At 30.5% G+C, this 115,970-nt stretch overlaps 6 protein-coding genes across 7 annotated transcripts; 2 read left to right on the plus strand and 4 right to left on the minus strand.

Annotated features, from left to right (window-relative positions):
* Positions 1-7,995: 7,995 nt before the first annotated feature.
* Positions 7,996-24,042, plus strand: LOC129966967 (uncharacterized). The gene is made up of 2 exons (XM_056081588.1): positions 7,996-8,231; positions 20,852-24,042. Exon 2 carries the CDS (start codon positions 20,972-20,974, stop codon positions 23,822-23,824), a length of 2,853 nt encoding a protein of 950 aa, XP_055937563.1. The 5' UTR covers positions 7,996-8,231; positions 20,852-20,971; the 3' UTR covers positions 23,825-24,042.
* A 12,991-nt stretch (positions 24,043-37,033) lies between these two features.
* LOC129967147 (uncharacterized) lies at positions 37,034-42,305 on the plus strand. 2 transcript variants are annotated; one of them, XM_056081840.1, is made up of 6 exons: positions 37,034-37,171; positions 37,312-37,348; positions 37,454-37,518; positions 38,400-38,984; positions 40,990-41,608; positions 41,660-42,305. In XM_056081840.1, exons 1-6 carry the CDS (start codon positions 37,037-37,039, stop codon positions 42,256-42,258), a joined length of 2,040 nt encoding a protein of 679 aa, XP_055937815.1. In that variant the 5' UTR covers positions 37,034-37,036; the 3' UTR covers positions 42,259-42,305. The 2 variants fall into 2 exon arrangements, with proteins under 2 accessions (XP_055937815.1, XP_055937814.1); XM_056081839.1 differs by having other exon boundaries at positions 40,990-42,305.
* Positions 42,306-50,025: 7,720 nt separating this feature from the next.
* On the minus strand, positions 50,026-54,566 carry LOC129965399 (uncharacterized). The gene is made up of 4 exons (XM_056079244.1): positions 54,485-54,566; positions 54,122-54,164; positions 52,413-53,062; positions 50,026-50,996 (listed from the first exon to the last, which is right to left on the minus strand). Exons 1-4 carry the CDS (start codon positions 54,530-54,532, stop codon positions 50,100-50,102), a joined length of 1,638 nt encoding a protein of 545 aa, XP_055935219.1. The 5' UTR covers positions 54,533-54,566; the 3' UTR covers positions 50,026-50,099.
* Positions 54,567-59,887: 5,321 nt separating this feature from the next.
* Positions 59,888-65,831, minus strand: LOC129966073 (uncharacterized). The gene is made up of 4 exons (XM_056080442.1): positions 65,749-65,831; positions 65,473-65,533; positions 62,130-62,812; positions 59,888-60,717 (listed from the first exon to the last, which is right to left on the minus strand). The coding sequence occupies exons 2-4, from the start codon at positions 65,531-65,533 to the stop codon at positions 59,923-59,925; spliced, it is 1,539 nt and encodes a 512-aa protein (XP_055936417.1). The 5' UTR covers positions 65,749-65,831; the 3' UTR covers positions 59,888-59,922.
* A 3,489-nt stretch (positions 65,832-69,320) lies between these two features.
* LOC129966540 (uncharacterized) lies at positions 69,321-91,678 on the minus strand. The gene is made up of 6 exons (XM_056080979.1): positions 91,613-91,678; positions 80,664-80,709; positions 77,430-77,489; positions 75,941-76,069; positions 72,681-73,087; positions 69,321-71,542 (listed from the first exon to the last, which is right to left on the minus strand). Exons 2-6 carry the CDS (start codon positions 80,707-80,709, stop codon positions 70,553-70,555), a joined length of 1,632 nt encoding a protein of 543 aa, XP_055936954.1. The 5' UTR covers positions 91,613-91,678; the 3' UTR covers positions 69,321-70,552.
* A 21-nt stretch (positions 91,679-91,699) lies between these two features.
* Positions 91,700-106,628, minus strand: LOC129966388 (dynactin subunit 1-like). Its single transcript, XM_056080811.1, has 3 exons — positions 106,112-106,628; positions 97,620-99,266; positions 91,700-91,764 (listed from the first exon to the last, which is right to left on the minus strand). Exons 1-3 carry the CDS (start codon positions 106,626-106,628, stop codon positions 91,700-91,702), a joined length of 2,229 nt encoding a protein of 742 aa, XP_055936786.1.
* Between the last annotated feature and the right edge of the window lie 9,342 nt (positions 106,629-115,970).

A 115,970-nucleotide genomic window follows, 5' to 3' on the forward strand; every position in this document is an offset into this window, starting at 1 on the left:
ATTGAATGCTTTTTTTTTAACGATTTCAAAATTTTCAGTTAGTTGAGCTAAAATAGCAACCAGATAGAAATTTATAATTAATTATATTTTTAATTAAAGCAATTTTACAGTATAAAAATATTTTGCATTAAAATCCCACAAGAAAAATCTAAAATCTAAAGACAGAATTTTGGTGCAATTTCTTTTTAACAATCCCAACATAGCAACAAATTAATCAAAAAACATTTTAAAAATAAATTTCCATGCTGTTTCATTTGAACCGAATTTGATATCGAGTACAATAACTTAAATTAATTGATAAATTTAAACAAAAATGGTAAAAAAAAATCTATTATAAGATTAGAAAAATTATAAATTAAATTTCAATGGTTTAATTATTTGTTTTTATACAAATGTAAAATGATTAATAATCATGTTTATATATGAAACAAGATAATTATATAAAAGAAAGATTCTTACTTTTAATTCGTAACATCTGAAATATCTTCAAATAATTATATTTAGGAATATATTTCAGATCAAAGAAAATTATCATAAGCCTATACACATAAGCATCTAGATTTATTTGCAATTCTAATAATACATTTCTTTCAAAAATATTGAACAGAAATGAGCTGCAACTGCTCATTACCAGATAATGGAATTAATATGAAACATAGTAACATATTAATGTTTGTTGGGTTAGGTGGTATTGTGTAATCAAGTCCTAATGAATAAATAAACGTCAGTGGAAATTATTTAAAAAAAGGCTTTCGAAAAGAATAATAATAAAAAAAAATTAATGCACCTAACTCAAAAGGTTCCGTTACAGAGAAGAATTCAAACATTACAAAAATTTTATTCCCCTTTTTCAACATTTCAAATTCTTTTTCCAGTCCAGATTAATACGACATTTTGAGATATCAATCATTCAAAATATTTTTTGACTTATTTTACATTTTCTCGCTTTTAAAAAATCTTGTATCAGAAAGCTTATATGAGAATAGCAAAAGAATGAAATAAAGCTTAAATAAACCTTCAAAATCTTATGATTTATGTTGATTTTTTTATTGAATGAAATTATGAAAGTCATTTTCATATTTAAAGATTTTTCTACTAATTGAAAGTTCAATTGTTCTAAATTGAAAGTTGATTTGCTCTTCAAAGAGGTATAAAAAGAAGAATTCGGTATTAATTGATTCTTTTCATGCATTTCTTAATGAAACATATCTAACTAATAAAAACTATGAAATTCAACTAAAACAACCTTTTACATACAGAAATTACACAGAATGTGACATTAGCAATTAAGAAATTTTATTATAATTGATTATCTTAAATATTCTGCAAAGAACAATACAATTTAATCTTTCTATATATAGAGAGAAGGTATTTACACATTTTTAAAACGATTTCGTAAGGAATTTTAAGAAATTTAATATTTTGGAATAAAGCTTTCTGGCAGCAACTTATTATTCGAAATGAGAAAATATCGTCTGCTGTTTTAAATTTATTCTTATTTCTACATGTCGCATGCAAGCATGTTGTAAATTTAAGGAAAAGTTTTTTATGCCATCCAAATATAAATATTCTTATTCCTTGATTTTAAAACATTACGAAATACTGGATATTAAAACTTGTGAGTGTAAAATAAGCAACATTATTAACTGAAAAGAAAGAAAAAACATCCATTGTTACTTTATCATGGAAAGAAAGCTCCAAACGAATATCTTCCATAAAGATAACTGATTCAAATATTTTAAAATGAAACTGCAAGAAAGAAAAAAATTCCGTTGATGTAGAAATCAGTTAATATATTCTTAAATACATCCGGATCAAAAATAAATAAAATAATAAACCAGGACTTACAACTTAGAAAGGCCAAGGAAATTATGAATTCATCAACTTTTTTTGAAGCATCAATGCATTTTGGTTGATAATTGTTTAACATAGGATAAATGGAAAAGCATATTGACCTTGGTTAAATCATAAATTTACCTAAGTAACTGCAATAGAAGTAGGTTATTTAACGAAGAGAAAAAAATACAAACCTGGCAAAAAAAAAGGTTTAAGTAAAGGTCTTATGATTCTCACAGGGTTTTTCTGCAATGAGGATTTCAAAATAAGGAGACTAAGAAAAAAAAATGAAAACAACGTATTATAAAAAGAAATCTATACATTCGGTATTCACAGGGTAATCCAATTAGCCCAAGGAACTTTCAAAGGCAGAGATTTCATGCAAAAAAAGCTGTAAGTCGTACTTTGAAAATACCTCTGCCTTCACATAAAAATGAGACATGGTACCAGTAAGGCATGTATATAATTTTAGCATATTCCTATGAAATTCTTTGAAGTTTCACCTGTGGACTATTGTGTCTGTTGAAAAGAGCTGTGTCTAAGAGCAATCATACCATGATTCGTGAACTTTCGATAATAACAAAATAGGGGTGGAAATTTTACTAAACACCTTTTTATCATGAAAATCAGAATATAAACTTATAATCCAGGAAAAAGCTATCATATCAAATACTCAAAAAAGTAGTTGACACAATTTAAACAATAATTTAACAGCCTTGAAATCATTCTAAAAATGTGTTAACATCCTTTATGAGAACTAGAAACCGGTATTAAGAATTTGTATTTAAGAATGCATGCTAATGGAAATCAGTTAAAGTTACAGCATACTACCAAAAATATTTTGTATTAATGTAAAGTAATGATTTATTATAATATAATTAGTTGTAAAAAATAATTTAAAAAAGTTTTTGGTGTTTATTTATCTTTTCTTTCTGTTATAGTTTGGATATCGAATGCTTGTTTAATTTTTTTCCAATAAAAGGTTCAATCTATATAAAATTGGAATAGAGAAGTGAGAGAAGTGAAATCATTTTGACACCAACTTCCATCAAACTAATATCTTGCTGTTTCTAGAAGAATAGGAACCTTTTTCTAGCTGTACTATCTACAGACCTAGAGGAAAGAGAGGACAAGTCGTTCGCATACTGTCTACCATCTGTGTTCCGCCAGGTAATTTTGAAATGCTACAACAGAAATTATCATCATATTTGCTATAGAATACTGGTAGTCACTTTGTCCCACTATTTAATTCTAGTATTTAGAGGAACCAATTTTAACCATTTTTCTCCATTCTTTGATATCATTTCATCTAGAAATACATGGTTCACTTATTACATTCTTTTAAATAAAACAGTTCCAATTTACATGTTATAGAAGTTTTTAATTCTGTCACTGCGAAGATTTAAAAAATAAATCTGAGGAATTAAAATTATTATCCTGCAGTCTGACAAAAGAGAAGTTTAATTACCGACAGGTAACAACTAGATTACGATAATTATTTTACTTCGAATATTTTTATGATTGATTTCCAACAATAATTTTGAATAGCTAACTTTGCTTGTTTAGATATGCCATATTTAATTCACGTTTTACTGTGCGACGTGATTTTGAATATTCTCAGAACTTTATATCAAATATTTTAATATATGTTGGTTATAAATGTATATCTTTAATATTTTTGTATCAAAGATATACATTTATAACCACGTTTTCTTTATAATAACGTAATGCGTTTGATTCGAATTTGACTGTGATGTGATTAAATATTATGTATGTGTTAAATCTCAAAATTTTATAGTGCTGTCTGTATTATTCATTTCCTTTTTAATTTATATGTTCATGTGATTTTAGATTAGTAATAGAAAGTGCATGTGATATTATTTTATAGTGTAAGGTGATACTCAATAAAATAATTCTGATATTGAAATTGTATGTCGCTTTTCTTTCTTGATCTCGCATTTCAATTATTTAAAAGTAAATTTATCTTTCTAATGGATGAAGTATCTATAAGTAACTTTATAATGTATACAAGATATTTTACAATGGAAGATTAGTTATGCAAAACATTAAAGAGTTCCAAAATTTAAAAATTACTATAAATTTTGAAAAGTACCAACACGTGAAAGGTTATACTGAGCAAATATCAGTTACTAAATTTGATTATTTGTATATTATTTATTCAAATTTGTGCTTGTGCTTCAAAGAGTTGATAACGTTTTTCAATGACGTATATTTAATTCTTTTTCTTGAGTAATGTTTTTAAATTATTCCATCTAAAATCAGAAAAAGCATATTTGTAAAACATAAAATAATTACATTATGATTTTAATTCATAAGAATTTAAGGAGACAATATTGTTTTTGTCAGCATTCTAAGTTTCGTGCGGTCATTTAATATCCATAATTCATATAAAAAGATTTAAAAAAATTAATTTTTATCACCACTTTTATTGCTTTTTTCGTTAGAAGTATTGAATTTGTTTGACAATTCAAGATAGAGGAAAGTATACAATAATCAGACCAAGTTCCATTTTTGATATTTAAAATCATTTCTAAAATGCTAGATTTCAAACAAACGTTTTTATACTCGCTTTCATTTATCTTTATACTTACTTAATTTTTGAATAATGGAGTTTTTTTTATTTATTTTTCATTCTCTTTGCAATACCCAGGAGTTTTGAATTTCATCACGTATTGGTATTCCTGATGAAAATGCAGTATTTTAATATTTCCGAACGAAAATTATCAGTTTTGAAAATAATTCAATTAAAGTTTGATTTCATACCAGCGGCACTAATTCATAATGAATATTAGAAAAATTTATATTAATATTTAATCTTATTCATAATTACAAATTAGAAATAGAAGCTAAAATGTAAAAAAATGAACAAATAAAAACATTCTGCTTTTTATTATACTAATAAAACTTTAATTTTTAGATTTTTAAAATTTATTTTATCTAAATACTGCAATTGGATAATCTAGAAGGATAATCTTTTATTTTAAAACCATATGCTTCAAACGTTGTTCTAAGTCATACATAGAAGGCGATTTTAAAATAATAGTTTAGATTTAAAAAGTAGGCCAGTAAGATATAAATCTATTAGCTTTACTGTAATAAATTCGGTAGTAAATACGAAGAGCAGCTGCTTCTAGGTTCTCTTTCCTAATGAATTAAATAAAAGAACGAATGCACCTGAGAAAAGGTAGAACACAGGAATGATGGAGTATAAATATCTCCAAACAGTTGAGCGAGATTTTGGTAATTTTTTCGCAGTAATTCAAGCAGTTATTATTGTTCAAAATAAAATAATTGTCTTTTGTATGATGCCAATTTAATTGTTGAGCAATTTTTTTATCAGAATTTTTGATAACCATTTAAATTTGTGCTTTGGCTTTATTTTTTTTTTTTGCGATAAATTTAATTGCTGTAAAGAAATTCAAAATGTAGAGGAACGAGACTCTTTTTTAACTTCAATCTGAGATATAAGAAAATAATAGACGAGTTTTAGGAACAGTTATTTTATTACCTTCTAAGTTCCACTTTTCACAAAACAAAATAAACACTAACACGAGAATGAAAGACACTCATTAGAACACAATATAATAATGATTCCCCCGAAGTATCACGGCAAATATACCTTGATGTTAATAAGGCAACGCCATCTGATGTATAAAAAGAGAAGGTAGTAAAGCTAAGTAACTGCTACAAAACTGTTTTCATTTTTTTTATTGGTTATATAATTAAGTCATTTTCATCTTTTGTTGTTGAAAGCTAAGAAATGGTTCTATTTATTAGTTGGTAACATGAAGAGAAAGAAAACAATTGTATATTGAAAATGTCTCGCAATTAAGATAGATTGCCCAGAGGTGCATTGATGGGATTAAAGTATATTGGAATCATGACTGTATTGAAAATTTTCATGAATGTAACAAATTAAGGTATTAAGTTAAGTTAAGTTAAGGCTTTTAAAATAACATGTTTCTAAAATTTATTACAATTTAATTCTTGAAAAGTTGTTTTTGAGGGAATAGTGAAAAAATTATAATGGACAGAAGAGATATTTAAGTGAAATTAAACACAACCAACAAAAGTAAAATTAAAAACAGTCAATAAAACAACAGTTTAATCAAATAAAAATTCATTTGAGGAGCTTGCAAGGTATCAATAAATTTAAAGATCCTGAGGTTTGTTGTTTATGCAGTATCCTTCCTGCAATATATCTCATCTGTGTACTACTGTAAAGGCGTTATCTACGCAACTATGTGATTGAGTTTCAAGAATGTTATTGTATGAAATGAAATTGCGCACTGTAGCTAATGTTTAATTGTATTTTTTCTGAATGCGCTGGAAAGGAGCACTCTGTAACGATCACCCCGCATTTTATTGTAAAAAACATTCGTTTTTGCCAGCCTCGCCCAACCTTAAAAGTTTTCGCTGCAAAAAAAAAAAAAAAAACCTTTTGAAAGAACTCTCCGTTTTATTGTAACTTTAAACTGGATACCCCGGAAGGCACACAGTAAAATCTGAATGAAGGTCCGCTGCAACAGCAACATCGGCGGGAACTCTGGTTGAGTCCTATGGGCCATCACCGGCTACACAACCCTTCCCTTGGGAAGTACTTCCCATAATCGAAGGGAAGAGCCAGATCTCTCACCTTTTTGTGTACGCACAAAGGTGGCAAGAACCAACCACCATGCCGGACGCTTCTCATCCTCAATTACTAGGCGGCGCCCCCCGTAAGACTTTGGTGCTTTATAAGCAGGTTCATAAATATTTTTTTTAAAAGCGGTTTTTTGTTTGAAATTTTAAAAAAATGGCTTAATTTTTTAAGTTTATGAAACAATTATTGCAATTGTATATTGCCTTGTGTTTTGACGTTAAACAGAAAAATTTCTTGATCTTCCTTATTGTTCTAAAATTCGTGGATTCGCTTATGACTAGATTTTGTTGCAATCGATATATATTTTATTTAAATCCAGGAAACATATAATCATATTATAGCAATATGAAAAGATGCGCTTTAAATGAAAAAGTGAAAACTTATTTTTCATTTTAGACCATTTTTATTTAGGCAACAAAAAATTCTCTCACTGTAGGTGAACCGCCTGTAAAATTTGGACATAGGACATTATGCCTTATTTTAGGTCATTTTTATTTAGATAACAAACATTTCACTGATTGTAGGAGATGCCGCATGTAAAATATGGACATAGTACATCAGGCCTTATTTTAGGCCATTTTCGTTCGTAGATGCTAAAAATTTCTCTAATTGTAGGAAAGACCGCCTATAAAATCGGGACATAATACAATATGAATTATTTTAGCTCATTTTTATTTAGATGCCAAAAATTTCTCTGATTGTAAGGGACACCGCCTGTAAAATCTGGATATAGTACTTAGGCCTTATTTTAGGCCATCTTCATTTATATAACAAACATTTCTCTGATTGCAGGAAACACCGCTTGTAAAATATGGACATAGTACATCAGGCCTTATTTTAGACGTTTTAAATTTATATAACAAAAATTTCTTTGATTGTAGGAGATGCCGCTTGTAAAATCTGGATGTAGTATATTAGGCCTTATTTTAGACCATTTTCATTTAGATAACAAACATTTCTCTGATTGACAGTCTATAGACAACGCCTATAAAAGCGAGACACATTACATTATGCTTTATTTTAGGCTATTTTCATTTAGATAGCAAACATTTGTCTGCTTGTAAAATTTGTACATTATGCCTTACTTTGTTACAGATTGTTTTTTATTAATTCGGATTATTATGAGTTTTCTGTAATTAAAAGCTGATATATCACATCTTCAGCTTAAAAGAAAATTATACTTGAAAATAGAGTTTTAAACTATTTTGAATATTTAATTAGATGCAGAGCAACAAAAAGTGCTACTTCCTGCAGCTAAAGTAAAACTTCGTATAACTAAAAAGTAAAACTTCTCCGTATAACTAACTGTTTAGTCAATAGAAAAAAAAACTTCCTTTGCGTGTGGGATTCAACACGGCGCAAGCGCACAAAGATTTTGTTCTGTGTTATTGTTTTTCATCCACGTACCGCATGACTTCGAATCCAGACAGTCGGAAACAGAATTTCGTCAGCCATGACGTCGGGTTCAGATAATAGCGAAACATGCCTATTTTCACCGAAGTAATTGACTGATACTGATAATATAATACATTCATTCTCTCTAAAAACATTATCGATTTATTTTTTTGTTAGATTAGAGAATCGCATTTGGAAAGTAAGTTGGAAGTTTTCATCAGATTATAAGTCAGCACTCTGTTTCTTACACAGTACTAAGTTATTTTTATTTCTTATTATCGTTGTCAAATAACAAAGAAAACTAATTATTCAAAATCCAAGGATATATTTACAAAGAGTAAGTGCATTTTAAATTATTTATTCTTGGAAAACTTTATTTGTTATGTGTGAAAAATAATCAATCGTTCTAATTTCTAAAATGGACACTAATAATTTTGTTAAATCGATGATAAATATCGATTTAAACGTGAATTGGTATTATTGTTACAAAATATAATATATAAGCAGTGAAATGCGGATTATTAAAGTATATTGATGTTTGTATATGTACTGTTTTTTAAATGTTTCTGTTATATTAATATGAATATGACCAAAGCTTAGTTTCACCATGTCGAAAAATGCAACGAAGCCTTTTGTAGTGATTCCATGGCAATTAATTAAATAATAAAATCTTTTATTACTAAAAAATTGCTCATATCAAAGATCCCTATCAAAAGCAATGTGTTTATGTACAGAAAATTACTTTATCTTTAGTGTTGCCGTTTCCACTAAATGAAAATACAAGGTAGAGTAATTTTTTTTTATTTATATGTGTGTTGTTCTTTGCAATGAAAATATAAATTGTAACTAAATTTATTTACATTAATTTGCATCTTAATCCGTACAATGTTCAATAATTTTATGATTTTTTTTAACATTATTTAAAATTCATAGAAGAAAATTAATTGTCAGCTGTTTTTAAAAAATATTTAGAACATTTTGTAGTTCTTCGTAAGGCTGGGGGATTTGAAACTCATTTTGTACGGCAGATTCTTATTTTAATTAAATAGGCAACAAAAGATTTTTTAAGTATTGTAATATTTTATGCAAAAATATTTTTACATTAAATATTTTATTTTGTGGGGGAAAAAAAGAACATAGGTATTTTATAAACTGCTAATATTTAAATGTTTTTCTTTATTTCGAATAATTTTGGTTTTATCAAATAGCCTTAAATAAATATCAGGAAATTTCTAAAATGTTATCTCGCTCGCTCATTATATTATCGCTTCGGCAGAATGAAGTTGATTGTGAGCATGTTGTATCACGTTAAAATGATAAGAAAGAAATTCGAGTTCGTAATTCTTTTCTTACTTTCATTGAGTTTTCTTCCGATAACAAATGTTATTTCCCCTTTTCTTGTAGTGTTATGGATGAGTGTATGGAAGTACGGGAAACTCTGTAGTGACTAAGAATCAAATCATTATTAACTGTAGCTTTCTTAATTATATTATTCGGTTTATTCGAATAATATTCTAATTTTTTATCTCTTTATAAATAGATTGTTCTAAGATTTTTAAAATTCTTTTTATCCAAACTCTAAATAAATTTAAAGCATTGCTTTTGGTAATAGAAAATTTACAAAATTAAAAATTGTATTTACATGTTTTGAAGTTAAAATTCATTTTTTTTTCAAGATTAATAGCATTTTTATTATAATTTGAGGCAGTAATAATTTGAAAAATTTTATAGAATTTACAAACTTTTCTTTGAAGTAATTTTTGAAACATAAAACATCTATAATGAAATGAAACCTTCTTATTACTTATTAATATCATGGTTTTTTGCGACTGCTTAAATTCACTGGAAAAAATAAGAAATATTAATTTTATTTTTAAATGATCTTAATAATATTAATAAATAATACTCGATTAACCCAATTTTTATATTAGTTGTACTATAAAAAAATTTCTTATAAATTAATAATAAAAGTATTTAAACGGCATGCGTTGTCATTTTAATATCCAATATGATATTTTAATCTTTATGAATGCAGTAAGGATCACAGAAAAAGTAACTAAAGATAAATTTCCAATTTATTTTTTCATTAAATTTATTAATCAAAATACACACTTCAAATCAAAAATATTATAATTTTAGTAATTAAGGATATAAGCAATTCAAAATTTATAAAGCATGGAAGAATATATAATCATAAACACATTGGAATTAACCCCGCCCAACCGAAGTATCCAGGGTTTAAATAAGTGATGTCGTTGCGATAGAGGAAGACCGAGTTTGAATTCTAAAGCCCATTATAGACCATTCTTTCTTGTTGGAAGTGATACCCTTCATTAAATTGGAAGTTACTCGAACCTTATAACATTAATGTGTCCCCAATGAAGCAAATTCGCTACTATAATTCAGCGGTTTCTCATCCAAATATACATGTGGTTTTCTAATTGAAGGACAAAATATTTAAATTGTATTAATATTTATAAACTCTTATTCTATGATTTCATTTTGCTGAAAAACAAAAGCGCTGGTTTTTAAAAAAAAAATGGCCATGGCTCAGATCAGTCTGAAATAACATTCAGAGTTCCTAAATAAATCTTGCGTCTTTTTTAATAATTTGGAAGACTACAAATAAATATATTTTTCAATTTTAATTCGATTGCGAAATTCGTATTAAATTTAAATAATTTGTAAATATCAAGCCTTGGGGTCAATTATAGAAGCTTTTATAGAACCACAGTATTCTGGGCAAACCGCTATTATAAGACGGCAAAAACATTGACTTCTTTTTCTTTTTTTCTCAAAAAGGAAATTTAAGATAACTTTCCAGCTCTTTCAGTATTTTTTATATGAATAAAATCCAACAAAGATCATTTAACTAAAATCTGGGTTTGGATTAGTCTGAATCAATGAAATATATTTAAAAAGTGGGCCCATGCACACGAAATTTAGTTGATAAGTTTCATTAAGAAGAATGTTACGTGAAGCCGATTAGCATGTCTTTGAATGGCCAACTACAAATGATGTATTATGAATTTGTAAATTGCTTCATCGAAATTTGAAAAATATTCTATTTAAAAAATAATACTTACAAAATACTGAATTATTTATGTGGTGTTTTTCCTCTTTACTTCTAGATGCGCTTAAGAGGGGGGGGGGGGTGAGAAAGTCAAATTATTTGCTAGTTAAATGCATTTAAGAAATAAGAGAAAATGTTCCTTTTGGTTAGAAAAATTTTTAATCTAAAACAAACGAATTATTTAAAGTAACCGAGATTTTTGAAGCATTTCACGTTAATAATCTTTGACTTCTGGCAAACAACGTTATCTCAGATTGCTTTTGAATCATTCCTTATCAAATTGTAGATAAGAAAAGAATTAATGAATATCTTTGCGATTAACTTAAGCTACGATTATACAAAGTTTAATGCGAAACATCACGGATGATTTTGCAGGTAATGTATAAAACTTGTTCACTTTATTAAAATTGCAATGTTTTATTCATAACGATGTTGCTTGTTACGCACTACATTTGAATGAAAAATACAGTACATTTCCGAGTATCCGGTCAGCGACTATCCGGCCTAATTTTCTTTTATCGTAATTAAGGAGGAAGACAAGGCGTTGTATTGAGAACATTACCAAGGAATTGGTAGCGGGCGTCTGCTACGATCCTCCTATGTGCCATGTGCAAAATCCAAGCTGTGACAGGAAAAGAGCAGCGTTCTGCTCGTTGTTCATTATTTTTTCAGTATGTAACGGACCTCAGATATGCTTCTGTCCCTGATTATAACTACATATTATGTACAGTATTCGTAAATTGTCCTTGGAATTTACTTAATGCTTTTTTTTTAAATATACCACTATGAAGATTACAGAATTTATGTTAAAATGTGAACAATTTAGATCCTTTAACTTATTTTTTCTTTTATAAATTCTTGAAACGTGTAGTGCAGTATATAAACATATGTAAACTACCAGTATAGAGCCTCCTATTTCAACTCGACACGTTATTGGTAACTGCTTCTGTGATTCATTGGGCTGCAGCCACGCTCACTGAAAAAAAAATCCATTTTTGATTTTTAATTTGTAATAGCTCGGAAAAGTTGCCTTTTGGTGTAGATAAAATGAATTATAAATATGAAAAATATTGGAGTAGGTTTTGAGGTGCCGCAAAGACATTAAAGTTTCATAAAATTGAAATTTTTGCAACATTTTAAAGATTTTTTTTATGAAATAATCCAGCACAGAAAAGTTCCTTTTGGTATAGATAAAATAAATAAAAATTATAAAAAAATATTAGAGCACATTTTGAGGTGCCGCAAGGACGTTAAAATTTCATAACAAAACACTTTTTGCAAATTTTTAAGCATTTTTGCGTGCCTCGATTGTGAAAAATAAAGCTGTCATTAGGCATTGTCATATGAATTAAAGTATAAAAACAGTTTTACTAATACACTGACACGGCATTGAATAGTCGCCGGAGAGGTTGTTGTTGAGGTAAGTCGGAGAATTTTCCTGTGACAAGGACAGACATGATTTCAAATCAGTAACTTTACCGAGTTCAGTTGAATTGGCGCCTCTCTTTCGTCTGTTGTGTAACTGATTTGTTAGTTTGTACTTGTGCACTTTACTATGAGTAAAAATGGTTCAGTCTAAATTAATGAAGACAAGACAAATATCGGAGTGTTCTATTTTGGGGAAATTTAGTGATTTGCTTGAAGTTGAGCACACTGCTGACGAATCTAGTGCTACTGTTATATTAGAAATAACCTCAAAATTTTTACAGAGGAGGGTCTTTCTGTAAGCGAAATATGTGACAATTTAGTTCTCATAATAGAACAGATATGGTCAAGAGCTTCTATTCCCGTTGCTTCTAGCAAAAGAATTTCACAAATAATAAAAGCTTATCATGCTAAATACAGGAATTTATTAAAGTCTAAAAGCAGAAAATGTTCAAATAAGTTTAATTCCAACCTCACAGAATTTAGAAAAGAAGCTAGACGTTTATTTGATATTGCTGACTTTTATCAAAGGAAAAAAAAATGTCAGTTATGGAATAAAACGGTTCTAAACGATCAATACTCTAACAGGAAAATGGTTACAGGTAATATTGATATTGCTAATACAAGCACTTAGAACGGGAAAAAAAAACAAAAAAAAAAAACTAATGCATCAAAAACGATTACTGGGAACAATGACAATGCCGAAGAACAACAGGGTTTTTTACAAAAAAAACAAGCCAACCAGATCCATCAAACAGACCAGAAGCGATAAAAGTACCAAATGCCTATGTGGTTTAATATTATGCTAAAACTTTAAACAGAAGGCTTTTGAAACTGAACCAAATAATATAGGGAACTCGGTTATCGACTTTTCTCGGCTTCCTTGTCACATGCAAGCAGTGGAAAGAGCTGTGAGACTGGCCTCCGAATCGGCTCAAAATGTCTGTGATTCAATCGCAAGAGAAGGATACATAAGACAAGGATACCTTTAATTCAAAAAACTGCTTAATGTGGCAATTAAGTAGAAACAAATATATTGCAGTTGTAACATTTTTAATTATAAAGGATACAGAAGTAAGAAACGCAAAATTGAACATAAAAAATATTTTTTTATTATTATACTTTGTAATTTATAATTTTTCCAATCGTAATTCGTATATATGCATTTAAAATCATCTTCTGTAACAATATATGAACAAAAGTTGATTAAAATATTTTATCAAAGTTTATAATTTTTCAATTTTTTTTACAAACTTTAAGCTCTTTTCGGCACCTCGAAATATTTTTGTATTGTAACCAGAATTTAAAAAAATACTTTTTGAATCTAAAAGCTAACTTTTTACCACTATTGCCAAACTAAAATCTAAGAAAAAATTGTGAAGGCCCTTTTTAAAAATTTCCATTTTTTTTCAATTTTTTTTTTAAATTTCAAGCTTTTTGCGGCACTTCAAAATAATGTAATATTGTAACCAAATGTTTAAATATTGTTTTTGAGCCTAAAAGGCAACTTTTTTCGCACTTTTACCAACGTAAAATGTAAGAAAAATTTTAAAAGGCTCTTTTTAAAAATTTCCATTTTTTTCAATTTTTTTACAAATTTCAAGCTTTTTCCGGCACCTCAAATAATGTAATGTTACAACCAAATTTTTAAATATTTTTTTGAACCTAAAAGGCAGCTTTTCCGCACTATTACCAAAGTAAAAACTAAAAAAAAAAAAGCCACTATAAAAAAAAAGTAAATATAAAAGTAACTGTTTTAGAAATGTAGAATAATAAATAAAAAATATTCGATTTTTTCTCCAAAAACCGATTTTTTTGCTTAGTCCCTATCTAAAATATTTGTTAAGTGAGGATTGCAACAATCAGCAAGAATTAAGACGTGTTTCGAATCTGAGGAAAATAAGTCCGCGTACTCAACAAAAATTTACACTACTTCGAACACGAACAATATAGAATACAGAAAAGATACAATATATTGTTTTTTAAGAAGGCCGGAGAAAATATTTTGTAAATATGTGTACAAACTTACTATTTGATGAAGATATGAAAAATTTTCTTATGAAAAATGGACTCCTTAAACATTAGATCCCCCTTGTATTTATTTTTCTATATATATTTAGGCTTAAAAAACCAATGCATTTTATTTTTCAAAAAATTAGATCTTGAACATGAATTCACCTATCTACATTTTTATTTATGTACTTTCTGACTATTCTACGTACTATTAAGTACTTTCTTAATTCGAACAAGCTAATATTCCTACCAAAAGGTGAGTTTTATCCTCTCAATTGTATGCATAGGCTTTCTTTAACCCCTTCATATACATTGGCGAGTCTAACTAACGTATGGAATTATTTAATTTTTAATTTTAAATCTGCAATTAAGAGAAAGTATTAAGTAATTTAAAACGCTAAAATTTCTTCAAAACGCATCATAACCTCAAATGCCCTTATATTTTTCTGGGGATTAAGATAACGATAATTGTCCCAAATAAGATCTGCCATATAATTAGCAAATTAAATAAATTTGTATATCAAGGGGTTAATGTGTTATTTATGAACATTCTAACTATTTTAATCATCTTTTTTTATCAAGACATCTTTATTCAAAGTCTATTAAAAATTTAGGAGCATCTGAAATTATATACTTTTTGCCGATAATAGTAAGTGAAAGAAAAGTATATATAAATGATACGTTCTCCGATTACATAGTCATAATATTGAATGCAGAATCTTAAGCATTTAGCTAGTAATTTATTTTTAAAAAAATTACTGCATACTTGGATACCTTTTTAAGTGTAGCTAAAATGCTACCATACCAAAAATATTTTTTTTTGGTCGTCAACTGCAGTCGGTAATACTTCTTTAGTAATAATTGTAGCCTGATAAATTAGATTGCAAAAGAAAACAGATATTTTATTGTTAAATGGATTTAATTTACAATTATACAATTTACTTACTCCAGTGATTTATAATGAATTCACATAATTTGGTTACAGCAAAATAACTCTTCTTAGCATGCATACTCACAAGAGTGTCAAAAGAAAGCAGTGTTTTTTTTTTTTAATTTAGTTTAACCATTAACTAGATTTTAGTCAGGCAATTCTCATAGGGAAAATGAATAAAATAAATTTATCAATTCGTTACCGAGGAAGTAACAATTATATGAATAAGATGATGATTAATTTTAGAAGTTGGATTTGAATTATGAATTATGTAAAACAACTCTTTCGTTCTATTCATGAATAACATAAAAACTTCAATTTCTGTAATAATTCCACTGGCAGGTAATCGAAATGCCAGCTGAAAGCAATTTTTTTTTCATAATCTATGATAAAATCTTAGCCGAAGGATAAAGATTAGTCGGAAAAAATGTGACGTCGTATTCATTTGAAAGATTATTGACTATTCTGCTATACATAGTATAAATTATATGCTGAATGAAAATGATGACATTTAAATAAAATGGCTGAGAATTTGGACTCGTCGACAGCCATTCGCATTGAATTCTTAGTCAACCGATCAAAATTTTTTGACAAAATGCGACATCTCTAATGTTTTATACACATGTCATCTTGTCGCTTATATTGCCAAAAGTAGTGCACATTAAAAGCTTGATGAACGACATTTGAATCAAATGTCTGAAAATCTATGGATATATTCTTCAACATTCATCATATTTAGTTCATAGTGGACCGCCCAAAAATTATCAGCAGAATGCGGTATCTTATTCACTTGTCGGATATATTGCCAAATCTAATGCAAATTATAAGCTAAGTGAACGATAATTGCAATCAAATGACTGAAAATCTGCAGATTTAACATCTTCGGTACTCACCGCATTGAGTTTAGTCGACCGACCAAAAATTGCTAGCAAAATGAGAATATCACCTTGTCAATATCTTATTCACTTGTTACCTTGTCGGTTATATTGCCAAAAGTAGTGCAAATTATAAGCTTAATGAAAGACATTTGAATCCGATGTCTGAAAATCTGCGAACTTAATGTCTTCGACATCCATTGCATTCAATTCTTAGTTTGGTCTATCGAAAATTGTCCGCAAAATGCGGCATATTATTGACTTACCACCCTATCGATTATTGACCTATCCCCACTCGGTTTTGTCAAATATAGCCAAAACACTTTAACCATTACTTGGATATTTCGATTGTTTACAATATATTAACTTTAAGATGGATTTTAAATAATCATATTCGATAATGCTCAACTCTCTACGACCATCATGAAATGGTGAACACTTTTGCCGACGAAACTCTGAATTTCTCGCCGACGCGGGGGGGGGAGAGGCTGCAGACAGGGGGCAATTGTGCCCCTCGCTCCCCCCCCCCTGCTACCGCCGCCTCTGCTTACATTAGAAAAATATATTTTTTCAATTATATTTGTCTGTTAACGCAATAATTCAAAAACACTTTTAACTAGATGAATGAAACTTGGTATGCAGTGTTATTTAGACACTGACGTAAAAGTAAACTTTATCTTTAAGCTCAAATAATACAGAAAACAGTTTTTAGTTTTAATTGTGTATAAACCTCTTTTTTTGTGCAGAACTGCTATTCAAAAAAATTTTTACAAAATTTGTTTCATCTTAAATTCGCGGATCTCTATTAAAAAAACACCATTATACTACAAACAAACTGTTTGATTTATACTTACCAAACTCAACGCATACATATACAGGGTGTCACTAAAACCTCAACCGCGACTTTTATTCCTTAAATATTGATCGTAGACATATACTGTAAATTACGAAGTTGCGTAAAAAATGGTGCAAATTGCTATGAAATCAATTAATGTTTCCAACTTTAAAAAATACAAAATTTAAGTTTTTATATGGACCCCGTGCGAAAAAATCCCCAATGAGTAAAATGTGCCGCATCCTCTAATAAGGTCATGTACGAAATTTCAGCAATTTATCACAAAAAGTCTCAAAGATATGAAACTACGTAAATGCTAACTTAAACCACTTTTCGATGCCTGGATATGAGTTCGCAAAGAGAAATAATCATGTCTGATGTTCGTGTTTTAGGGGTCGTGCACACATTAACAACGAAAGTAATGATTGAATAAATAAATAATAATTTTACTATTTATTGGTTCAAAAGTATTAAAAATGTGTAGAAATAATAACTTAAAGGAAATATTACATAAAGGAAATATTGCATAAGGAAAGATTACATAAGATTTTTTACAGGTTCACTGACTGTAGTACTGACTATTTTTAAGTTATATTCTGTAATTCATGATATATAATGTTAAAGTATTTTTCAAGAAACATAGATTTTTAAATTTGTATTTCAAACTGAAGTTATGAAGCATTTTAATTTTCTTAATGATGCATTCCTGCGTCATAACAGCACTGTAGCTTTAAACATTTGCATTTTAATTTGTGATTGATCCTTCTCCAACTTTGTTTTAACATATATTTGAGAATTTTCATGATAAAATTCTGAAATTTTGTACATGACCTTATTAGAGAATAGGGCACATTTTACTGACTGGGAAATTTTTTTGTACGGTGTCCGTATAAAAATTTAAATTTTGTATTTTTTAAAGTTTAATCCCCTGAAAATTTTAATCGACTTCATAACATTTTGCACCTTTTTTTACGCAACTTTGTAATTTACAGTATATGTCTACTATCAATATTTAAGGAATAAAAGCCGCGGTCAAGGTTTTTGAGACACCCTGTATATATAGTAATGAAAAATGAGAATAATTTGCCTCTCGGAATGATTTTTTTTTTCAAATTTTAATTCATAAAAAGTAAGAAGAATTATTGTTTCTCCAGGTTAGTTTCTGAAAATATGGCAGAACAAAATCAAATTTTACATGATATTAAAATTAAGAAAATCAGATTCTTTAGATATAATAAAAAAATTTTCCGTATAACTTTTTTTCTATTTTCAATCAACTTTTAAAAATATTTTAAATGTATTTTACAACAATAAATTTCCTTATTGAAATGAAATATATCATTTTAATTGTTATTATTAATACTTCAACTTGGCTTTTTCCAATTATTAAAGTATAAAGTTATATTATTTTTCAGTAATAAGATTTCTATGTAAATTATGTTTTCTGTATATTTTCTGAAATTTTTCATGATTACAATTAGGTTTGACTCTAGAGTTAAGCTATGATGATTTTTTTGTAAATAATGTACATTTTATTCATTGCTATTCTTTAATGTGATAGGATTTGAACTCATGGAAAATTCACAAAAAAGAAGGCTTCTTCTCGACTAGCTAGTTAGTAATCCTCGCATTCACGGGGCTATACGCTTCGCCAGGGTCATTGATTTCTCGACGTCCGATTTTGCGATTTTTCCCTAATAAATTTCACTTACGACCTTATTTTTTATGGTAATATTTCATCTCCTTAATGCTTATTATCACCTCTCTGAATTTATCTTTCGAATTCGGCAGCACTCTCCGCAAACATCGGCAGCGATGTTGTCGCGATATTTTCTGGTGCATATTTTAGTTTTTCTTAAATATCGAAAAAACTTCTCAGTTTTCTCTCTACATGCTTACATAAAATTAAAGAGTTTAAAATTAATTGCGTTTTTATGGGTTTTTTTTAAAATTTTCTTCAAGTTTTAATATTTTTTACAGATAAGGATTCCAAATTTCTTTTTCGTTTTCAGGAATTTACAACTCCCTAGATCATCAAACCGTCATGTTACTACATGAAAAAACACATTTAAGAACGTGCTTTCACTTAAAAAAAATTCATTGTTGAAACATCATTTGTTATTTTTTTATTAATTTTTTATAGTTTCCAACAATTCTCGGGCACCATATATTTTTGCGACTTTCACCTACTAAACGTCATTTGGGACCCTACGTTGTATCGTGATTTCTTATTCTGTTGGTACCTACTATCATCTCTGAATTTGTCGCTCGAATTCGACAATACTCTGTATGCTATCCTTTTTATAGTTTGGAAATTGCTTTCTTATTTTATCGCAATATTTTTTTTTACTTAATCAGGGAAATGTTTATTGAATAATCCTCTGAAATATTACACAACTTCTACCTTATGATTCTACCTTATTTTTTTTAAATAAAAAGGTTAAAATAAAATAGTTTCATCAAGTAAGTTGTAGTTTAAATATTACCGGTTCTTAAACTTTGAAGTTTAAAAATACACTGTTACGGAAACCATCAAGAGCAAGTTGCATAAAATATTTAATTGAAAATTTTAGCAATCATTTATTCCGGCGAACAGCTGGTTGCCAGAGGCGGCTAGTTAGGAATAAAACTTTTAAATTTCTCTGAAAAGATGTTGTTGTTGCTTATCCCTGTTGGATTGAACGCCAATTCAAACCAAGTCCAAGAGATCGGGAAAAGAGGGGTGCAGTAGCTTCTGAGGGTAAAGACCCCTGAGCATCCGAGGACAGAAGTCTGACTTTAGCTCATATGAAGATGACACTCACACACTCGCTTGCACAACCCCTTTTTACAGGGGGGAGGGGTCTTTCACACACCTCACAGATGGAACACAGGGTAAAGAACAACCAGGACGCCCAAATCAATTGGAAGACGCGCTACCCATAGGCCAGGATTCCGGCTTCTGCGTAAAGTTATGAGTTTATACAAGCATGCGCAACAATTTCTTAAATGACAGGATAAGACAGCAAAGAAATGATTACTGAGACGAAAAAAAGATAATAATAATATCAGATAAAATAAAGAAATAATCAAATGTATCAAAGCATATCAGTAAATCACATTTAAAATATATCAAAAATTCAATCTAAAAAATATAAAAGAATAAGGAATCAAATTAGCGTATTTAAGGAAACTGGTGAGAAACATGTCGGTTAGGATCACTATAGTTAGCGGAGTTGTTAACGAAATTTCCAAGCGCAAATGAAGTAACTAGAAACTATCATAAATTTGATAATATTCAAACTATCAAATACTGAAGCGATGTTCAAATAATCTATAATATAGTTGCATTATATAATCATAGATTTTAGAAAAGAACTCTTCTCATTACCTGAAGTATCCAAAAAAATTGATGAGGAGTGAAAACCCCGAGCTTAATCATACTGTGGTGAAAGATTATAAGCCAGTTAACAGCTACTCTACACGAGCAATTGCTTTTGTATTGTGGTCATGTTACTGGGCTGCGAACCACAAGGTCCCAGGTTCTATCCTCGCGCCTAACAATCCGCAATAATACCAGATCAATATCGTAACTTTTAAATTATCCTATTTGGTTGTCCACTTTCAATAATATTCTTTGTCTAAAAATACCTTTGATCTTAAGCAGTACTTTCTGTCTAAAATATACTATTGATACCATATGTATCTGAATGGATGCAATCATCCACTCACATGTATGAAATAAATGCTCTGATATCATGTGTTTTTCATTCAAGTTGTTAAATATAACCTCGTTTTTAATTATGCTATATTTTTTTTATTATAGGTATATGGATATTCAAAAGAAAAGCTATTGATAAGCAAGAAGTTTCATCATTTAAATTGATAGTATTTAAATCAATTAAACAAAGAAACGCTTTGCTGATTTGATATTTACTTTCCACACATGGACTTCCAAGACAGAGAAATGCACACATATAACTTCGGTACTTGGAATGTCCAAGGATTGACTGAAAAGAAAAAGGAAACTTTTACTGAAATCGAGCGAGAAAATGAAAACTTAGTAGTTTTGACCGAAACCAAGTTAAGAGGAAGTGGACAGGAAGAGCATGGGAAATATATTCACCTTTACAGTGGAGTGAAAACAGGCCATGCCAGAGCTGGAGTGTCCATCTTTATCAAGAAGGATCTCGGTCGCATTACAAAGTGGGAAGCGGTAAATGAAAGGTTGATTACTGCGAAACTCAACATTCATGGACAAAAGGTCATAGTTATTGGTGTCTATTGGGTAGATGACAGCGCTACACCTTATATCAAGGATCGCTTTCAAAGTGATTTCAAGAATGAGCTGAAGAAAGTGAAGAGAGAACACGAGTTAATTATATTAGGAGATTTCAATAGCAAAGTTGGAATCTCAACCACCAGTAAAATTGTTGGAAAATTTGGGGATAAAGAAATTAATAACAATGGTCGAAGATTGATTGATGTTTGTGAAGAATTCAAATTAAAAATACAAAATACATTCTTTGATCATGAAGATATTCACAAGTATACTTGGCATCACAAACGGAATTCTTCCAAATCATTAATTGATTTTTGTATTACCAGACAGGAAACAACTCTGCAAGTCCATGATATTCTTGCATGTAGATGGCTAGAATGTGGGACCGATCATATATTCCTTGAAGCAACTATTTCATTTCCAATTATTAAAGGCAATGAAAACAACGAATATATTGTAGAAGAAGAAGCGTTTGAAATGATTAAATACAAGACATATTTGCTTCACAGTCAAACGTTCAGAAATTCTTATAATGAATATTTGGATTCTTTCATAAACACATCTACAGAGAGATCCACAAAGGAAATGTACTGTCATTTGAAAAAAGGTATCCATTCTGCGGCAACTCATGTACTGGGAATTCAAGATAAAGATGTGTTTGGTGAATTTCTCTGGGATCAAGAGTTATTGCAATTGCGAGCAAGAAGACTGAATATTATGAGTGACAGTAAAATTGAGTCACTATCAGACAGAACTATTTTCCATTCACCATTTGATAAATATAAAAATGAGGTATGGAAAAACATCTGTGAAACCATTGATAAAGCTGAGAAAAATAAAAGAAGTAAAACAGCATGGAGAATTTTAGAGGAAGTTCTCAACAAAAGAGATGAAAATCTGACTCATTATCTACCATCGGAAAATTTCTGCAAAAATCTCTTTAAAAACAATCGTATAGATGTTAAAGAATTTGAAACAAAAAAAATAGACAAGAAGGAAAATACCTATCAAATTGACCCAGATCAAACGTTACAAATTAAGGTTGAAGATGTGATGAAAGCTCTTGATGAACTAGATGATGACAAAGGACCTGTGCCTGATGGATTAAGTTTACAACTTTTGAGAAATAGCAGCTTTAAATCAAAATACATCTTAGCAAATTTAATTCAAGACATTTTTAATGGCAAAGAAATTCCGCCCGAGATAGATGAAAGTTATATTAGTAATATAGTAAAAATTAAAAATCGGGAAAAGTATGCCATAGAAGATGGCATACAAGTTCACAGCATAATGAGAATAATGTGTTTTATTTTGAACGAAATGCTACAAAAAGTCATTAGTTTAAAGAACTTTTCTCTAAATGTGCGTCAATTAGCTCACTTAGATGCAATTTTTACTCTGAGGTTACTTCTTCAGAAAGTTGCCGAAAAACAAAATCCTCCTTTGCATCTTGCATTCGTAGATTTAAAACAAGCATATTTCGGCGTCCAACATTTAAAACTTTTCAAAACTCTTGAAAAATATGGAATTTCTAAAACTTTGATTGCAGTATTAGAACATTTATTTAAGTCAAATACTCTCAGAGTTGTTGGGACAAACAAATTATCTGACCAATACATTCTAGACAAAGGTTTGATAGAACAATGCGTTTTGGGACCTACATTGCTAAAAATGTACATCCAAGAATCTATCATAGCATGGAGTGATGAAAATTCTCGGAATGGTATTACGATAGATAATCGTATATTGACCTATATAATTTCTAACGATAAAATAATTATCGTTGCTCAGAATCATACATCGTTAGAAACAATGATCCTAAATCTTAAACATCGTCTTAAAAGTCTAGGTTTGCATATAAGTCTTAAGAATTTGAAATATCTAGGGAATGAAAAATTGACATTCGGTAAAACTACTATTCAGGGAGAAAACGTTATAGATTATGATGGTTCATGTTTAGAACTTGATGGCAGGAATTGGGAAGAAGTCTCCCACAGAATTCTGGAAACAAAAAATGCCATCGGTTATTTGCATCCTGTTGTGAGAGATGAATGCGTTTCCATGAAAATCAAAAGAAAAATCTTCAACATAATTATCAGATCCATTTTAATGAATGGCTGTGAAACATGGACATTGACGGATGACTTAAAAGGGAATATTAATTTAGTAGAAATGAATTATTGGAAATGGTGCTGTGAGAATCATACCAAGAAGTATACTTCTCAACAGTTAAGAACTGTTATGAACATTAAATATACATGCTTTGATATATTTATGCTGCGAAAAGCAGCATGGTATACCATAGTGAAACAAATGAACTTAGACAAGTGGCCTGTGTGGATTCTTAATTGGGATCCAAAGGGTGCTGGTAGAATTGGAAGACCCAGAAAGAAATGGATAGATGGTGTAGAAGATATTTTGAGAGATATAAGTAAATACGAAAATTATTTACAAAATCACAAATTATTTTTAAAGCAAGATAAACAAGAAGCCATTAGAGCAAGTCCCACGAAATGATCATAGCTGCATGATGTTACCATGCAATTTTCTTTCTCCCATGGTTCGGAAACACTGAATTAATGCATATTTTCCCCACTTTTGAAAAATTATTTATTTTCACGTATTAAAGAATCTTACTTTGCTCACTAGCAACAAAATGTGATGTTTATAATAATTAAAATTCATCGATACTATCATTATTATATCATGATAGCAGCAAAAAAAAATCCTTCATATTTTTTTTTTTTTTTTTTTTGCTTATTCAAAATTTGTATAAAGTTTTTTAAAGGATATTCATATTTTAATGTATTTTTCTATATTTTTCTACCTTAATTAATGTCTCAAAAACTTTGAAATGATATTTCATTTAAGAAACAATTAATTTAATTAATAAATACTCTAAACTAGCCACAGTGATTCAATTTTAAAATGGTGTAGTGCAAAATATTATTTATAAAACTTAGATGGAAATTATTTAAGTGCTCTGAAATAGATAATCAGACAAGGATTTTATTCATTTGAAACATGAATTATGCATTCCAGCAAGGGAAAAAAAAACTGTGGTTGCTTTAGAACTACGCTAAGTCCAAGATTTCTGATTTTAAATTAAATATTGTTCCCTTTATAACCAGGATAGAACTATTATAAATGCAATACAAGTAGTTTTTAAGAAATTTACTTAAATATTGCTTACGCAACAGGTACTAGTAGCACTATCGAAAGAAGTTTTTGTTTAGCTCTTCTAAAACTCGTAATTTACATTTACTTGACTAATGAAATTTCATAATTATGTGATATGATATCTACTTAATATTACATTATGAGTTTATAAATATTTAGCAGACTAACTTACCTCTTTAAGAGACTCTTCAGGAAAAAAAATTACTGTTTACAAAAGATCTGAATGTGAATATGTTGTGAAGTTTCTTTTTTGTTGTTGTTTATGTGGCTTTTTTTTTTAACAAAAACTATGAAACTGCTATTCATGCACTTAATAAACGTTTTTATAATGATTATAGAATAAATTTGTTATTCATAAACTATAATAGACTTTCTTAAATGGCTAATGCAAAACAAATGAATTAAAGGCTATTGTTAACATTATTTTTTGTCTTGGGAAAAACTTTCATAAACTAAATTAGAATCTTTAAAAATCACAACATATGAAAAAGTTTCATTTAATTTTCTTTTGATTTAAATTATTATACAACTTTTATTCTTATATATGTAATATATTTAAAATTTTTTTTGCTCAGTATTAATTTAAATCATTTAATTTATGTTAATATTTTAATTAACGCAGAAAAAAAATAAGCCAAAATATGTGTGCTGAGAGATTTCTCTTATTTATGAATATTTATCCATGTTTTTATTTGCTGTCTTATTTTAACTTTCAATTATAATAACAAATTTGTAAATTTATTTATATACGAATGCTTATGTGCGATGTTTTCTTTTATTAAGAAGTACAAAAAGTTTAGAATGGGAATTTTTTTTACATTTTGTGATGTTCTTATATTCGATAATTTATTTTTGACAAAATTTATCTTTGAATTATTATTGAAGCATTTATCTTGTCTTATCATCTTGTCACAATCCTTTAATTTATTGTGACAAGAATTGTAAATTATAAATATATATATATATATATATATATATATATATATATATATATATATATATATATATATATATATATATATATATATATATATATATATATATATATATATATAATATATATATATATAATATATATATATATATATATATATATATATATATATATATATATATATATATATATATATATATATATATATATATATATATATATATATATATGTAAATAGGATGTCTACATAATCTCCTTAAAATTCAAGATTTTATTAAGAAAGTAAATAAGTAAATGAGAGGATTAATTATCGAAATTATCCATTGTTTTATTAATCGGTATATATTGATGATTTTTTTTTGTTGTTATTGGTTTAAAACATCTTGATATCAACATCATTAACTATGCCTAGTTAAAAGAAAAATAGTAGATTTTTTGCGCTGTTCTTTACAAAATAGTAATCAATGTTTCAGTTGGTGTCACTGATATTTACTACAGTAATTGATATTATGCATATTTGATGCACGATATAGAATGCTAATCGTTCCGAATAAAATCCCATTAAAATATAATTATCTCATGATGTATAAAATTTTTTTCTTCTTTTTTTATGTTTTAAGGAGGGGGAGTTTTTTCTCCGTAATCTCTCTTATCGATAAGGAACTGAACACACAGAAATGTAATGTGATAACAAGTTTTGAGAACATGGGATTACAACAGGGGAACATGGGAAGATTGAGTACATGGAATTATTTTGAGAAATATATTAGTTTTCCAATTAGTAATTTTTTGAAATTATATAGAGTGTTGACATCCTGTACATTGTATCAGTTCTATTATTGTAATTGAAAAGCAATTCTATTGAAACGGAGCTTATTTCAACTCTATTATTAAATATTTTAGAAGATAAGTGTTGTATCTATAATCCTTACAGTATTATATTAATTATTTATAGTTCTTATCATATAACATATCATGAAAATTGTTCTGAATATTGTGAATGGGATTTTTTTTTCAAACACTAATTGATTTGTAATAAAATAGTTTCTTATTCTGAAAGTGTTAACTGTATTTCGTTCACAGTCTAAATTAAATTTGCTCTTCTAATAAATCAAAAACATATAAAGCATATACTATAGATAATAATATTTAAATGTATGAAAATAAAGCAGAAAATTCACAAGAAATGTTTTTAATGTTAAAATATTATTAAGAGATTTTCTGTACGATTGAATTTTATATATATCGGAATTTCCCTTGCTACAGAAGCTTATCATTTGGATTTTCCATGCCAATAACGGCATAGGTGTATGTAAAATATATCTAAATAAGATAATATGTATGAATTAAACACTCTATTTAAATATACTTATAAAATTGAATTGAAGAAATTTTTGCTATTTAGGATAGAATTTGGACAGTATCTTTAAAAAATAGAAAAATATAATAATTTAAAATTAGAGGTGGCTGCATCAATTCTAAACTAATATCAAGTGCTGGATCCTGATTGATTCATTTAAGAACTAAATATTAAACTTACAAAAACGGTGTTTCTAATCACCTCACAAAAGGGATCAAATAGAAACAATCTTTGAAATTTTATTTGTTTTTGTTACTTTTTACAAGCACATTACTAAATCAGGGCACAAGAGTCAAAAATGGCTATACTGCGCCAGAAGTATGATTAGTAAGAAAAAAAAATATTTAAAAAATTCAAAGGGCTTCCCAATTTAAGAGCCTAAAAACAAAAGATACAAACTTCCATGATAAAACTGCAAAATGAAACCATGATGCGGTAAATAAGTTGAAGCAATATAGAGTTTTAGATAAAATGGTAAAAACTAATTGCTTTTTAGAAGTTTAAAAAGTTTTTGCTAAAAAAAAAAGAAAAGATCGCTAAGATATCCCGGATATCTACTACAGACAGAAAAAAAATGTTTGAGATAGGAAATACCTCTGGGTACCCGGGGTTGGAACACCCATACTCACCTATAGGGTGAGCCCCTTCATTTAGGTGTTTGCAGAACTTATGTTTTTGACTTTTTTTAATTAAATAAAGTGTAGGATTTACATGATATTTTGGACTTTTAAATATTTATTTACAAATAATATATTATGTTATAGACATTCGCCTTTCATCATATCTTTAAACTTGGAATTTCATTTATCTAGTCATTACAAATATATAGCATTCTAATAATATTTTTTTCACCAAGAAAGCAAACAATGTTGTTTATCCACCATACGTCTAAATCAACACAACCATAGTCCTTATGCCACAAACTTCAACTAACATTAAATTTACATTTTTTTTTCAAACTATTGAATTGAATTTATACTAAATTTTATTTTTGATGCCGTGCCAACTGACTTCAACTCATTGGCGTGATGGCTAAATGTATAAGTAAATATGAATGCTTCACTCGCCAAATCAATTAACTCCACTTTCTGAATTTTATTAAAGTTTAATATCTAAGCAATGGATTGACACCATACTTTATATATTCAGAACAAATTTTTCTTATAATAAGTAATGATACTACTAAATGAAAAAAATGTATATTGTTACGAACCTGTGATGCGGCTTGCCAGCATAGCTGGTTCCATAGGAGGTCCCAGAGCTTGGCGACTTTGGTGCCAAAATAGATTATACCCGAAACATCGAGAATTTTCCCTATCCGTCCAGTAGGAACGGAGATAAGCCTCGAACGTAATTGATTGGTTGAGAGGCTTCTAGCCCCGCCTCCTGAGACCTATAAAAGGAAGCAGTCCTGCCGCTTCCAGTAGTCATTCTGCCAGAAACTGCCGAATAAAACCCAGATGCATCAAATGTAACGGAAACCATCCCACCCGTGACTGCCAAATTAAAGAAAAAATAGAAAACCCTGTCTGCATCAACTGCAATGCGACCGGCCACCTAGCAGCCTGGAAAGGATGTCCGGCAATACCTAGAGCCCAAACCCAAACTGCAAACTACCCCAGAAGATCATATGCTGAAGTTATCAATAAAAGCATTAGCCATAACATCAATCCTACCCTCCCAAGAAGCCAAGAAGTCACCTCCCAAAGATCAAATCCCAGAAGACCACAGCCTCCCCAAGCCACTTTAATAGACGAATTAGAAGACATTAAAGATCTGAAAAACCACCTAAACGACCTAAAAGAAATCAAAGAACTCCTGATCGAATTCCCCAACATCCTAAATGCCATCAGACTCAGCAAAAAAGCCAAGAGTAAACAAGAAAAACTACTCATTTTCATAGACGCTCTCATCGCCGAAGATCAAACTCCTTGAAAACCACGCCCACCGCCGTGACCAAGACGCCTGATTCGCCCACCCATCCACCTCAGCAATAGTATTTAAGCCGATGTTCCTTGCCACCAGCCTCTTTCAAGACCTTTCCCCACTCCTGTACATACCATCTTTCGTCCTGCGGAAAGTATTTGTCGATCGGAGATGGCGCCCTACCGGCGCCGCCACTCCAAATTTTTTCCTTGTGTCCTTGTGTGTGCTGCCAGTAGTCGTGCACCAGCAGCGGTGAAGAAGTCGGAAGCGGCAGAGCAGAGTAGAGTAGAGTGATCCAGAGTCGTAGTGGTGAATTGGTCGTCGTGGACCAGTGGAAATCGACGGTGAAGATCTGGTCTTCCAGGGACTAGCGGAGCAGCGACGGAGTCGAGCTGCTGTTGTTGCTGCACGTCTCGGCTGAAGATAATCGTCTTCTGTGCTGTATATAGTGTCGTCTTTGTGCTGTCCTGTGTGTCTTCGTGTAAATAAACGTCATTGTTTATTTTCTACTGCCGCGTGGTGATTGAGCGTTCTCCACACCATATAACTCCCACTATCCAGACGAACCCCAGAAATTTCGTAACAATATATTACTTATTTTTTTATTAGTAATAAGGCAATTCTTGTGCATCACAAATTACAGCACAAGGATAACAGAAATAAGTAGAAACAACTACATACATAGATAAAAAACAATAGAAAAAAAACAAGCAAAAAAAAATAATAAACAAGACTAATTAAAAACTGAAGCAGCAAAGGCAAAAAATTTAAAGAATGAGAAAAAAAGCATGACCAAAATATGAAGAGGAGGTGTAAACTTAATGTTACAGGCATCGATATCCACAATAAAATCCCTTCTCCCTTCAGTATTCGACATTTTGAACTCCACCCACGCTACAAGTGCACAGATCAGCATCCGATAATCCAAATTTCTTGAGATAGTAATTGAAATTACCGTGGCCAGTGAGAAATTTTGTTAAGTGAAAATCCCTGAAGAAATGCTTGTTATTTAACCTTTGAGAAATTGTGGGGAAAAATAATTTAGTTAAAGGGGCCGTTGATGAATTCTGGTACAGCTCATTCCATAAGAGAATGGTCTTTTTATGATTCTCATTGCGAATGTGAGATTTGGGGATGCTCACAGGATCAATGATGTTTAGCTTTGTAGCTTGCTTTTCAAGCCAATCGGTTCTTTCATTCCTTAAAATGCCAGAATGATCTCGGACATGTGAAAAACGACACTAATTCCTCTGGCTTTAAGCTCGTAAAGAGTGATTTGAAAATTAACTACAATTTTGTTGCAGGAAGAAATATTACTAAGCAAAAACAAGGATGAAAAAGAATCAGTACAAATAAGAAACCTAGATGACACAGTACAGTGGTTCAAGTTCCATTTGAACGAGTTACTGAGGCACAGCAATTCTGCTTGGAACGCAATACACTCATCAGGAATTCTAAACATAAAGTGTTCCATTTCGGCGGCATCTTAAAACACAACAAAAGCAAGTCCACCATGGTGGTTGAGTTTACTGCCATCAATAAAACACACTACAGGAAAATTGCTAAGAACATTGTCATTATAACCGATAATTTAGATAGGAACGCGTTCAGCAGGATGTGGAAGATTAGAAATAAACATTTTGGAATCTTGGGTAATATTTACAACATTACCTTTGAAATCTAAATTGGGGAAATGGTAAATTGGGGGAAACCCTGCAATGACAAAGCAGGCTTTGTAACTTACAGTTCTGTAGCCACGTATAATTCTGAGTAAAATTCTTCTTTGAATTATGCGTAGATTATGACAGTTGATTTTTTTCCCAAAGCATTGCCCCAAACTCTAGAAGCATAGCAGACAAAAGGTACGATTCCCTGTTTATAAATCATACCAGTAACATTGTATTTCAATCCAAAGGTGTTGCATGAGGCACGATTAAGTCTTTTAAGAATGTTATCGCATTTTTTGGAGAGATATACAATGTGATTTTTCCAACAAAGTTTGTCATCAAGCATTATCTTAAGATATTTGATTTCATTCACCATTTCAAGCCTATGTTATCAAAAAAGAGTTGCTTGATGGATATATTACCCGTTGAATAATAAATAATTTATTTCAGAAACCAATCTGAATAACTCCATACACTAATGTATAATATAAATAATTTGCTATTATCAAATCTCAAGGGGAAAAAATTCAGAATTTTTTTCCCGCCAAATATTTTATATAATATAAAACCTGTAAAAAGACAGCACCGTTTCATATGGTTCCAATGACACGACAGGACCTTTTTTCGACAAATTCTTCAGAAAATTCTATCATTAACAGGTAATAGTTAGAGGGATACCAGTAAATCGGTTGAAAATGTACTGGATAAATTTAGAAAAATCGAAACTGCACCTCATGCAATTTAAGTATGACTTTAACGAAAATAGCGAATTTAATACCATTAATATAAAAAAAACTGTGTAGCAGATAGACCACTATGTCTGAAAAATGTATACCAGCCTTTATTGTATCCAACAGGTAGAACTGTGACAAAAGAAAAGAGGGAAAACTTGATGGAATATATGAATTAAATATGGTTATTATAATACTTTCAAATCGATATGATAGGAGGTCAAATAGAGCTAACAAAGATGACATTTTTTATATTGATGATGAATCAATTTAAACTAAGTAATAATACTCATATTTAACAGTAAAGGAATAGTTACTATTTATATTTGCTAAAATCTTTAATAAAACATTTATTTACATAATGAAGTTTCAGTAATAAAAATAATAATTCGAAGACTGAATTAGAATTACTAAGTATTTTTCACTTCTCATATCGATTAACTCCCTTAATTATGCAAAACTTGTACCAATAATAACAATTACTCCAAGGAAATCTATCTTATGCTTTCTAAATGTTGTTAGACTAAAGATGTAGTAATATGGTCTACATCTTTATAGTAGTAATATAGTCTATATTTTTAATTCCCATAATTACATAAAATTTAAAAAAAAACAATATATACTAGTTTATCATTTTTTCAACCTCTTGTTTTATGGATTTAATCAGTTTGGCAAGTGAAACATTGATATAAATATTTGTTGGATGGATAAGATGTGAAAGTTATCGAGAACATGTATTCTCATGACTGTTCAAGAATGTATTAACCGATTTATGCAAGAAATAACTACTTCGGAATTTCTACAAAATGAAAGAGGTCGTATCGACATTCCACTTTTTTTGGAGCAACCTCTATTCATCCAAATTTATAGTAAGTGAAGTTGATTCCAGAAAATAATAATTTGAAAAGAAAATTACAGTTGATGTAAAATATCAACATCATATTTATATATCAATCTCACGCATAGATGGGACATGAAATCTATTTAATAATCTTAAAGATTTTATATTCTGTAATCTACTTATAAGCTAGATTAGTCTAAGCTAGATTAGCGGTACGAAATATGAGACGGAAATAGATGCAGCATAAAAAAAGTCAGATGATTAAATTTGAAGGATACTATCACGAAGTATGTTCATTGATGGTATCTTTAATTTAATCTCATTTGATCTTTTACCGACGTCTTGGCCTAGGGGTAGCTCGGCCTCCCCGTGATCTAGGCGTTCCGGGTTCGAGTCCTGGTTCGGGCAGGGTTGTTCTCTCTGTGAGGAGCGTGAATGAGGCCCCCCTGTAAAAAGGGGTTGTGCAAGCGAGTGGGTGTGTGCTTTCTTCATTTGAGCTAGAAGTCAGACTTCTACCCTCGGATGCTTAGGGGTATTTACCCTGAGAAGCTACTGCGCAAAATTTGGCTTAAAATAGTCACACGACAAAAAAAAAATTGATCTTTTTGAAGTTTCCAACTCTCGACCCTTTTATGTGCTCTGTCTATTGTGATTTAACTCGTTTTTTTTCTCCAACATTTGGATTTTTGATGATTTACTGGTTAGATTCAGCATTTTAACAATTTTATTGGACAAATTGTGGAAGGATTTGATTTCAATAACACATTACCAAATTTCATTTAACTTGCATTTCTGTTCTGAAGTTTCGAGCACATATGCACAGAAAAACAGACAAATAAACAGTCTACTGGTGGATTTATTTAATTCAAATTTGGAAACTGCTCTGCAATTTGTATATAAAGATCATATGTTAAGATTCATTCATCTAACTTTCTGGGCAATCCCATCGTATGCAAATAAATATAAAAAGAGAGATAAACAGACAAACAGTTATTGAATCTAGTCTGAAATTTGATTCAAGCCAACGTTTCTAAAAAAACCGCAACTAAATTTCATTTATCTAAACTGTTGTATTCTTGAGATGTAATGATGACAAGTGTATGAACCAACATTAGATAGAATGGCTGACCTAAGACGTTTTAATCAGAATCTGGAAATTTAATACACCCCAAATTTTATCTGTCGACATTAATTGAGTTTCAAAATTATCGTGTTCAGTACAAATCTACCAATCGATTAATTCCCAAAACAAAGTTTTTTAAAAAATGCAGGGAAATATAAAATAAAATCTCGAATTCAAATTTTTTGACGTATGCAATATCTTCTTGTTGCATGCGAGAAACTAAAAAGGGAAATAATTATCGCTCAATGATAAATATTTAAACTCAAAATTGTTAAATTTCACAATATTTTCTCGCAATAATCGGACATCTAAATAATACAGATAATATTAAATAATACATAATACAATGAAAGCCTCACACACTGACAATATATCAATCATTTCTATTTCTTCCTTCATTATTTTTCTAAGATATCAAAGACATATTTTAAAGAAATTTCTAATTACTTATCAAAAATTTGGCAAAAATTTCATCTTTTTTTGTGTGTAAATTATGGAAATACTGCAGCAAACGAATTATTTCGAATTAAGAAATTTTATAGGTCCCAGAAAAGAAATAATTGTGATAATAATCATTGAAAATTCATTAATTTAAATCTATTTTTTCAAAAGTGTAAAATTTTAATCTTACTTAAAATGATGAGACTAGTTTGATTATTTTTATTTTTTCGTATATTAAGGGAGAAAATGTATTATAAGTGTAGAGGAATCAATCATAAACTTCATGGTTTTAGGCCTTAATAATAGTTTGTAGTAAAAACAAGTTTCTCCTGTTGCATAATTTACTTTTTCATATCCTCGTCAAATTTCATAAAAAGTGTGGGATAAACGAATTAAAGTTTTGTCTTCATGGAACCGCCCCTAAATTGGTGCTAGGAATTTTTATATACTCAATGCTATCTCTCGCTACACCATTAAAACAATACTTTAGCTTGCGATGAGTAAGGACTGTATTGAAACAAAATTCTCTTTATAATTATGTCTGCTTTTCTATAAGTTCGTAAACATAAACGATATTCTTCAAAACCTGAATATAAAGATAATTAAAAATTATATTAAAGACTTCATTTTTAAGATTTTTGCATTTCATGTCTCTGTAATTCTTTCTGTCTAAAAAATAATAGTAAAAAGCTGACACGTATTTTAAAATTGATATTCAAACATTTCTTTAGATTTCCTGCGCATATTTGAAATCCTTTTGCAAAATTGCTTAAAAGTCACTTGACAAGATCTTTCCCTATTTAGAAAATATCGTGTGTGCTTTTTTATCATGGTTATAATTGTATTGTATAATTATTATTGTATATTATTTGAAATTGAAAGAAACGTAAGTTATTCTCTGGAAATGTTTTGAAAGTTCTGAAGAGTCAAAAGATTTTTGTTTAATCATTTTTTTTAATTTTCTGTAGTTCATCTCTGCACACTCAAAATGTACAGCTTTTTCAGCAGTATATTGGCAATGCCGTTAATGTTATTGAATAAGTTGCTCAAAAGATTAGCAGTTAAATTGAATTTATGTAAGAAATCTATTTCCACAAGACATTGTACGATTTCTCCACGATGTTTTTTGATGTTCAGAATGTGGACAATATTGAGAAGACATTATAACAATGTTGTTTCTGTTTTTGTGTTAAAAGGTTTAGTTTCTCATTTCACGTCATGATTTCATCTTATCTTCTATTTCGAAACAGCTGGTGATTATAGTATTATATGGGTTATGTTTCCGAGTAAGATTGGTATTGCTTCAATTATAGTTTTTAGTGTGGTTTGGAATTAATTCCCTTTTTTTCAAGTTCGAAATAGTATTTTCTCATGAGATCTAAAATACGTAGATTGATAACTCCATGACCTCCTTTTTACAGAATATCTGCCTCTTCCATTCTATAAGATGCTTGAGCGACCAGCTAGTATTTTTCTTTAAACATTTTTTACATAATTTTTTGAAACAAGGCGTTTTGTAATTTCGAACGAATGACAGAGTTAAGTGAAGTACTGGCTGAATAAGGGACTAAAAACATTGAAATATACTTTTGTAAAATTGTAAAATCATCTAAAATTTGACAAATCGCCAAGGGCCGCAGTGGCCTGGTGGTATAGTCTGGTCTTCGGTATCCAAGAGTTCCATGTTAGAGACCCGAGTTCACGGAAGAACCATCATATAATCGGGTCTGGTGCATGTTAAATCCGTCGGTGCCGAATATTTTTCCACTGGCGTGGTGGAAAAACATTTGGAGAAATTTGGAGAGGGGGGTGCCAGTTCAGATATCGTTAGCGTCATCTGACACGGTTCAGAATTACGACATCCGTCCTAAAACTTCGTTCCTTTAAAATGGGACTTTAATATATAACTAAACTGCAAAATCGCTAAGCTTTTTATTATAAGAATCGGATTTATTAAAAGAATTCTATGCGAAAATTTCGTAATCACGATCTGACAAACGATTCTGAAATCGTTTCTAGTTACACTCAATGGAGTCAGCTGCAATGACAGAAAGTGAAAAAATTTTAAAAACAGAAGTCGTTATAGAAAAGTTCACATATATTGGAATTAGAATGATAAAATTCTCGTAGGTTTATTAGATGCTCCGGAGAGAATATAGTTTTAGAATTAAAATTTTATACCTATACATTTTTTTCGATTCTTATTTTTACTGGTTCGTCTTAAACTGAATTTCAAGGTATTTGAACGATTTACTCATTGATTTTAAATACGCTATTAAACTTTTACCCATCGACATTTCTTACCTTACTAATTACATCGGGCTACCATCTACTAATAATATTTAGCCTTATACTTAGGAAATGGGAAATTTAGGAATGGGAAACTTGCAAGAATTAATTGTATTTGAACTAAAGTAATGAATTCTAGGGTAAAAAGAAAATTATTAAAAATTTCCTAGTATATATATTCTTTGACAAAAGGCATAGTTCAAAAATTAGATAAAATATTATCTAAGTTGATTTAAACCAAATATGTCTTTCTTAATAAGATTATTGGTTTCAATTAGAAAAATAAAAATAAATCTAAAGAAATATTCAGAAAATCCTTTTAAAAATACTTTCTTTGCTTAACACACATTCTCAAGTAGATTGAGAAATTTAATTCCTGTATTTATTTCTTTTTCTATATTAGAAATGATAAAATATAATTTTATCATTTCTTAGTATTTTTCTGTTTAATTGAAATAAGCATCATAACCAGAAATGAGTTTTTAAAATGTAAAGAAAATATCAAAATATGTTCACAAAAAATTTTATTTCCGGTAAATTATTTTCTAACACGTTAGTTTAAAGACCTTTATTCTAAAGCGCGAAGCTAAATTTTTGGATCCAACTTAGGTTTAGGTAAATTAGCATGGCATTTAAAAACGACAAAAAGCTATTTTGCAACTGACTCTATAATTTTGAAATAAATTTAAAGATGATTCCTAAGGCCTTAATTAATTAACCCTCTGATTGCGTAATTAAACTTTTGCAAAAAGTCACTAAAATCACTACTAGATGCGATATTTGCAAATATTTTTCAGACAGAGTGAACTGATACTCTATGTTACACGATAATAATGTGATATAATAAAAATCTGTAATTATAAAAATAAACATTAAACTACCAAAAATACTGGATGCAATAGAAAATGGGCTGATTGCCAACTCGCGGAAATCGTTGGATATGCAGTTGGAGGGTTAAAACTTCCACACATGTACAACCTAAGAAAGTTTGACTTCCTCATGTCAGAAAAACGGAAAATTAGAAATGCAATTGTGCTTCGAAATCCTTAAATAAAGTGCCATGGTTTAAAATTCTGGAAAAAATAGTAATATTTTAGCTCATATAATTAATAAAAAATATCCATTTCTTAAAGTTACCATGGGAGTAACCGTTCAATGTTTCTATGTTCTTTTTCAGGGATGGTTTTATGAAGTTTCTTACTAATCCTTTGCTTAGCTCTAGAGCGACATTAATTGAATGAATCGAAAAATTAATCTTAGGAAATCGAAACGCAAAATTATCAAGTCAGTCAATTTACGGTGTTCCTGTGTTATAAATACAGAACGTAGGAGCTTCATATTCAGTTTTCTCCCAAGATCAGGAGCACCTGAAGTAAGTATGTTGTTTAGTTTCAGTTATCAATGTATTTTCTAAACAAGTTTTTAATCTGTAGCATTTATACACGATTTCCAAATCATTGCAAAATCAAATATGAGGAGTTTACTTAACCCTAATTTCTTTTTTTGTATCAGGTAGCCACAATGGGAGTTTATACAGCTTTTGTCTTCAGTAAGTAAATTTTATTGTAAACTTGAATTCGGAATTTGGACTTGTAATAAAAACGCATATCGTCCAAATTTTTTCAGAAAATATTGATAACTCGAATTTTTGCAGGCCTTCTTATTGGAATCGTGATTAGTGAAGAAGCTTCTATCTGCAATTCTGCCGAGGATTCTCTGGTGAGTATGTCTTATCCCCCAAACACTTTTGTACTATTTTAATTGAATCTACTTGCATTCGACAGAATCCAGCACTACGCCCATAAGCACTTCATTGAACCTGCAATGTCAAATCCTTCGCTGCGTTATTAACATAAAATAAAGTTAGTACTAGACTGGCCAGCATTCAGAATCTCCAACAACATCGTGGATATATCGTACAATCTTTTCCTAATTGGGTAAAGTTGTATTCTTAAATTCTCCCCTATATACAATACTCGGTCCTTGTTCCATCCTTTTCAAGACTGATTATACACACCTGTATTTTTGCAAGCTTAAATTCTACTGTGCCATTTCAAGAATACAATTCTGACGAAGCTTGTCTTCCTTTTATTGCTAAAGTTTTTCATTTAACAAATTGAGTATACTAGTCTTTGAAAAGACTATTTTGCGTTATGACGAGTTAAGTCTTCGGTAGTAATAGGTATAGACAATTCTCGGTTTGAATAACAATCTTAGTAAAATCTCGAATATGTTCGTAAATTTGAATGTTTAAAATTTGACGCCAAGTAGAAATCAAAGGAACAAATAAGATTATGCGTCATATCATGCTGTGCTTAATACCAGTTTCTACCTGCAACTTAACATAGATTTTTCTTTCTTATTCATGTTAAAAAGTTAATTTAAGCAAATGTGATTATGGGAAATTTAAAAAAACTGTTTCATTACAGCATGACTTCATATTACACATGCTCTGTGTTTTAGTATACTCGTCATCGCTGGTCTATCCCCCCCCCCGATTCAATTTAGACGCACATTTTTGAAACGGTTAGCCGTTTAATATCTATTAACTGATGGTTTTTCTTGTTCCATAATTTTCATATATTTAATTGTTTTTATAGGTGCCGGTAACTATCTTTGTCACTGCTGAGCAGTATCGTGCTTGTAAGGAAGATAATGACTGCACTTTTGATTCCCAGTGTGTAAGTTGGGATAACTCTGGCGACTTTCACGATACCTTTCAGGGCAACTCGTATTTTGAAATTTGTCGAAAGATCCACTTTAAAATGGAGCAACTCGAAGCTGAATATCCAGATATCAAGCATTTGAAATTGAAGATTATGCAGTTGGTTAATGCATTTTTATCTGAATTCGAGTTTGAATGTACGGAAAACGAATTAGTTTCCATAAAAATCCTAGATTTTGTTAAGAACTGGATTGAAAAGATGAAAGTAGAGCTTGAGGAAGCTAATGAGATGCAGAAACCCGAGCCAATTCCTATTTTAAAAACGATTATACAAGAAGAGGAAGTAACCGCTGAGCCTGAGCTTGAACATGAATCCGATCATTCAATGCTTGTTGGATCCATAAGGGGTATTCCTGGAATTCACTTTCCTAACTACACGGAGATACCATTAACTTCTTTCAGCTGCAATGATAAAACTATTATCCCTGGATTCTATGCTGATCTTGAAACTGGATGCCAGGTAAAATTTTTCTTTCGCTATATTAAGATTTAATTCAGGGGTACTAAAGATTTCTTTCGTCGGATGTTTGGAAATTTATACTAAAATTGGAAACGTTTCAAAGCCAGTATCCTTAAAAGTCTTTATTCTTAAATGTCTCTAATTGCATAATCTATTTTGGCATTTCAGTCTATATAAGAAAACATTAAGGGCACATGATGTACTCGAAGAGGAGGGAAGGTGCCACACGGATATATTCAATTAATTGCAATGGATTTGCTGATTTAAAGTACAAATAATGAAATGAGTTTGAAGTTATTGTACACGAATGTGCTTAATCTTGAATTTCAATCTAGTATGGATATATCGTGCACGGCACTGTAGTTACGAATATGCATTGAAACTTGTGACAAAAATTGAAACGTTTCAACATTTGCCCCGACAGTTTCACCAATCTTATCAAATTGAAATTGCATACTCTAATTAGAGTAGGGAATTTTACCCATAAATGACAAAATTTACTATCGTCTGGAACTCCCAGCGACTTTTCTTGATCTCTTTACTTTTATCAAAGCTCGCTTTTGACGAATTGGTTATTAGCCTATTGCATGGGAATTTTTTACAATATCCCGAATGCTTCCGCAACACCATCTATCATAAATAGTCTATTCGAAAACTGGATTATGATTGTCAGCGTCTCTTAAACAGCTAATAATGGCTTAATCTTAAAATCTGTGAAGTCTCTCTTGTATTCCCGTCTGTAACGCATCCAATTTAAATATTAAATCCATCCACATAACAGGCCATGGAAAAATTTGATTACTGACTTCTGCATGCTAATATATCGTATCTTGTATGCTAAAGTGGCCGTCTGAAATACTGGTACTCGAGACACTTTGTAAATTAATTGGCTTCAACCTTTTTATACTCGACAAATCGGACTATTTGAGCTTCCAGTTTTTAACCGACTCTCCTATCAAAGTGCGGAAAGATTTCTAATCTGCCTCATGAGATTACTGGAATACCAAACTTGTGAATTGCTAATATCCAGGGGGGGAGATTAGGGTATTGGCGAAAATTTGGAAAAATCTTTGCAAGTCCCTTTTTCCACACTAACTAGTACAGTACAATTTTTGCCCTATGCTTTATTTTTCTAACTTGTTTTGCACCGAAAAATCTCCTTCAGCCTGTAATGCAAAACGTCCGTTGCATGGTAATGTTTCATTGTGAGCATAATGAGTTTTGCGTCGTGTAATTTAAAAATTAAAACTCAGGGTCAACTTTTTGCAAATTCTAAAAGTGAATTTTTTTGAAACGTCTGCACCAATACAAGTTTTTATATACAAGAACTTCTATAAGCCGGTTTTTACAAGAATTAACAAGCATGTTCTTGAAATTTTTGCAGAATAATCTAGAATAATGCTCCGGTAAAGCATTACAAATCCAGAAGAGTAAAACCGGGGATACATACATTATGGATGCATTCTTGTATTATAAAAAAAATCTTTGTCTCCATATCAAATGGGAATAAAAGTTAAACGAACAATATTAAGCTTAAAATATTCGGTAGAAAATTTATTACTACTTTCATAATATATACTAGCGCTATCCTCCAAGCTTGTCTAAGAATAGCCTGTTGCACTGATTCTTGGCTTCTGTTGTCGAAATCGGCTTTTGTACATTGAAACGGAATGCGTGCTAAATTTAGACAATGGCTCTTGCTTAGCTTTTGAACAGTGGTTACAAGTCTGGTACTATAAATGCAATTCGTCTTTTATTTGATATAAAATTGGGGCAAAAATCTAAAACAGTGTTATCTTCCCACAATCTTGAAAGGATCGTATACTAACTTTACACTTTTATTAGTACAATCGATTTAACTGACAATTTGTGTCTTGAAGTGTCTTTGCATTACATTGCATTTATATTTAGAAACCACTGACATTAGTTGGGTGCTTGTACCACAAATTACACAAAAAAAGCATTTCAATCATTAGATTAACATAATCTAACTTTTCGATTTCAGGTATTTCATCTATGTTACGAGCATAGAAGAGAGAGCTTTTTGTGCCCTACAGGAACAATCTTCAATCAACCCATATTAGCTTGTGATTACTGGTACAGTGCTAACTGCTCTCAAGCACTCATCTACTATGAATACCCGAACATCCCTGAGCCGGAAAGTATTCCTACCATTACAGTAGATACTAATGAAAATGTTGAACAAATTGCGAAACGTCCTGAAAAGGATGCGTTGAAAGATTTTATGAAGTTTCTGCCTGTGAAAGCAAAGGTAACGGATATTCCTACATCAGAAAAACCCATTCAAACGCAAGAATTGAAGCCTTCTGTAACACTCGAAGATACGGAAGCCGTCGCAGATAAGATCTTTGATGGAATCTTAAGTCTCGGAAGCCATATTACGTCCACAGCCAGCTATAAGCTTCAGCAGTTACCAGATCCGCAATATGAAACTCCGAAATTTGAACATTCCCTCTTAAAAACGAAGTTAGCAACTAAGGCCTCTGCTTTTGTTCCTCTCGCTAAAGCTAAGAAAATAACTTCAGCTGCAAAATTAAGTGCTGCAGTTAAAACGGCATCTGGCGTTGCTTTGATTTCTGGAAAAGTCAAACTGGGTTCGCTTGGCGCCGCGGCTGCACTACCCATCAAGGCAAAGAAAGTAGCCGCTGCCGCAGCCGCCGCGGCTGCGTTACCCATCAAGGCAAAGAAAGTAGCCACTGCTGCCGCCGCCGCGGCTGCGTTACCCATCAAGGCAAAGAAAGTAGCCACTGCTGCCGCCGCCGCGGCTGCGTTACCCATCAAGGCAAAGAAAGTAGCCACTGCTGCCGCCGCCGCGGCTGCGTTACCCATCAAGGCAAAGAAAGTAGCCACTGCTGCCGCCGCCGCGGCTGCGTTACCCATCAAGGCAAAGAAATTCGCTTTACCAATCGTAAAAACTAAATTGGCTTCGGCTTCAATTCCTTTAAGGAAGGCTAAAGCTGTATCAAAGAAACTTCCTATCGTCAAAGCAAAGCTCTTTAAGCTGCCTTTAGCTAAAACAAAACTTGGAGCTGCATCTATTCCTGCTCTTAAAGCAAAGAAAGTAGCACCATTTATAAAAATGGCTGCTCTTAAACCAAAAATTGCGATAGCACCGTTGAAAGCAAAATCTGCAGTACTGCCATTGATGAAAGCGAAATTGGCGAAAGCGGCAATATCTCCTCTAACAAAGAAGACATTGGCACTTGGTTATCTGAAGCTGTTAAAAGCTAAGAAATTGGCTCTGATGGGATGATCTTAAAGTTTATTTATCATATCAAATAAAGAAGTTATTAAACCTGTTTTCCATTGTCTTTGTGTTCTTAATACCGTTACATAGTAACTTACTGATTCCTTGCTACCAAGTGTAGGCAATATGACTTCTTTATTTCTTCCAGATTTGGATTTAGAACTAAAGATGGGCAGATGTTTCCATCTTTACATCGTTGACTCCGTAAAACAATGTTAACTTTTGCTGCATTTAGAGTAAAACTTTAACAGACATATTAAATTATAAGCGACAGCTCAAATAATTCTCAAATAGGCAATAAAAAAAATTGTAGTTTTTAATTTATTAATTTAAAAGCAATTAAAATGTATTCAGTACAAATTTTTAAACTGGGGAAAATTCTTTTTGATTAGTCTCGTAGACAATAAACTTGGAAAGAAGGCTAATAACCACTGTCTTGACATTTAAAGATTATTTGGGGTATTCTCTATCGAATCGAGGTTTTTTTTTGGGGGGGGGGAGATCAATATTTTCTCAGTTACCTTTAAAAAGGTATAATTTGCCTTAACCTTATTAGAGGTTTGGATGAATAGCATTGCAAGTCCAAAGGTAAAAGTATCTTCTTGAGTCAATATGGTATGACTAAAATGCAAACATTTTCTGAAAGAAATGACATCTGTTAATATTAACTTCTCATCAGAGAAGCTTCCATGCTATTGGACTTAAGAAATATGAATTAAGTTGCTGAATTGTGTATTAAGCAAGGGTGTTAAGTTTGAGCCTTCGTGTAGTCCATTTGCACTGTACCTTTGAAAATGAATACGTATTTATGGATTTAAGGGCACTTGTTTAGTATTCAAAACGCGATATTTAATATATTAACCGGTATAAGTGTGTTCTGCAATTTAATATATCAATGTAAAGTGACTAGGATTAAAGTTTGCATAAAACACCAAAGGTTAAGAGAATTGTAAACATAAATGGGAAAATAAATTTTTTTACCAGCGAACTTTTCAGTTAAAGTGAATGTTATGCATCATAAACGTCTTGTAAAAAAAATTGGATTAATATTATCATTGTCTTTTTTTTTTATCGACGAAAAGTGACAATTCAAGAAACAGGAGTACCTTTAAACTGGCGGGGCGGGGTTAAATTCCATACTGTCGTTTTCTGGATAAAATTGGTGAAATCTATTTTAAAATTAGCATTTTTATTGAATATTTATTCAAAATTGGTTTTAAGTATTGTCTTTAATGTTTTAATTCCTCGTATACATAATACAGTAATCGTAAAAAAAAATTCAAATTCGGGATTTTGATGACCCTTCACGTTTTAGGCCTCCTTGAATTTAAAAAAAAATTAATTTTGGAAATTAACTCAAACGTTATCGGCTAAACCGTTGAAGTTTGGTATACTGTCTTTACACAAAATGTGTGGATTTCAAACAAATTTGGAGTAAATTCTATTCAGATGAAATCCATCTGTTTTGCTATTAGAATATAAGTTAGCACGATAGTTACAAAACGATGGGAGCAAGATAGATAAAATGTGGCACAGATTTAGCAGCTATAGTTTAGACACCTGCCAAATTTTGAGCCATATCCAACAATATGTCAGTCTATACACACGATAATTCAAAACGCAAAGGTTTATATATATCAAATTTGGCATGGAAATTTGATTACAAGTGCAGTTTTGTGTTAAATTTTTGTTTTAATCGGGGGAGAAAAATGCCTAAAACACAAATTCCATGTTTGGATACTATTAACCATAATATAGGGATTAATCGCCAAGTGTCACATGATGAATTCAGTAAAAATGCTAAAATCACGCCAAAAGTTAATATTTCGTAACGATCGTACGCCAATGCCCAGGGGTTCTCTGGCATAAAAAGTTTATTAGAGCGTATGCAAGAAACTTTTGGGAAGACCTCTCCCCTGGTTTATTAGTATAATAAACTTACTTAAAAAATTATTAAATATCGTTTATACGCTTTTTTAAGTTGAGTTAACATTGAAGACTTTTCTTTCAACATTATTTTTTGGCTGCTATTTTGAATGATTAAAATGTGTTACTTAAAGAAAGATATAATCGATGCAAACAGGTCGAAAATATTATGACGTTTCAGAGTTAGGTTTTAATAAAAAAAATTTCAAATTATGTTAAATAATTGTGATGCAAGCGCTTTGTATTCTTGAAAATACTACCTAAATGGATATCCTTGCAAATTTTTAAATAAATCTGTAAGGCTTTTTTTTTTCTTTTTGCTATACCGTCGCTTCGATATCGTAAACTGCTTTTATAGTAAAATGTCATTTAATTTATATGGATGGAATCTTGTAAGTGAATTTGTACTCACTTTTTTTAATGTGCTGGTTAAATTTTGTACATACGAGCATTTTGGATCAAAATCGCTGTTGTAATATTTGCCGAATTTAATTGATGAATTTGGTTAATTTTAATTCTATACATATAAAGCGCTGCGTGTAGATAAATTTTGAAGGGAAAAAAATCTTGATTTTATATTTATTACAGTGACTCATGAAATATATTAAATTCACATAACTCTCTTTTCTTTTTTCGTACGAAATGAAAGTACGATATTTGTTTAATATTTGTTTACTTTGTTTAAAGTGAATTTATACATCAACCTTAAACAAAGATTATCGATTATAATTTAATCTGCACCAATCACCTTCTTCCAACTCTCAAGACGTTCAAGAGATATTTCAATGGCCGAATTAAGTACTAGTTGAAATCGGCAAGATCTGAAGAGTACGGAGAATGCAGTAGAGAGTCTCAATAAATTGAAAGAGAATGGCAGTGGTATTTGCTATCTCTCGCACCCTATAAAGTGGATTTCAGCGAGCATAACTATGGCAAGGTCAGTATCTATCGCCATTGCGTGTTAGTTGCGCTCTTCAATTTTCGAATTCACTAAATTCCCTATTCTAAATCACTTAAAGCACTTCTAGATGGTCGTAATAATCATAGCATTATTCCTGGGTTTTTTTAAAGCAATGAAGCAAACCATGCCTCAAATATTTCCTTGGGTTAACTATATTGCACTGAACAGGAGAAAAAATTTAAGAGATTTTGTTATCAATGGAATGTATGGTGTGGTTATAATTAACCCTTTAAAGGGCCATTTTTTTCTAGTCATATTATGTTAAAATATTTTTAGGCTTGAAATTAGAATAAGAAAAGGGATTCACTTAGCTTATTAGATAAATTTGATTTGATTAATTAATTAATTAGGTTAATTAATAATTAAGTAACAAATCAAGACACATCATTTTGTGTAAGACAAAGAACTGAAACCTCTAAGTTTCTGTCTTTCTAAAAAAATTTGTCACAACTGATGCCAACCTACATAAATTCATACAAAGATTGATAAATTTGGTAAGAAGCATACTTCCCACGGCCCTAGAAAGGGTTAAACTTCCCCTATAAACAGCATCTTAAAACGCAAACAGGTGAACAAAGAAATTTTGTATTTAGACTATATACGAGATGCGCTCACGGAATTTCGAAAAAAAATGTTAGTTTTAAAATGTCTACCAGAGGGCGCCTTTTCCGGGAAAAAATTAATTTTAACATAATAAACGACCAAAATGGGAAACAGAAACAATATTAACATTTATTGACTAGTTTCTGATCACCTTGTCATTGAATCACATTATGTAAGGTAAGAAAAAAAAATAACCGTACGTTGTTTGAGGGGGAAAAAAAGTTCAGTTTGCAGAAGCAAGAACAGATTAGGAACGAAATTGCTCAAGAAGAGCGGTTATTAATCGTGTCCAGGATGATGTAGGGAAAGGTGCTCCATGTGACCACCCTCATTCACCTGCAAAATTTCAAGTCGATGGACAGTATGTTCAACAGCAGATCGTAACTGATCAGTTGTGATGCTTCGCACATGAAGCGTTGTGGAGGTCTTTAAGTCATTCAAATTCGCAACAAGATATTGTCCTCAGTCGGAACCATCCACATAAAACATGACAACGATTGCAAACGCTTCTTTCCCTAACCTGTTTTGCACAAAGTGTCCTCTTCTTCGCAAACATACAAATCTCGATATTTTTTCCTAGCACTGAGATCTTTTCCCAGTTTTGCATTTTATTACTCATAATTCTTGTTCTGGGTTGTTAATACTGCTTCTGTATTCCATTTTGGTCGTTTATTGTTTTACATTTAATGTTTTTCCTGAAAAAGTGCCCTCTGGTGGACATTTTGGAACTAATTTTTTCCCCAAAATTCCGTGAGCGCATCTGTAACTGCTCGTGTATAGCCTATATACCAAATTTCGTTGTAATCCGTTCACTCATTTGCGTTGTAGGATGCTGTTTATAGGAGAAGTTTAATGTATAACCATCCTGTACTTTAAGAGAATTCTGGGATAGCTGGATCTGATGCAAAAGGCGGCTAATATATAAGGCTGCATATTTATATACACATAGCCAGAAACTTTTAGAACATCCTAACATTAACCAGTGGGAATGGTTTCCTCGAAATTTTCTCGCTTACTCTCCAATAAAGAACTTATCACTTCTCTCTAACGCTTAAAATTGCGGAACTTTTTTGTGTCCTGAATGCTTGCGCCTCATGATGAGCAATAATTGCGAAATATAGATATTCGGCGTGCATTAAGCATTTTTATAGAATTTATCATGTAAATAGGTGTATTAGACCCTTTTTTTTCAAATGACTGAAATCAAAATTGAGACAAGCAACTGCAGTTATAGTTACAAGATCCCATACCGAATTTCATTGATTTAAATCATTGCACTCACATATATGCGAGATTACAGATCGACAGACAGCACACCTTCTGCCAGATATATCCAAAATTTAATAAAAATCTGCATTCTAGATGCTAAAACCTATGTGCCAAATTTTATTGCCCCGATTCTTTAAGTTTTTAAATTATCGCGTTAATTTTTACTTAAGCAGCCAAATAGCGATGCTTTTCCTGAAAGAAATTTATTCAAAATTTGTCCTAAAATTTCATCTTTCTATTTCATATACAAAAATTCATATACAAAATTTCATCTAGCTTAAAATATTTTTGTGTTATAGTGTTCACAGACAGATATAATGACAAAAAATGTGGGTTTTTTTAAAAATTCAAAACCCACATTTTTCCACACAACTTCATGTTTCAAGGAGGTCTGAAACTTGGAGATTTGTCAAAATCTAGAGTTCGCATTTTTTGACGATTACAATATTTTTTCTGTACTTCACACATGAAAAAGTAAAAGTTAAAAAGCTGAAACAAAAACTACAATTTTTCGTCTTTATTCAGTACACTAGTGAAATCATTTTATTAATACACTTACATTTAACTTTGTACATTCAGTGTTTGAATTAATGGAATTTTGTAAAAAAAAGGAGAAAATGAATGGACTAAGGAATATAAATATTAAATATTATTACTCCCAGCATACAGGGGTTGCATAAGTAAATATCGAATGTTTATTGTTTCGTGATGAGTTAATCTCTTTGTCATGCTACCCAGGAATTTGAAATTTGGCAGTGTTTACTAGAAAACGATTTCTATTAATTCATTGTCCAACAGTGAAAAGTCGTCTTGCGAGAAGATGCGTTTTCAAATAATTACACTTAACTTCATAGCAGTGATAAATATTTGCTACTTTTCGAGATGTAAGCTATTTTAACCCTTTGTAGTCAGAAAAGTAATTTAATGCAAAATTAATTATCAGATTAATTAATTTTCAAAAAATTAATTATTAATTATCAATCAAAATTAATAAATTATTATTAAAAAATATTCACCTTTAGATTACCATTTTAATCCAAATTGTGGCAGTTATCATAAAGTCTTACAATAGGAAAAAAAGTTAAGGAGCAGAATTTAAAAAGGGTTGTAAGACAAAAGGCTTCCCTCATAATCATTAAATTGCCTGTTTCTCAGCTTTTATCTCAGGTCATTCTTTTACTGGATGAGAGGATCTACAAAAGGATTTGCATTCAATGAAAACTCGCCATTTACAAAACTCACGTAGCTGTAACGAGAACGATAACATATGCAATAAGCAATTTACTTGATTAACTGATCCTCCTCGCAGAATATTTAAGCTTACCATTCGAAGCTTGTTAGAGGACCGTTTACATGATTTAACAGTCCTCTAACAAATCCGATTACTTGTGGATGTTTTAGCATTTAATTAGCTCATCTTTGAATCACATAATTAACTTTAGCAATGAAAAAAAAAAAGCTTCGGAATAAGAGTGTTTTTTTTCTGTGGTTAGTTTAGTTATATTAACGTCCCGTTGTAAAGCAACACTAGGGCTATTTTGGGGAGGACCTCGTAATTTTGAACCGCGGTCAGAGGACGACACCTGAGCTAGTACCCCCTCTCCACACTACACCAGCGGGAGACGTTTGGCATGACGGATTTAACGTGCAACAGACCCCCTTACACGTCGGTTCTTCGGTGGAATCGGGTCTCGAACCTGAAACCGAACGGCTCAGAAGCCGAGACCTTATCACCAGGCCACCGCGGACTTTTTTTTTTTTTTTGCCCTGTGGTAGACTACATACAGCAATTGACCAATATTGGAGGTATTTGCGAAAGTAGCATCACCCCTTTCGTTCAGTGGCCACATTTAGATCCGTTTTTCAGCAAGTATTCATAGAATTCTGATGTCAATCTGAAGGAAGGGGCTTATTTTTCTGGATAATAAGTGAAGATTTAAAAAAAAAAATCATAAGTCTATGAACTGTTTTATTACTTTCGGGGACAAGCTCTTCCCATAAATTGAAAAAAGGGGTTGGCAGTTTATTAAGCTGATTGGATGCATATACTCTGGAAATGTTATATTTTACTCGCAAGAAGTTCTAAATTTTCTTCTCGTTTACGGCTCCATCTAAAGTTTTTATGACATAAAGGGGAAAAACTAAATATTGACGCTATGAACCAAGTAGCTATTACTAAAAAAAATTCATATTAAGTTCAAAATTAAAAGAGTATTATGCATGATAATGTCTTCAATTTATATCATTTTGCCTTGGAATAACAGTACTATAGCATTCGCATTTATTCCTCCGCTTCTAGAAGAATATTTTCCTTTTATCATACAGTCAAGATTTGTGCAATGCATGCTATCTCCTTATGAAACAATGATCTTCACAAATGTTTCTTATATCGTAGGATTAACATTTGAATTTTTAGGTATTTAAGCCATCAAATTTTTGCAGTTAAATTATATTTAAGGCATCAAGATTTTATTAAGAAAATATCGCTTCTTATACCGATTTAAAAAGCAGTTCCGATGTCTTTCATCACTATCATTGACTGTTAAACATATCTTATGTGGTGAAAAATCCTTTTACAAGATTCAATTTTAGTTTCAATTGCCACAAACGAACAGTAACTTCTTTAAGATTGATATTCATAAAGGGATTTTTTTCTATAGACTCGACAGAACGCAATTTAGCCGAGAAATCTCGAACTTCTTTGGCGCTTTAAAATAACTTGTATAAATAATCAACCATTTACATTATATGCTCCGAAGCCAAAATGGGACAAATGAAAGAGGGACATTGCACAGACGGATTATTTGAGCATAAAAACCCCAAAATTCAAACTATTTTTTTTGTTCAAAGTATAAGATGTCATTTAATTGCACGGGATTCTTAAAATTTTAGAAGCTACCGAAATTTACAGCATTAAGTAATCAATAAATCGCTATGTTTTATAAGCATCTCCATTCCCTTAATATAAATGTGACGGATGTTTTGGGATTTAAATATTTAAAAGATAAGACAAGTTAACATATACATCATTTATTAGATCGCAAGACTAAATTATTAACAGCAACAATATTCTTTAAAATGATGCAGCTTATTCAAACAAATGCGAAATGGCTTTTATTCCTTCCAAGATCAACTTGGCTGGCTCTTTCTTTCGAAAATAAATCCGTCTTTTAGATTCTACAGTTTTAGATGGCTTTAGCAATCTGCTACGTGAAACTTTTGGAGACGGCAACTTTCGGGCTGGTTTCACAACAAATCTTTGGTTTATTTCTGGAAGAGGTTTTGGCTTCTGTGTAGGAAGTTCAGGTGCACGAGCTGGTTTTGCCAGTTCTTTTGCCTTTGGAAGTTTAATACCCGGTTTGATTCCAGAAGATACATTCTGCTTATGTTTCTTTTGAACTGCTTCAGTTAGGAAACCCTCGGCATCTTTTGTTAGCATCTCGACTGCTTTCAGTATATCCAACAGTATTTCGGATTTTGTTGTCTTTTCATCATACTTCTCTTTCTTGGGAGGTACAGAAGTTGCAGGCTCAGTACTTGGTTGCATAGTCGTTGTTTCAGTGTATTCTACAGTCGTTGGTACAGCATCTGTTGTAGACTCCGTTTGATATGAAAAAGAAGTTTTTTCGCAGAAATCTGGACATTCCATTATTTTGGATTTAACAGGCAAGAATTTTATCATAAGACTCCAATCTATATTTGGAAGAACAATCTTAATTTTTGGAGATTTAGGTTTCTTGGTAGGATAGTCAGCAGGCTGCCGAGTTGAGGTGGAAGCAGCATCGTATTGTCCCAGCAGATGATCCACAAAAGATTCTGTACCTTCTATATGCTCATCTGTTATTCGATTGGAATGGAAGTACAGTGGAGCAAGAGAACAATTAGAACTGTACCAGTAGTCGCATGCCAAAATGGCTTGGTTGAATGTGGTACCAATTGGACACAAGAAGCTTTCTCTTCGATGAGGATAGCAAACGTGAAATACCTAGATTGCATATAAAGATGAATTTTATAATATAGAACTATCTTGAAGGGTAACAAGATATACAATATTGCATACATACAGGCTCCTGGCAATCAGACTGAATGTATAATGGAAATATAAATTCGTGTTTTTCGAATAAATTCTCGAGTTATTAACCACTGGGGTGCCAAATATTGATAAAATACCGCCTGGCATTCAAACATTTTATGACAATAGTTAACGATAGAGTTACAACTACTTAATAAAGCTTCAAGTACACACGTAGTGATATCTGTATATCTCGCAAAGGCGAGTTTATACTCAGCCAGTTATAAGATTCCAGTAATCTAAGCAAGCCCAGAAGGAAGATTGAGCATGCGCTGAGAAGTGAACAATAGCAAGTTCTTATCTAGACGTGGCTCTGTACAATTAATGCACACGAGTGGTTCTACTGTATGAATTGTAGTTGCCCGAGTGCAAACCCACCTTAAGAGTTCTGCAAAATTTGTGAATGCTCAAATTACAATGAAACTTCTGATCTGAATCGGATCATGCAATTTATTGCAAAAGGCCCGACTTAAGAAAATAAATTTCATGCAAAATGCTAGCAATTAATTCTATAAGCAATTGTTTCGATATTGCATATAGCGACAAAAATATCCCAATACTGCGAAATGAATTTCGGTTGTTAGGCAATAAATGTTGCCCTTTAGTTTGAATAACAAATTTAGATTAATGTGTACAAAAATCTCAAAATTCACTCCGAGATAAGAATGAGAAAATTAGCATCTTATGGGAAATAAAATCCCGTTGTAAAGAATAAGTTCAAATTTTATTTAATAGTGAAATCTAAATGCATTTCACACAACCATCAGATATTTAAAGTAATAACAATTGAATTGCTGATTCATCTTAACAGTACGAGGATTAAATTACCTTTCAAAAGAAGTAAAAATGTTGCAATTTTGCAAAGAATTTTAATCTATGTTGATTCAATTACAAAACAAAGTACCCGACTAAAGTGGTAAGCATCATACAATTAAATAAAGGAAACGGTACAGTGAAAGAGTTAAGTTAGTATTGCAGGGACAAATGCAAAACATTAGTCTCCTATAAGCGCACTTTGATAGCTTCCGAAATCCAAAACATTAGTTTTTAAAAATTAAGATTCGGAGGCATACATGTTCGTTAATGAATCTCGACTTCAATTATTCAGAAAACTGAATATCCGTTTAGACTTGGATGAAAATTGTATCTACAAATGTAAATTCTCGCTGATTATTTGTACAAATTCACTTTAACAATTTAGGAGAATGTAAATCATCACAAGTTAAATAACCGGAAATAAAATATTACCAAAACATAAGGTTTCATTGAATTATTCAAGTTGACTATCTTATCAGTACAGGAATACAATCATTAACATGAATAGTTTACCTGGCATCCAGTTTCCAAGTCGGCATAAAAACCAGGAATATGCTTTCCAGCACAAGTGAAAGAAGTGATAGGAATATCTTCGTAGTTAGGGAAATGCATTCCTGGTATGGCACGAATGGAGCCTACTTGCAAGGTTTCCACTCCACCCTCATTTCCGCAAGGTTGTTCGTACGAATCCGTAACTACTTCGTCCTCCCCAATTACAACTCCGTGACGGTGTTCCAGATTGGCATACTCTGTTTTCGATCGTACGTCGAATGAGAAAGTGGCATCTAAATCCAGCTCCCCGGATTCTTTTAAAATCTTTCCAAGGGCGGCTCTCCTCAACACTGTTTCATAAACCCAATCAGAAGCTTCAACATTGTGATATAGATAAAGAATCGATTCGTATAAGTTCCATATTCGATCGTTTGACTTCGAAATATGTTCAAAAATCTTTTTGAACGCAGGATATAGTTCACCGGGATAGGCTTCGAATTCGTGTTCAAAAAACGATTCTACAATACTATCTGTAGTTTCATTCCTTAATCCCTTTAGATCATAATAGGTGTTGAATATAAGTTTCCAGAAGTCTTTCGAGTCTAACTTGTCTTGGTTGCTTATATCGTCTGCATTTTTGGATACCGTTTCTGGATCAGTAGCTATGGAACCTAGGAGGAAAGAAGGGGAGCAATTAATATCGGATTAAGTATGAAGAATAGGAAACTTCATGAATTGTAAATAAACCCATAAATAGGGTTGTAAGAAAGAAGTCGTTTGTACAGATCTCCTTAAGTGTGGTATTAAGCATGGAAAAATAGTCCACACTTAACATCACCAATTGGAAAATAAGACAATTGTACCGCTGGGAAATAATTAAAAGTCATTGATTATATACGCAATCATTTTTTACCCAGAGTTTCCAATTTTTCAATTGAACGCCGAATGAAATAAGTCATTGAAGACATGTGGTTGCAGAATCGGGAAATTTAGTTTATTACTTAATTGCTTCTATCACCAAAGAAAAATATTTTATATTTTTTCTTATAATTAACTTTGTAACAGCTTAATAGTTACCATGTTTTTTTAGAATGAAATCATCTAATCATTAGATTAACTCTAAAAACAGGAAGTTTTTTTTTTTTAACATTCTACCAAGCAAAAAATGTTAATACGAGGAAGACACATTAGATATTCAGCTTGGCATTAGGATAAAGGTAATCGAAAATGGTGCCAATACGACTTAAAATGGAAAGTTCATCGCTTAATAGTGATATTACGAACTGCTGCCCAACTTGAAAATATTGAAGCACTGTACTATATGAAAAGATGCATTACGAATATCGAGATCGAATTGCCTTCATTTACAAAGAAATAATTTTAAGCTTCACGAAAATTAAGAAACACACAGTTACTTAAACGAAATCTTCAAAAAGAGGTACCTGTAGGCTCAACATGCCAGATCTAAAATTTTCTTGCAGAAGGAAGAAACCCACACCGAAGAAAATGAGAGTAGATGCAAAGTACTAGAGATTAACCACTTTTTTTAAATTATACTATAGGTGTATATACATTTCGTCTTTGTGATTATATTCTTTGTATGCACTTTTAAAATCAAAGGGTTCAGGTTGTTGTTTTTTTTACTGTCAAACATTCTAGTTTTGTTTAAGGTTTATGAACTCAAGTATCCCTAGCATACAAAACTAAAAAGAAATTAAAATTATACCTACTGGAAGCCAATAAGACAGTTGATAAGCAGAGTAGAAACAACATCTGAAAGACATAAGCAAGATTATGCAATTAATTTTCTGGTCAGTCAAGTCAAATAATTAAAACGCTCAAAAGAAACGATTGGATTAAAAACGTATTCAATTAAAAAAGAAAACACTAAAGTGTTTTCAAAAGCTAATAAACATAAGGTTGAAAGTAAATTCATTTCATTATGAATGAAAGAAAACGAAGAACATTCTCAGGAACTGAAAGCATTATTATGCTTTCATTAACTCATTAGTCAAAATTATTATTATTATTATTATTATTATAGCTACTATTTTTATTGCTACTGCGTGGAATAATCCCTTCTTTCAACTTACCCTCCCTAACTCGTAAGACAAATGAATGTGAAAATAAATTGGACGCATAGATGTTTTATACTACCTGCAATGCACCACTAAGTCTAGAAGAAATTATGCAAATAAGTTATTTCCGAAATTGAAAGTTATCACCTCTATGCATTTTCGAATCAGCATAGCTTCTTTTAATGTCTCTAGGTCTTTAGGAAATTGCTTATAATGCGGCTCCAAAACAGTAATTGTTGGCAGCAAATATGCATTTCTGTAAATCCACCATATTTATCCAATTGTCTAAATTACTTTAAACATAATGTTGAAGATCTTAATGCAGGGAATTGAAACCATAGCTAATCATATGTGTTATCGTTCTATAGCTAATTATATGTATATTATTATTAATCAATGTTATCTTTCCACAATTCTCCAAAATAATTTTGATTTTAAAAAGAACTGATAAGAAAATGTACAAAATCGAAGATTCAGTATCTATGGGTACTACTTTTAGATCTATAAACTGTCATGAGTATTAATACTTGATATGGTGGATTATTATGATTCTTTTTTTCTTTAAATATCGTATGGAAAAAGTAGTAACTGATTACTCATGTTTCAGAAGCTTTATTAAAATATGATTATTTTGTGTTAGAATTTAAAATACAAAAATGTCACTTCTTCTAATATGTTTTGAGTTATGTGGATTTTTTATTTTTATTTTCTGAAGGTTTGTTGTATCTGGTTTCTGTACACATCTTCCGCTTCTATTAACCATTTTTCTTACAATATTGAGTGAAAGAGGTTGACGGCTCATTTTTCTTTCAGAAGTCCAGTTAAGAAATTGTAGGTTGGTTATATTAGAATATAGGATACAACGATGAAATGTATTTGTTATATATTGCTGTAATGCCTTCGAATATTTGTAGCCAGTTTGTGAAGGAGTTTTGGGATACAAATTCTTCTGGTTTCGCTTCCTTGTTTTAGAGATGGAAAATAAGATCTGGTCTCCTCATTTATTTAGGCCCTATGTATACTGCCGCCCATTTTCAGGAAACGCAATGACTTATCTTAAAGTTGTGTTAAATCAATTTTCACAATCTTGACCAAAAAAGGATTAGTTTGGTATGGTTTTTTTCATTTGTGCTCATTTTTCTTTTCATCTCTATTTTCTTTCTTGTAACTTCAATGAAAACGAGATAATATATACTTACATAAAGCTAAATGTGTGTGTGTGTGTGTGTGTGTGTGTGTGTGTGTGTGTGTGTGTGTGTGTGTGTGTGTGTGTGTGTGTGTGTGTGTGTGTGTGTGTGTTGGCGCTCTACAGGCCAGACCATTCGACCTACAGCTACCAAATTTGGCACATGCATATCTTGGAGGTCGGGAATGTGCACCTGGGTTCCTTTTTATTTATTTTTTTATTAAAATTTTAATTATTAATTAAAAACTAACTTTCCCGCCAAAACAATTTTTCATTTCCCCACCGCCAAATGAGTAAGGCTTCAATTTTTTTTCCCACGCTAAAGAGAATAGGCTCAAGAAAATTTCGACAGATTATTTCAAAGGATTCTGTTTATTTTCTTAATGTTTGATGCCTTTAAAATTAAGCATTGTTAATTAATCGATCTTTCTGATTCATTCTGAAGTACTTTTGAATTAAAATAAAACAGAATAAAGGAAATTAACAATTTCTAATTTGCATAGCGTTACCCCAACTGGAGTAGAAAATTCACGCATTTGCGTTACCATAACTGGCGTTGAAAGTTCACGCATGTGCATTGTATTCTGATTGTTAACAACTATTTTCAACGGATACGAACTTTGTTTTGAAGGTTTAATATGTTTTCGACAGATTATTTCAAACGATTCTGTTTATTTTTTTTAGTGTTTGATGCATTTAAAACTAAACATTGTTAATTAATCGATCTGTTCATGATGAATCTGAGAAAATTTTGTTGAAAACTTCTTGAGATATTATATAAATTAAGAAAAATATTCTTTAGTGCCCATTAGGTTTAAATATTCAGCGACTCTGTTTTCAGTACTCATATTTAAAAATAAATGCTTCGTTTCAGTAAAAAAAATGTTCTTATATTAATTGCAGTTTAACCATTTCCACTTTAATTTAAAGCATAAATTCTACGGGAGCTAACAGAAAATTAGAGAGATACATATTACGTTAAGGCTGAAGGCCTTTATAATATTATGAGTGAATTATATGACTATTAAAATTTGAAGTTTGAAAATATTTTAATGAAGAAGCAATTAAAATGGGAGTTCCAGAAAATATTTAATTATTACAATTTTAACGTGCATTCAGATTGGCAAACCAGCTGGTCGCCAAAGGCAGCTAGTAAATAAATAATTTTTACTGGAGAAGAAAACTTAGAGTTTCTCTCTTAAGAACTTAGATCTTAAATTTCGATTTATTCATTTAGTAATTACGTTAATTTAGACACTAAAATTTACTGTAAACAGAATCTCACTGTTTACCTGTTTGATAATGTTTAATAAATTTTTTTAATAATGTGACTGTATCACTTTAATTTGCCAGCTACTTTCAGAAATCAGCTTCTTGTTCTATGAAATTTAAATAATTAATTTAATAATGACAACTAATTTTCATGCACTATTTCTTATCACAGCAATTGAAAGCATCACAATAAGCACGGAAAATTTTGATATGTTAGCTAGGGACATAAAATAGCATAATTAATTGGTGAAATACTTCTAGTTATTGTTACGGGGCTGTGGCAAGGTTTCACTTTATGAAAATGAAGAGAGGTGTTCACACAAGGGGACGGTTGTGTCTTTTTTTTTTTTTTTTTCGTTAAAGAATGCACAGTGAGGTACTGCTTTAAAAATTAATTCGAAAATTGGAGAGCACTAGCGAATATTAATTAAGCTTTCCTTTAAAATAAGTATACAATGAAAAAGTTGGACCAGTGTTTGGAGCTGGGGGACTGATTCTTTGACTTTTCTAATTATTTTAAATATATAGATATTATTTTTGTTTGTAGAGCATTTGAGAAAATATACAGTCTCTCTTGGGCCTCTAATTGGAAAGAAATTTTTAGCTCCTTTTCTTTATAGGTTTTTCTTGATTTTTATAAGTTTTTAATTGATACATCACTGTGTACATTTGTGTTTAGAGCAGCCTAGATAGTAATCAAATACGACTCCTGCTCAAAAAAATAGAATCAATCAAGATTGAGTTCATTTTATATCCTCGTATCTTAAGATAAGGGTCACGATGGCCTTGAGGTGAAGTTTCGGCTTCAGCACTGAAGAATCGAAATATGAACCTGAGAAAAATTAGCCATATATACGGAGTTTCCTTACATTAGGAATACGAAATATTTTTATTACCGTTTTAATTGAATAAATGATTTTGAATGGAAAATTAATTTAATAATGAATACAATAATTACCCAAGAATTAAAATAGCTGAGTGAAAAAAAACACATGAATAATCTTGCTACATATGTTTTTTATAAAGTCTCTTAAAAGAATGGTTGAAATAGAAACGATGGAATTTTGTCTTTTCCCTTCACTAATATAAACACATTAGCATTCATTGATATATTCACATTCGCATGCCTTAACACATGAGCATCGACTCCATAATCACGATACATTTTGAAATCGCGTTAGGTTTGTGTTATGTAATAATTAGTACCTAGAAAGCAGAGCTGCGCCTAACATTTTTTTTTATAAAATCGTAAATTAAATCCTATTCTATGGGTCGTTTCAAGTTTTCAGTGAAGTCTTATTGAAATTGCAAACGCGAGATAGAATAGGAGAAAAATGCATAGATACGAAGCCCTAACATCTATCCCATCTCTGGTCATATAAAACACCTGACAATATTTAGATACGAAAAATGTTTTTTTATGTAAAATCGCATTTTTTTTCAGGAAAGACACTTATATAAACTTAAAAAGCTAAACATTATCTAAATATAAAATTTTATCTGAATTATTAAAGCCGCTTCGAGATACATAGTAAATTTATACATATGCAAGAATTGATCGTTTAAAGTTGTATTTCTTTGATGAACCACATGGTATATTTCCCACAACACTTGGTTCAAAAGGTTTCAAATTAGACCATTCATAAATAAATATTCTCTAGAATAACCCTCAAGTATTTTTAACTAATAAGTTTTTAGAGCAAATAGCATTAACATGAGATTCAAATTTAGGACATGTTATCAGCACACATGTTCAAAAGACATTAACCAAAGTTTTGCGTTTACACATTGAATAGTCCTGCAAAAAGATTATCGATGGGTAATTATAGACGTAAGAATGCCGAAAGATTATAGACGCCACTTTTAAAGAGTGATCTGGCAACGGAATGTTCACTTGAAGTTATTGATAACAACTGCAAGTGCGTAAAAACTTTAACTCCTTAAGCTCCATTCCCCTAACTACATGATGCATTACAGTATTGATGAAATTATTTACTTTTTTTTGTATAAAAACTATTTGATACGATCTAATAATTTAAAAATAATAAGAAATGCGAGATTCTAGTGCCCCCCCCCCCTCCTTTTGCAATTAACTATTGTGCGAATTTATTGAATGCAAGGTAACCATCAAACCTTTTTTTAGCTTTATGTTATGTTTGAATAATTAATGGACGATGGAAGGTCTCTAAAGAGAAAAAATGAACCATTCAGTATATATATATATATATATATATACATAGTGTGTGTGTGTGTGTGTGTGTGTGTGTTTACGTAATCTGATAACTCCATCCTACTCCAATATCGTCACGATGTCTAAATATTGCGATTGCACGATATTGCCTAGTAAGACTCCGGACATACAGTCCAACAAGTTAAGAATGGTAAATTTTGAAACTTCTTACTTCCTCCGAAAATTGTAATTAAGTTTAACGTCTAAAATCCGGGAGATTAACAAAGGCTTTATTTTTATTGATACTACATTAGTTTGAACTCTGAATACAGGATGTTAGGATAGGAAAAAAAGCATGGTTTGCATTTGTGAAAGCTGGATGCCAATTAAACCCAAATTTGCTGTCTCAACGATGCATGTTTTAACTTCCTCTATAGAAATTTTGTCGCATGATCAAAAATTAAACAAATTTTTGGAAAAATCATCCAAATTCCGAAACTATAGTTTACTGGAATATTTGAGACATTTTTATAAAATCTGAATTTAGTATTTAATTAAACTTGAATTCGTAATAATTTTTAGAATAATATCTAAACATTTGCTATTCTGTAATCCTCTACTACATCGACATTACTTATGTCGTTAAAAAATTTCGAGAAATTATACACCGCAAAGTAAATTGTGTTTATATATCAAACAAGTCTGAAAACTTCGCAAACAGCCATAATTGACTAAATGAGTTGATGTAACAATGTTTTGTTGAAAAATGTATAAATCTTACGAAAGAAATTTGCAAAAAATAACTTTATTTGCTTCATCAACCGATCAGTGTTCCTTAATTTTAATTTTTCTATAACTGTCGATTATCATTTGCTTCGTAACTGGAGTGCCTTCATCTAATATAGTACTACCCAATCTTGATTTCATCACAATCTTGGGTATTGCCTGCTTTCTTGAACTTTTTATGTTCTCATTTAATGATTTGCTTGGCTTTAGATGAATACTCCGTGTTACATAATAACTAGGCTTCATTTTAGGTGAAACTTTTCCTGAATGCTTTAGTCGTTCAGTAACTTTCGGCGATTTGAAGTGACCAACCTTCTTTGTTACTTCAAAAGCCTTGTTCGCAGTTTCGGCTCTAAATTTCGGAGTGGATTTCGACTCGATTCGTTTCTCAAGTGGATAAATCCAGGCGTCTCCTCTGCCCGCAATTTCATCAATCATATCTTCTCTTATTTCTCTAATTATCTCAAGCATTTCTTGAACCAGATCATATACTGTATCGATCTTCAGCGCAAGTTCACTAACAACCGTTTCATGAGTTTCCGCGACTTCTACTTGTTTGCTGTTTATATATTTAACTTCGCATTTGGCTGGCAAGAATTTCAGATGAAGTCGTAACATTTTGTTTAAAAGGCTTTCGCAGGTTCCATCATACGTTGGGATATTCATTTTTGAAGCGAAGCCTTCTATTTGGAATTGGTTAACTTCTTTAATAAAAGGCGAAGAGTAACACCTTGTATCATGCCAGATATTGCATGTCAAAAGGCTTTGATTGAAAGTTGTACCGATAGGGCATAAGAAGCTATCTGTGCGATGAGGCCAACAAACATGGAACGCCTGGAAGAAAGCAATAATATGAATTGGCTTATTTAGAATACAGAATAATCAGTAATAATTAAAATATACGCGCTACTGCCTCAATCTTATTTAATGCATTAAAAAGTTTATTACCAAACATTAAATTCAAAGACAATATATTATTTGTACATTTCGTAACATAATAAACGATGCAAATAAAGTTAGAAATGCTCCATATGGTAGACAGTTGGATATTACGTGCCACATTTTGTAGCCTAATATCCGAGTAAGCGCATATTACCATAAATAAAAGGGTTTCAAATCTCGATTTTGAGATTGGGGTGGTGGAGAAATTGCCCAACCACTTTTGCACCCCATTCAATTTAAAGAAATTAGATTTTCAGCAATACTAGTTTTATTTTCATGTAATCTTTTCTCCTTTAAACAGTTGAGAAATATTTTACAAGAATATTTTTCATATCTTTAGTTACTGGATTTATAAAAACACGCTCTGATACAATATAAAATTTAAAGGTTATGTGCATATAATCACAGTTTTTTAAAAATATAAACACGGATGAATCACTTTTAAACATTATACAATGTTTCGGACTAAATGCTCGAATTTTTTTTTCACATTCTTATTTAATTTGGTTGTTTCATATTTTAAAATCGATGCTCTCGTTCTCAAATTCTCAGAAATCATTTCCAGATTCTCTCGTTTGAGATACGAGGTTCAAAAACGTTTATGCTGTGTCACATTGCAGTATCTAATATTTTTAAAATTATCAATTGACCTACTTCAGTGAAATTCAGTCCACGTGTGTATCAGGCTATCTATTAGTACTCTGGTTAAAACGTTCGCTGGAACGATTTAACCCTTTGCACTCGGGTGGTAACTTGACGGGTTAACTCGGTAACTCGGGTTAATTTTGACGCTTTATTTCATTTTAAAAATACCTACAAAGTAATAAAATGATGCAAATTAAACCGGAGAATGCAACTTAAAACAATTATATATATTTTCGTAGCAATAAACAATTGCTTGTATTAGAAAAATTATGCATCGAATTACCTTCCATAAGGGTTAAATTACAATTTAAAGTATTTCTGCCTTTAGACTGGTCCTTAACTCGGATACAGGCAATGAAGGCAACACTTAGGTATGCTAATTTAAATTTGAAATAAAAACATCGAACTAAGATTTCTTCCAAAATTATAGAATTGGATTTTAAATGCATTTTATTTGCTTTGAAGTTTATAATCATTATCAGACGGAAGTAAGCCATATCTTGAGTACTTAAAGTCGAGGTTTGTCAAACCAAAAAATATTGGCGATAGAAGGAATAAAATTGTCTGGTATTCGATAATCAATACACTCCCCCCCCCCAAAAAAAGGCAAGATTTTTAAAAGAAATTACTGAATAGATTTTAAATATATATGTATTTACCTGACATCCCGTTTGATAATCAGAGTAGATTCCAGGAATCCTTTTATGAGCACAAGAGAAAGATGTTTCTGGAATATCACAAAAGTTGGGATAATCCATCCCTGGGACTCCTGATGTTTGGATTTTCTGTGTTTCACACTCGTCTGTTGGAGGTTCGGAGGTTGGAGACGTTTCATCCTCCAACAGAATTTCGTAAGCATCCTTTAATCTTTTCTGTTCAGGTTCAGTCTCGGCCAAAAGATCTAGATATTGGCCAATCCGATCTATTTCAACTTCTTCATCCGAGTCTGGAGGATATAAACTGACATCCCAAAAATAGGGAGGATGGAAGAAATCTATAGACACTGGCGGATAATCTTTATTTCTTTCCAAAGGATCGAATAAAATATCCTTAGCTTCCCTATCGGTAAAATTAGTAAGGTATTCGTAAAACACAGCATCAATTAGTGCCCTTTTATAATCATCCCGATTGTAGTCCTCCCAGAATCTTCCAGGATCTACAGAACCGTAACCTTTGACAAGCAAGTTAAAAATGAGATAAGCATAGATCTTCAGTCTGTAAGGATTGGCTTCATGCGGATATCTTGAAAGGAAGTTTTCTGGGAACATGAAGTCGGCATTTTTAATGAATGAGGAATCGTCATCCATTTGAAACTCAGCATTGCTTCTAAAACTTGCAGACACTGCAATAAGAAAAAGTCAATTTGCTTTAAAGAAATGAAGCTTAATCTTAGAAATCTGACGGCTTCTCATAAAAGAGGCCATCAAATATGGGTTTGATGTAGAGATAATTATGGATACAAAGTTTTTACAATTTGACTTTCAGAAATTTGAGAATATTCTAAGATTAACCTTAAAGAAACGAATATTATCAGAGAGTTTCAAATTACAGCTGGCAAATCTTTATACATCTAGTTCTATGGCATCTACCACGACAGATCAAAAGCCTCTTTCTAATGGTAGATTATCTTTAAATTAATAAAATGGTAGTTTTACTTGTCTTTAAAAAGAATGCAATCATTATACACGTTTCTCGAATGTCACTTTGCAATGAAGTAGAGGCACTTGAAGTCGCCATCCTAAATGCGACACTTACGGCGATCAAAAAATCCATTACAGAATTTATGGCATCCGATTTCCAAAACCTGAACACTTATTCAAAGGATTTTCATTGTCGGAAGCTGTATTTAATATTCAGTTACGTACTAAATATTCTTTGTGCATATATTAGATACATCGGTTTCTCTTCGCACCTTGTTAGAATATCTTAGGGATATGAAATCGATCCCTAAGATGTATTTTAGCCATACATGAATAATATTCATCTTCATGTCATATAATATAACCATGCATAACCGAGCTCTAGCTTAAAAACTACTTCATTAAAAAAATACAATAAAAGGGCTAAATTAAATATAAAGAGAATACCTATTTCATGAGCTATACAAAATCACCGAGTGTTTTAGTTCTCCCGTAGAATTTTAGTTTATTTACTTGTGGAGTTAAGTTATAGAGCAATTCCCAATAGAAGGTAGTGAATTTTTAAATATACTTTTATAAAACAAAATTGAAAGACTACAACAGTTCCCTCAAAATCAAATACACCGACTACGTTCTGATGCATTTACTTTGGGTATGTTATCGTAATATCGTAAGACGTTGAAGAAATTTCTAAATTATTCAATTTTTACAGGGGAATTTATAAATACAAATTTTTAAAGGAAAATACTGAATGTAGATGAAGTTCCTTTAAGGAAATTCAATGGTTCCATGCCGATTTCGAACAAATAGCCGCTCCAGATCTTTGATAATGGGGGTAAAAATTTTATCCCTTCCTTTGAAAAATTAAATGAATCACGTAGGCATAGTGCTTTGTCCACATTTTAAATTCAACAACTAGAGTAATTTTGTTTGCATTTAAACCATCGAAGAATATTTTGGGGCTCTTCATTGAACAGAAAAAGGATGACAGCGGAATAAGTCAATTCACATTTTCATGCAACATGAAGACAGAAAGGCAATTTGAATTAAACGTATTACTGCATCATAATGCATAAATTTTGCACCGATTGAAAATATTTCAAGTGCTTTCCATCTCTGAAGAAGTTCGGATGAAAATTGAGGATATTTTTTTAAAGTGATGGCCTGCTCCTTGTTTAAACAGGTAGATAGGCGTACGGGAAGATGAGGCGGAATGTCAGTAATTTTAACCATTTTGTGGATGGGTGCCATGAGGAAGAGAGGACATCAGTTTGATTAATCTGTCAGTTTTATTCTTAAGACAACAGTCGGCCACAACAAATCCTGTCGATACCGCTTCGTTCAGCGGTGGTGGGATGGTCGGCTGTTCACAAACGAAGAAGTTCCTGAAAAGGTAGGACTATAAAATAGCTTTCTAACCTATTACTTGGACATTTTAACAACAGCATGCGCCACTTCTTTGGAAAGCGGTTACTTGTATTCTATTTAGCCCTTCCAATTTCTTTGTTCCAATTCCTATGAAAGTAAATGTGGATACGGCGGATAATGTTTTCTTATAACACCCTATAAAATGAAGTTTAACCCTAAAATACAGAGTGCTGCCGATCATAACCTATCCAAATCTGGTTGGAAATTTGCGAGTAGAATTGAGGCTTTTTTGTATTTTATTGCCAATTTGTTGCTGAAAAATGTTACAGTTACAATTTTCAGCATGTTCACGGCAATAAGAGTAATACCAAATACATTTGTGCTTTTTCCATTTGAGTCAGTATATCTTTTTGCTTTGTTTATATGATTGTGAATGTCTATTTTATCCTGCAATGTTATAAATCAAACAAATAAAATAAGTATTCAAATGTACATAGCTGTTAATTCTTTTTTTTTTTCACTCAACTAAAATCCAATCTTTATCTGATCTTGTCGACTGGAAACCTGCTGCTTCTTTGCTATTATCCGTGATTGTAATAGAATGTTTTTTTAATGCCTTTTACCGTGATTTATTCAAAAATCGAAACTCAAAAAACATTTTTAAGTCAATTTTTTTTAATAACCGAGGCTGTTAGCTAGAGGTTACCTTAAAATAATTCAGAGTATAAGTTGCTGTGAAAATTTATATATTTATTAAGAGTTTAAGATCTTCGTTACTTTTGTTATTCACATTTACAAGTTCAGAATGAACACATTCATTTTTCGCCATCTTCATTTCATTTAAGACATTTTTCTCTTGTATAAGAATTGCAAGCAAATTTCTAGCATAAACCTGACAAAAAATTTTTTTGCTTTCCACTCAATTATTTTTTAATGACGTTTGAACTAGATTTAAATGCCCCGAGAAATTTTCACATGAATATTTCATACTTACACGCTGCTAAGAGAGCGAGAATGACATCTCCATACAGTACAAAAAACAGTGACCACAACATCTGAAAATAATTAATACTTCATGTAGATAAATAATCTTTTTAATTAAGATGTCAATCAAGTTTTATTAGTTCAACAATTTAAGGTATTAGGCATATAACATTTTTTTTAAGATTGAAATAATTAATTCTATAAGTGAATAAAATAATTCGCCCTTGTTTTACGTTAAAGAAAAAAGATTATTTAAAAAGTATTGCTTAACACTTGCCAAACTTACTTTGATGAATCAAAAGTAAAACTGAGAAAAAGTATCTCGATGTAACATTTTATTCTTTTAATTAGTTACTAACGTCAGAGACAGAAACTTCTGAACTCCATTTTTTGATTTGCTTTTATAAATGGTTTCAATTTATTATCTTTATTGAGACCTTGTCGCACTGGAGCTGTAATACGAACTTCAGATATTATTTTCGAAATGGATGCATAAGAAAGATCTGAAGTCAGTATCGAAGAAATATCAATTGTTTCTGTAGAGATTGATTAATTTCTCTAATCTTAAAAACTTCTTTGTCATTCCAAGCATACATCTATTGCTGTTTGTTAAAAAATATTGGAACAATAGAAGTATGAGTGCAATAATCTCATGCTGTTATATTAGTATCAAAAGTCATAATGGATATATGGATTTGAGTGGTTTTGAGATTGATGGATTTCAGGCACGAAACCCGATCTCACTAAATATTTACCATTTCTGTAAATTTCTTTGGTGTTAAATTTGATTTCGAGGGTTAACACGATCCTCTTGAGATGGTCCCCTGTCAGTTATTGTTCTCGTCTTCTGGCTGCAGTTCAAACTTATAAGATCCATTTCAACTTAACCATTTCAAAAAGAGAATTTAGATTATGCCATATTTTTATACTATCACTAAATCAGATTATTGGTTTGATGTTGCGCCAGACTGCAACAAATGCTGGTTCGATGGGTAATACGGTGCCAGACAAAAAGTATCAATTATGCCAAGTGAATGTTTGACTCCCTATTCTTTCTTTTAAGTCATAAAAATTAATTGAAGTGAGTTATTGTTGAAAATGAATGAGAAATTTTCCAGTCACTCTAAATGGTGACTCAAATGACTTTATACAATGCAATGGAATTGGGATCCAACAAAATATAAGCAGAAATCCAGATTTGAAAAATCAGCCCTTGTTGTGATATAAATCTGTTCTCAACCAAAACTAAAATGTAAGATCCTACAGAACGATTTGTTGTTTCTTATGACACTTGCCATGGACAAGCCCGCTGTTACGAAGACAGCGATTTAAGCCGGTGGGGGATCGTCTCTTGCTTTTATAGTAGGGTCAAGAGTACGACTTTGCTACTCATGCATCACTCATTCGCTTGCACAACCCCTTTTTACAGGAGGGCACATTCACACATAGAATAACGGAAGAACAATCATGCCTAAACCTGGAAGCCCAGATCACAGGCAAGACGTGCTACCCCTATACCAGGACGTCGACACAGAAAGGTTTGATTAACTCACATAAAAATCATGCTTAAACTGGTAAGAAGGCAATTTGCTGAGTCCAAATAACAAATTAACACGTGTGCTTAGTTTGAAATTAATAGTGGTTTAGAACAAAGTTTCGTGAAATGATATTAACACACTACAGTGCCTATAAAGCTAAAGGAAAAAGTAACACATTTTTGAAGGAATGAGAAATGCTTATTGACAATGTATTGAATTGATCTTTACCGAAATTATAGTTTGCATCCATTTTTGTATTCATAGATAGTGTTAATATTTCAAGGAGATTCGCAGCAGTTCCCCATTCAGATAGTGTATGGGAAAAAGAAGCCATGTGCAGACTTTGACTATATGATGGACCGAAGATATCATGGGAGATATTCTACTTCATCATTATGCTAATAAGAGAATATTTGAACACAGAGAGCTCCATGTGCAAATGTATTGTGATTTTAGAACAGAGAAGCTTCTCGTGTGGAAGACAGTCTGAATCGTTTGGATGAAATGCATCTGCCAGAATACTGCGATAATATTTGACTGTGACTACGAGTGACCGCAATCCACACTATCATAGACTCCCTTTGTATTTCAAGATAAGAACCAGACATTCAACATGAATTTATTAGAATCTTATTTTTGACATTTTGGTCATATAAATAACTTGTGATTTTAGTACAATTTCAAAAAAGAAATTGGAACAGGCTTTAAAATAATTAATAAATAACTACAACAAATATATTGAAGTTAAATGGGCTTGTATTGAATAAAACCCAAAGCAAATGCCCATTCCTTTTTTCTTATTTTTATTTGCAGATCTGGTTTTAAATTCTTTAACACACTGTTTATGCCTAGTTTCCCTTCATTTCTCTCTCTTCTCTCATAGATAATGTCTTCTTTCCGTTATGTATTAATATGCTTAAAATTCCAAACTTACCTTTTAAATGGAATCAGGAAATTTTAAATTGAAATATAAATTAAATTAATCAAATTCAATTTCATTTGAAAATTTCAATATTTTTCTTCTTAACAAAGAATACCATTAAGTAGTGGAACTATGGGTTTTGACTATATTTGTCACAGAGATTTTATGTGTAATTTTAAAATTTTCCCTTTGCTCTTTTATTATAAATTTTATGTAATTCCGACAATATTCTGCGAATAAGTGAATAATACTTTTACAATTTAAATAGGCATCTGAAATCATAAGGATATGAAATAATAAAATGTTAACCCTTCTGCAAAGTTTGGATCCAAATTTCAGAATTAAAATATTATAAAATAAGATCTTCTTTAATTTAATACCGATTTTTTTTTCAGTCATAGCATGATACTTCAAATGGAATTTTCGCGCGTATTAAAGCAGTTGCATGGCAAGGGCGTATTAGATTCATGCATTTATTAGAGAATATATATATATATATATATATATATATATATATATATATATATATATATATATATATATATATATATATATATATATATATATATATATATATATATATATAAGTTAAAACAGGAATTAATTAAAAAGATAAAATTCCTTTGGATAGGTTTAAATATTTCTCGTCTCGTCTTCTTATGTTGATGGAAATAACAATAAGCATCCAAAATAAAATGTGACGTATAATGTCTCTATTTAAAATAATTGGGAAAAGTAACAATCAGTCTACAACCACAGTTATAGAATAAATTTTTAAATACGAAATCTCAGGAGAACTAAATATTCTTGAATAGCGCATGCATTCTCGATCTACCTCCATTGTCTAGAGATATCCTAAAAATTGATATCTAGAGATATCCTAAAATCCTAGAGATATCCTAAAATCCTAGAGATTGAACAGAGATTCCAACGTCAAAAAATGGATAATTTTGCTAATATTCTTCTCCAATTTGTAGTTAAATTAATATGCGTTTCATTTGCAAGTATAATTTGAAATAACCCGAAAAATATAATTTGTCAAAATCGTCTGACTTGTTTAAATGTTATGTTCGTGTTATCATTTTAAATGCTCATTATTTTACAAGTTAAAAAATCTTAAAATTATTTTTTATTGGACTCACTAAAAGATGGCGCCACTAGTATTGTATCAAAATATAGTTAGATTATTTAATAGATTGATACTTAACTTCTGAAGGTATTAAAATATCCCATTGTCTTCGAAAATTCATATAATTCGAAACAACATAAGATACATACTTCAGAAAATAAGTGTTAATAGAATTTCCTCTTTATATCTCATTTTAGAAAAATGAAGCAAATCAAAATAAATAAAATTGTATAAAAACTAAATAAATTCCACACAATAAAACATGCAAATTTTAATTCAAATGACTTTATTTAAAATTGGATAAAATGTTACATTTCTTTTGCGGAATTATTACACACATCGAAATCAATAAAATCCTTTCGCGTAATATCAGAAGATAATCAGAATTCCTAATTTTTTTTTAAACTTTATATTAAATGGACAAATTTTTAAAGAAAAACACTTTAAGCGTTGAAACTCATGGAATGTGTGTCATTCAATATTTCAAAATGATTTTACAATTTATGTATCGAAATTTTTTTTAAAAATTCAATATTTCAAGCAAAAACTATTTTTTTTTAAATCAGATTTATCAGATCAGATTTGCTAACAAATTAATGATTCAACTTGGGATGGCAATCAATCAGTTTTAGAAACAGAAAAATGAACTTTTTATTAAATACCAAAATCCATGCAATTCAAATACTCTTCCATGAAAATTTTTGTGTTAAAGGAGAATTAAAGTAAGAGAATGAGAAATTAAAGAAAGGAAAATAAGAAATTTCATGAAGGAGATTGTATTATAATTGTACATAAATTATAAGTAACCAGTAATATACAATTAATTAGTAGTAATCATATATTAGTGGAAATTGTATGCAAATGTGTAGAATTTTCTAAGTGTAATGTAGAAGAAAATCAAAAAGGGTATAGAAGAGAATGTGTGATGCAAATATGTAAAGACTTTTCAATGTGAAAATAAGAAATGGTATAAAAGTTATTAAAATAAAGCATGTGAATGAGAACTTTTTGCCCTTGTGGAGTTAAATGTAATATGCATTTACCTCGTGTAGTAAAAATTACACTTCCAAACTCATAATTTTTTTACTAGCAAGCAATTGTTTTTTATCAATTAATTATTAGTAAAATTACAATAACTTTCATTAAAATTAACAAATAATTTTTACACTTGCTCTGATCGTTTCTTAAACTTTAGTATGTGTTTCATTTTAATTCTTTTACTTTTATCTATATTTAAACAAATAGCAAGAATTCTTATTTTGTATTTAATAATAAGATTCACTTTTAATTAGCTTCTATTTTTAATATTGCTTTAGACACTTAGATATTAAAATATTTATTTTCATGATACTAAATATAAAAAATTAAATACGTTATAGAATAAGATTCTTTCAAATAATCATAAACAATATATTCATTAAAATGTAATTCTTGTTTAGTAACATATGCATCAAATTGCAATTCTTATTTAATAAAGTAAGACCTGGTCAAAAATCCATTCTTATTTAAAGACCCTTGTTGAGCGGTTATAAATTGTTACAACAGGTTTTACGATAAATCTTGGATTTAGTGCTGTAAGAGGTCGATGGCACCTACAGTGTTTTGGACGCCCGGGGTGGTGACGATCATGAGAATGAGGCCCTATCCTGCATCGACAAGAACTTCTTCTGCCACTAATGGCAGCCCCAGAATTAGAAGTAGATTCCTCATTGTTGTTTACAGTAGTGGTTCGGGGAAGAAGCCTGCCTACATGTTCCAGAACTCTTCTAACAATAGCAAATGCATCATCTATGTCATTAAAGACAGACTGGTCAATATCTTTACCTTTTTTCTGATTCTGCCTCTCTGGTGCTTGGTTAACAGCCGAATATCCCCCTACTTGTGGGCGGTTTTGCCTTCTCCTTTCTCCAATTGAAGCCTCTGCTACGACCTTTGAATTATTTGCGACTGGGTATACAGTTATTCTCTGCTTCATACTGTCACCAATTGAAGTAATTGCTTCCACTTTTGTTTGGCCATTTTCAGGGAACATTGTTACTTTAGCTTTGATTGGGAAAAATCTCAAGAAAAGATCTAAATATCTGTGAGCTGAAAAATTATATTCATCTTGTGGCTCGGCTGGCTTTCGTGGTGGTTGCTTTCCTTTGTTAACTTCTGGAACTACAGTTCCTTGATTGGAATTTCTAGACTGATCAGTTTCATGATTTGGCCTAGGAGTATTCACTTGAGTTTCAGGAACAGGTGTTCCCTTTGAGGTATCATGTGAGGAAGAATGATTTGAAAAGCCTTTTTCATACTCATTTGTAGGGTCATGTGGATTTTGTCCACGATTTGGATTATATCCTATACCAACGTTTGAGCTGTAGTGCAAAGGTGTTCTGGAGCAGTCGCTATGGTGCCAATAGTCGCAAGTTAGAAGCGCTTGATTAAATACTGTTCCCACTGGACATAGGAAACTTACTTTCCTATTCTCAAAACACATATGGAAAACCTGTAAAATGGAATATTATAAAAATAAAAATTATTGTCCTTACTTAAAAACTTTTTGATCACTATGTGCTTAAATTAATTCAAATAATTTTTTTATAATTTCATATTAAACAATTTTAATTGAATTATAGCAGCACCCTCACTAATATTGTTTCTAAGTAACCGATTTAAAATAAAATTCCTTATGTTTCTTTCTTTATTTGATTATAAGACACTAGTAAAGTATTTTGAAATTGATTTTATAACTTCCATATACTAATAAAACTATTTATTATCAAAAATTATTGTTTTTATAACAGTTTTATTATGGATTAATATCTTTAAAGGCTATCTTCAAGTGTTTACTATCTGCTTCTCAACAGTTACATAATCTGATAATAAATCTGATGCCAATTTAATTTTTCTTAAAATATATAATAAGTATTATTTTAAATGGAATTTAATAAATCACACAAATTTTTATAAACAGGATAAGTACAAATGATGGATCCAATTTTAAAAAATCATATTTTCGAAACTACTGCATATATTACAATAAGTGATATATGAATTTAAAGAGAAATATACCAAGTTTTGTTTTTTTAGTTACAAATGTCCGATGTTTGATCCTCTTGTTACACAGTATATGTCCAATCTGTAATCCAGTTCGTTCCAAACGTTTTGTAACATCACTGTGTCAATGGTTCTGAATGCTGCACAAATGCGTTCTTTAAGTTCTGGCAGTGTTTTCGGCATTGGTGGTACATAAACAATGCCTTGTCTCAACGATTACTTTTTGTGGGGTCGTGTCAAAGATAACAGACAAAACAAAATTCTACAAAATGTTTGGAACGAACTGGATTTCAGATTTGACATATGCCGTGTAATAAGAGGGTCACATATCAAACATTTATAACTGAAAAAGACCTGGTATAATTCTCTTTAAATTCATGTATCATTTATTGTAATATGTCGTAATAGTTTCAAAAATATGATTTTTAAAAATTGAGGCTATCATTTGTACTCACCCTGTATTTTATTTCTGAGATAGTAAACAAGTGCAAAATTTAAATCAGCCCTATTTCTCTTGATAAGTATATATTTTATCTCTGCAATCGGCCATCATTATTTTAAATAATTTATTTTTAAGGTAAAATTACCTGGCAACCAGTATCCATATCTGCATAGAATCCTGGCAGATATTGTTTGTCAAAACAAGTAAAAGGAGTCGAAGGAATATCTTCATAATCTGGGAAATTCACACCTGGTATTCCGCGGAACGATGCAACATCCTCTGCGCTAAATTTGCCTGCGCTTTCAGCCAACGAATCAAACCACGCTTGAGCATTCGAGTGAATATTATCTAATGCTTCTTTCGGTACTGTTGATTCTGGTTGTTGGTTGTTATAAGGTTTTGTACCGGTTGTTCCTGTTACTGAGCCAGGATATTCACCAACGGGTTTAGTATAATCTTGGCCTGGAATTCCAAAGTGATCTTGGGTCTTTGAAAAGTCCTCTTCAGTAAAATCCTGCTCTTCATATTCCGCTAGAAAAGCCGGAGACAATTCTAGAGGAAAAAAATTGAAAAAATGAATATAGAAAATCTTTAATTCAAGATCGAATGCTTTCAGAATGATTATTTTTTTATAAATATTCATTTAAATTACTTTAATGAATTAATTTTTAGTAATTAAAAAATGAATAAGTGAATAATAAAAAAGCCCTATCAGTTTTCTCTAATAAATACGATTTAACAATGCTTAAATTCTACTGACAAATATATACTAGATATTAATGTCTGAGGATATATATTTTTGCGATTTAAAAAAGTTCATATTCTACTCACTTATGACAAATTAAAAACCAAAATAACAATGGATATCTAGCCGAAATTTGAGGTTGATATAATCCCTCAAAATATCAAATTCTGTCGACTTTTCGTTAACAATTATAATTGTTATTTTTGATTGAGATTTAATTTCAATCAATCTTTTACACAACTTGAAAAAAAACGTGCATCTCGATATTTATGATTCTCAAAACAAAATCTTTTTACACATAAAATTGTTATAGATATTATTACGAATCTGTGATGCGGCTTCCCAGCATAGTTGGTTCCATAGGAGGTCTCAGAGCTTGGCGACAAACTTGGCGACCATTTGGCGACTTGGCGACGAATTAGTGACTTTGGCGCAAAAATAGATTATACCCGAAACATCGAGAATTTTCCCGACCCGTCCAGTAGGAACCGAGTTACGCCTCGAACGTTCGTGATTGGTTGAGAGGCTTCTAGCCCCGCCTCCTTAGACCTATAAAAGGAGCTGCTGCTGTCGTGAATTGGGTCGTCGGAAGCGACAGAGTAGAGTAGTCGGAATCCAGAGATAAGCGGAGCAGCGACGGAGTGAAGCTAGTGCTGAACTAAGCTGTGCGCTACTGTCTGCAGTAGAGTCTGGTTGTATGCTGCACGTCTCGGCTAGAGATAATCGTCTTTTGTGCTGTATATAGTTGTCGTCTTTGTGCTGTCCTGTGTGTCTTCGTGTAAATAAACGTCGTTGTTTTATTTTCTACTGCCTCCTGCTGATTGAGCGTTCTCCACACCATATAAATCCCACTATCCAAACGAACCCGGAAATTTCGTAACAATATCAATCCTTAAATTCTTAGTTGAATACGTATACCCTGAAGAATAGAGCAATCACTAAAGTGAATTTACCAGTGGTAATCTAAGGGTTAAGTCGTAATATTTTAATAATCTTGTTTCTGTTTTGTTTATTGCGTTCAAAAACCTTCCCTAATCAAATCTTTCTTCAGTCCCATGACTTCCAAGTGTCATTATAAATATATCTGATAGCACTATTAGTCTTCAAAATGTGTTTTGTTTTTCAGAGCCTGAACTTAACTTACTTTTTTATTCTGAAAGTGAGGTACGCAATGATAAAGATTTTTTTCCTTAGCTTTTAAACATGAGAAAAAATCTTATGATGAAATATTCAATTATAGAGTGAGATAATTTTGAAAAATTAAAAGTAATATTGGAAATTTTGTAATTTTTTTAAATTGCCGAAATGAAAAAAAAATCACGTCAACTAAACTCACACTTTTAAAAAGGCAATTTTTTTAAACTGCAGCATGGTTTTAAAATTATTTTTGAGCAGATATCGGTTAACATGGATACATACCAAATTCAGTCAAGGAAAATTTTAATTTTAATTAAAATTTAGAAGAAAAATATCTCCTACGCTCTGTCAAACAGTCTGATTAGAATGCCAACAGATGGACAGACACTCATCGTTCTTTATTATTTGTTGAGACTGAGCACAGGAAAGTTTGATTATTTACATTATTCCTTTCCTTTTATTCTTATTTTATTTTCCTACTATTTCTTATTTAAATACCGATTAATTTCGATTTTTTTTAAAAAATTCAAAGTGAATCCTTTGTCTCTACTTTAGAGTGATTTGATGACAATTTATTATAGTTGTAGCCATAATTTATTATAGTTAATTATGTTATAGAAAAAAATATCACTAGTGCTTTTTTTTTCCTTTTTACTTTCTCGTATACATAGTATACAGAAAGGACAGTAATCGTCAAAAAATTTGAACTCGAGATTTTGACGAATCTCCATGTTTTAGAACTACCTGAATTCGAAAAATCCATTTTTGGAAAATGTTCATCTTTCTGTCTTTTAACAAAGATAATACAAAACCGATTTGAGCTAGATGATTGAAATTTGGCATAACACCAAATTTTCAGATGATTTAAATTAAATTCTTAGCAAAATCTGTTCAGAGGAAGTCCTGCTTTTCGAATAAAATTTAACACGATAATTACAAAACGAATAAAGCTAGATAGTTAAAAGTTGATATACGGAATTAATATCTAAAGTTTAGAATTTTGGTAATCATCGCCATGCAACGTTATCCCTTATGGAATTTATTGACATTTTTCATTCTATGCCCACCGGACGGGTTTTCCGGAAAAATAAATTCTAAATTAATATATAATTCCTATATAAATACGGGTATCAATAAAACATATGCAATTAGAATTCATGACTTAAATGAACATCAAAGAGAGTCAATTTATAGCTCTAAAGATCAAATTAATAATCATACATAAGTTTTTGCTTTACAATTCTTCTTTAGATTAGTTTTACTCTAAGGCTCACCTATTTGGTGATTAGTAACCATTACGAGATTACCAAACGGTGTTTTGAAATCAGAAATTTTACGATGTTAGATATATTTATTATATGTTTGTCAATGGAAGTGGTGAAGAAAGGGGAAAATATTTTGAAATAGATAAATTACATAAAAACTTGTTTTAAGGGATAACAAATTTATTATAAAAATATGATTTATTTTGGACAGATCCTGCATTTTCAATAAATTGCAGAAGAACTGTATAATATATTTACCTGCTGAGGGTTGTGTTTGAATTGATCGAACAGGTGTTTCTTGGTCTTTGTTTGGCCCATGTTCAGTGTATCCACGCATCAGTTCTTCGATCAATCCTAATTTCGATGAAGTATATCCCTTCATTGGATCTAAAATAAATGATTTCATTTCAATTTCATTAAGTAAAATTGAAATGAGAAGAATTTTTTAAGTATTTAGGATATATTTATATTTAGTATTTTACAAATAATTATTCTGTTTCTGAATTTACAGTTTTCTAATATATGTGGCTCATAGAATTCCTAAAAGATATTCATAGAGTACTTACTTAAATGTTGTATAAATTTTAGGAATTTCTAAAATTTCTGAGGCATAAAGGAAAATTTAAAAGATAAATTTTGATTTCTTCATTTTCTGAGATCTGCTTGTTGTCTGTAGCACGATTAGATAATTACCTTGTATAAAACTTAGGATTTCTAAAATCTCCAATGTATAAAAGATACATTTTGATTTATGTAATTTCTGAAATCTCGTTATGGCCAAAAGCCTATTCCGATAGCAAACCGGAATACAACTCTTTTCTGTAAAATAATTACTGAAATTCGATTAAAGCTCATGATAGCGGAAAATTGCTGAGTGGTGCAAAAAATATTGCTTATATTTGTCCACTATTCTAAGCCATTAATAAAGAAAAAGAAAGACGAATAAATTTTGTAAATTATTTTCTTTCCTTTTTTAAATTTTCTATAAAGTCATTATGATGTTACAAACGCTGTAATGGTGCGATTTACGAAATTAAGCCATTTGTCTTTTAGGTAGTCCAAGAAAATGTAATATTATGTTATATCTACAAAAGGATTCAAAATTATCTTTTCAGAATTCGATAGATAATCTGTATTTAGTTGTATTTGTATTTCCTAATACAATTTCATTTAATCCATTAATTGTTCCAAAAGTTGTATACAGAGGAGAGTATACTGATGAAAATGTTTTGAATATCATTTTTTTTTATATTAACTAACATATGTTGTGATTTTATTGGAATGAATATATTTTAATACTTAAAATAGCTTTAGATAAAACATTATAATACACTATTCCACTTACAGATTTCATTTTAAATTAAAATAAGAATATCAATTACTTTAAGAGATTTCTAAAAAATGTCGAATTTGCATTGTATCTATAAATTATTAAAAATTCTAAGAGAAAAATATAAGATTCTGTAGATATCAGAAGTAGCAACTCGGAACCAAATAAATAGAATTATTTAAAATATTATTAAATTTTTTATCAATAAAGATGGCAAAACCAAAGATAAATTTTTCTATTGATCGAAACATAGGTTGAAAAACAAATAATTATTTAAGAAATTATCGCTTAATCAAATTTTTTATTCATAATTGTAAGGAATAATCGTGTGCTGGAACTTTTCACTTTATGTTGATACTTCGAATTAAAATGACAAATTCATTTAAAATACCTAATAATCTTTTTAAATTTCCGTACCTTCATTTCTATGTTGGGTAGTAGGAGCTAAAGTGGTCTGTCTTTGTCGACGAGGAATAGCTGTAAGAAAAAGCAAATATCAATGCTATTTATAAAAAAAATCAATATTAAAATGATATAAAATGAGATTTTGATAAATAACTATTCCATGCTTGATTATCAATTCGGTTAATTGCAGAAAATCTTATAAATAAAACTGCATCAACTTTATTTGTCAAAATAAATCCTCCTCCTCCTCTAACTTTTTTGACTACAAAAATAATATACTGTAGCAATAAGAAAGATGCATCTAGAGATATTAATAGACTTCCAAGTTCTATAATCATTGTGTCTGAAAAAATGCATATATTACTTGCAATATATAAAAGACGGTGTTCGCCAGAATATCTATGTATTTTTAGAATGCAAAAAATGGCCGGTAATGTATGAAAAGATTAATATTTCACACATTTCCTAGGAATGATTGCATAGAATGCCAAATGACAAATTTAGTTTAGTTTGGTTAACGTCCCATTTTAAGGCACCACTAAGGCTATTTTGAGACGTACCTCGTAATTTTGAACTGTTATCAGATGACGAGAACGACACCTGAACTGATACTCCCCTCTCCACACCACGCCACACCAACCAGAGGACATTTGTCCCGGACGTTTTACGTGCACCAGACCAGCTTACACGACGGTTCTTTGATCGCATAGGGTCTCGAACCGGAAAACTCTCCGGTTCCGAAGCCGAGACCTTATCATTAGACCACCGCGGCCCGGCAAATGATAAACAATTGAAGTATGAAATACATTTCCAATGCGAGAAAGAGAGATTGCTCGAAAGACTCGGTTTTAATCGATGATGGATTAAATTAACATAACTATAACTTGCTCACCAAATAAATTTCAACCTTACTACTTGTAGTCTGTGTTTAAAGGAAATTAGTGATACACATGTATGTTAAGAATGCATTTGAAAATTCAGCCCTTTTGAATCCATGATGATGAATTGGATATTTTAAACACTCTTTGTTTCAAAACTAATAAACTATTCTAATAGTAGCAGTTTCATACTTTACCTAAGTAGCCTTTTTCATTCTACAGGTTGATTCAAAACTTATCGTTTAAATTTCGTGGGCAGGTAACGAATATCTCAGGAAATCGATTTCACATTGGGAAGTATGTACGCAATCTTCATCTGCATGGACAAAATGGTCAAATGGTGGACACAAGGAAACTATAAAGTGGTAACGAATGTAACCTTTATTCCAACAAGGTAAAGAACGTTCATTACCAAACCGTGCTTCACAGTAGGCGCTCAAAACGGTGACCATTTATACGAACAGCGGATTCACAGCGTCGTTGCATCGACCACCAAACATTTTCAAAACCACTTGCCATATCATGGACAATGGCTGGCTGCGTCATATCCGCCGAGATATGAAGTATCAACATGACGGAGCTCCAAACCACAGCACAGTTGTTTCGCGTGATTACCTGAACCGAGCATTCGGAACTCAATGGATCGAAAGAGGGGGAAAGATCGCTTGACCACCCAGGTAACCTGATTTATCGCTTGTTTTCTTTTTGTGCTGGGCCATGAAAGACCATGTGTGCGATGCCTTCGTCGACAGTGAAAGGGACTTTGTTGCACGAATAGTGGCCGTCGCAAGCATTGTCGGTGATATGCCAGGCGTTTTTGAAAATGTTCACTTCACTTCAAACACTTGTTCGGCTGCCAGTGCAACGGCGCTGTGAATCCTATGTTCGTGTAAATGGTCGCAGTTTTGAGCACCTACTGTGAACGTATACTTTACCTTGTTGGATTAAAAGTCGCATTAGCTACTACTTAACAGTGCTGTTTCTTTGCGTTTACTTCACTTGTCTTTTTTGTCCATGCATATGACGTTTGCGAACATATTTTCCTATGTGAAATCGGTTTCTTGGCGTATTCCCTAACTCCCCATGAAATTTGAATGATAAGTTTTGAATCACTCTGTATAGAATATTTAGGTAAAGTACATAATAATTATCATATTGCATTGTTTGATTAAAAACGTTCGACATTCTATGAAATGCCTAGGTATTCTATGCGTTTCACACATTGCCGATAACCTATATCTAGAATTATATTTGTCTGTCAGTCTGTTAGGGAGTACAATAAATCCGAAACGAGCAGGACGATAGAAATCTGGTATGCGATTTTTGCATACAACTTTAGATGCTTATCAAAATTTAGACCAAATCCATCTATGACCTGACTTCTGTTGATTTATCTGTTCCGAAAGATGTGAAAGCAATAACAGTAAAAGACAAAATACTGTGGGTGAAGATTAATATACGATTTCAATAACTAAATGAAAATAAGAATCTAATTTCGAACTAAATTGTTCAAAGGGTGGACTGTCTATCTGTTATTTCTCTTGCAAAGATAATAAATGCGGGCTTCTTAGGCGCGCATTTTACTTTTGAAATATTCTTCTGTTGAGTCTTTAATTCCTTTTATAATTTTTCATTGTAATTTTATGAGAACCTACAATTAATTATTCTCAAATTCATTAACAGACTGCATCTTCACACTGAAGCAATTTTTTAAAAATAAAGCAACTAAATGGTAATTAATATCTAAAGCTCTTAAAATAATGTATTATCATCGGATGCATGGAACTACAAAATTTTTGAGCCCTGTTACATTAGAAAAGAATGTATATTCGCACATATGAAACATATTCGATCTTCTCAAACAAATTAAATAATGTTTGATTATAATGAGAATTTCTCAAATTACTCTTTTATTAGTATATTAGTATACTAAAAGGTAGATTTTTTTTATTTTCATCATTTTCTACATTTTAATTTTAACGAACTTTTTATCAAGCACATTACTTAAGAGCCTGTTTGAATAGAAGGTGGAATAGAAGGATAGGATAGACTCAAAATAGAATTTAAATTACACGATTAATTGGTAATAAATTACTAAATATATTAAAATACTGTCATAAAAAATACATAAGTGTGCAAAAGTGAAATTTCTGGAAAACAAAGAAATGAATAAAAGAATACAAACATGACATACATGAAGTTCGTCTTTCTAATAATCTTTAAGTTAAGTAAAAATACAAATCAAGCTGAATAAAAGGGTTTAATAAAATCATCTGTTAAAAATCATTAAAAGTATTTATACTTAGAGGAAAAAGTATTTTAAATTAGCATAATTAAATAATCAATACATTTGGTAAATAGACCTTACCTAAAGTCATCGCTAACAAGCACATAAATGCACATAATCGAAGCATCTGAAAAGATAAAATTTGAAATGAATATATTATGATTCATAATTTTTAAATGATGGCGAACTCAAATATTAGTAAATACAGTAGAAAGTATTATAATTTTTTTAATACTTATTTATCATGAAAAATTCAGTTTAAAGGAAGGATGCCTTGCTTAAATTGTTTTCTTCATACTTCTGGCGTGTCTTCTTTGTAACCATTACATATTTTTCAAGTAAATTAAATTCAAAAATTTTATAACTTTAAACGAGCAATACTTGTGTGTGTATATATCTATCTATCTATCTATCTCGTAAATGTTTCTGGTACTTGCATTGCTGTCATAGGATGATAACCTATTGTTATCTCAAAATGCTATATGGCATTATGGCAAATGCTATATGGCTATGAGATGGTGCTATATGGCATTATCCGAATACGAATATGTTTGGCTTACATTCTATAGCAACAATGCAATTACTGTGTTAGTCAATTCGAATAGCATATTAAACTAAATGCATTAATATTTTTTTATTTAAATGATGTTCATATATAGGTAAGATTTAAAAGTATTCATGTGTAATCAGTATGTGATTCGTATCTAAATTTCTCAGAAAAACCCGATTTTATAAGGAAAAAAAACTATCGAGAGAAGCTCAGTCTTCCAGGTACTTTTATTTAAAAATTAACAAAAATAACATACCCAGATAGATATCAGTATCTCTTTGTTCCGAGTATATTAATTTTCTTTCTCAAACAACGAGAAATTACTCACAATTATAAATATTTTTAAGCAAGCATATAATTCCATACACGGAAATTTAATAAAAATTTGAAAAATATTGCACTATAGTCCTCTTTTCAACCTTCTAAATATATCTATGCTGAAACTGATTTCCCTAGATGTCTTGCTGTGTCTTAATCAGCGCAGAAACACATAAAAACATCTTCTTTTTTTTCACTTTCTCCAATACGAAGCCGAAAAAGTATAGTAATCATCAAAATATTTGAACTCAGGATTTTGACGCATTTTCACATTTCAAATCTCTCTAAGTTTGAAAAGCACATTTTTGAAATTATGCCTACCAGTGCTCACTATAGTTTAAAAAAATGTTTTGAACTAAATGAATAAAATTTATTACGTGATCTTCGCATGAAATTGTAGTTTTCATGTTAAATTAGAACAAATTACCAGTGAAGTACATTAACGGGTAATTTGTTTGTTTGCCTATCCGCGTGCAAGTGAACGCGATTGTAACAAAAAAAAATAATTAGATGGATAAAATTTTATATTCTATTTTAATATCTAAAGTGTAGATCTATATCAAATTTTTAACCAAATCCGCTAACAAGTTGATTATCTGTATACTGATAAGCATGTAAACACTATTACTCAAAATCAATGCCTTTGCTAAATGAAATTTGTGTTTGATCTTTATATTACAACAATAATTATGTGCCAAAAATTTATTGGAATCTGTTTACAAACCAGTGGAAGTGATCTTCCCAAAACTTTCGCGCACACTCTCTAATAAAATTGTCATGCCGGAAAACATCTTACATAACAAGAAATGCCAATGTCAAGAGGTCCTCTTGGCATTGGCGCACAATAGTAGCGAAATATTAACTTTTGGCGTGAATTTAGCATTTTAATGAAATCCAACTAGTGACGGAGAATTGTTTGGTGATTAATCTCAGGCATGAGGTTTATAAAATTCAAAAATCGAATTTATGTTTTATGCCTGTTTTTCTCAACGAATTGAAACAAAAATTTGACACAAAACTATACTTTCAGTCATAAATTCTCATACCAAATTTGATATATTTTAGTCATTGCGTTTTTGATTATTTATTTCGGAGGGTAAAGACCGATAGACAGTCAACCCCTTCTTGGACAAAATTTGTCAGGACTATACACTACACTATAGATGTTAAATATCTGTTCCGAATCTTATCTGCCCAGCTCTCTTCGCTTTGCAGCTAACGTATTAACTTATATTCGAACATCCGGACTTCCTCTCAGCAGATTTTAATCAAAACTTGATAGAAATCTGCAAATTTGGTGCAAAGATCATATACCAATTTCAACTGTCTTGATGAAATTGTTTTTGAATTATTTTTGTCACAAAAAGATAGATAGAAATGTGTTTGATTTTCCAAAAATGTGTTTGATAGTTCAGACTTCTCTGAGTTCGAAAAACACATTTTTGGCAACACGTTTATTTTTTTGTGAATACAGTAACTCAAAAGCGGTTGGAATTAGATGGATTAAATTTAATATATGTACTTATAGCTAAATATGTAGATTTCTTTCAAGTTTTGAATAAAATCCATTCTCATATAATATGTCTAGTTGGCTGTTCGACTACGTATTAACTCGGTAACTACAAAACGCAAAGAGCTGAAGAAATAAAATTTGTTACACATGCTTAGCTCTAAAATATAGATTTTTTTTTATCAAATTTTTAATCAAATGTGTTAGATTTACCCTTCTTCTAGTCTGTACTTTTATGTGTTTGTAAACAAGATAGCTCAAAAACGGAATGAATTAAATAAATAAAATTTAGAATATGTTCTTTTTGAAAAAAAAATGATAGTTCTGTGTCCAATTCTAGTTTCAATAGATCGAGAAAAAGGCGCCAAAAAGATTTATTTAGTTTTCTGGTGCTTTTGAATTAACTACATGCAGCCATATTTAAAATTAACTAAAATTAGACAATAAAGTTTGCTGAAACTCAATTAGTATCATTAAAAATGCTTCTATTTTTATTATTTATTTTAAAATGTTTTAAAATCATGCCGAAAAAACAAAACAAAAAATTCTTTTTTCCTTTTATTTTATTTCATTTTCATTTTTTAATTTAATTTAATTTAATTTTTTTATTCCTTTTTTTTCTTCTTTTTATTAATTTTTTTCCCTTTTTAATTATTAACTATTTTTTTTCATAAAAATCTAATCAAAATTTCAAACATATCGCTCCATAAACAACATTCTTAGATTCTAAATTATAAATATGCTAGATTTGTAGCTTTAGGCCAAATTCTCCTTCTTAATGCACGCCAAAACACACAAAACATATATACACATTCACCCGTTTTCAACAGCGGAGATTAAATATCGGTAGATAGAAAATTCGAGGAATACAATAAAAATAAATTCAAAATTTAAGATCATTTTAAACAAGTTGAGAAATAGAAAAATGAGTAGTTATCAATGTAAATATTTTAGTACTTGAATATTAATCTAATGTCATTTATCAAAACTTTTGCTTTCATGCCATTGGCAAAATTTCGGATTCAACCGCATTGCTTTGGCGAACATAGTCAATAGACTAACTTGGTAATTAATCGCTGTTTGCAATAAACAATACATCTTCGGCGATTTTTTAGCTAATAATCGTTGAAATGTGATTATTAGAGGAGTATTATATTTTTTAATATTAATTTTGTTCGACTTTTGAAAAATTCTGTGGTAACCATTAGGTAGAAATTTAAAATTGTAGAAATTAGGTTAAATTTAAGAACAGGATGTTATTCATCTAATTCTTCCATATTTTTATGTCTAAAATTTTTGTTGTTGTTGTTTCTTATGGCGCTTGTCATAGACAAGCCCATTGATAAAATCAGCGATTTTAAGCCGAGAGAACGTCTCTTGTTTCAGTAGCGCCATCTAGGGCCAAGAGTATGTCTTAACTACTCGTGCGTCACAGCACTTTTCACGGGGTGGACTTCATTCATGTATTTCATTTACAGGTCGTAATTTAGACCTGAATCAGAGAATTATCACCTCTGAACCTGAGAAAGAACCCCCAGCGGTATTATCTCCACATAGAGGACTTTGTAGCCATTACAGATTTATACGTGCATCAACACATACGCGGGGGGGGGAGACTTCGGCAGGCTGGTTCGAGCTCGCAGCCCAAGGAATGCGAATCCAACGCCTACCAACCAGCCTATCCAGGCCCCATGTTGTTGTTTTTTAAATATTCAATATTAAAAAAAATATATATTAAACAATATTAAGTTATTTTTATTTTCAAAAAATAATTTTAAAATGGGAAAGATGTTATCATATGTAATTTGGACACATTTACTATTCAAGTTCTTTTTTAATCCTTCTTCTCTGACCTGTGAGGTGTTGGTTTTTTCCTAACGTCAATCGTTTGTTTCAAATGCATTCTTTTCTTTGGCGACTTTCTCCTTTTCATGCTAGCGCTTATCATAGATTTCGACATCTTTAAATTATCCTCAGATTTACTTTTGTTAGATGAGTTTGAGACTATCTCAAATTTATCTGAATAAGGGTTACTGTGACATTTACTTACTATTACATATGTTTCTGAAAGATTTATGCTTTGCTCTTTAAACTTTGGCGAATCTTTTGAAGCTATTTTATTTTGTTCATTTAAATTTATTTTGGTCATAATATTAGAAATAAGCTCGAAAAGCTCTTTTGTTGGATTTTTATCATCTTCAGTAGTATCGATATTTTCACTGAAATCATTTTGTTCAGTTTTCACTCTTTTAACCAAAGCATATGGTTTAAATCGATTATTGTCTTTTGGTGATCGTGGGGCTTGGCGAATTTTATAGGAATTGTTATTTCGACTTTCTTTTAAAGCAGATGATTTAATGTTTTCACTTATTAAATTTGATTTACTTCGGACATTTTCGTCACATTTGTCATTTGATTTCTCACTGCGCATATCTTTTAGCTCTTTATTCAGTTCTTTAATGTCATGATTTAATGATTCTAAATAATTTCTGACACACGCAGCTTTTCGTAGCTCCTGTGCATCGCCTTTGGAATTATCATTCAGTTTGTTTTCTGTTTTTGAAAGTAAACTTATTTCTTTATTTCCATTTTTATTGCCATAGTTTAATGATTCCAGGTATCTTTTTATGGTTTCAGTTTTACATTTCCCTTGGTCACCTTTTTGAAAATGTTCATTAAAAAGCTGTTGCTCTTTCGTCGATAAATTCGGCACGGAACGAGTCTCCGAATTTTTCGGGGAACAGTTATTGCATTTGTTTACAGAAGGATTAGATCGTCCAGAAATTTCTTTTCTATTAACATCACTTTTAAATTTTTCACGGGAGCGTGGTTTCCATGAATTCAGTAAAATAGCTCTTATTTTAGTCATGCAGTCTACTAAGGTCTCATTTTTCTTTTCTAGATCCCAGATACATTGTAGCAAAAGAGCATTTTCTTTCTCGAAACCAGTGTCACCTTTACAGGGGTCACAGTCAATTCCTATTTCATTATTACCAATTATTTCTTCCATATTTCTAATCACACTATCAATGGCACCATCAAGAAGGTTTTTCATCTGATTCTCTTTCGAATCGAACCCTCTGCTCCATCTCAAATATGTTTTCAGTTTTTTCAAGTAACGATGAATAGTTTGAAGTTGTTGGTTCTGCATATTAATCTTCTCAGAAAGAAATCTGAACTTTTCATCCACGGAAGCGCGATTCTCGACACGTTTTCGAGATGGCTGTCTTGTTTTCTTCACGTTTGGCCTGGTATCATTGGTTAACTTTTCCTGAGAGGTGTTTTGTAAGCAGTGGTTAACTTCTGATGTTTGTTTCTTCTGTGTATCTTGCTTTACAGGAGATTTTATTTTGGACACATGCTCTTTACTTTTTGAATGATATTTAGATTTCCTGAAATTTATTTTTGAACTGTATTTTAAATAATTCGGGTAAGTAGGTCTCGGTATAACATCTCTATAATCGTCACTGTCGTCGGTTGAATTTCCACTGTCTATTTCAAGCTGGCAAGCTCTGACAAAGACACCGTGGTCCTTAGGACACATGAAGTAGCGCACACCGCCAACTGTACCACTGCATCTACCTTTAGGTTTATCTAGTGCTATTCCGTACATTATCCCTTCTGATAAGTGAGTTTTGCCAATGAAAGCAATTCTGCCTTTCACATTTTTCCCAATAACTTTTACTCTGTCGTCCAATTTAAAGGTTTCCATAATTAGACTTAATTATTTTGTATAGGAATTAAAAATGCAAATAAATCAGAAAATTTAAAGGGTTTAAAAATGGAAACAGAAACATGGTGATGCCATTTGGGAGTAAGTATACTATTGATTTATATTACTCTTTAAACGCTGATTTTACCAGCGTTAATAGTTAATTATTGATCACAAAATTAGACAGTATTGATATGTGGTATTATTTTCAATAATATTTCTGAAACTTTTTTAAAGTCCCTTTTTTTTACATTCTTTTAACAAATTCTCATTTTAGCTTTCATTCAAATAATGCCTTCAAATAGCTTATCAATCTTAAACGTCGTTATCTATACTTATAATAAAAATGTGTGTGCGTGTGTGTGTGTGGAATTTTTTGAAGGTAGGATTGATTTTTTAAAGTTTTAATTAGAATCCTAATTAATTAAAAATTAAGCAAAATGTCTACATTTTTTGTGATAATTTCTGAAAATATTATCACACAAGCATAATTTTTACATCAGATTAAAGTTCAAAAAATTGTCTTTTTAATAATATCAATATTTTAACTTATAAATTAAGTTCCTATTTTCAGTTAATTTTTCAAAAAATATTTTAACTATGCTTTTTTACAATTTATTTCGCACAAAAAAAAATTAACATGCACGAGCACGTTTCGAGTAGATAAGAAAAAAATTAGCTTTTATCAATGTATAGCCTTTACATTGATAAAAGCTCAAATTAAAAAATTAATTAATTGTTACTGGAAATTAAATCTAGGAAAGTGTAATTTTCATCATTTGTTTATATGAAAGGACATAAGTGTTAAATAAGATATTTTCTAAAAAATAAATGCAAGGAAATCTTTCTATGACTTTTTCTCCAAGGTTAATTATTTGATGAATGTATGTTTATGTTTGTGCTCTATGCGCTAAACCAAATGATCTAGAGTTGCCAAACTTGACCCATATATTTAATGATATCTTTACTGATAACAATATTTTAGCCTATAAATTATTTCTATTCTGAATGAATTAAAAAATATTCTAATAGCATTTTTAAACAATTTATATCTCACAAAATGAAAATAAAAGTTAGCCTGCACAAGCACGTTATGAAAGCGTGGGAAAAATTAGCTTTTATCACCACGTTGTCATCACGTTGGCAGAAATCAAACTAAAAGTTTAAATTAACTCTAACTGTAAGCTAAACTTAGGAAAGTGTTATGTCCATAATGTCTTTGTATGAAATAGAATGAATATGAAAAGTGACGTTTTCTAAAAGAAAGACAAAAATTTTTAATCAAAAATGCAAAATTAAAAGGAAATGTTCTTTGATGCAATTTAAAAAGAATGACTTGGAACGCGATATAATAAAATATTTAATAATACATTTATTGAGCAAATGAAATATTATTCTGTGAAAAAGCTAAAAATCATAAATAAAATACTGATATGTTAACTAGTTAATTAAAATTTTTAAAATATTAAAAATATGAGAAAAAATTCGGCCAAGCAATTGAAGAAATTGCAACAGTTTCCTAAGATGGGGTTAAATTCTGAATTATTATTAGCTCATGTAAAAATGTCTGCTTTTATTCTACGTAATAAATTGAAAAGTGGAAATACTTGAAGAAAACAATCTTAATAATGGCAAAAGTAGATAAAATATAAATATAATTAAACTTTAAATAGTGTTGTGGTGGATTGATATGTGCGCGAGGATAGAACCTGGGACATCATGGTTCGCAGCTCAGTAATATGAACGACGATACAAAAGCAATTGCTCAGGTAGCGTAGCTGTTAACTGGCTTATAAGCTTTCACTACAGACTCTCCCTCCAGTGAGTCAGAGGTGAGACGAACGATATGGCTGTTGAGTGGTGATGTATTAGCTATTGATTCTAATGCGCCTGTACCCATTTGAGTAGTGCCAAGCATTATGGAGAGCGTGTGTGGGTGAGTGGATGCTGATGCTGTAGCTGCGTCAAGTGAGCCTGACGACTTCGGGTTGCTGCTTCAAGTGAGGCTGACGACTTTGGTTGCTAGTAGATGGCGCCACAACAGCTGTACGAAGGTTGAAGGTTAAGGTTCATCGTCCGAGGTCACCAATGTAGCGGTTTGGGATAAGCGAGGATAGAACCTGGGACCTTGTGGTTCGCACCTCAGTAGCATGAACCACGATACAAAAGCAATTCCTCGGCAGAGTAGCTGTTAACTGGCTTATAAGCTTTCACTACAGTGTTAATATTTCATTAAAAAAATGGAATTGATATATATCTTGATCAAAATAGTTTTGAAAAATTGGATGGAAATGAAAATGATTAATGCCACTGAGAAGTTAATTTTTTGAATTTTAATATAGTATAAAAAAAACTTTTTTAAAGATTTTCTCCGAATTTATGACGGAAATGCATAAAATAGCTTTAACTCCATTTCTCCTTTTTTACTGGGATGTAGGAAGTTTTCCTAAAGAATACACAATTTCTGTACAGTTCCTCACAAAACACGTCAAAATCGTATCAATTATTAAAAAACTAACTAAAATTCCAGCTTCTTAGATGGCTACCAGAAATGGATTTTAGGGTTGCAATAAAAGTTGTCACGATTACATTTGGCGTGAAATCTTTGCTAAATAGTTCATCTTAAGGACTAATATTAATATTAGTCTAGCCGAACATGGCATAAAATTTCACTCTAATCCTTCTAGTGGTGTTGAATTATACAGGGTGTTTATAAATGAATATCACAACTTTGCAGGTCTGGTAAAAGAAAAGAAAACAGATACAGCCTGTTTTTCATCGGAAATCAAAAATAACAATTGAAAATTTAAATAAAACACAGTTATAAGAGTTCAATATCAGCCCCTTCAGAAATACGAAGGGTATTGAAGAGGATGAATGCTTATCACACAATTTTTTTGCAAGTCTGATTTGAAGCTTAGAAAGGATGCAAATATTTATGAATGGAAATATTTCATTTTTTTTCTCAGGCTACATCAAACACAAGTGTTAGTTCCCCCGCTTTCAACGGATGCTGACAAACTAAAGACATGTATATAGGCAGGTTTTTAACACGTCACGTTAGAGATACTGAAAAATTATGGGATGGGTTATCGTATCATCATATCGTTCATATTTTTGGAAGGACTTACGAAGAACATTTATCACTGTGCTGAATTTAAACTTTTAACTATTATTTGTAATTTCCGATGAATAACAAAGTTGTACTTTATTTGATTTACTTTTAATAGTCTCTCAAAATTGGGATATTCATTTATAAATCTTCTGAAAAAAGTTCAAACAAACACACAGAAATTAAATATTAAATGTATAGACTTCCACAGGAAACAAGAGAGATCTATTCTTTAAAAAATATGCTTAAAAAATTATTTTCCGCATCAAAGCGTAACATTCAACAGAACATTCATAAATAGCATATAAAATTAATATATCGATTTTTGTAATTTTTTTTGTCTCTTCATTAGTTAAAAAATGAAAATAATATAAGCTTAGAATAATATAATAGTAAGATTTAATATTCTAGCAGTTTTAGCCTTCATTTTTCCACGAGAAGATTTGCCTCATTTGTTTTATCAATCCCCAGGTTCGCTATCACAGTCTTCTTCTACATTTAAATTCATTTTGAAATTTCCCCAAATATTGCAATTATAGCCTTATTCGATGTAAATCTGCACTTTTGTTTCAGATTGGTGCATTTTTTTTTTTTTCGTTTTACTGAATTTTGTAAACATTAAATGCGCTTGAGTTTATGAAAAAGCGAAGGAAACTGTAGTATTATCCATCAATTACTTTTGAATTTTGAAAAAGAAATCCCAAGAAAAGAAACCATCTTGATAACTTTCATATTACTAAATTTTTCACGTAAAATTATCCAAAATCACATTTCTTAAAAATAAAAAGAAGAAGACGAAGAAAAGAGTATTGATTTTCTTTTCTTTCACGTATACGTAGTATATGAAGCCAGCCCATAAAAAAAATATCGTAATCGTCAAAAAAAATTCTCTTGAATCTTCTCGTTTTAGACCCCCTGAGTTCGAAATAACCGGCTGTTTGAATATAGCCTAACATGATAATTATAAAATGAAGAAAGCTAGATAGATAAAATTAGGTACACAAATTTAAAATATGTCAAATTTTGAACAAAATCAAACTACTGGTTGATCATCTGTCGGTCTGTACTTTCAGAAACATGTAAATACGATCATTCAAAAACGCAATCACTTAAATATATGAAATTTGGTATGGAATTTTGTGACTACAAGTGCAGTTTTGTATCGAATTTTTGTTTTCATCAGCAAAGAGAAGCGTATCTTACTACAAATTCGATTTTCGAATACTATTAACATATTCTAAGTATTAATCGTGAAATAACTCTACATGGATGATACGATTGATTCAATAAAAATGCTAAATTCATGTCGAAAGATAATATTTTGTAACTCTTGTATGACATTGCCACGTAAGGCATTCACTGGCATGATAAGTTTATTAGGTTAAGAGAGAAAATTTGGGGAAAACCACACCGGCTGGTGAAGTAATTTTGATTTAAATTTAAATTAAATGATGATTCAAAAGGTTTATTTAAAATCTGGATGAGTTTAATTATTGCAAAATAAGTGATGCTTTCACCATTAAAGTTTTCTCTTAGATTACTGATACAAATTATGTATTCAGACTACTCATATTTCATGGTTAAATCCTATATATCCTATACCTTTCGAAATTCTTATTATGACTATATACAGTTTTATTTAGAGTTAAAACATTTATTTCAGAGGAAATTATTTTTAAACAACAATGGTAAATGTTATGGTATTTTAAATATACATTTAAATGAAAATTAAATACATCAGTTTTATAATTTGTATAGCATCTATATATGTAAAAAAATTCAAACTTAAAATAACATTTTTAAACCAGAATAAAAGGAAAAGACTGACCTTGGAATTCAAACAAGAGCTCCTTTTTGCATCTTTTGTAAGTTAAACTAATTGTAGCCCATGCGAAGTAGCTTTTTATACTAACTGTCAGAAGTTAGTGTTGTAAGGGACTGGTTCTCGATAGCTCAGAAGTTTCGTGAAAATTGCATAATCTGAGTAAGAGAATGGCAACAGTTATAAGACAACAAGGCTAATGCATTTTTTTGACCAGCATGGGGTTTAGGGCATGATAAACCAAAATTCTTTGGCCATCTTCGCTTATCTACAAGGAGGTCCTCTAGTTTCAGATATAGTGAAAGCTGACTGTATCCAGGCTTTTCTCTTTGATATGGTGGTATTCTACGAATTCATATCGAAACAGTTATTTTCTTTATCATTTCTTTGAATTTTAAGCTAAGGTAAACAAGGATGTTAATTGATTTTTAAAACATGAAAATAACAATGCACTTTAATATTTGATTTTTTTTTTTTTCATTTTTATAGTTAATAAAAATATTAACTACTTTGCAAAGCGCGAAAAAAAATCCCTTTTAGAATTTTTTTTTTCAATTTGAATAAGAATTTAGATTATTTTGGGAAACAACAGAATAAAAATCTTTGTTAACACTTATTACCATTTTTTTTTCTATTTTAAACATTCTTAATAAAGTTATAAATTTTTCTTTTTTTTTTAAGAATTGTTCACATTTATCTCTGTTGCCAAAAACTTGGTTTGTTTTATAAACATTTCCTATAAATGAATCGCTGGATAAAAAAAAAATGACTTTATTAAAATTATGGAACAAACAATAGAGATTTATAGCTTAAACATATCCAACAATTTTAAAACAAATTTCTTCAAAATTAGATACAGTATGAAATATATTTAATTCACTTCTCCGGACATTCGGGTAATGCAATTTTACATTTTCATCGTGTCATGCCAGTTTCTTTTTAAGCAAGTACGCAACAATACAATCACAACAGTAGAGATAGTACAGAATTTATTTTTGAATGGTTTTCTAGACTGTTTTTTATAAAATATTTTTATTCAGTTTTAACTTTTGGATTTCTTACAATTAAGCACTGTTTGCAAACTATGTATTACTCATAATGATACAAAAAATATTAAGAATAATTTGTAATATTTATTAGTATTAAGATTTTATGATGAATAACTGAAAATCAATAAAAAAAGAAGTTACATAAATTAAAAATAAATACATTTTTTCATAATTTTAATGAGCAATAATTTGTTCTGGAATATATGACATATTAAACAGACATCTTTAGAGACATTAAACAGACATTTAATCTCAACCAAAAACAAAACTTTTTCATATTTTCTTTAAATAACATTATTTCTCATCTTTTAATTCGTTGTCTAGAAACTATTAAAATTTCTGAATACCTACTTAACTTTCAGAAAAGCTTATAAAAGCAGCTTGCTTATCAATTTTACCCACAGCCTTCAGCCGATTTAGACATTTTGCAATCCTAGGCAGTGCAAATTATAGGGCCTATCTTTTACTAGGATGGTCAATTTAATTTCGCATTTCGGCACATTTTTTGAAAATTAATAATTTATTTTAATATTTTTACTTTCTCCTGTACGAAGTTACAAAGAGAAAGTATTGTGAACATCAAAAAATTTGAACCCGAAATTTCGGATTCGAGAAATACATTTTGCCGTTATTTCGGTTTGTCGGTCTGTAACAATGGTAAATCAAGGAAGCTCAGAACACAAAGATGTAATTTGGTAAACAGTCTTTACATCAAATTTGTAGATTTGCATCAAGATTTGAACAAAATGCTTTCAGAAGAAATCTGTCTGTTGACTGTTCGAATATAAATTAACAAGATAATTACAAAACGAAAAGAGCTAGATCAATAAAATTTAGTAGATAGATTTAACATCAAAAGTGTAGATATTTATCGAATTTGGAGCAACGGACTTAGGCAGCCTAATCTGCCTAATTCAAAACCTGGCACTATAGTATTCCAATAATAAGACAGTCATACTAAGAAGATTGGTTAAGATTTCATTAATATGAAAAAATCATTTTTGAAATTTTCCCGTAAAAGTTGAAAGAAAGAAAGAAATGAGAAATTTCTTATCGAATCAGATAAGCAAGAAATTTCTATCTAAGCGTCGTATCATATCAGACAGAAATTTATGACAGACATTTATTTTTTTACTGTTTGAAAACATGATCAGCTAATAAAATCTGGGATTAAATATTAATTCAAGATTATTACAAGTAATTATTTAATTATTACTTGTTTATTTAAATTTATGATTACATCACATCAGTAAACAGTTATATTTATTTTAATCTAAAAATTGTTTCATAGTGATTTTATATATCAAATATCATCTAAATATTAACAAACCTGATTATTTTTAATGTTAATAGCAAGCTAATTTAATTAAACAAAAGAATGTTTTAAAACTAATAAGGAATGAAGATTGAGATTCACAAGCTGGAATTGGAATTGTGTTGTGAAATTAATTCAAAGCAAAATAAGAACATTTATTCTGAGTAGCAAAATAACGAACTGTGATTGCATAAAATGAGACGAATATAAACTTTTCTTTTCGTGCATATGATTCCACTTTTCTGTTACCATGACATCAGTCATCACAAAAATTTGCATTGTCACTGAATATTGATTACAAAACCGTAACCAAATATTAGCTTCAGATCTTGATACGTTGTAGCTAATTCGAAGCAATCAGCTTCGCTAGTTACCGCTCAGTTAGAATTTGTCGCCAACATTTAGCAATAATGTAGCAATTTAATATAAACAATAACCAAATGTTGATGCCAAAACTCAGAGCATTAACGTTGGAATCGTGTTTACGGAAAACACATTGTCATCATTTGAGCATGTGGAACTAGTTTGACTGCATGTAGAACATGTCAAATCAACTACACCAAATTAATTTTGAATTAATTGTGCGTTATGCAAAAGGAAAAGCTTACATGACAACGCAGAGTTAGATGCGAAATGTCGTCTTTTTTCGCATGACAGTTACCTCATTAATTCACGCCAGTATTAAATTGAATCGTTATTTTTATATAGTTAAAATATATATACAACACAATTTACTTTTAACGGCTGGATATTATTTGTAAATTGTGTGATGTGACATGCACGATAGAAAAAATCACTCAAAATGCATTTCATAGTAGACCGTTTGACTGAAAGTGTCAGATTTGGTAATTTGTTATGTCTTGAGTAGTAAATGCCCACATAAAAGAAAAAAAATTTAAACTTTAACTACATTTTGAATTAAAAATCAATCAAATCCTAACGATTTTCTTATTTAATTTCAAGGCATATTATTAAACGAAAACTATTTTCTTATATCGCATTTTTTTTAAAAAGTTAAAGTTTCAGTAACTCCCATTTTTCTGTTATAATTTTTTTCTATTAATTAAACAGATTATTGAAAATTATATTTAAACACAATTTTATAACAGTGTCTTTTTACTTTCTATTGTACGTAAAACAGAGAGAGTATAAAAATCGTCAAAAATTTCAAACTCGAGATTTTGACGAATTTTCTCGTTTTAGGCCGCTCTGAGTTCTAAATACATTTTTGGACAATGTCAGTCTGTCTGTATGGGACAAAGATAACTGATAAACGTTTTGAGGCAGACGGTTGAAATTTGGTATTTTTGTTTTCGCTCCAAATTTTCAAATTTCTATAAAATTTTGATTAAAATTTATTTAGTGGAAGTACGTCTGTTCGGCTGTTCTAATATAAGTTAATACTATAATTACAAAAGGGATAGAGTAAGATACATAAAATTCAGTACACAAAGGCAACATCTATAGTATAGACACCTGTCAGATTGTACTTTCAGAAATGCGATAATTCAGAAACTCTGTGACTTAAATATATAAAATTTGGTATGGAATGTTGCGACTACAAGTGCAGTTTTGTGTCATTTTTATTTCATACGGTTGAGAAATGCGAATCTGAAACGTAAATTCGATTTATGGGTACTATTAACGGTATGCCAGGAATTAATCGCCAAATAACTCGCCAAGGATGACATAATAGATTCACTAAAATTGTTAAAATCATACAAAAAAATATTCTTCAATTATTGTACACTAATGCCATGTAAGGCGTTCTCTGGCATGACAAGCTTATTAGAGAGAGTGTGAGAAAGTTTCGGAGAAACACTTTAAATATGAACATGCGCAAAAAAAAACATCAAGTTTGTCAAAAATCAGTATGAATATTTTAAAAGTTTTCGTACTATTAAACAAAATAAAAATGGAATAAAATTTTCAGTTTCTTACACTCTAGATTCAATTATTTTTTTAAATACAATTCAAGATACTAAAATTTTTCAACGTGATGATAGCTTTTAGTATATTTTTATCATGTAAAAAATCATAACGCACGAAATATAACGGTTGATACAAATGAGATCAAATCATAAAACATTATCATGCTATGATGTTTCTGATTAGTATTCGAATTGTCCCTTTTTTAAGCTGCTGCAGTGAAAGTGTAAAAAGGGTGGGTAGTGTAAAAGGTAAATAAATAAGAACATTTTGTCATCAAATTTTTCAGTAAAAAAGAGGATTTTATTTTATTTAAAACGATTTTCATTTTTAAAATCATGTATTTCAGTTTCCAGATTCTGTATTCTCATTTGAATGTCCTTTTTAAAAAGTTCACGTTGTATCAGCGGTGAATATTTGAAACTCTTGTAATTATTTTTCTCGGAACTGATGTCGACCACTGTGGGTAAAATTATTTTCATCAAGTCATCAGAGACTTTATTCAAGGACTTCTGGAACATAATAATCTTATGAACGTCTGGATGATAACGCTTACGCTTTGGAAGTAATTTTAATGGTGTCAAATATGAGAGCTGATTTTGCATACGTTCCATTTGTAGTTGATGTAGTTTGAATTTAAAAAAGTGTGCTGAACATTCCATATCGTGTAATTTTAAAGAGAGAATTGTTGATTTTTCATTTTGTATTATTTCATCGCTATTTTCTTCTGTTTGGGAGCTTTTTTCTATCGTTTGTTTAGTGATTTGGGTTTCTTTGATTTGCTGAAGATTTTTGTTTGATAAATTTTTTTCAAAGAAAAATGCTTTTCTTTGAAGTTCATTAATCCATTTTTCTTCCTGTGCCTTTTTTTCTTTTATCCAAGATACAAAAATCGAACTAGTAACAGGGTCACATGTTTCCAAACTTTCCACCGCCTGAATCAAATTCTTAAGGTGTTGAATTTCCATTGATATTTGGTCCAGTTTTTTCAGAACTTTAAGTAAAAATATTGAATAAATTTTTTCATATCTGTCGCAAATTCTGTTGCAAAATTTAACATACCTTTCCATAAGTCTCATTAATTCAAACAGCATGTGCTTCAAACGACTAACACTGTCTTCATTATTAAATGTCTTCTGAAACTCCTTACTGACAGTCACACGTTTAAGTGAATAAGTTATATCTTTAATTAAGGCGCTGCATCGAAATTCTATATTCTTGAGCTTTACATTTTCAGGGTGTTTTAAAGATGCTTTGGTAAGCATGGAATATTCTTCAATACATTTAACACATACAAAAATCTTTTTTAAAAGATATTCCATATTAATAATTCTTCTTTTGTGTTCGGGGCAAAATTTAAGATTAAACATGGTATGCAGCATATTTATTGTGTTATCCAGAATTTTCATATTTTGAGGGGTATCAAGATCATTTCTACAAAATAAATTTAAATAGTGATCGATTTCTCTCTGTTTTATATTTAGAATTTCGTAGAAGGCACCTGAAGACAGAAAATTTTGTATGCTTCCATTATCTAACGAAACTTCATAAGTTTGCAACAGTTCTTGCAAGGTAAGTACTTTTAAAAGAAAATGCGTTTGAAATATTAATACCTGCAACTGATTTTGTACAGAAGGAAATGAATGTTTAAAATCGCTAGAAATGATGTATTTTTGAAAAAGGTTTAGTTTCTGAATCACTTTAAATAGTAATAATTTGCCTTGCAGTGCTAAGTGCTCATTTCTACCAAAAAAGTTTTCTGGCAAGTACATTTCCAAATATTTAACTTGTTGTTGAAAAGTTTGGTTCTCGATATCTAAATTGTCATCTTTTACTAAATGCTGCAAAGTCATTTTGTTTTCACGATGGAACTGTAGCTTTAAATTCTCGGCTTCCATAACTGCTAGCTTCCTCTCCTGAGTAACTGTTTGAACTTTTAATTCCAATAAATCATTTCTCATTCTAAGATCGTAAACCAAATGCCTATATTTCTCAAGTTCTTCTTTATAATCATTTACGAGATTTGTTGTCTTCAGAAGAGATTTTTCAGTTTGGTATACTTTTTGTTCCATAGCCTCTATCTCTTTCTCTCGCTCCAAATAACTCTCTTGGAGAATTTCTTCAATTTCATTACTTACTTCTATGGACTCTTCCATTATCTTCAAAGTCTCCACCAAAGCACCCATTTTATGCTCAAGAATCAAACTCCTTTCAGTTACTTCACAAACCAGTTCGTCTGCTTCCGTTAAGCCATCTATCGTCTCATGCATATCTGAAACATCTTGATTCAAAACATAGATAACATTCTGTAAATTTTCCTGCGATATTGCTAAATCTTTTAGTGCCGACATATTATTTTTTATTGTTTCTTCAGCTTCCAAAAGATTTTGGTGCTTTAAAATATACAATTTTCTAAGTTGTAATAAAGCATTGTAGAGTATTTTATTTTTATAATCCAACTGCTTCATGTAGTGAACAGTTGGAACTTTATTTTCACATTGAATTTCCATTTCTTCTTCTTTTATACTTAATTCAGTTTGTAAGATTTGACACGTAGTTGTAAGTTCTTGAAGATCAGCTTCCATTTGTTCAATTTTATGTTCTGCCATTTCTTTTTCAATAATCGATATTTCTGTTATTTGGTGTAATTGTTCCATTTTCTGTTCTAATGCTTTTGTTTTTCTATCCGATTCAGTCAAGTCTCGGTTCAGTTTGTTTATCTTTTTCTGCAGAGCATATGCATGTTTTTGATAGTAATCTAATTGTTCTTCTAAAGTTTCTTTGTCAGTTTTGTTCTTTTCAATTACTTTCCTTGCATATTTCAATTCTGTCTCTAATTTTTTTATTCTATGTTTCATTTTGGCTGCTTCCGCCTCTACCTCGTTGTCCAATGTTTGAGATTCGAGTTCTTGAAAATAGCAGATTTTCGAATTTAAACTTAATGAGTGTTTGGCTTGAATTACCACATTTTTTGTAGGCTCTGTATTTAGCAGAGAAGACTCTTTTTTCAAAACGGTTTCTTTTTTACAATTCGATTCTTTTTTTAGTTGAATCTTTGGTTTTAGAGGACATAACTGTGTATCGGAATTCATTTTTCTTGTCGTTAGAGCAGCATTTTTCTGTTTTCTTTTATCCTCTTGAAGTCGTAAGGAATTTTTAGTTTTCAGGTAGTTCGGATATCTCATTACATTCTTTATTTTGTCTTCCGTTTTCACTATTTTGATTTCATGTTGCGAGACTCTCCGCAGTTGGCAAGCTCTAACGAAAATGCCATGGTTCCTGGTGCACTTAAAGTACCTCACACCTTCAAAACTGCCATTGTTCCTTCCTTTTGGCTCATCTAAAATAACTCCAAAGCAGAGGTCATCTAAAAAATGAGTATGCCCGACAAAAGCTATTTTACCGGTTGCATTTTTACCTAAAATCAAAACTCTGTCTCCTATTGTAAAACTAGCCATATTTTGATTAAAGTTTGAATTTTTTTATTGTAACTAGATAACTATGGAGTAATTTTTATGGATTGCATAGGTATAAAAATATTGGGTACTGGTTAGGTAATGATTATTTACATTTTTAATATAAATCTGAAGTTGTTGCCAAATGGCATTTAAAATAAAATAAAATATTAAGTGCTAAATTCAAAGACTAATTTAAAGATCTTATTGTTTTTAAACTGTTTTAAGGAAAAGGAAGTAGGAAACCGCCTGTTAAAACTTAAGATTAGTGTTCCATTTCTCATATAGAATGGCTAAATCGTGTCAATCTTCCAAAAATTTTACCCAAAGTCTTAAATGGCTAAACGAAATAACAAAAGGTTTTTAAGGTTGGAATAAAAATTGCCGAGATTACTTTTGTAGAAAATCTCACCTCCCAAGACATTCAACTTCGGCGAAAGGACATTATTTTTATGTCGAGCCAACTATCTTAAAGAGGAAGTCTCAAATTATGCTGTTTTGGCAACATAATTTAATGATTGGAAACTTAGAGTTCGGTATTACAAACAAATGTCCATCAAATTTGAATTTTTTTTTCAGCTCGTAAAATGTCGCATTGTATTTAAGAAGATTGAATCCTATAACAGTTTTGACATCCATCATATAACGATAAGAAAAAGGTTTTCCATTTTCTTAAAAAAATAGTGCCATCCTCACGAGTCATATTTATTTGAATTTTCTACATCAATCCAAAGTTGGAACTATACATTCATTGCCAAATTTTTATATTCCTATTTCATTCTTTAAAAATGTATTGCACTTTTTGATGGTATGACATAAGCATGCGTTTCATAATGTTAAATATATCCTTATATAGTTATTTTTTTTTATCTTTTGACATCTGAGAATTTAGACAACAGATTGCTAATTATTTAAAATCTCATTTGAATAAGTTTTGTATTTAAAATAGGAAAGAAAAAACATTCAGTGTTTATTTAAAAAAATGAAACTTGCAAACTAGTATATAGAGTGAATCATTTTTATGACTAAAATGAATGAGTTTTTTGTTGAATTTTATGAAATGTTTTGCTAAATTAAATTTTGAGAAATTTTAAAATTGAGTTTTATGAATTTTTTTACTTTTATTATACGAACTGTTTTGTAAATTAAATTCCAAAGGTATCGAACAGTTGCAAAAATGTATGCGAAACAGTGATAACCTAGTAAGAGTAAAATGCTACTTAGTAAAGTAAACAAAGAATAATAATAAGTACTCAGTAAAGTAAAAGTGAAGAAAAAAATACTTTCCCATATATGTAGTACAGAGAAAGTATAGTAATCGTTGAAAAATTCAAATTCGATATTTTGACTTATCTCCACCTTTTAGACCTCACTGAGTTCGAGAAACTCATTTTTAGAAGATACCTATCTCTCTATTTGTAACAAAGTTGACTCAAAACCGTTTTGAGCTAGATGGATGAATTTTCGTATACGGTCTTTACACCAAATTAGTAGACTTTTATTAAATTTTAAGTAAAACCTATTCGGAGGAAATTGGTCTGTCTGGCTTTTCGAATATAAGTTAACAAGATTATTACAACATGATGATAAAACTCTGTACACAGATTTAGCATCTGCAGTGTAGACATCTGTCAAGTTTTCAATCAGATCCAATTACAGGTTGACTGTCTGTCGGCCTGTTCTTTCATAAACATACAAACATAATAATTCAAAAGCGAAGTGACTTAAATATATCAAATTTTGTGATTACAAGTTCAGCTTTTATCAAATTTTTGTTTTCATCGGTAAAGTTTAGTTATATTAACTTCCCGTTGTGAAACAACACTAGGCAATTTTAGAACGGACCTCATAATTTTGAACCGAGGTCAGATGACGAGGACGACACCTGAGTTGACACCCCTCTCTCCACACCACACCAGCGGAGGACGTTTGGTCTGACGGATTTAATGTGCAACAGACCCCCTTACATGACGGTTTTTCAGTGGAATTGGGTCACGAACCTGAAACCCTACTGCTCACAAGCCGAGACCTTACCACCAGGCCACCGCGGCCTTTTCATCGGTAAAGAAAAACATGTCTAAACACTAATTCGATTTTCTGATACTGCTAACGCATTTTAAGTATTAACCGCCGAATAACTCGCCAAGGTTGATACGATAGATTCAGTAAAAATGCTCAATTCACGTCTAAAATTAAAGCTATCTAAAGCGTTTTCTGGCATGACAGATTTATTAGAAAGTATGCGAAAAAGTTTTTCTCAAATCACTCCCGCTAGTTACTTTCTTGCATGCGGAAAATACAAAAAGAAATTATTATAATCGTGGGGGAAAAAATAAATTTTTAGAATTTGAAGAATTTTTACTTTTTAAACTTTTCGAGTCCCAAAATCACAATTTTGAGTTATGTCTCTTTGCCTGTTAACATGATAACTCGATAAAGCTTTGAGCTTTATTAAGAAGAAATTCGGTATATATATATAATTTACAATAAAATTGAAGATTTATGCAAAATATTGAGCAAAATGCATTAATAAGAAGTTTGTCTGTCCCAGAATACGCGAAATGGGTTAGCTACGAAACGTGAAGTTCTAAATGATTACAACCTAGCATCTAAAGTACATAGGTATGTAAACTGAGAGAAATCAAAAACGCATTGGCTTAAATAAATGAAATTTGGTATGTAATCTTGTTAGCTCATTAATGTATACAAGACAAGCGTAATGATTACTTTATATCCATGATCTAAAAATAGTATTAAACAAAATTTGTAGTTCATTATGTACAGACTGGGAGCAAGAGAGTTATATATGTTTAAAAAAACCGAAACAAATCAAAAACGCATTGGCTTAAATGAATGAAATTTGGTATGTGATGTTGTTAGATATATGTTGTTAGATAGTTTGGTATGTGATGTGATACAAGACGAGCGAAATGATTACTTTAGATCCATGATCTAAAAATAGTATGTAAACAATATTTGTAGTGCAGTATGTACCGACTGGGAGGAAGAGAGTTATATATGTTTTTTTAAAAAAACTGAGAGAAATCAAAAACGCATTGGCTTAAATGAATGAAATTTGGTATGTGATCTTGTTAGCTCATTAATGTATACAAGACGAGCGAAATGATTACTTTAGATCCATGATCTAAAAATAGTATGCAAACAATATTTATTATTCAGTGTGTACCGACTGGGAACAAGAGAGTTATATATGTTTAAAAAAAAACAATCTTAGATGAAGTCCAAATATTAAATAGTAGTATATTTATTTAGTTTCAAAATATTATTTTTCCAAGCTTATTTAAATATCTTTCCTAAGCACTTAAAATTTATTTTTATCATTAAAAAAAAACAACGGAAATACACACTATATTAAATTTAACTTACACATATATTTACGCAATGGGCTGCTTTTTTTTATTTAGTTTTATAATACAATGAAAAATATAGAATATTCATTCTGTACTTCGATTTTTATTTTCACCATTTAAATCTAATTTATATATATATATATATATATATATATATATATATATATATATATATATATATATATATATATATATATATATATATATATATATATATATATATATATATTTCTTGAATTTTAATATAAAGATCGCGTGCTTAAATTCACATTTACTTTCGAGTTTCTTTTTTGCACATAAATACAGATAAATAATAAAAACGAGTTCGTAAATTGTACAGACTAAGTCTATGGCAAAGGATACCGATGTGCTCTGATTGGTTTAAGCCTTGGTAACTTTTTGGCAATGTTTTGCACTCATAATAGTGTAGTTTTCGCTTATTTGGCTCAAACCTTGTACCTTTCATTAGTTTTATGGCAGATACGAGTGAATATCAACACGATCTAATTTTTATTAATATAACTGTTTTCTCTAAATATTACTAGTAATACTACTAATACTAATTAATAATAATAATAATAAATATTACTAATAATACTTGTAATACAAGTAATTAATGTTGTTTATGCAGAAAAGTATAAAAACTATATGAAAGTAATTACTCAACATATGATGCAGCAATTAAATAATTCTTATTTTTCTATGATTTTCGTTCTTTTATTAGATCATTTATGCAGTCATTGAAACTTGTTGTTGAACGTTTGTTACTTTCCCATCAACTACATATGGGGAGATGATTACTTAATGCCCAAAACGTATAAATATGTAAGCTTTAACGGAATATGTGATTTCGTAGCTAATTTTTTTAGTTATATCAAAATAATATTAAGAAGAAACAAACACAAAAAATATTTTTAATAAATTGTAATTTTTATATTTCCAGATTTTAGGTTTCAGGATTTGATCTTTTCTGCTGTATATGTGTTCCAGATTAATATTACATGTAAACCGTAAAAAATAGAAGGGCAGATACATTCACAAATTTTATAAATTTTTATAAAAATATATTTCGGTATGGCATCTTTTTGGCAAAACATTGCCGAAAAGATGCCAAGGCTTAAACCAATCAGAGCACGTCGGTATCCTTTGCCATAGACTTAGTCTGTACAATTTGCGAACTCGCATAATAAAACAGATAATGATTCTAATGATGGATTATCGATATAAACATTTTTAACAGCAATAATCTAATCATGGATTGAAAATTTTGGTGCCAAAATACTATTGCAAATATCTTATGACATATTTAAATCATCGTCATTACATACGCACACACAAATAGAAATCAGAGTGGGCACACGATGAGGAGATTCAGTTCTAAATTTGCTACGGTTCGAATTAAACAAATTTAAGTATCACAGTTCATCCGTCTAACAGAATCTGTTTTAGAATTATTATGTTCACACATGTATTCACGAGGATGTACAAAAGACTTCCCATGTTCAGACTGTCTCTGAAGTTTGATGGAAATCTGCAAGATTGGTGCGAAGACTGAATGTTAAATTTCACTCATCTAGCTTGCTGTGTTTAAAGGTAGCGAACTGCCAGAGCGATGTAATTTCAAAAATGTTTCCTAGCGTTTTTTAAAATGATTTAAGAGGTCAGAAATGCGGTGATTCATTGCAATCGCAAGGTTACTGGGGATGGGGCGGGGTTGAGATTGCAATCTTTTCTATGCATTGCATACTAGAGAAGAAATAGTTCTTTTTTTTCTGCCTATCACCTTTTTCAAGCGTTTTCGCAATGCAAGCTCAAAGGGGACGTAGTAACTGATCGTAGAACTGTGTTCACGTATCTTAAATCAGCAAGAGTTCTGTAAAACAACAACGGATTGCACCAATAAGTATTTCATCCTATGTAGATTTCCTTGAATCTCCTATTTCCAGAACTTCTTATTCTTCGTCATCAAGGCGACATTTTTTAGAGGGGGAGGATTTCCTTCATATGTTTCTTCATATTCTCGACATGATGAAGTAATCTTTAGGAATGAAGTAAGGAAAGGGGGGAGGGGGTGTAATACCGTCTAATAACAAAGTACGATTATTTGAGGTTTTACTATAAAATATTGAATTATAATTTTATATATCATTATTGTCTTATGAAGAGCCACTATTAACTGGTAGCATAATTATGCTATCAGAAGATTTTTGAAAATATGTAGCTCTTAATAAATAGACCCGAAGCAAAATGCCAGGATCGTAAGGAAAGGAATTTGTATCGTGTCCTTTCAACCATATTCGCCACAACAGTCACTAGACTTGAGCCCTATTGAGCACAATTGAGATGGAGTTGATCGTCGCAATAGACGATACACCATTGCTAGTAAAAAAACATGTACAATACAGTAAAAACAGGATGGCAGTACAAAATGCATGGTGAGATGGAACAGCTTTGATATAAGTCATTTTCGCCAAAAATATAAGTTATCGCCAAATTTTAACGAAATGGCAGAATGTGAAGCAAACGGCAGCAATAGCGTAACGGTAGCAAAAGCGACACCGAAAAATTGCGAACCTCGCAAGGCGCCAAATGATTGTATGTCAAAGCTTAGCCGGTTAGACATCAAGATCCGACGGAAAACCTTGTTTTATCAATTGTAAAAACAATACACGCAGTAACAGATTCCAAGGGAGGTCCTGCAAAGAACTAACTTGATATTTTGATCCATTAATTATGAATAAATGTAGTGTACATTCTTTGTATTTAGAGTTTTGTGATTATATAACATCGATTTTCGTACAATTTCATTAAATTTCAAAGAATGTTTTTTCTGTTATTTTCTTTAATTTGCATTAGTTTATGTCTGAGGAGTTAATTAACAATTAAAAAAATGCTGGTTTGTCTTAAATCGTTATGTTTCCATGGTTATATGCAGACTTTTGCGCTTTTATGGATATAAAAAAATATTGTAAAACAGATATTGTCAGCCATTTTGAGTGGCAACTTGGCATTGTTGGCATTCATTGGCGAGGTAAAGGGGTGCTGTAAACTAGATTTCAACCAATGTGCATACCATTAGGTTAGTTTTGCAAGAAAGCTGGCAACTACTTATACATGTTTAAATAACAAATTCAAATAAGAAATGTAAATGATGAAAATAAAAATTCATATGTGATCTCTTAATTTATTGCAATTAATGATAAAAAAATTTAAAGCATTAAAATGATTTAAAAAAATATTTAATAAAATTTAATTTTCAGAAAATGAATAGCTTTCCTTCTTCGTCGATTCTTTAAGAAGTTTCAACTTTCTATCCAAATTGAGAACATACTCTTTAACTTCATTTAATTCTCTAGCAGTCTTTGAAATCATGTCTCTAAATTCACTTCGACCTTCTTTTTCTCGTCGGGAAAATATATTTTCTGGGAAATTCGCCAGCGTCCCAGATAGTGCCTCGGATTCTTCTCCATGATTAAGTTTGGCATCTATTTCTGATAAGATAAAAGGCATTGAAGTGCTTTTCGGTGTTATATCTTCCCGTATTTTTTTCAGTAGGGTATTTTTCTTTGTGTAGCTGTTATGTTTTTCATTCGGTTTTGATAAACAGTCGTCCCTTAAGTAGTTTGGATAATGTTTGCGACAGTTTTTCTTTGGAACTTCTGATTCTGGTGGTACAAAACTTATCTTCCTTACTTGACATGGGCGAACGAAAGTTCCGTGATTCTTCCCACATTTAAAATACCGAATTCCTTCGTAGCTTCCGTTGTTTCTTCCAACTGGTTGGTCAAATATTATCCCTAACCAAAGACCATCTGAAAAATGAGTGTTTCCTATAAAAGCTATTGTACCTATACAGTTTTTTCCTACAATGGTTACTTTGTCATTAATCTGAAATTCATCCATTTAGTTGATTAAACGGCTGCCTATCACTTAGCTGAAAATTAAATTTAGAGATGAAATCTCATCTGCATCAATTATTATGATATTGCTGTAAATTAATTAATATGTTGCCAAAATATTTTAAATAATTATTTTAATATCTTGAAGTTAATGTTAGTAAAAATTTTATAACATCCATTAAATATTTGCTTTAATAAATATTTGCCTTAAAAATAATAAATTTATTGCCTTTAAAAGACTATTTTTTTAAAGCTTTAGCAACTCTATTTATATTATCTTTGTTCAAAATAAATTTAATTTTCCCAAAATGGCAACAAAAATAAGATATTCATAAAATATAGATAAAACTATGGAATTTAGGTTTTTATGATCTCCGCAATAAACGGAGATATTAGCTTCTTAAAATTAGTTCACAATGAAGAATAAACTTGTTTGAGAAAATTGCATTTCCGTCGTTTTAACTAAAAAAATATTTATTTTAAAACAATTTCAAAGAAACTTAAGCGTATGAAATATCAAAGAAAAAATACATTAACACAAGCAAAGCGGGGGAAAATGAAAACGCTCTATATCACAGTCACAGTTAATCTAATGCTTAAGTAATAATAATAATAATGTTAATAATGAAAACTTAGTAAAATGAAAAATTATACAACTTAAACAGTGAATGACGATAAATTATTCCAAAGAATGATATTTGAAGAACAGTATTAATACATTGTTCTACAATCATAAATTACCATTAAAAATTCGCAATCATTAAATTTTATTGATAAATTCATTGCCATTGGTTAATTCTTAGCTAAGAAGTTTTAGTAATTGCTTATTCATGTTTTTTTTTTTTGGTATATGATGAAATGGCGCGACTGAGAAACGTGAATCTCAGACAAAAAGGGGTGTTATCTGAGTATACTGAACCACAATTAGTTACAAGCTGATGTGCTTTAGTCAACGATCGATTAATTATTTCGTGTATTGTGGTTTAAGATGCAAGAGCCAAATTTGGCTCAACAGCGCCACATTGATGTTGGAATGAATGAAAACTAGCATTTCTGTCTTTCTTGCAAAATGAAGAACAGTCTTTGACCAGTTTCTCCTGAAAATCACACAGGAAGGGAGCTTGCCTCCATATATTGGAAAATAACAGCTTTTGTCATCAGCTAGTTCAACGGAATTATCGGTTGCATAAGATTTCAATTCATTCTCTTGAACGTAAAATTCGGTATTTTTCGTTTGTAACAGTGAGCAAAAAGCGTCAAGAAAAAAATTTCGCCAATTCGGCGATTTCCATTGGCAGCATGTGATTCGCACGTGATTTGATCTATATTTATACATATATTTGTTATATGTATATTTATGCACTTGAGAAATGTATCTGTATATTTATGCATTTGGCATTGTTGGCATCCATTAGCGAGGTAAAGGGGTGCTGTAAACTAGATTCCAACCAATGTGCACACCATTCGGTTAGTTTTGCAAGAAAGCTAGTAACTACTTATACATGTTTAAATAACAAATTCAAATAAGAAATGTAAATGACGAACAAAAAATTCATATGTAATCTCTTACTTTATTCCCATTAATGATAAAAAAAAATTTTGAAGCATGAAAATGGTTTTAAAAAATATTTTATAAAATTTAATTTTCCTTAAATAAATAGCTTTACTTCCTCCTCAATTCTTTAAGACGTATCACCTTTCCATCGGAAATGACAAAATACTCATTAATTTCATTTAAATCTCTAGCAGTCCGTGATATCATGTCATTAAATTCTCTTAGGCTCATTTTTTCTCGTCGAGAAACTATGTTCTGTGGGAAATTCATTACCGTCCCAGAGAGTGGCTCGGATTCTTCTTCATGATTATTACCATTACGTTTGGCATCTATTTCTGATAAGATAAAAGGCATTGAAGTGCTTTTCGGTTTTATATTTTCCCGTGTTCTTTTCAGTGGTGTATTTTTCTTTGTGTAGCTATTATGCTTTTCATTCTGTTTTGATAAACATTCATCCCTTAAGTAGTTTGGATAATGTTTGCGACAGTTTTTCTTTGGAACTTCTGATTCTGGTGGTACAAAACTTATCTTCCTTACTTGACATGGGCGAACGAAAGTTCCGTGATTCTTCCCACATTTAAAATACCGAATTCCTCCGAAGCTTCCGTTGCTTCTTCCAACTGGTTGGTCAAATATTATCCCTAACCAAAGACCATCTGAAAAATGAGTGTTTCCTATAAAAGCAATTGTACCTACACGATTTTTTCCTACAATGGTTACTTTGTCGTTAATCTGAAATTCATCCATTTAGTTGATTAAACGGCTTCCTATCACTTAGAAGAAAATTAAATTTAGAGATGAAATCTCATCTGCATCAATTATTATGATATTGCTGTAAATTTATTAATATATTGCCAAAATATTTTAAATAATTATTTTAATATGTTGAAGTTAATGTTAGTAAAAATTTTATAACATCCATTAAATATTTACTTTAATAATATGCCTTTAAAAGACTATTTTTTTAAAGATTTAGCAACTCTATTTATATTATCTTTGTTCAAAATAAATTTAATTTTCCCGAAATGGCAACAAAAAAAAGATATTCGTAAAATATTGATAAAACTATGGTGTTAGGATTTTTATGATCTCCGCAATAAATGGAGATATTAACTTCTTAAAATGCAGTTCACAATGAAGAATAAACTTGTTTGAGAAAATTGCATTTGCCATCAAACTTAATTTACTTTAATATGAATTTCCAAAATTTATAATCTTTATATTGATATCTCAAGGACTAAATTCTTAAATTTATTTTGGATTTTCGGTAGATTTCTACAAAATATCTGATGTGATAAATTGGTTGCAATATCAAACGATTAAGTAAAACAGAGCATTAATATAAAAAAGAATATAAATAAACCTCTTGACGTCATTACGATGTGAACTTACTGAAAGTACATATATGGCTTGAAATAACTATCGGATCTTTGTTTATATCAAAAGTCGCCAAAGGCAAAGCATTTAGATAGAAAATTTTCTAGTTGTTGTCGTTATTGTTTTCATAGGAATAACGTCGAGTTTACCATAACTGTAGTGATTAGAGGTTAGAACTTAAAACTAATTAAATTTCATTTTTTCAAATTTTCTATTTAATTGTTTCAGAATTTTAATTAATTTTAATTATAATCAAATTTTAAATCAAAATTTAATTGTTTCAAATTTTTTTCTACAGAAAATAAAAAGTTATTTAGTTCAAATATTTCCGAATAAAATAGACTGTTAAAACTCCTGTAAATGTTGCAAAAATAGGGAATAAAATGTAAAATAACTTCTTAGAAATTTTTGAAATCATATCTTTGGGTTCAGAGTTTTGTCTGGTAATCTCTTTTACTATAGAGTATTTAGATTCTTGTTGAAAAAATTGTTTTTCTAGACAAAGTTTCTTCTTATTGCCACCCAGTTTGATATTTTCTTCTGTTTGAAACAAAGGAATGCAAAAGCTTCTCAGTTTCATGTCTTCCCTTATTTTTTTCAACAGCATATTTTTCTTTGCATAGTTATTAAAATTTCCTTTCAATTTTGATGAAGAATTATCCCTTAAATAGTTTAGGTAACTTTTGAGAGACCTTTTCTTGAAATTTCTAATTTTGGCTGGCCGAAATAAATTTTCCTTATTTGGCATGGTTGAGCCAAAATTTCTCATTGATTTCCCTGTTATTATTGTGAATTTCATTCATCTGCTCAGTTAACTTTTTTCATTCATCTGCTCAATTATCTGAAAACTAAATTTAGAAATGCACCCATATATCTGTAACTTGTTTTGAAATGTCTCTAAAACTTATTGCAGTATTGCCAAAATCTTTTTAACTAATAATATAAAATTTTTTAGCTGTTGTCGCTAAAAATTTCAAAAACTCAGTTTAAAAATTTTTTTTAACACTGGATTTATACTCGGCCAGTTATAAGACGGCCAATAGCAGCACAGGCGTAGAAAGGCTGAAAAATTGTGTTCGGTCGATGGCAAGTCATTGTCCCGATGGGACAACAATATGCGGCTGTATTGTAATTTTTTTTTCTTATTGCGCATGCGTTTGTAGAATTTGGCGATTTTTTAGTGTAAAAAAATTGATCACTTATTCCGGCATTTTTTGCTGTTAGTTCTTTCTGATACGATGTTGTGTGCGTGTGTTTTCATTTTATTTGTTATTTTTTTCTATAGTCTTCCAAATTTAGGTATGCTGACCTTTCTTTTTATTTTACCATGTTTTTTGTGTAAATATCCATTATTTTTATACGATACGCAGTGAAAAAGAAAATTTCTGGAACGCCAAAAGAGGCAATTTATTGCCAAGCATGGAATGCCTGAATCTATTTTGTGAAATTGTGGCAGACATAAATCAGTCCTTTTCTGCGCATGCGATGCTTACTGGCCGTCTTATAACTGGCCGAGTGTAAACCCTGCATAATGATAAATGTGTCGATCACAGACGATTTTGTAAAGCTGTAGTTTCACTATTTACATTATTACTTTTATTTAAATTAAATATTACTTTTCAGGAATGAAAAGTAATATTTAATTTAAACAAAATAATAACACATCCAAGAATAATTAAAATTTGAAATATTTTTGGACGATTGTTCTGCAATCAGATTTTGCAAATAGATAATTATAATTTGAACTACCCTTAATTGCTTAAAAACCGGCTACTTAGTAGGTGATAGAATGACATGATTAAAAAGCACGAATGGTATGAAAAAAATTTGATTTCAATTAGCAGGGTTTGTTATGAAACATCTTTATCTAAAAATTGGGCAACCAACGATCTCCTTAGAAGCAAATTAAAGACTGTTGTCTGATAGGTTTGAGTTATTCACTATTTTCCTTGTAAAAGTCATACAAATGTTGTTTAGTTTTTCCTTTACTTCAGGAATGCAACCTACTTACTTAATATGTGCTAAAGCATAAACTTCAATTTCGCCATCATGTGTGATTAGTAAATTTTTTACAAATAATGATGAGTGGATGATGTGCTATTATCATACGATAGTATTTGCACATAACAGTTTTTCTGAATAATTAAATAAATTTGTATTTTTGAAATTACATAGCCGTCTAAATTTGTGATAAATTCCTTTCAATTTAAAAATAAGCATATCTCCGTAAGTTTTGCCGATAGAAACGTGAAACTTTTTGTGTGGTTTGGTTTGGTTATATTAACGTCCCGTTTGAAGCAACACTAGGGCTATCTTGGGACGGACCTCGTAATTTTGAACCGCGGTCAGATGACGAGGACGACACCTGAGCTGGCACCCACCTCTCCACACCACACCACACCAGCGGGAGGACGTTTGGTCAGGAAGGATTTAACGTGCAACAGACCCCCTTACACGACAGTTCTTCGGTGGAATCGAGTCACGAACCTGAAACCCTCCAGTTCCGTAGCCGAGACCTTACCACCAGGCCACCGCGGCCCCTTTTTGTGTGGATAAATAAACTTAAGTCAAACATTTTATTAATTGAAATTTTTTACACTATGGAGGACATATAAAAATTTAATTATTTTATCAATCTCCGCTGAATTTATAGTGTTTTCGTAATAATTTCCACCTTCTTTAATGAAATTTTGGAATTTTGAAGTACAGTACACTCCCGATTATCCGCGGAATTGGGTGGCGCTGCCGCCGCGGATAACAAAAATCGCGGATAATCCGAAAAAAGCTAAAAACGGGTATAGCAAAAAAGAAAACAGTCATTCCAACTTTGAAAAATCGTTTTATGTACAATAAAACGAAAAATAATAGCAGGAAATGTTTAACTAACGCTTACTATTTTAGTATATCACTGAAAACTAACCTAAAATGCATTTTGTTAATGAAAACAGAAAAGTGCTTTGTATTTACGAGAGGCGTCAAGGATGCACAGAAAAATTAATACATATGTACTGTTTTAATACTGTAATGTATTATTTAATTACAAAAGCATAACTGTAAAACTGCACCTTTTTGAAAAAATCAGTCAAAATAAAAATAAAAAAAATAAAAAAAAAACTTTGTGCGGTAGGCGCGGATAATCGGGAGTCTACTGCATATGCATCAGTGCAATATTTATAAAAAATAAAAGCTTTTTTCCACACTTTTGGAATATCCTATATATAAATATATTAAATGAAAATTTTCTCATGTTTTTTATCATATCAGCATATTAGATGAATGTATGAAAAAAAAAATTCAGATTCCAATCGCTTTTTTCATTTTTTAGTCAATTGACAACATTGTTCTTCAGTCTAAAGGTAGGTTTACACTCGACCAGATATAAGACGGCTAGTAAGACAACGCGTGCGCGAAAAGGGATTGATTTATATTTGTCACAATTTCATAAGATAGATTCAGGCATTCCATGCTTGGCTATAAATTGCCGTTTTGGAGTCCTTGAATTTTTCTTTTTCACGGAGTATCGATTAAAATGATAAATATTTACAGAAAGAAACATGGTAAAAAAAAAAAAGTCAACATACCTAAATTTGGAAGACTATAAAAAAAATGGCAAATAAAATGAAAAAAACACACACACACACAGCCTCGCATCAGAAAGAACTAAAAGCAAAAAATGTTGGAATTAATCAATGATAAGTGATCCATTTTTCCACACCAAAAAAACCCGCCAAATTCAATAAACGCATGCGTAGTAAGAAAAGAATACAATACAGTTGTACAAAGCTTGTTGTTGTGCCGTCGGGGCAAACACTTGCCATGAACCGAAAAGCATTTTTCAGCGTTTCTACGCATGCCGCTGCCTACTCGCTGAGTGTAAACCCACCTTAAAAATTTTCCCATTTCAACTATTTTTTTAATTTCAAATTTCTATGCGAAAATTGAAAAACTATAATGAAGAAAATTATCAGAAGTCTCGTAAAAATAATTCATTTTGTAAGAAATGGAGATATAATTGACATATGTGATTGCCTCAAATTATCTGATTCTCAAAGCAAATAGAATCATTTCACTGAGAAGCAGCTCAATTTCCCCCTCAAAAAACCAAAAATTTTTTGAAGAATTCATTTTACTTCTCATCAATACTATGCTTAATGTTATGTCATTAGACAAACGAAAAATGAAATTGAAAATAAATTTAATATCTTATTGTGGAAATGATTGTTTACATTTATTTTAATATTCTCAAATATTTATATCCATTTTAAATCTTTTTTGCTCTAGAGGAAGTTAACAAAGAATTAATCCGCCGTATTTAAACATTAACTAACACTAAATGATCCAAACCACCTTCAATGGAGTACGAGTACTGTGAAATACTCAAAATAGCCCACTTTGACCACAGGCAATAATTGGATGTAGTCACTCAAAGAGGTATAATAGTGCATCCACCATCTTCCAAAATATTATAAATCACAATGTGGAGACACACAAAATGAACTTCAATAATAATATTTAAAATCATATTTTTCCCTGAAATTTCATACTTTCTCATATTTTTTTAAATAATATTTTATTAGGGAAAACTGCTATTATTACTTTGGTTATTCCAATGGAATAACCAAATTCCAATGGAAGTATTTCCTAAGACTCTTCAGTAGATTCTTCGGTAAGCCTATGAAATGTCTTTATATACTTTTGCTATTAATTTCAACTTACTAGAAAACTGTTACTTAATGAACATATACGCCATTTTTCTGAAATAAACAGAGCAATATCATTGGCACTTCCTCCATTTTAAAATATTTAAATTCCTTTTGTGAAATATTTTTTTTGGAATTTATTAATTAACAGCTATTGAAAACCACCAGTCTTGTTTGATTTTTTAATTAAATTTCGGTAAAAGTGTTATGTGGAGCTTATGTGTACCTCTTTCTAAGTTGTATTGACTGAAATTCTTACAATTCATTTTTTTAGATTGCAAACTAGTGCATGCAAATTGATATGCTTTTTTTAAAATTAGCATTCCTGTTTTCCTTAAATTAGTTATAGTGTTTCATATTTAGTTTTTTTCCTTTTAAATAATCTCGTATGCCCATTAAAATAATTTGGTTTAATCAATTTCAGTTTTTAATTGCTCTTCATTTTATTAATTCTAAGAGAGCTTCATTAGCCTTATTAAATTCCGAGAAAACCTTATCGAAACAGTCTTGAATAACTTCACATTTAAATTTCTGCTGCAAGATAATACAGAATTTGATTTTTTAGATTAAAAATTGTGCTGCCATCTATTGTTTGGTACATAGACTAATTTTTTAATTTAAGCTACATTTAAAAAAAAACCATATTGCAGCGCATTTAAAATCTTCATTTTTTTTTTCTTACGTAAAAAACAAGTATTATCCTTACCAATCCTTGGATAAGAATACAGTTTTTATTTACTGCATATCCTCTGATATTCTATAAAAGCATATTTTTTTGTTCAGACTCCATTAATACTTTCAAATGTTAATCTGATTTTGTCATGATTCATCATGAAAAGTATATTTTCAAATATCCACCATTCAGAAAATCTGTACCAAATCTAACCTGCATTATTATTCTATAAAATTTTAAATAGAATTTTTTTAGATCGTAAATCGTGTTTAAGTATTCGATTTATCTAAATGTCACTTTTCATATGATTGCAATTTCTTTTTTATTTTCTGTTTTTATTTCTCAGTTCTTCGATATTTTGAAAAGGGGATAAGATTTGTATTTATTTTTGAAAAATAATACTGGCATGAATTAAATAACATTTTGGATATTACTTTTGGATACTCAAATTATATTTTCTTTTGATCTCAGCACGATCTTAAGATCGTGATAAAAATGTATGCTAATTTCTGAGATACGCTTCTTTTCCTTACAAGGTTATCTATGCAACGTTTAATCCTAATATTTTTTATGGTGAATATATTTTACTACCACAATTTCCATATTTCTAATAAAGGTAATAAATCTATAGCTGGAAAATAATAAGTCTAATATTAAACTCCAATGTTAAGAATTTTTAATATTCTTCCAGTAAAAATTAAGATTTTCGAATGAAAAAATAATTGTGCTTTGATTCGTTTAATAAAAATTAGTAATGTTCATGCTATTAGGAAATACAGTAATTAAATATCTCTAAAAAAATCAATATCTTTCAAAGTAGCCTAAAATACATGGTTAATATTTTGCTTTACAAATAACATTTTTTTTTACTTCTTAATAGTATAGAATTCTTTTAAATTGCAAAAAAATGTAATTCTTTGTAGATTCTTCAAACAGATTTTCTTCTTTTGAAAACTAGTGAATCTATTATTGTTTTTAGTTTTATCATCCTTGAATAATGTTTACCTAAAATTGAATTGTAACCATAATGTATCGTCCTTA

This window comes from Argiope bruennichi, chromosome 4, assembly GCF_947563725.1.
Source record: "Argiope bruennichi chromosome 4, qqArgBrue1.1, whole genome shotgun sequence".
Classification (NCBI taxonomy): domain Eukaryota; kingdom Metazoa; phylum Arthropoda; class Arachnida; order Araneae; family Araneidae; genus Argiope; species Argiope bruennichi.

What these genes read in the sequence shown, in the direction of transcription:
- LOC129966967 (XM_056081588.1), top strand. Translation starts at nt 20,972, where the DNA reads ATGGACTTCCAAGACAGAGAAATGCACACATATAACTTCGGTACTTGG.
- LOC129967147 (XM_056081839.1), top strand. Translation starts at nt 37,037, where the DNA reads ATGAATCGAAAAATTAATCTTAGGAAATCGAAACGCAAAATTATCAAG. An exon ending in CAAGATCAGGAGCACCTGAA is followed by an intron (nt 37,172 to 37,311) that starts GTAAGTATGTTG and finishes TTTTTGTATCAG; the next exon opens with GTAGCCACAATGGGAGTTTA. An exon ending in TTATACAGCTTTTGTCTTCA is followed by an intron (nt 37,349 to 37,453) that starts GTAAGTAAATTT and finishes GAATTTTTGCAG; the next exon opens with GCCTTCTTATTGGAATCGTG.
- LOC129965399 (XM_056079244.1), bottom strand. Translation starts at nt 54,532, where the DNA reads ATGCGTCCAATTTATTTTCACATTCATTTGTCTTACGAGTTAGGGAGG. An exon ending in TGTCTTACGAGTTAGGGAGG is followed by an intron (nt 54,165 to 54,484) that starts GTAAGTTGAAAG and finishes TATGTCTTTCAG; the next exon opens with ATGTTGTTTCTACTCTGCTT. An exon ending in AACTGTCTTATTGGCTTCCA is followed by an intron (nt 53,063 to 54,121) that starts GTAGGTATAATT and finishes CTTTCCTCCTAG; the next exon opens with GTTCCATAGCTACTGATCCA.
- LOC129966073 (XM_056080442.1), bottom strand. Translation starts at nt 65,533, where the DNA reads ATGTTGTGGTCACTGTTTTTTGTACTGTATGGAGATGTCATTCTCGCT. An exon ending in TCTCGCTCTCTTAGCAGCGT is followed by an intron (nt 62,813 to 65,472) that starts GTAAGTATGAAA and finishes TTCTTATTGCAG; the next exon opens with TGTCTGCAAGTTTTAGAAGC. An exon ending in ATTATCAAACGGGATGTCAG is followed by an intron (nt 60,718 to 62,129) that starts GTAAATACATAT and finishes GCTTTCTTCCAG; the next exon opens with GCGTTCCATGTTTGTTGGCC.
- LOC129966540 (XM_056080979.1), bottom strand. Translation starts at nt 80,709, where the DNA reads ATGCTTCGATTATGTGCATTTATGTGCTTGTTAGCGATGACTTTAG. An exon ending in TACCCAACATAGAAATGAAG is followed by an intron (nt 76,070 to 77,429) that starts GTACGGAAATTT and finishes CATTTATTTTAG; the next exon opens with ATCCAATGAAGGGATATACT. An exon ending in ATATGGATACTGGTTGCCAG is followed by an intron (nt 71,543 to 72,680) that starts GTAATTTTACCT and finishes TCCATTTTACAG; the next exon opens with GTTTTCCATATGTGTTTTGA.
- LOC129966388 (XM_056080811.1), bottom strand. Translation starts at nt 106,628, where the DNA reads ATGGATGAATTTCAGATTAATGACAAAGTAACCATTGTAGGAAAAAAC. An exon ending in ACGAGAAAAAGAAGGTCGAA is followed by an intron (nt 99,267 to 106,111) that starts GTGAATTTAGAG and finishes CTCATTTTTTAG; the next exon opens with ATGACCTCTGCTTTGGAGTT. An exon ending in TGAGCACTTAGCACTGCAAG is followed by an intron (nt 91,765 to 97,619) that starts GCAAATTATTAC and finishes TCTCTTACTCAG; the next exon opens with ATTATGCAATTTTCACGAAA.